The sequence below is a fragment of the Nomascus leucogenys genome, chromosome 22a (genome assembly GCF_006542625.1).
Source record: "Nomascus leucogenys isolate Asia chromosome 22a, Asia_NLE_v1, whole genome shotgun sequence".
In the NCBI taxonomy this organism is placed as follows: Eukaryota; Metazoa; Chordata; class Mammalia; order Primates; family Hylobatidae; genus Nomascus; species Nomascus leucogenys.
In genome coordinates, this window is record NC_044402.1 from 71965634 (window position 1) to 72109812 (window position 144179).

The 144179-nt window shown below is 38.3% G+C and overlaps 1 protein-coding gene across 17 annotated transcripts; it reads left to right on the top strand.

Annotated features, from left to right (window-relative positions):
• The first annotated feature begins 54240 nt into the window (after nucleotides 1–54240).
• DYNC1I2 (dynein cytoplasmic 1 intermediate chain 2) lies at nucleotides 54241–116685 on the top strand. Of its 17 annotated transcripts, none has more exons than XM_003253703.4 (18): nucleotides 54265–54459; nucleotides 56946–57062; nucleotides 59558–59675; nucleotides 73325–73342; nucleotides 74064–74154; nucleotides 79546–79605; nucleotides 82072–82187; nucleotides 92553–92648; nucleotides 92862–93024; nucleotides 93134–93233; nucleotides 93728–93853; nucleotides 94755–94901; nucleotides 95243–95356; nucleotides 95660–95793; nucleotides 96651–96795; nucleotides 111015–111155; nucleotides 112766–112891; nucleotides 114756–116682. In XM_003253703.4, the coding sequence occupies exons 2-18, from the start codon at nucleotides 56955–56957 to the stop codon at nucleotides 114867–114869; spliced, it is 1917 nt and encodes a 638-aa protein (XP_003253751.1). In that variant the 5' UTR covers nucleotides 54265–54459; nucleotides 56946–56954; the 3' UTR covers nucleotides 114870–116682. The 17 variants fall into 17 exon arrangements, with proteins under 17 accessions (XP_012355652.1, XP_004092017.1, XP_003253751.1 ...); XM_030802874.1 differs by lacking the exon at nucleotides 54265–54459 and adding an exon at nucleotides 54546–54705 and having other exon boundaries at nucleotides 114759–116685; XM_003253701.4 differs by lacking the exon at nucleotides 54265–54459 and adding an exon at nucleotides 54546–54705.
• The last annotated feature ends 27494 nt before the right edge of the window (nucleotides 116686–144179 follow it).

Below are 144179 nucleotides of genomic sequence, written 5' to 3' on the forward strand. Positions count from 1 at the left end.
TTTTTTTTTTTTTTTTTGAGACAGAGTCTCACTCAGTCACTGGGGCCGGAGTGCAGTGGTGTGATCTCGACCTACTGCAACCTCCGCCTCCTGGGTTCAAGTGATTCTCCTGCCTCAGCCTCCCAAGCAGCTGGTCTGCCATCATGCCCGGCTAATTTTTGTATTTTTGTAGAGACAAGGTTTCACCATGTGGGCCAGGCTGGTCTGGAACTCCTGACCTCCAGCGACCCACCCATCTCGGCCTCCCAAATTCCTTGGATTACAGACATGAGCCACTGCACCTGGCCACAAGTCAGTTTTTAAAGGAAAAAAAGAAGAGGCAGTTTCTAAGTTGTTTACCAAGAATTTACATTAAGATAACATAAGCTGTTGATTGGCTTGTTCCTTGCATTACATTGTTCCTTGTATCCCCAATTCTAGAAACATAAAGATAATGAGTGAGGCAGCTAGTGAGGAAACTACAGAGAAGAAAAGAAAGAATAAAATTCAATTGCCCCTGGGCATGTTGGGCAGCAGGACTATTAGTGAAGTTCTATCCTCGTGTCTCTCCGGTCCTGTTAAATGTTGCATACCACAGATAGCTCAAAGTGTTCTGACCTATTTTTCTTTTCTCAGTTTAAACATAGAAGTAGCCAAATTGAAAAATTCTATATTTCCAGACTACATCCATTCCTCTTCTCCTCCATTTAGTATCAGTCTCTCAGAATAAGAAATGAAGAAGGACTGGTGTGGTGGCTCATGCCTATAATCCCAGCACTTTGGGGAACCAAGGCAGGAGGATCACTTGAGGCCATGAGTTCAAGGGCAGTCCAGGCAACACAGTGAGACCCCACCTCTACAGAAAAATTTAAAAATTAGCTGGTTGTGGTGGCGCATGAGGCTGAAGTGGGAAAATTGCTTGAGCCCAGGAGTTCCAGGCTGCAGTGAGCTATGATTGCATCACTGCATGGCAGCCTCAGTGACCGAGCAAGACCATGTCTTTAAAAAAAAAATGGCGGTTGGGGGGGGAATACAGGGATGTAGACATCCATAGTAACTTTAGAAATTAAAAAGATATTTTAGCATGAATATATTTCTAAATAATATATTTCTAAAACTAAAATCCCCTTTTTTATAATTTACTGTTTCATTCTCAGGACAAAACCCTCAACTTTACAGATGTGTTATTTTAGCATATTTACTTATTTACACCCAGATGTGAGAATTTAGCCCCTATACATCAAAAGCCATTTGAATAGCTGGATTGGTGTTTTCCTCTTTCTCTTTCTCTTAATTCTCTGAGACAGTCACATTTCCGAATGCAGATTCTGCAGGCCTCATTCTGGTAGCAGCCCTTCTGGAGCTGAGCTTCTTGGACATTTGAAAGTCAATCTCCAAGACAGTTTATATTCAGTTTCATATGAATATTGAGGAGTACCAGAATATGCCAACCTAAAATATGCCTATTTGGCATTTGGCTGATTTTGCGCTAAAGCCCGCTGAGAACCAGAAGACCAGGAAATCACATTTAGAAAGTCAATTTACATATAGAAATGGTGCCTCCCTCTGTACCAGGAGGAAGAGGATCCTTAACAACTCTTATCAATGGAGAAGGCACTTCCATCTGCATAACAAACCAATGACCCTTGTTTATCATACTTTTCCTGGTCACCTACCCCTAACTTGCCTCCCCCATGCAGAAGCCTAAAACTCTTCTTTCCTTGTTTAAGCCTAAGATGATAGAAAGCCAACTTCTAACCACTTAATGGAGTCGATCAATTCTGAGTATGCCCATATGTAAGCACTAGGCATATGCTAATAAACGTCTGTTTATTTTTTTTCTTGTTAATCTGTCTTTAGCCAGCCTAATTTATATGGCACCAGCTGGAGAACTTAAGATGAGTGGAAGAGGAGTTTTTTTCCTCCTCTACAGTATCTATTTCTGCATTGGAAATGGACCCACATATACACTTAAACACAGTCTTCTAAACCACTCGGCATTCAAAGGTGACATTGTCACCTACCAACCCCCACATACAGTAAACTCATTGCTTTAGATTGAATTTCAGATTATTTCATTGTGAAAGAAAAATAAAAAGTCGGAACTCCCAATTCATTATGCCAAAAGAGAAAAGTTAAGCTTGAAAACTGAGTCACAAAAAACAGCAACAAAAAAACTGCCTTTCCTTTTGCTCCTAAACTGAAAGGTACAGATAAAAGGCCACATGCCTCCACAGGGGACCTCCCACTCTGATCCTGAAAATGAAAATTGACAGCTTATCTCTATGGGTGCAGGACAAGAGTGAAGCAGGCAATACAGAAGAAAAAACAAATTTTCTTCCTTTCCTTTGGTATGAGCAGCTTCCCCTTTGAATCCCTCCCGCCTCCTGTGATTGTACCCTGCTCTGCAAGTTTTTATGAGTTTATAGGTTTCTGTTTTCTGTAACTAGTGTCTGTAAGTCTGTTTTTCATCTGAGTAGCACCATGGAGGTCATGAGACATGCTTGAGCGATCTTAGATTGCAGCCATCTGGGCGCCATAGTGGAGGACATGAGATAAGATTGTGCAGGCATCTTGAGCTAGCCTAGATAACAGCCACCTGGCCCACATAGCAAGAGTCACATGAAAGCCTGAGTTATGAGCCCGTCCCTGTTTGATAAACTGCCTTTGTTCTGCTTCTGTAAACCTGCTTTCGCGCCACTGCGTTTTGAGCCACAGATGCATGTATAAAAGTCAAGCCCTGTCTTTGTTTGGGTCTCAGCCTTTTGGATGCAAATCTGCTGAGCTGGTGCACCTAAATAAAATCCTCCTGTCCCACCTATTGGTCTCTCCAGTTCCTTCATTCCTACAACAAGAGGAGATTAGAAATCGTCTCCTCTACTTTAGACAAATGCATATTTGACTGCTTCATCTACTCTATGTTTACTTTTTTTTTTTTTTTGAGACAAAGTCTCACTCTGTTGCCAAGGCCAGAGTGCAGCGGCACAATCTCAGCTCACTGCAACCTCCACCTCCTGGGTTCAAGTGATTCTCCTGCCTCAGTCTCCTGAGTAGCTGGAATTACAGGTACGTGCCACCACACCTGGCTAATTTTTGTATTTTTAGTAGAGACAAGGTTTTGCCATGTTGGCCAGGCTGGGCTCAAACTCATGACCTCAGGTGATCCACCTGCCTCGGCCTCCCAAAGTGCTAGGATTACAGGCGTGAGTCACCACGCCCGGCCTATTTTTTCTTATGTAAAGTACAGATTTACTGATTGTGAAATGAATGCATAATTGACTGATTCCTCTACCCTCTCCTTTTCATGTGCAATATGTGGATTCACAAGAATGTCACCATACCCTCCCTCTTTTGTTCTTTCCCCTTTCCCTTCGTGTCCAGTTTTCCCCTTTAAATGCTGAAGCCTTCAAAATCCTCTTTGGGGCTGGCCGCAGTGCCTCGCATCTGTAATCCCAGCATTTTGGGAGGCCGAGGCAGGCAGCTCACCTGAGGTCAGGAGTTGGATACCACCCTGGCCAACATGGTAAAACACCATCTCTACTAAAAAATACAAAAATTAGCTGGACATGGTGGTGCACGCCTGTAATCCCAGCTACTTGGGAGGCTGAGGCAAGAGAATTGCTTGAACTGGTGAGGCAGATGTTGAACCCAAGAGGCGGAGGTTGAAGTGAGCTGAGATTGTGCCATTACACTCCAGCCTGGGTGACAGAATGAGAATCGGATGGAAGGAAGGAAGGAAGGAAGGAAGGAAGGAAGGAAGGAAGGAAGGAAGGACGGAAGGAAGGTTGGTCTTCAGAAAAATTATGGACTGCAGATCCTACCGTGGCTTGTGTCTCTTTTTCCTGGGTGTGTCCTCAACTTCAGCAAAATAAACCTCTAAGCTGATTGAGACCTGTCTCAGATACTTTTTGGTTTATACCACCAATAGATAGTTATAAATATTTTCCCCATTAACATCTAGTTTTGGGTGTTGAGGCAAGTTTTCCAGTAAAATTAACACTGGAAGAAGTGTTAGAGTAAAATGTTATAATTCTTTAGATGATTCTATCTTGTTTTGTATCCAAACCTTGAATCTCAATATTATTAAAAGTGAATTTTCTGGCTGGGCATGGTGGCTCATGCCTATAATCCCAGCACTTTGGGAGGCCAAGGTGGGAAGATACACTTAAAGCCAGGGATTCAAGACCAGCCTGGGCAACACAGCAAGACCACATCTCCACTAAAAATAAAAAATATTATCTGGGTGTGATGGTGCACACCTGTAGTCCTAGCTACTCAGGAGGCTGATGTGGGAGGATCTCTTGAGCCTAGGAGCCTGAGGCTACAATGAGCTGTGATTGCACCACTGCACTACCCAGCCCAGGTGACAGAGTGAGATTGTCTCAAAAAAAAAAAAGTGAATTTTCTTAACATCATGATAACAAAATAGCAAATATGCTTTTCACTCCAGCAAACACCCAACACCTTGACCAATTTAATATAATTGGTAACCATAATGTCTGAAGAACTTCAGTGATTTTCCCTCTTCCTTACATCTCATTGTACATTTACCAAGCTTTCTTTGGGCCCTCAAAAATAAAATTCTTGAGATTCACTTCATCTGTGAGATCCTGTCACAGTTACATTAAATGACAAGAGATTCATTTGTTTGTTTTTGGAATCTGGATGGTCTCCAAATTTCTTTAGGGCTCATTCAAACACGAAAAGTAGTCCTAGGCCACAAACATAGAACCCAGAAGAAATCTGGGACTGAAAAGGGCAAATTGCATCATGACCTCAGATTTTTCCAAATTGAAATTATTTGCATGAATATTATCTGATACACAAAGGTCACATCCATTCGATTCTTATTCCCTGACTACCCAGCCTCACCCCAGCTATTCACCATAGTCTGCACCTGCAGGCCCAACCCCCTTTAAGGACCCCTCAGATTTCAGAATAAGGAATTGCATATGGTGTGACCCAAGGAAATCTCCACTAGCAAGTAAAGTTTATAAGTGATTCCTTCCTTCCTTCCGTCCTTCCTTCCTTCCTTCCTTCCTTCCTCCCTCCCTCCCTCCCTCCCTTCCTTCCTTCCTCCCTCCCTCCCTTCCTTCCTTTTCCTCTCTTCCACCCTTCTCCCTCCTCTTCCTTCCTCTCTCTCTCTCTTTCTCTTTCTTTCCCCCTTCCTCCTTCCCTCTCCCTCTCTGTCCGCTTTGTCCTTTCCCTCCTCTATCTCCTTTTGGAATGATTTTAGCATTCTAGGTCTCCACGAGAACTTCAGGCATTGGCTTCCTTAATCTGAAATCTTGCCAACATGTACTAATTTCTGGATTTCCAATAACCTAGTCTCCCCAAATTAGGAACCTGACTCCAGTCAAAATCAATAAATACCATTGACTTGATCTGGTTTTGATTTGGTTCTTGTCGCTTATAATCCTGCATTTCTTAACTAATACAGGAACACTCTCACATGTTTCTTGCTAATCACCATTTTTCCAAGGCCTGGTTCAGTTTGTAATATCCCTCAAATCATTTTAGCAGCTCCTGATTTACAACCTGGATTCCTAAATACTTTTGAATTTTTTAACTCACCTGTAAAAGAAGCCACCACTCAGCTGAGTACAGTGGTGTGCACCTGTAGTCCCTCCCAGCTACTTGGAAGGCTAACGCAGGAGGACCCCTTGAGGCCAAAAGTTTGAGGCTACAGTTCCTATGATCATATCTTTGAATAGCCATTGCATTTCTGTATTCCAGCCTAGGCAAGATAGCAAAATCTTCTCTAAAAAAAAAACAAAAGAATCCCCTCACTTCTAATGAATGGGCAGTGAGTAGGTCATGCATGGGATCGTGCTCTTCTTTCTTACCACTGCTTATTGGGCCAGAAACCTGATCTGACAGAGGCCAGTCAACTAGTCAATCCACAGATATTAATTATGATATTGCACTGAGACCATGGTGCAGTTGGAACCAAGAGCAAGAAGAAAAAGCAGAGGATAAGTAGTTGGCAGAAAAAGAATGCAGCAGAGATGGTGGAAAAATAGTTTGTTCCAAGAACTTTATACTTGTTATCTCTCTCTTGGAGATGTCAATGCTATGGAAATACCTGAACAGAAACAACAGACTTTCAAAGGCACTGTAGATTTCCATAAACAGTGTGTAGCAATTTATCCTATGATTTACATAAGAAAATGTTCAAAGGTTTAGCTACAAGTTTTTTTGCCATGTGTTATCTATAATAGAAAAATATTAAATATGTTAAATCTAAGAAAAATTCCCTAAGTAAGTTATGCTGCATCTATCAAATGGATTTTTTTTTTTTTTTTGAGATGGAGTCTTCCTCTGTCACTCAGGCTGGCATGCAGTGGTTCAATCTCAGCTCACTGCAACCTCCACCTCCCAGGTTTAAGCAATTCTCATGTCTCAGCCTCCAGAGTAGCTGGAATTACAGGCACACACCACCCCGCCCAGCTAATTTTTTTGTATTTTTAGTAGAGATGGCATTTCACTATGTTGGCCAGGCTGGTCTCAAACTCCTGGCTTCTAGGATTACATGCATGAGCCACCATGTCTAGCCCCATCTAATGGAATATTAAACTCGCATTTTAAAAATATTCTCTATAGTCCAGGCATGGTGGCCCATACCTGCAATTCCCGCACTTTGGGAAGCTGAGACAGGTGGATCGCCTGAAGTCAGGAGTTTGAGGCTAGCCTGACCACCATGGTAAAACCTCATCTCTACTAAAAATACAAAATTAGCTAGGTGTGGTGGTGCATGCCCGTAATCCCAGCTACTTGTGAGGCTGAGGCAGGACAATCGCTTGAACCTAGGGAGTAGAGGTTGCAGTGAGCCAAGATCATGCCATTGCACTCCAGCCTGGGCAACAAGAGCAAAACTCTGTCTCAAAAAAAAAAATTCCATATATATATATATAATTGTTATCTTAGAGTGATCTCTAAGCTACACTATTAACTAAACAGAGCTTGCTATAAGCAATATGCATATATAATACCATTTAAATAAAATAATGTGTTCGTGTTTGTAGAGAAAGACTTCAAAGCATTGTTACTAAAACACACTTATTGCTTCTGGGCCAAAAGAAATGTGAATAAATAACTTCTACTTTTTTATTCACGTTTTTCTTAGTTGCTTGAATTATCTACATCATTATGTGTGACCTTTATAAGGATTTTAGAAACCACAATAATATGTTATGTTATTGAGTTTTTTTATAACTCTGGATTTTAGATCACTATTATTCTGTGGTCCTATTTTTTTTTTTTCTTTCTTTCTTCTTTTTTTTTTTTTGAGACAGAGTCTCACTTTGTCGCCAGGCTAGAGTGCAGTGGCACAATCTCCGTTCACTGCAACCTCTGCCTCCCTGGTTCAAGCGATTCTCCTGCCTCAGCCTCCCGAGTAGCTAGGATTACAGGCACACGCCACCACACCCAGCTAATTTTTGTATTTTTAGTAGAGACAGGGTTTCACCATGTTGTCCAGGATAGTCTTGATCTCCTGACCTTGTGATCCGCCCGCCTCAGCCTCCCAAAGTGATGTTTGTTTTTTATTATATAAATTTAAGTGTATAATATGATATTTTAATATACACATACATAGTAAAATAATTACTACAAGTAAGCAATTTAACATATCTATCATCTCATTTGGTTACTTTTGTGGTGGGGGGAGGATCACCTAAATCTATGTCTTCGAAAAATTTTAGTATACCATATCAATATGGTTTGGCTCTGTGTCCCCACCAAAATCTCATCTCCAATTGTAATTGCCATAATCCCCACATGTCAAGGGAGGGACCTAGTGGGAGGCGACTGGGTCATGGGGGCGCTTTCCCCCATGCTGTTCTTGTGATATTGAGTTCTCACCTGATCTGATGGTTTTATAAGGGGCTCTTCCCCCTTTACCCTCTTCCTCTCCTCCATCGCCAAGTAAGACATGCCTGCTTCCCCTTCCGCCATGATTGTAAGTTTCCTGAGGCCTCCCCAGCCATGCAGAACTGAGTCAATTAAACCTCTTTCCTTTATAAATGACACAGTCTCTAACAGTTCTTTATAGCAGTGTGAGAATGACTATTAAAAATACGAATAACTGGTCTCATGCTGTACTTTAAGTCTCTTTATTCATCCTATATAACTGCAACTTTGTACACTTGACCTGCATCTCTCCATTCCCCTCCCACCCCACCTCTAGTAACCATCTATGGTCCATTTTTTTAAAAATATATATTCAAAGGGGAAAAAGGCTGAAAGCAATGTATTAATAACAGTTAACACTAGTATTATGGGTGGTGGCTTCTCCTCCTCCTCCTCCTCCTCCTCCTCCTCCTCCTCCTTCCTCTTCTGCTAGCATTTGTGTTTTCTTATTTTTCTATGAGGAAAATATGTTACCTGTATAAAAATTTTTTAAAGTTAGTATTAAAAGTACTCGAAGGGTAAAGATCTCCTATATGCAAGGAAATCAGTGAAAAAAATCCCCGACTAGTGTCAAAGATAAGCAAAACCAACATTAGTTAAAGCAGTAAAAACATTTTATTCAGGACTGCAGTAGAGGAAAGGGCCAAGCTCCATCTTGCTCAAATGACCTGGGGCTTAACTCTCTTCCAAAAATTATGGGATGAAGAATCAGAATGGTGTCCACAGAGAATTTCAATTTAAATGTTATTTCTAATATTTACTGGCTCCCTTGGCAAGAAGAAAAAATGTTATGTTCTTTTAATACCTGGTTTGTGTTGCTCTTATCGACTAGGATGACCTGTTTGCCAGTTCCAGCAAATGGCAGCAGTTTCCTTGTCTCAGACTACTCTGTAAGCTTATGGGGGAAAAAATTAAAAGCAATTAGATTGAGATAGGCTTGTAAAACAATGAATTAAAACTCCAAAAGGAACAGGGGAAGTAATAATTTCTGTGTGATGGCAAATTCTCTTTGTATAAAACTCATTTTTAACATGAGTTTTCAGGGTGCTAAAACCGAAATTAAATTGAGGATATGCTTAAATACTCTCTCTCAAGACCTATTTTAAAACATAAAGTGAAGTTGACTAAATTAACCTTTTTGAAAAGTTAGCTATTGTCAAACAAATTCATTTTCTCACAAAATGTACAATTATAATTCCTTAAAATCTGAACAAAGAAGATAAAGGCAATTTAGTTTCAAAACCATAAAAATATAATGTTTAAGGTGGCTTCAGATTGATTTTTAAGGCAAATGTAATATTTTCATCTGCTCCTTGGATGTATTTATTTCTTTGGTGCCAAATATTTGTTAATTTTGTGTCATTAAATTTAAAATCCAACTTCATGAGCCCAGGGGTGACCAATCTGTGCTGCTTATGGCTCTTCAAAGCTTGTCTAACCTTGTATGTACACTTTTTAAATTTTGGATTTGCTTTTACTGTTTAAAAATGCCTTTACTAATTATATAATACCATGAATAAAAAAATATATATCCTCTGAAAGACTTAAAATGACATTGCAAGGCAGAGATACACAAGAACACTACAACCAACACCAGCAATCTGAGAGGTATTTTTGTAACAATCTTTTTTCTTGTGGGGAGGTGGGATGAGCAGAAGGGAGAATGGGTGAGTAAGGTGGGTCTTTCAATGAATGGCATTGATAAATTCTGATATCTAACCTGAACCATGCCTTGCATTAGTTTCTTTAATGCCAACTTAATGTGGTGGTGTTTTTTTTTTAATTAATACTTTAATGGTATTTGCTCCCTTAAGCATAGCCACATCCTTTAGTAAAGTAAAAGGAAAAACTGATTATAATATAAAGCAAATAACAGTAAATGGTTACTAACTCAGAAGAAATCACAGATTGGATATATAGGTCAAGTTTTAAAATGTTGATATGTAACCAAAAGGGAGTACTACTTAGGCATACCAAGAAGGAACTGGGGAACCCAATGAGAAGCCTCCCATCTCACCCAAAATGGCAGCTCAGTGAGGTGTCTGAATTGGTGATGGAAAAGCTGCTGAGAGTGGACACATAAAGCAGTGCCCTGGCCCAATGGTCCCTAACTCTTTATGGTTCTGTTTGTGGGATTGTGTCTGCTGGTAGTGGCCTTTTGAACCAGGATCTGTAGGGCCTTCATGTTATTCTCTAGAATAGAATCTAGATTCTACAATCTAGAGTCTAGATTATAGATTTTAGTGTTTGAGAGCCTTCAAGTTGCCCAGCTACCAAGTTTGAATTGTGCCCTTTCTCAAGGCTGTTGTAGGGGTCCCTCGTGTTCAACCCAACTATTATCCAGTCAGATCAGACCACACTGTAGCATGGCACAGTGTGCCATGAGAAGTGAATGTTGGCTGCCATGTCATCAATCCTTACTGTATAACTCCAGAGATTATACACCAACTATTCAAAAGCAGTCCAGGCTTTTCTTTTTTTCTTTTTTTAAATTTATTTTTAATTTTTGTGGGTACATAGTATGTGTATATATTTATGGGGCGCATGAGACATTTCGATATAAACATACAATGTGTAATAATTACATCAGGGTAAATGGGGTATCTATCACCTCAAGTGTTCATCCTTTGTGTTACAATCAAATAACTTTTACTTATTTTAAAGTGCACAATAAATTATTGTTGGCTATAGTCACTCTGTTGTGATATCAAATACTAGATCTTTTTTTTTTTTTTTTGAGGTGGAGTCTCACTCTGTTGCCCAGGCTGGAGTTCAGTGGTGCGATCTCAGCTCACTGCAACCTCCGCCTCCCAGGTTCAAGCCGTTCTCCTGCCTCAGCCTCCCGAGTAGCTGGGATTACAGGCACAAGATACCACACCCAGCTCAAATACTAGATCTTATTGATTCTGCTTAACTATATTTTTGTCCCCATTAACCATCCCCATTCCCCCTAACCCACCCCACTTATGCTACTCTCCCAAGCCTCTGGTAACCATCTGTCTACTCTCTATCTCCTTGAGTTCAATTGTTTTAATTTTAAGCTCCCACAAGTAAGTGAGAACATGTGAAGTTTGTCTTTTTGTGCCTGGCTTATTTTCTTTAACATAATGACTTCCAGTTCAAGCTATGTTGTTGCAAATGATAGAATCTTATTCATTTTATGGCTGAAGAGTACTCCATTGTGTATATGTAGCACATTTTCTTTATCCATTCCTCTGTTGATGGACACCTAGCATGCTTCCAAGTCTTGGCTATTGAGAATAGTGCTGCAATAAAAATGGCCGTACAGATATCTCTTTGATATATTGATTTCCTTTCTTTGGGGTATATACCTAGAAGTGGGATTGCTGGATGATATGGTAGTTCTATTTTTAGTTTTTTAAGGAACCTCCAAACTGTTCTCCATAGTGATAGTACCAATCAGCATCACCACCAATAGTGTAGGAGGGTTCCCTTTACTCCGCATCCTCACCAGTATTCATTATTGCCTGTCTTTTGGATAAAAGCCACTTTTTAAACTGAGGTGAGATTATATCTCATTATAGTTTTGGTTTGCTTTTCTCTGATGACCAATGACGTTGAGCACCTTTTCATATGCCTGTTTGCCATTTGTATGTCTTCTTTTGAGAAATGTTATTCACATATTTTAGATATTTTAAAATCAGATTCTTAGATTTCTTTCCTATAAAGTTGTTTGAGCTCCTTATGTATTCTGGTTATTAACCCCTTGTCAGATGGATAATTTGCAAATATTCTCTCCCATTGTACGGGTTATCTTCTCACATTGTTGATTGTTTCCTTTGCTGTGCAGAAGCTTTTTAACTTGATGTGATTCCATTTATCCATTTTCACTTTGGTTGCTTGTGCTTGTGGGGCATTACTTAAGAAATCTTTGCCCAGACCAATGTTCTGGAGAGTTTCCCCGAAGTTTTCTTTTGGTAGTTTCATAGTTTGCAGTCTTAGACTTAAGTTTTTAATCCATTCTGATTTTTTTTTTAATTTAGATGAAGTCTGGCTTTGTCACCCAGGCTGGAGTGCAGTGGCACCATCTCGGCTCATTGCAACCTCTGCCTCCCCAGTTCAAGCGATTCTCCTGCCTCAGCCTCCCAAGTAGCTGGGATTACAGGTACCTGCCACCATGTCAGGCTAATTTTTTGTATTTTTAGTAGAGGTGGGGCTTCGCCATGTTGGCCAGGCTGGTCTTGAACTCCTGACTTCAAGTGATCCACCTGCCTCGGCCTCCCAAAGTGCTGGGATTACAGACATGAGCCACTGCGCCTAGCCAATCCATTCTGATGTGATTTTTGTATATGTTGAGATAGGGATCTAGTTTCATTCTACTGCGCATAAATATCCAGTTTCCTGAGCACCATTTATTGATGAGACTGTCCTTTCCCCAGTGTATGTTCTTGGCACCTTTGTTGAAAATGAATTACTGTAGATGCATTAATTCCCTTCTAGGTTCTCTATTCTGTTCCATTGGTCTATGTGTCTGTTTTCATGTTAGTGTATATGTAGCACATTTTCTTTATCCATTCCTCTTTTGATGGACACTTAGGTTGCCTCCAAATCTTGGCTATTGTAGATAGTGCTGCTGTATTGGTTACTATAGCTCTGTAGTATAATTAGAAGTCAGGTAATGTGATTCCTCCAGTTTTATTCCCTTTGCTCAGAATAGCTTTGGCTATTTGGTTTTTTTGTGGTTCCATATACATTTTAGGATTTTTTTTATTTTTCTATTCCTTTTTTTTTGAGACAGAATCTCACTCTGTCACCCAGGCTGGAGTGCAGTGGTGCCATCTCGGCTCACTGCAAGTTCTGCCTACTGGGTTCATGCCATTCTCCTGCCTCAGCCTCCGAGTAGCTGGGACTACAGGCGCCCGCCACCATGCCCGGCTAATTTTTTGTATTTTTTAGTAGAGACAGGGTTTCACCCTGATAGCCACCATGGTCTTGATCTCCTGACCTCATGATCTGCCCACCTCGGCCTCCCAAAGTGCTGGGATTACAGGCATGAGCCACCGGGCCCGGCCTATTTTTCTATTTCTGTGAAGAATGTCATGATATTTTGATAGGGATTGCATTGAATCTGTAGATTGCTTTGAGTAGTATGAACATTTTAGCAATATTGATCCTTCCAATCCATTTTCATTTTTTTGTGTTCTCTTCAATTTATTGCATTACTGTTTTATGGTTTTCATGGTACAAATCTTTCACTTCTTTGGTTAAGTTAATTTATAGGTATTTTATTTTATTTGTATATATTGTAAATGAGATTATTTTCTCGATTTCTTTTTCATATTGTTTGCTAATGGCATATGGAAAATGCTACTGATTTTTGTAAGTTGATTTTGTGTACTGCAACTTTACTGAATTTGTTTATCAGTTCTAATAGTTTTTTTGGTGGAACCTTTACGTTTTTCCAAATATAAGCTTATATCATCTGCAAACAAGATAATTTGACTTCTTCCTTTTCAGTTTGGATGTTCTTTATTTCTTTCTCTTGTCTGATTGCTGTAGCGAGGACTTCCATTACTATGTTGAATAACAGTGGTGACAGTGGGCATCTTTGTTGTGTCCCAGATCTTACAGGAAAGACTTTTGGCTTTTGCCCATTCGGTATGATACCAGCTGTGGATCTATCATATATGGCTTTTTTGTGTTGTGGTGTGTTCCTTCTGTACTCAAGTTTTTGAGGGTTTTTTTTATCATGAAGGGATGTTGAATTTGATCAAATGCTTTTTCAGCATCAATTGAAGTGATTATATGGTTTTTGTCATTCATTCTGGAGATATGATTTATCACATTGATTGATTATATATGTTAACCATCCTTGCATCCCTGGGATAAATCCCACTTGGTCATGATGAATGATGTTTTTAATATGCTGTTGAATTTGGTTTGCTAGTATTTTGTTGAGGATTTTTGAATCAATATTCACGAGGGATATTGGCCTGTAGTTTTTTTTTTTTTAATATGTCTCTGATTTTGGTATCAGAGTAATGCTGGCCTCATAGAATGAGTCTGGAAATGTTTTCTCCTCCTCCTCTATTTTTTGGAATAGTTTGAATAGGACGGGTATTGGTTCTTCTCTAAATTTCTCACAATAATCAGCAGTGAAAACTTGGGATCCTGGACTTTGCTTAACGATCTTTTATTATGGCTTCAATATCATTACTCATTACTGGTCTGTTCAGGTGTTGAATTTCTTCATGGTTTAATCTTGGTAGGTTGTATGTGTCTATGAGTTTATCCAGTTCTTCTAGGTTTTCCAATTTATTGGCATACAGTTACTCAAAGCAGCCTCCACTGATCCTTTGAATTTCTGCAGTATCAGTTGTAATGTCTTCTTTTTCATTTCTGATTTTATTTATTTGTGTCTTCTCTCCTTTTTTTCTTAGTTAATCTGGCTAAAGTTTTGTCAATTTTGTTTATCTTTTCAAAGAAAACAACTTTTCATTTCACTGATCTTCTGTATTATTTATTGTTTCAATTTCATTTATTTCTGCTCTGATCTTTATTATTTCTTTCCTTCTACTTATTTTGGGTTTTGTTTGCTCTTGCATTTTGAGTTCTTTAAGATGCATCAATAGGCTGTTTATCTGAAGTTTTCATACTATTTTGATGTAGTCACTTGCTGCTATAAGCTTTGCTCTTAATACTGCTTTTGGTGTATCCCATATGTTTTGGTATGTTGTGTTTCCATTACCATTTGCTTCAATAGAATTTTAAATTTTCTTAATTTCTTCATTGACTCACTGGTTGTTCAGGAGTATAGTGTTTATTTTTCATGTGTTTGAATGCTTTCCAAAATTTCTGTTGTTATTGATTTCCAGTTTTATTCCATTGTGGTCAGAGAAGATGCTTGATATTATTTCAATTCTTTGAATGTTTTAAGACTTGTTTTGTAGTCTAAGATATGATCTGTTCTTGAGAATGATCCATGTGCTGAGGAAAAGAGTGTATATTCTGCAACCATTGGATGAAATGTTCTGTAATATCTGTTAGGTCCATTTGCTCTATAGTGCAGATTAAGTCCAAAGTTTCTTTATTGATTTTCTGTCTGGCAAATTTGTCCAATGCTGATAGTGGGATGTTGAGGTCTCCAGTTCTTACTGTTTGGGGTCTATCTCTCTCTCTTTTGCTCTGATAATATTTGTTTTCTATATCTGGGTGCTCCAGTGTTGGGTGCATATATACTCACAGTTGTTGTATCCTCTTGCAGAATCAATCCCTTTATGATTATATAAAGGCTTTCTTTGCTTCTTTTTATAGTTTCTGTCTTGAAGTCTATTCTGTCTGATATAAATACAGCTACTCCTGTTCTTTTTTGGTTTCCAATGGCATGGAAAATCTTTTCCATTCCTTTATTTTCAGTCTATGCCTGGCTTTTTGTTTGTTTGTTTATTTTTGAGACAGGGTCTCGCTCTGCCCAAGCTGGAGTACAGTATCATGATCTCAGCTCACTGTAGCCTCCACCTCCTGGGTTCAAGCAATCCTCCCACCTCAGCCTCCTGAATAACTGGAACTACAGGCACGCACCACCATGCCCAGCTAATTTTTGTATTTTTAGTGGAGATGGGGTTTCACTATGTTGCCCTGGCTGGTCACAAACTTACATCCAATGTTATTGGTAGGTAAGAACTTAGTCCTGCCATTTTGTTATTTGTTTTCTGGTTGTTTTGTGGATTTCTCTTCCTTCTTTCCTATCTTCCTTTAAGTGAAGGTAATTTTCTCTGGTTATATGTTTTAATTTCTTGGTTTTTATTTTTTGTGTGTCTGTTGTATTTTTTTTTATTTGAGGGTACCATGAAGCTTGCAAATAATGTCTCATAATCTGTTATTTAAACTGATGACAACTTAACACTGATTGCATAAACAAATTAACAAACAAGTAAAGAGAAAACTAATTAAAACTCTACACTTTAACTTCATCCCTCTGCTTTTTAAGTTTTGGTTGTTTCTATTTATGTCTTATTATTCAATGTCTAGAAAAGTTATTGCAGTTACTATATCTGATAGTTCCATTTTTTAGTCTTTCTATTCAAAATACGAGTAGTTTACCCCTACAATTACAGTGTTATAATAGTCGGTGTTTTTCTGTGTGCTTACTATTATCAGTGAGTTTTGCGTCTTCAGATCATTTCTTATTGCTCATTAACATTCTTTTCTTTCAGATTAAAGAACTCCCTTTAGCATTTTTTGTAGGACAGGTCTGGTGTTGATGAAATCCCTCAGCTTTTGTTTGTCTGAGAATGTCTTTATTGTTGATTATATAAAGAATAGTATATCTTTCAAACATTATTTTGAAGGATATTTTTGCTGGATATACTATTCTAGGACAAAAACTTTTTTATTCAACACTTTAAATATGTCATGCCACTGTCTCCTGGCCTGTAAAGTTTCCACTGTGAAGTCTGCTGCCAGATGTATTACAGCTTCTTTGTATGGGTTTTGTTTTGTTTTGTTGTTTTTGAGACAGGTTCTCACTCTGTCGCCTAGGCTCGGGTGCAGTAGTGCAATCTCAACTCATTGCAACCTCCACCTCCTGGGTTCAAATGATTTTCCTGCCTCTGCCTCTCAAGTAGCTGGAATTACAGGCATGTGCCACCACGGCTAGCTAATTTTTGTATTTTTAGTAGAGAAGGGGTTTCATCATGTTGGCCAGGCTGATCTCAAACTCCTGACCTCGAATGATCTGCCTGCTACAGCCTCCCAAAGTGCTGGGATTACAGGCGTGAGCCACCATGCCCAGCCACCTTTGTATGTTATTTGTTTGTTTCTTTTCTATTGCTACTTTTAGGATCCTTTCTTTATCCTTGACCTTTGGGAGTTTCATTATTAAATGTCTTGAGATAGCCTTATTTGGGTTAAATCTGCTTGATGTTCTATAAGTTTCTTGTACTTGAATATTGATATCTTTCTCTAAGTTTGGGAAGGTCTCTGTTATTTTCCCTTTGAATAAACTTTCTACCCTGATCTCTCTCTCTCTCTCTCTCTCCCCCTCCTCTTTAAGGCCAAATAACTCTTAGGTTTGCCCTTTTGAGGCTATTTTCTCTCTCTTGTAGGTGTGCTTCATTCTTTTTTTTTTCCTTTTTCTTTTTTCTCCTCTGACTCTGTATTTTCAAACAGCCTGTCTTCAAGTTCACTAATTCTTTCTTCTGCATGATCAGTTCTGCTGTTAAGAAATGCTGATGCATTATTTAAAATGTCAGTCATATTTTTCAGCTCCAGAATTTCTGCCCAATTCTTTTAAATTATTTAGGTCTCTTTGTAAAATTTATCTGATAGGATTCTGAATTTCTACTCTGTGTTATCTTGAATTTTGTTGAGCTTCCTCAAAATAGCTATCTTGAATTCTCTGTCTGAAAGGTCACAAATTTCTGTTTCTCTGGGATTGGTCACTGGTGCCTTATTTAGTTTGCTTGGTGAGGTCATGTTTTCCTGTACGGTCATGACGCTTGTGTATGTTTGTCAGTGTCTGGGCATTAAAAAGTTAGGTATTTATTGTAGTCTTTGCAGTCTGGGCTTGTTTGTACCTGTCCTTCTTGGGAAGACTTTCCACGCATTCAAAGAGTCCTATGTATTGTGATCTCTTTGGTCACCGTAGCCATATCTCCATTAGGGAGCACCCCAAGCCTAGTAATACTGTGGCTCTTGCAGACCCGTAGAGGTACTACCTTGGTGGTCATGGATAAGATCCAGAAGAATTATTTAAAATCCCAGGTAGAGACTCTTGTTCTCTTCTCTTACTTTCCCCCAAACAGAGTCTCTCTCTCTGTGTGCTGAGCTGTCTGGAGCCAGGGCAGGGATGACATAAGCAACCCTGGGGCCACCACCACTGGGACTGTGCTGAGTCAGACCTGAAGCCAGCACAGCCCTGAGTCTCACCCAAGGTCCTCAGAGACTACTGCCTGACTACCACTGCTGATTATTCAGGCTCTTTAGTCAGCATGTGATGAATCTTGCCAGGATGGGGTCCTTTAAGGGAATTAAAGGCAGGAGGTTCCCTTCTGGCCCATGGTGTGTAGAAATGTTGTCTGGAAACTAGGGCCTGGAATAGGGACCTCAGGACTCTTCCTGATGCCCTGCCCTACTGTGGCTGAGCTGGTATCCATGTTGCAAGACAAAGTCCTCTTTACTCTCCCTCTCCTCTCCTCCAGCAGAACAAATGAGTGTCTCCTGGAGCTGAGAGCTTTCTTATCTGGGGTTGGTGGAGGGGTGGCACAAGCACTCTCTTGGCTGCCCCAGCTGGTGTCTCACCAGGTCATGTGCATCCCAAGTCCACTGGCTCTGAACCCAGGATTTGCCCAGGAATTGCAGTCCTCATGCCTAGATTGCCTTTCAAGTTTATTTAGAACCCCAGAGCTCTTTAGCCCATAGTGGTGAGGCTTGCTGTAATCCCAGCACATTGGGATGCCAAGGCAGGCAGATTACCTGTCAGGAGTTCGAGACTAGCTTGGCCAACATGGTAAAACCCAGACTCTACTAAAAATACAAAATTAGCCAGGCGTGGTGGTGCACTCCTGTATCACAGCTACTCAGGAGTCTGAGGCAGGAAAATTGCTTGAACTCAGGAGGCAGAGGTTGCAGTGAGCCTAGATCACACCATTTTGCAGCAACGAGGATTGCTAGCCAAGATCAAAGCTAACATGATCGAGTCCACACTGAAAGTGGGAAGGAAGCTGTGTTTTTTTATTTCATTGTAAAATATCCCTGCTTCCTTGGTGTCATTATGTAACTACTCTGTCCCTGAGTATCTTGTTATATGAGATAGTAACTGCCCTTAGTGTTTAAAACAGCGGACTTGTGGTTTTCTGTTACTTGTGGCCCAGAGAATCCTAACTGATACTCAAGGAGAGAGAATTTGATTGACCCAGCTTGATTTAATTTTCAATCTTGGGTTCATCATCGGTGGAAGGGAGACAGGGTCATATGTTGCAGACAAAGTCCCTTGGGGCCTACTTTTACACATTGGGAATATTCTTAGAAAAGAAGGAATTTGGAGGAGTCAAGCAACTTCCTAAGAAATGACTACTTAGGAAGTGTAGAAATTCATTGTAGAAATTCAACCATGAGAACCTGAAAAATAAATAATAAAGGAAGAGGGAGACAGCCTTAAAATTCCTCAGACACAACCAATGTATAGCACTGTTAATACTTTGTGCACATCCCACCATAATTCTTTACTATATACAATATAGACATACGTAAAGTTATTTAGCAAGGTTGAAGAAATCTTCCAGATCATTGAGCCAGACCCATATGTCTGTGGAACTCAGGTAGTAATGCACTATGGCACATGGCTTTGTCTTTGGGTCCTCTCAAAAAGTCCTTTGGGTGGTCTCCTCCCAGGCTTTCTTTGCCATTATCTACCTCCCTGATGCTAAGACCTTGCTTGCATTCTGGCATCACATTGACTACTCCTCCTGGACCTTACTCTGCACTTCAAAATTGATTCCTTTCTTTTCCATGACCCCAACTACATTTCTATTCCCTCTGTGCCCTGCTCATCTCTGGGTTCCAAGAAGGAAAGAATATAACCAACTCATTCTCAGCAAGATGTCAATAGTATATTTTCTCTTAACATGTTAATCCTTCAACAGATGTCACTTAGAAAGAGGTTTGCTGGGCTGGATGCGGTGGCTCATGCCTGTAATCCCAGCACTTTGGGAGGCTGAGGAGGGCGGATCACCTGAGGTCGGGAGTTTGAGACCAGCCTGACCAGCATGGAGAAACCCCATCTCTACTAAAAATACAAAATTAGCTGGGCATGGTGGTGCATGCCTGTAATCCCAGCTACTCAGGAGGCTGAGGCAGGAGAATCGCTTGAAACCAGGAGGCAGCGGTTGTGGTGAGCCGAGACCGCGCCATTGCACTCCAGCCTGGGCAACAAGTGTGAAACTCCATCTCAAAAAATAAAAAGGTTTGCTGGATGAGGCAAAGCCTTAAACTGACAAACTAAATAGCTACTGGGTTTTGTCTGCCAAAAGCCCTGAGGCAGAGCAGATCAGAGAGAGCAGTAAGGTGTGGTGGCAAGGAGCCAGCTGGTATCCACCTGAGGGTTTCCATTTGTGCTGGCTTTTCCTTGGATGAGAGGGTCTGCAGATTGAAAAGTTGCCCTGCATCCTTTTCACTTAAGCTTGATGGCACTTTAAGTTATCTCCTAAAATTCTATGTCAAGCTCAGCTTCTAGGCTACATTCAGCAGGTCAGCCCATAAAACTTTCTGCCTTCAAAGAAAAAGCACTTCTACAAAGAAGCATTTGCCATTTTCCTTGGCAGAGGGAAGACAAGTCATGAAGACCTTCCCTAACAGAATTTCAGATACCTAATGGGGACTGTGGACATACTTTTAGTTAAGATTTGGGACCATCTCCAACATCCCCAAATCATACCACATATCAGCCTCCTATAAGGGAATCATGTAATCCCACCTTAGGTAATATTAGATTTTTAAAGTTTCCTATCACTAGTTTATAACAAAACTTCATAAATGGAAACACACACAAAGTTAATGGAGTTGACTTGATGATGGTCTGGTCTCCCTTTTCTTTACTTCTCCCTTTTCTGTACTTCTTTTTTCAGGCTAGGACTGATCTTGGACAAAACTACTCCTTCCCTTTTCTAGGGCCAGATTTCTAGGCACCCAAATTTCTGTTTTCTCATCCTCCCTGTGTCTTCTCCAGCCTGGATTACTGTGCCCAACCTCCTGGGCTCCCTTCTTTCCCTGCCACACCACTCCTCCAGTTTAGCTGGCTCTAACTTTCATCTTCTCCAGGTCTAAGGCTTCAACTAACTAATATGGTTAACTAATCAGTGTTATGGTGTGACGGTGGAAGAAGACTATGGGTTCTCCCAGGTAACCAGTGTTCTGAATCTAGAGACATTTAGAGGCAAAATACCAGGCAAGTGTTTACTCTCTGCATTAGAGAATATACACTGGCGATGTTACTAAGTGCATTATTTTTTAGCAGAGAAGTTAAGCAGGTGGTAATCGGATTTTAAAAACACCAAAATGTATTCCTAAATTAGCTCTGTCCAGACATCTCTTCTTTCTCTTCTCTGTCTCTCTGTCCATCATTCTACTTCCTCTTTTCTAACTTCCTCTTTCTCCTGGCATTTCGTTCCTTTTTTCTCAGGTTATTAAGATTTAACGTCAATACTTGCCAGATTTAGATTAATCTGATAAATACAACCAAAAGCCTCAGTTGCCCCATTTATAAAATCAGAATTATTTTATCTTTTTTTTTTTTTTTTTGAGACGGAGTCTCGCTCTGTCACCCAGGCTGGAGTGCAGTGGCGCGATCTCGGCTCACTGCAAGCTCCGCCTCCCGGGTTCACGCCGTTCTCCTGCCTCAGCCTCTCCGAGTAGCTGGGACTACAGGAGCCCGCCACCACGTCCGGCTAATTTTTTGTGTTTTTAGTAGAGACGGGGTTTCACCGTGGTCTCGATTTCCTGACCTCGTGATCCGCCCGCCTCGGCCTCCCAAAGTGCTGGGATTACAAGCGTGAGCCACGCGCCCGGCGGAAAATCAGAATTATTTTAGTTCTAAGAGTATAGCTAAGATATTGTTAGTTTCCTCCATCTGAAATATTTTATAAACTACATATACTATAACATGTATGTGTTAGTGAATTAAATTTAAAAAATAAAATGAACTCCATGTACCCATGTTTGCCCCTGGTTTGCCTCTCCCTAGTCCCAACCTTACTCTCAGATAACCATTATCCTGAAATTGCTTATGATCCTCTTGTTTTTATGTTGTTTTTACCATATATCATTATAACCCTAAACAATAAATGGTTCATTTGTGCATGTTTTTAGACTTTATATGATATACTTTGTTTTTAGACTTTATATAATATACTTTGTAAATACTTTGGCAACTGGCTTTTCCTCTCAATATTATGTTTATAAGATTCAGCTCTTGGCCAGGCACATAATCCTAGCATTTTGGGAGGCCTAGGCATGAGGATCACTTGAGGCCAAGAGTTCGAGACCATCATGGGCAATATAGTGAGACCTTATCTTTACAAAAAAATAATTTTTAAATATTAGCCAGGCATAGTGGTGCATGCCTGTAGTTCTAGCTACTCTGCAGGCTGAGGTGGGAAGATTGCTTGAGCCTGGGAGGTCAAAGAAGCAGTAAGCCGTGATTGCACCACTGCACTGCAGCCTGGGCAACAGAGCAAGCCTCTATCTCAAACCCCAGTCAAAATGGCTTATATCAAAAAGACAGGCAATAACCAATGCTGTCAAGGATGTGGAGAAAAGAAAACTCTCATACACTGTTGCTGGGAATGTAAATTAGTACAACTATTATGGAGAACACTTTGGGGGTTCCTCAAAAAACTAAAAATTGAACTACCATATGATCCAGCAGTCCCACTGCTGGGTGTATACCCAAAAGAAAGGAAATCAGTATATCAAAGAGACATCTGCACTCCAATGTTTGTTGTGGCACTGTTTACAATAGCTAAGATTTGGAATCCACCTAAGCGTCCATCAACAGATGAATGGATAAAGAAAATGTGGTACATATACACAAGGGAGTAGTAGTCAGTCATTAAAAAAAAATGAGATCCTGTCATTGGCAACAATATGGATGGAATTGGAGATCATTATGTTGAGTGGAATAAGCCAGGCACAGAAAGACAAACTTCACATGTTCTTACTTATTTGTGGGATCTAAAAATCAAAACAATTGAACTCATGGACATAGATAGTAGAAGAATGGCTACAAAAATAATCAGAAAGAATGAATAAGGCTGGGCACAGTGGCTCATGCCTGTAATCCCAGCATTTTGGGAGGCCGAGGCAGGCAGATCACTTGAGGTCAGGAGTTTGAGACCAGCCTGGCCAGCGTGGTGGAATTGCATCTCTACTAAAAATATAAAAATTAGCCAGGCATGGTGGTGGATGCCTGTAATCCTAGCTACTCGGGTGGCTGAGGCAGGAGAATCGCTTGAACCTGGGAAGTAGAGATTGCAGCGGGCTGAGATTGTGTTCCTGCACTCCAACCTGGGTGACAGAGCAAGACAGGAAAGAAAGAGAGAAAGAGAGAGAGACAGGGAGAGAGAGAGAGAAAGGGAGAGAGAGAGAGAAAGGGAGAGAGAGAGAGAAAGGGAGAGAGAGAAGGAAGGAAGGAGGGAGGGAAGGAAGGAAAGAGGAAGGAAGGAAGGAAGGAAGAAGGAAGGAAGGAAGGAAAGAAGGGAGGGAGGGAGAAAGGAAAAAAAATAAAAAAGAATAACACCTGCTATTTGATAGCACATTAACTTAATAGCAGATTTTAAAATAACTGTAAAGGGTATAATTGGATTGTTTGTCCTTAACGCTTGAGGAGATAGACACCACATTCTCCATCATGTGCTTATTTCACATTGCATGCCTGTATCAAAACATCTCATGTACTCCATAAATATATACACCTACTGTGTGCCCACAGTAATTAAAAATTAAAAAAAGAAAGACTCCATTTCAAAAACAAATCATCTCTATCTTAGTAGCTGTAGTTCATTTATACTGTTCCATGGGAATCTACAGCATAAACACCATTTCGTATCCATCCTTTTGTTGGGGGACATTTGAGTTGGAAACTCAATACATTCATTATATATGTTATGAATATATATGTTTTTGTGAACATACAAATGGATTTCTATTGGTTATACATACAGGGAGTAGAATCACAGAGTATGCCCATATTTACCTTTATTACATAATGGCAAACTGTTTTCCAAAATAGGTATATCCATTTATATTCCCATCAGTGGTGTATGAAAATTCCAGTTGCTTCACTGTCTTGCTAGTATTTGATATTTTCCAACTTTTAAGTATGTGCCAATATGGTGGGTGTAAATGGTATCCCCTCATTATCTTAATTTGTATTTCCCTGATTACTAATAAGGTTAAGCATCGTTTCATGTTTATTGCTCATTCCTGTTTCTTGTCTGTGAAATGTTTGTTCATGCTTTCTGCTCATTTTTCTATTAGGTTGTTTTTTCTTTCTATATTGATTTGTAAAATTCTCATAAATTCTAGATGCCAGTGATTTGTTGGTTATGTGTGTTGCAAATATCTTCTTCCAGATTATGACTTGTCTTTTCATTTTCTTAATGGTGGTGTTTTGATGATCAGTTCTTAATTTTAATGTAGTAAAATTCATCACACTTCCTCAGTTAGAACTTTGTGTATCTTATTTAAGGAACCTAAGGTCATAAAAATATTTTCTTATAACTTATTCTAAAAATTTAGCTTTTCACGTTTGTATCTTTAATTTAAACTGGAATTGAAATTTGGTGTATAGTAAAAAAGAATGAGGCCGGGCACGGTGGCTCACGCCTGTAATCCCAGCATTTTGGGAGGCCGAGGTGGGTGGATCACAAGGTCAGGAGTTCAAGACCAGCCTGGCCGAAATGGTGAAACCCTGTCTCTACTAAAAATACAAAAAAATTAGCTGGGCGTGGTGGCAGGCACCTGTAATCCCAGCTACTCGGAGGCTGAGGCAGAGAATTGTTTGAACCCAGGAGGCGGATGTTGCAGTGAGCTGAGATCATGCAACTGCACTCCAGCTGGGACACAGAGCAAGACTCTGTCTCAAAAAAAAAAAGAATGAGATCATGTCTTTTGCAGGAACATTGATGGAGCTGGAGGCCATTATCCTTAGCAAACTAATGCAGGAACAGAAAACCAAATACCGCATGTTTCCATTTATAAGTGGGAGCTAAATGATGAGAACTCATGAACACCAAGAAGGGAACAATAGATGCGGGGGCCTACTTGAGGGTGGAGGGTGGGAGAAGGGAGAGGAGCAGAAAAAAATAACTATTGTGTACTGGGCTTAATACCTGGGTGATGAAATAATCTGTACAACTAACCCCCATGACACGAGTTTCCCTATAAAACAAACCTTCACATGTGCCCCCAAACCTAAAATAAAAGTTAAAAAAAAAAAGAAATTTGGGGTATGGTGTAAGATAGGAGTCCAATTTCACTTTCTTTTTTTCCTATATGGATATCCAATTTTCCAGGACTATTGCTTGTTTAGAGCCTTCTTTCCTAAATGATCTGCAATACCAGATGTGTGACAGAGCAAGTTTTCACATATGTGTGAGTCTATTTCTGGGCTTTCTATTCTGTCTACCTCTATGCCAGTATCATAATGGCTTAATTACTGTGGCTTTCTATTAAGTTTTGATATCTGGGTAGAGCAGGTCTCCTATTCTTCAAGAGTGTCTTGACTATTCTTGACCTTTGCTGTTGTATATGTAATTTTAGAATCAGCTTGCCAGTTCTGTGACAAGCTCTGTTGAGATTTTAATTGAAGTTACATGGACTCCTTAGATCAATTTGGAGAATATTCACGCTCTTATCATACTGATTCTCTCTTCCTACGATTATCATACTTCTTTTATTTTGGTCTTCTTTAATATCTTTCTATTGAGTTTTATAATTTTGTCTATAATGATCTTACATTCATATTGTTAGGTTAATTCTTAGGTACGTTATGGTTTTTTTTGTTCTTAAGTTACTTTTTTTTTTTTTTTTTTTGCCTTGTTGCCCAGGCTGGAGTGCAATGGTGCGACCTTGGCTCACTGCAACCTCCACCTCCCAGGTTAGAGCGATTCTCTTGCCTCAGCCTCCCGAGTAGCTGGGATTACAGGTGCATGCCACCACACCTGGCTAGTTTTTGTATTTTTAGCAGAGACGGGTTTTCACCATGTTGACCAGGCTGATCTCTATCTCCTGACCTTGTGATCTGCCCAGCTTGGCCTCCCAAAGTCCTGGGATTACAGGCATGAGCCACCACACCCAGCCCTAAATTATATTTTTAAACTCTTTGCTACTGGTATTTAGAAATAAAATTTAGTATTTATATGCATCTTGTATAAAACAACCTTGGTAAACTCTTATTAATTCTGATAATTTGACTGTAACTTACTACTTTTCCTAATCTTATTGCACAACCTAGATCCTCCAGTACAATGTTGAACAGAAATAACACCATTTACTTGTCCTTAGTTTGCAGAAAATGCTATTATTCCAATATTGAATATATTGCTTGCTATGTATTAAGGAAATTTCCTTCTATTCCTAGTTTGCTAAGAGGGTTATTTGTTTAAATTATAAACATATATGCTGAATTTTATAGAATATTTTTCCCATCTTTCAATATTATATGATTTTTCCTTTACTGTTAATCTAATTTTTGTAAGCATTTTATAAATTTGAATATTCTGACCTATGAACATAATGTATTTCTCCATCTATTTAAGTCATTTTTTTAATTTGTGCCAATTTATGGGGTACATAAGAAATGTTTTATATGTATATAATGTGTAGTGATCAAGTCGGAATATTAGGATGGCCATCACCTGAGTACAATACTTTTTTGTAAGTATAGTCATCCTACTTTGCTATCAAACATTGCATGCATTTATGCCTCTTCTATTTTACTGTATGTTTGTACCCTTTAACCCACTTCTCTTCATCCTCCTCATCTACCCCACTCACTCTTCCTAATCTCTGTTATCTATTTATCCACTCTCTGCCTCCATGTGTTCAAATATTTTACTTTCTACATAAAAGTCAGAACATGTGACATTGTCTTAGAGAGAATTATTTTAGCATTTTACATTTAATGTTTATATAATTGGTAGGTATCTTTTATAAGGTTAAAAAGTTCCTATCTCTTCCTGGTTTGCTAAGGATTGTTTAAAATCATGAAACCTTGATGGATACCAAACCCTTTTTCTACATTGATCAAAATAGTCATATGCATTTTCTCCTTTATTTTGTTAATACGATAACCATAGAAAGATTTTCTGATGTTAAACTAACTGCCTTCCTGAAATAAAACTAACTTCATCATGGCTTATTATCTTTTTCATACATTGCTGGGTTCAGGCTGCCAAATTTTTGTTTGTTTGTTTGTTTGGATGGGGTCTCACTCTGTTGCCCAGGCTGTAGGGCAGTGGCATCATTATAGCTCACTGCAGCCTCAAACTCCTGGGTTCAAGAGATCCTCCCGCCTCAGTCTCCCACTACAGGCTGCACCACTACACCTGGGTTGGGTTGCCTATACTTTTTCTGTGATTTGTACACCTATATTCATGAGAAAAACTGCCCTGTAGATTTTCCTTCTTATACTGCTCTTGCTTGCTTTTGGTATTAAGGCTATACTAGCTTCAAAAATGAGTTAAGTCATGTTCTTAATCATTTATTCTCTAGAAGAGTTTAAGACTGAAAATCTCTGCTACTTGAATGTTTGTCTGTCTGTGGTTTTCATTCAATTCCCCTCCTCCCCTCTCCCCAGTTTTCCTTTCTCCCATCTCTTCCTCTCCCTGTCATTCTCTCTTTGTTCCTTCCTGCTATATTCACTTTCTTTTTCCTTTCCTATAGCATCAATAAGACCACCTTTGATTTAAAATTGGCCTGAAGCCCAGTTATCAGGATTTTTATTTTAACCAATGTTTTTAACATTCCCAAATATAACATTTTTGTGTGTGTTTGATGTAACCAATTAGTACTGCCTAGATGTGAAAAAAGGAATTTTGCAGTCGTTTGAAATAATACTGATTGCTAAATGAGAATTTCAATTATCTGTTCGTAATTACCTATTTTGAAATATTTTTGAAACGAATTCAGTCCCATTCCTGACGTGGTACTTCCAGATTTCTCTGCCTTGTGACACTCAACAATGAAGGGAAACAATTTGAGGATGTAAAGAATACATCAAAATTTCATGGGAACAAGAGCCTTTATCACAAATAAGCTGTGCTGATTTTCCAGGTTTTTCTATAAACCTTCAATTCTGTCCTTTATGTTTCATAGATATCCTCCCTCTCCTTTCAAATAGCACAAATGCAATTTTCTTGATGGGGCATTATTTCTGGATGGTAAAGCTTACTTTAATTCTCTGTAAGAAAAACCTCGGATGTTCCCCCCTTTACTTAGTTGAAATGTAAATATTTTAAAACCTTCCATATCAATATGATTTCTTTTCTCGCAGTGACTTAGTGGCTAAATACCAAATGCTCTTCACAAAATGCAAATCACTTATTCAAAATACAATTAAATTATAGCATACATAGTTTATAAGCAATTATAGTCACATAATGTGTGTAATTTGGATTTCTTTGGGTAAAAATCTATAAATGCATGGCTGCTACCTTCAAACCAAGAAATAGTTCTTTTTGGAAATGTGATATACTACAGCAAAAATACCATTTTTAGATAAGATGTAAAGTAAGTAGGGTAGGTCTTTCTGAAAGAATACCAATTAAGCCTTCCTCTTCAGGAATTCTGTGGGGGTCCTGTCAGTTAATTAGGTCATTTTACAATGAGAACAGATACCAACCTCGGAGTCTGGATTAATTCTATGGGTACGAATAATGATTGTTAAGATTGCTAGTGTCCATTTTTTTTATCACTTCTTTTGAGCAGTACCCCCTCACAAAAAAAAAAAAAAAATTGAATTGAAATATTCCAAAAGAAAGATTTCTGAGTTTTCATAGGTTTAACCAGAAATCCCATTAAACTCAATCTTTCTTGGACACTGTGATAAGTTACCCAGTTGCCCGTCAGGAAGAAGGACTTTGTGTTAGTTTCCTAGGGCCGCCACAAAAATTACCGCAAACTGAATGGCCTGAAACAACGTTGGCTTATTTTTTTATGGCCATGAAGGCCAAAAGTGTGAAATCAATGTGTAGGCAGGGCCATGCTTTCTCTGAAGGCTTTAGAGGAGAATCCTCTATGTTTCTTCTAGCTTCTCATGGCTCCAGGCATTTCTTGGCTTGTGGCTGCATAACTCCAGTCTCTGCCTCTGTCTTCACATGGACTTTTCCTCTGTGTCTCTGGGTTGTCTCCTCTTCTATCTCTTATAGGGACACTTGTCATTGGATTTAGGGACCCCCCAGGTAATCCAGGATGATCTCTTCTCGGGGTCCTTATTTACATCTACAAAGATCCTTTTTCCAAATGAGGTCACATTCACAGGTTTTGGGGGTTACGATAGGGACATATCTTTTGGGGGGTCACCATTCAATCCATTGCAGACTTATTCCCTGGACCCCTGGGAGAGCTGCCAGAGGGAAGTCTCAGCTGTTAGCCTTCTTTGGGGATTGCCTCAGCTGAAAGAAGCTGCCTTGTCCATGGTCATGGTTCCTTCTACGGGGAGCTCATAGCTAACGATGATCAAAATGGGTACAAAGGCCAGCTTAGCACTATACCAGCTTGGAGCTATACTTCAGAACTACTCCAGTTCGAGAGCTCCCACTATGGTGAGCTGAGGCCTTCATTAGGACTGCACCAGGCTCAACTTCTCCTTGGCCTTCATCCTCCCCTTCCTCCTCTCCCTGGTCCTCCTGGTCAGTGTCTCCTGACTCAGCTTTGCAGGGAATCCAGCCCAAAACACTTAGATGAAAATAATTCCTTCATTCATTCACTCCCTTATTCATTCACTCATTCATTTTATTTCATTCAATAAACACTTATTGAGCACCTACTGTGTGCCATGTACTTTCTTTCACAAGTATGGCACAGTGATCGTATTTGAATCTTTTGTAAATCAGGATCTTCTAGTGCCTCAAACTAACCATCCTGAGCCTCATTTGTTAGTTGTAGATCTTAAAGGTTTAAGAGAGGAACTCACAATTTATCCTAGAAGTTATCTTTTGTTTTGAATAAATCCCAACCTAACATAAGCTTTTTTCTGCAGTGATGTGCAGTTTTCCCCCAATAAAGGTACATCACTTGAGTGGTCTGATCTATCAGGATTTGCCTAGGTTCTGGATTTTCTGTGTTATTTAAGGTCTATATTTTAACCTTATTAAAATAGATAAGTGGAGAAGAAATAATGACAGACTTTCAGTGTTAGAAGCACCACAGGATTTCAGAAGGTTAAAGCACTGCCAGAACCAAGGAATTATCCAGCCAGCCCAAATTCCCTGTACTACAAATGGGAAAACTGGGAGTTCATCCCACAGCTGCCTTTATCAGGTAGTGTATGGGACTTTTATCTGATTGTTGTATATATGGGCCTGGGGGTATCTCTCCATTTCGTTTGTAAACTCCTTTTGGGCAAGATCTAAATCTCATATTTTTCTGCCCTGCTCAGTGTATAGAAAAATAAGAAGATTTTGAATAAATGATTGATTGAGCCCTCTTCATCTAGCAAAACTGCTTCAATCATGTAGGTAGTTAAGGGTCTTAATTTTTTATATGCAGACCTCCAGAGGAAATCTAATAATGTCCCTCATCACTTGAATCCTAGGCTTAACAATAATCACTGTCAAGGAGTTCCTCCTAAAAAATAACCCAGCTTTACAGAATAGCCCCAAAATGTCATAAATATGCACATAATTTGTACTAGCCCTTTTCTTTTTAAGTAGTTTGCAGATAATAAGGCATGTTGGAAATAAAATCAGTACTTTTTAAAATTTGAAATGTTTAAATAGCTACTTAACCATTATTTTTACTCCACCTCATTCCATAAAGGATCCAAGGTCACTTACAATAAGACACATATTTCAATATTTTAAAAAATAAACATGATGTGAGAAAACTGAAGTAGAAAATAAGATAAAGTACAGGGTGATGTTAATATCCAAAGTTCATAAATTGCTAGTGGGAGGCCTGAAATTTGGCTCTGAGCATTCCAATTAATTAATAATAACTGCTTTTCTAGAAGACAATAGAGTGGTCCAAGTTCCTAGTCATCAGAGTCTACTTCATCCGAGATAATAAATCTAAGTCAATCACAATAATCCTACCTCTTGTTAGTAAGTGTTTTAAGAATCTGTACATGACTGAATTCTGATAAAGCAGACACAGGAGAAAGTCTGTGGGGGAGGAGAGATTTCCAGGATGTCTCCTCATTCTTAAATGAAAGACAAGAAAGGTTTGGTTCCTTTCTTTCTCCGGATCGTGTTGTGTTTGGATATCATGCTTGGAACTGACGAGTGTCTTGCTGTCAGCCTGAGAATGAAGCCAAAACACAGAGGAAGGAAGAGCCAATAGAATCCCTGCCAAGAGAAACTGATGCCCTGACAAGGTGCCCTGGAGCCACATGACCTCCGCATCTCTGGTTTTGAGAGTTATGACATTTTCTTTAAGACAATTTGAGTTCAGATTTTGTTACTTGCAGCCAAATGCATCCAAAATGATATAAAAGTAGCATTTAAGAACAAGGGTTTGATATAGACCTGGTTCTGCCATCTAACTTGTACTTATAAACTTGAGAAAGAATTGAAATCTTTAAACATGAGTCTTTTTGTCCATAAATCAGGGTAGATAATGGCTACTATATGGGGTGGATATAAACATGTAATGGAGAAAAAAGCATGTAAAGTGTTTAGATAATCTGATGCATAGTAAGTGCTTGATAAAGAGGCAATTTTAACACTGAGGAGAAAGACAGATAATCAATACACAATTGTCTGGCTCTTTGAAACGGCAATGGAGCTTTCTGAGGCTGTAATTCAGGCTCTTAACCTGTCTTTAGTGACCATGGAAGACAACTGATCACTTGTTGCTGTAAAATAAGTCATTACACTGGGTGTGGTGGCTCACGCCTGTAATTCCAGAACTTTGGGAGGCCGAGGAAGGTGGATCACCTGAGGTCAGGAGTTCAAGACCAGCCTGGCCAATATGGTGAAACCCTGTCTTTACTAAAAATACAAAAATTAGCTGAGCATGGTGGTGAGTGCCTGTAGTCCCAGCTACTCGGGAGACTGAGGCAGGAGAATTGCTTGGCGGGAGGCAGAGGTTGCAGTGAGCCAAGATTGCGCCACTGCATTCCAGCCTGGGCGACAAAGCGAGACTCCATCTCAAAAAAAAAAAAAGAATAATATACTGTATTTAATTCTACTTAGAATAATATACTGTATAACATTTCTGGCACTATGGAACAATTTATTCCTGTCGTATTTGTAATTTTAAAAAAATTATGCAAATCAAAAATACAGAAGCAAAATGAAAATAAAAATCACATATAAACCACCCCTCAGAGATAACCACTCAGTATTTTGGTGACTACTTTTCCTGAACACACACACACACACACACACACACACACGTATATTCATATATGTAGGATCATTTTCTATAAACACTTATGTAGACTGGGGTGTTTTTTTTTTTACATAGCATAACATTGCAAGTACATTTCCATATCAACAAATACATTTCTGCAATTATATTTTTGCAACATCATTTATAATCTCTACATAGTACTCTATTATATAGAATCTGTATGTTCTATATTATAAGTAATATGCACAACCAAATCATTGGTATGAGATCCTGAGGCTTTTCTAAGTTTTTCTTGTTATAATTAAAAGCACTATGATAATTGTTGCTAAATTCCTTTTAAACCTTCTTATTAAACTCTTAAATTCCTTAGTGTAATTTCTGAAACATGGACTTGCTGGTTAAAAGCATTTGTACAAAAGGCATACAGAGTGAGTGGTGTAATGGACACCGGAGACTCAGAAGGGAGGTGCATGGGAGGTGGGTGAGGGATAAAAAAACTACATATTAGATACAATGTACACTACTCAGGTGACGGTACACTAAAATCTCAGCCTTCACCATTATACAATTCATTCATGTAACCAAAAATCACTTGTACCCCCAAAGCTACTGAAATAAAATATATATGTAATTTAAAAAATAAATACTTAAAAAACAAAGTAGTTGTACAATGTTGTTTTAAATATATATTGCAAATTTCAATAGGTACATTTAAATATTTTTATAAATAATGTTTCTACTTATAGAAAATTATATTAGCCTTTTAAATAATTATACCAAAATGTTCAGTTTATTTCTCTATACCTAACAGTATCATAACAAAGTTATTACATTATGATGGTAATGAACTTACTATTCTGAAATTGTAATAGGTTTTATTTTTTCTCAAAGTTAAAATTCTTCCATTATTTACTAGCTTCACACTTTCTTGAATTTCTTCCACACTTGGAATACCAATAATTCGGTTTTATAGCCCAATCTTTTGGTCTCTTACTATAGGTAAATCTCTTTTGTAGTTCTATTCATCTTTTGATTAACTTGATCATATTGCATAGAACAGTAAGCTGCCACTATTTAAGTGAATTCAATGAAGGCAATGGTAGGCCTTTTTGATTTGCAAATTTACTTGAAAAGCCATGTTAAGCCATATAGCAGTTAAATGCTCAGTCTTTTGATATTAGCACAGCATGAAAAGCAACAGTTTTTATATTTTGGTGGCATACATTTACTTTAAAAACATGCATACATATATATATGCATTTCCTACCATGATATGCTTTATTGCTTATAGACATGAAATAAATAATTTAACTACTAAGCCAAATATTTGAAAACGTGTTTTGTTATTGCTTCTTATCTGTATAAAAGACCATAGTTGCTTCCTTTTCTGCTATCTCAACCTTAGCAAACCAGAGTACAATTTAGCACTTTTCCTTGATGATTAACTGTCCAACGGCCAAGAAAATGTTGATGGTTAGGCAAGGGAGAGAGTATTTCTACTTTATATTTTAGCTTATGTTCACAGCATAAACTACTTCATTCACACGAAACTGAGAAAAAGCTAGAAAAATCTTACCATTTTAGGGACAACTGTTATGACATGCACGAGTCTCCCTAAGTAAATCTAACTTAAATAAATAAGATGCATTAAAAGATAATACACTAATTCAATCTACTTGATGCACTGTGAACATAAGATTTGGCTGGTCATTTTTATAGGAAAATCTGATATTTAGAAATAGATTGCACACTGGTATTATGACTCTAATCATCTAAATGAAACAATGAGCTAATTATCTATAATGACTCACTGCTATGCTTTCAACACCTTTAGGGATCAATTTCACCCAAAAGTGAACCAAGCCAGTACCCATGGTCTGCTCTCAAGCAGTGACCTCTCTGATTCAAATGCAAAATGCTATTGCAGATGAAATTCACTGGTACAAAATGTTCAATAGAAAGATTACATTTCCAGTGGGGCAGAAAGATATTTGCCAGCATCTCATTAAGGCTTCGATACAAAGTCTTGGATTTCAATCAGCATCGAGATAGAATGACAATAATCCAGTAGCAAGAATGTAGCTAGGGCTTTGTTTCTGTAAGCATTATGCATTTTTCCCATCTACAATAAAATCTTGAAAAAAATTCCAAGAGAATAGATATGGAAAGAAATAACCTTGTAGTCATTTTAATGTCAGCCACAGAATGTGTTCTGTGAAGCCTCTGTGGCCTGATAACTTTGCCTCTCACTCAGGGAGGAGAAGGTGACATCATTTACATTTAGCCCAACACGTGAAAAAGGCTGAAATTCTCTGCACCATAAATGTGGCATCAATTCTTCCGCCTCTGCAGCCCCACCTCCTATCATTAATATAGTCCAGCCATTTTATCATCAGCATTTTATCTTTTTCCCCTAGAAGTAATTTACTGACTTAATGGAAATGTGAGAGATTTGCTTTAACAGATTTTATGAATTTAAGCAAAAGGTCCTGCTGAACATTTCTCTGTGGAGAGAGGTTATTCTTTGGCCAGGAGACATTTGTAATAGTTCAGTAATCAAAAAAGATTTGCCTTGGACTTGCTAATTTGCTCAATCTCTTAAGTAACAAAAGGGTCTAAACTCTGCCTCTCAATTTAAAGTGAGCCCCATAAAAGCTTCCAGCTTAGCAAGAAATCTAAGATTCCACAATGTGAGCTTTTAACCCCATTTCAATTTGTGCAAGTGTAATATCATTAGGGACTGATTTCTACTACAAGGTAGTTGTGGCTTTTCATGGAATTTAGTTCTTTATCTGAGAGGTGGCATGGTAGTGGAACACACAGAAGAGGACAAAGTACTGCAGAAATAAAGTTTGTTTTTCCTGAAGGATCAGAATCTGGGAACACCGCAAATTCATAAGAAAGCCTCATTCCTATGAAACTTTTGGTTAAATACTGCCAAGTAATAATTGGCAAAATCTGGATTGGACTTTGATTAGAGGGGGTGAAAAATTCAACTGTACTCTCCTTAATTTTCATGGTTGAATCTGAAAAGGATACAATTAGGCAGAATTGTGTCACTGTATTCACAGCTGTGTCCCCAGTATCTAGAACAGTGCCAGGCACTAGGATACTCAATAAATATTGTCTGAATGAATAAACTGCAATAGAACAGAGTCGTCCTCATTGTTTAGTCATGGAAAGAAACAGTTGCTTTGCCTCGGGTTGTATCAATAGCCAGCCATTCTTTGACTGGCTTTTTGGGGCTGGTTGCTGCAGCTCCTTCTGCATCCAGACACCTTTTTCTGGAATCAGCTGATCCAACTGTGCAACTTCATGGGAAAACAAACAGAAGAAAACAAATAGAAGAAAAATTAACCGGGAAAACAAATAGAAGAAAAATAACCTTGAATGTATCATCTTGCCCCAAATCTTGGTACATTAAAAGAAATCTACACAATTGAAAGCCATATTTGCTGGAATTCCTGAAACAGTTTTGATTTTAAGTATCTTGTCTCCCTGTCCCTTAAGTCATTGGCTGACCATGTGCTCATCACAGTTAGACTGGAAGGTAGGGAGAGGGAAAAACTAAGATAGCGGGAAGGAGGTAAGAGGCTCTACCCAAGCTTAATTTGAACTAAATTATCTCCTCTAGATATGTCATTCTGTTAATTATTAAAAACTCCATTGTGGCCGGGCGCGATGGCTCACGCTTTTAATCCCAGCACTTTGGGAGGCCGGGGCGGGTGGATCACGAGGTCAGGAGATCGAGACCATGGTGAAACTCCGTCTCTACTAAAAATACAAAAAAATTAGCCGGGCGTGGTGGCGGGCGCCTGTAGTCCCAGCTACTCGGAGAGGCTGAGGCAGGAGAATGGCGTGAACCCGGGAGGCAGAGTTTGCAGTGAGCCGAGATCGCGCCACTGCACTCCAGCCTGGGCGACAGAGCAAGACCCCGTCTCAAAAAAAAAAAAAAAAAAAAAAAAAAACTCCATCAAGTATGGAAAGCCTCCTGCAGATAAGGTAAAAAGGTAATACCAGGAGCGGCAGGACTAATTATGGTTGCCTCATAAACTATACATGAAGAATCCGTAGCTAAGAAAATACAACACATTTTGGAAACTTGGAATAGTTCAGTTTGACAGAAATATAAGCAAGAATGTTTCCTTTTCAATATTATCTTTATCTCTGGTAATATTCTTCCTAAACACCTTGCCACTTCTAGTACAGTTTTTCCTGATCATTTTGTACAGGCACTGTCCGAGGACCTTACCTGGGCTTTCTCATTGCAGCTAGTTGTATTTATTAATTGGCTAAGTCATACTGAAGTCTTTCAACTTCTGGAACCAAAGAACAACAACAATAAAATCACTTTGGTTAGAATAAAAGTTTGTGGAAACTACTACTTGCCAGAGGCAGAAAAAGGAAAGAAAAGAAAAGAAACAATGCTTGCAGGGATTTTGCCTTTGTAAATATCCCTGCTTTTTTATTTTCAAAATATAATACGGGTAAATTTTTGTCTTAATTGTAAATTTTTGCCAAAATAACACACATATATCATTTGCACAGTCAAATAGTAATAGAAGGGTCCTGTCCTGAACCTCCCCACTAATAATATCTGTACTTTTAGCTGTTTCTTCTAGTATTTTGATTTTTTTTTTCTGACTTCCTACTATGGTAGATGAGAATTTGATTCTTACCCACATATAGCCCCCACCTCCCTCACTCCCGGTACATCTTCTTTCTCTTTTCATCCTCTTATGTAGTTTTGACATAATTTTCATTCAACCAATATTCAATGTTTACATTATTATCATTTTGTTAGTATTATTCAGAGCTAAGCTACATAGTATACTATAAATACATTTTCTTTATGATATAATAATTTCCTTGTATTTTTATTTGATTAATTCACTATGAGTCATCATTAAACTCTCTGAAAGACATATAAATATCCTTCCAGTACATTTGGACATACCAAGTAATCTAGCAGTTTCATTATAATCATTTTAGCCATGTCTCCACTGCATTCTCAGGCTCATATCTGGCTTGTGTCCAGGCCTGCTGTATGCTAAGAACTCCCTTCTGCCCTGGCCTAGACAATTCTTTCCAGGTCCCATGTCTTCTTCCTTGGCGTACTTCCTTATTTTGTTGAGCGATGTCGTTAAAATTTCCTTTTTTCATATTTCACAAATTTGTTGTAATATTAAAAAATGTTCTTTTGGGTTTTTTAAGCTACATATTTTTCTGTGTTGAATTTTAATGCAACTTGTATACTACCTGAAAGTCAAAGATCACCAGAGCTTTTCAGACTGCCCTTAAGAACTCTTATTCCATTAGCTCAAGAAACAACCAAAAACACATAGTTGGAACTGTTCTTGTTGCTATGAGAAATACAGAGAAAAATATGAGACATATATGAAGCTTACAGCATGTAAGATGCTGCTGCTGATGATGATGATGATGACTAGTGTAGTCAATGAAATCACAAGGGTCCCTAAATATGGGAGTGGGAGGCAGAATTCAGAGTGTCAGAGCAATGCAATGTGAAAAAGACGCTGGCCATTGGAAGGAACACGGACAGTCTCTAAAGTCTGGGAAAGGTAAGAAAACAGACTTTCTCTGGCAGCCTCAGGAAGAAACACAGCCCTGTCAACACCTTGATTTTGGCCTACTGAGACTCGTTTTAGACATCTGAACTACAAAACTGTAAGATAATGTTTGTATTGTTTAAAGCAACCAAGTGTGTGGCAATGTGTTACGGCAACAATAAGAAACTAATACAAGGAGATAAGATTAATACATACACAATATTAGCAGTTTCGTCAAATAAGATTATGTAATTATTATATGCTTAAACTGTGTTGTTTGGATCAAAAATTTAAAAGACAATAGGAAGAAATCCAGAGAAAGGAAAAGGTAGTAGCTAACATTCATTGAACATGTACAACATACCAGGCACTACAAGATGCCTTAGATTTGACGTTTCATTGGGTCAATTTCAGTGCTCCAGTAATTGAATAGGAAAAATGGAAAATAGAGAAAGATATTTGCCTTTGCATAAGAGGCTTACATACTCATCAGGTATAATTTTAAATGGAATTTGGGTTGTGATGCTCTATGTTTCTATTGTTTGTCAAATATCCCACTTAAAATAGCAATCATTTTAAAGAGTACAACTTAAGTATTTCCTTCCTTCCTTCCTTCCTTCCTTCCTTAGACAGACTGCAGCCTTAATCTCCCAGGTTGATCCTCCCACCTCAACCTCCAGAGTGGCTGGGACTACATGCGTGCGCCTCTGTACCCAGCTAATTTTTGTAGTTTTTTGTAGAGCCATGTTGCCCAGGCCGATCTTGAACTTCTGGGCTGAAGCAATCCACCTGCCTCGGCCTCCCAAAGTGCTGGGAGTGAACCACCATGTCCGACCAGCCTATGAATTTTTTCTTAAGCAATGGACTTCCAAATTTTGAGTTGAACACAAATGATTTAACTCTACCCATTTCTATTAACCATCAAACACACAGAGATGCATAGACACACACACCTGCACTGAATTAGCCAAACTACTGAAGCGCTAGGGAGAAGTTTATGTTCTGAGAGAATCTGGCACAAGGCATATTAACCTGGTCGAGTTTTAAGTGTGTGAAAAAATATATGTTCAAGTCTCTTGATACTGGCTTGTCCTTTAAAGCCACTGATACATGCTACCTAAAACCTATAGTTAAACAAGAACAGAATAATTGTTCAAGCATCCTAAATTAATCTGTTTGTTAACAAACAGCTTTATTTCCTCTCATCAACTGGAGTTTGGTCTTGGAAATCTGGAAGTCAGTGATCTATTTGGGCACAAAACCTACAACAAAAGAGCAGGATTGTTCTTTGATTCCTCCCGACTTGACAAAATGAATCCTTCCTACGAGGACCAGATGCTTTCAAAGTCAAATTGGTTAAATCCTCCTAAAACAATAAACCTCAGGGCCAATACCAAAAGAACACCAATGCTCACCTGCATATCCTTTTCACACGCAACAAATATATCTTGCTATATGTGTGCTTTTCTTGGCAATAAGTGTTTCCATTTGTCTTGCCTGCAGTCTTTGCAAGTTTTTTTCTCTGAGAATCTGAACTGTTATTTTTAGTGATTTAGAATTCCAAGGCAAACATGCCAAGAACTGATGACAAGGGCCTGATTATTTATTTTTCTGTGGTTAATTATTTGTCGCATTTGTGTTTAGAAACAACAAAAGGTTCTTCCCTTTCTCCTGTGGGAAGTTGCAATAATGTTTTCACCTGAGGCTCCAATCGCCCGGGCTATGTGGATATTCTCAGTGCTGGGAACGTCAGTAGTGTTGAGAATATTTATTTATTTATTTATTCACTTGTTTATTTATTTTTGAGACAGCGTCTTACTCTGTCATCCAGGATGGAGTGCAGTGGTATGATCAAAACTCATGGTAACCTCAACTTCCTGGGCTCAAGCCATCCTCCCACCTCAGCCTCCTGAGTAGCTGGGACTACAGGCACACACCACCATGCCCAGCTAATTTTTTAATATATTTTGGTAGAGATGGAATTTCACCAGCTCAGGCTGGTCTGGAACTCCTGAGCTCAAGCAATCCACCCACCTCTGCCTCCCAAAGTGCTAGGATCGTAAGTATGAGCCACTATGCCCAGCCTGAGAATATGGGAATTTTTAAAGAGAGGGCTATATGTTTTTTAAAATGTCATTAAACAACAACTTTATGTAATCAAGCTTTTCTTTGACTGGTCCCTCAATGGTTATAAGTTCTTGTGGTTTATAGAAAGTAACTAGAGATGAAAAGATAGATGAATCTTCTGTCCAATCTGCCTTGTCTCATTTGCGATTTGAAGTGAAACATCATGCATTTATAATGCAAACTTTTATTCTTTACCTATCCCCAGATGTGAAAAAAGAAACTGCACCAAAATCCTAGGAAACAGAAGAAAGAAATTAGAAGATGGAGATCAGGAAATGTATGTTAAAGGATCAGGGCAAGGAGGAAAGTAAAGGGTTCTGAAAGACCTCTATTCATTCCATTAGAAAAGTTGCTTAAGCAAGTCAGGAAGCAAGGGGCTTGAGAGACTCTAAGATTTTTGTCTTAAAATGTTTTAAAATTTTTAACTTAACAGCTGAGTTACATATTCGATCAGTTAATGACAATCATATAGAGCATATGTGATTTCAAGTTCTAAAAATGGAAAAGAGGGAATATTGCATAAGGGAATGTTTTGGTTAAGATAATAAGGACTTGAGTAATATCCTCCTGCATTCTCAAGATAATAAAATCTGCCTTCTGGTTTTAGACCCAATGTTTTGTTTATACCCTAGATCGTGTCTCCAGAGATGTTTGAAGAAAATAAATTGTTGATTTTTAAAAATCAGTACACTTTCTGAAGTGAACTGAGTGAATGGCAATAACTTTTTTTTTTTTTTTGGGGGACAGGGTCTCACTCTATTGTCCAGGCTGGAGTGCAGTGATGTGATCCCAGCTCACTGCAACCTCTGCCTCCTGGGTTCAAGAGATTCTCCTGCCTCAGCCTCTTGAGTAGCTGGGACCACCACCACGCCCAGGTAATTTTTGTATTTTTAGTAGAGACGGGGTTTCACCATGTTGGCCAGGCTGGTCTCAAACTCCTGAACTCTGGTGATCTGCCTGCCTCAGCCTCCCAAAGCACTGGGATTACAGGCGTGAGCCACCACACCCAGCTAATGATGCTTTAAAATAGTTTTTAAGAAAAAGGAAATTTTTAAGAAAAAGAAAATTTTCTTGACCAAATTCTGAACTGAGAAAGCAGTGTAATCTACATTATTTTAAATTAGCACTTTACAATGAGGTAAGCACAAAAAGCAAGGATTTTATTTTGTTTTCCTAAATCCAGCAGATTTTATTGTGTTCAATGAAATACTACAAAAGACACAAAGGAACTAACATTTGCAGAGCGCCTTTTGTGTGATTTAGAGTGCCTCCTATGTTGTGGGCATTGTGTGGTGATTTGCAGTAAAAATAACCCTCGATATATTCCTGACAAGTAGATACTGGTATGCTTATTTTTCAGATAAGAAAACTGAAGTTCAGAGAGGTGAAACAATTTGTCTGTGATCATATAACGTGTAATTGAAAGGACCAAAAAAATTTTTAATTCCAGATGTATTTTTGCCAAAGCATGTAATCATTCCACCTCCCCACTCTATTCTCAGGGAGTTAACTGTCTAGTAAGGGATATGACAAATTCTCAAAAACATATAACAAAAGCTGAATGTTATAAATGTCTTTAGGGATACATAAACAGTATCTTGGTCTTCAAAGGAGAGAGATCTCATTGGGTTGGAAATGGAAAGCCCAAGGCTTAGCCTTCTGTGTAGGACATGGTTTGGAATTTCTTGGCACAGCAGAGTGGATACCACCACACCAGAATGGCCCTGGATTCCTGCTGACCAATGGAGACCCATCTGATCAGGACACATGAGACAGTTGAGTCTGGCTGAGAAAAGAATAGGCCCAGCACATTTCCTACTTCTATTATGGGTACCTGCTAGCTTGGACTCTTGCCTAGCTCGTCCACTTGCACCCATCTCATCCACTTGCCACCTTTTCACTAACCCCAACCACTTTAGTTTTTTTCTCAGTTCCTCAAACAATCCAAGCTCTCTCTCCACCTCCACTCCCACTTCAGGGCTTCTGCATGTTCCTGTAATCCCAATGTCCTCCAATACTGCAATGTACTCCAATTCCTCCTCCCAGCCCCCATATTCATCAGGATTCTTAGATGGAATCACCAGAAACTGACTCGGGCTGATTTAAGCCTAAAAGAAATGTATTGGAGTGCACTGAGTGGCTTACAGAATTTCCAGGAGGGCCGGAATACCAGGTTTGGAGAACAGGAAGAAGCAAAGCAAGCCTGGACAAACAGAGCTTCAGGCAAGATCACACCTGGACCCAGTCTAAGAGTGCCCCATTGCCTTTGCCTCTGTAGGTAAAGCTGTCATAGACAAAGGAACCCTGGAGTCGCTGCTCCAGAAACTGGATGTTGCTACCACAGTCACTGCCACCAAAACAATTTCTCTGCTCTGCTTCTGAGTAGCACTAGTTCTTGATTCACTGACTTGGGCAGGTGACTCTGATCTAAGCCTGGCTCACGTGCTCATACCCTAACTGCTAGGAAGGCTAGGAAAGTGAGTAAATGGGCTTTGGAGAAGCCCGCCTCCTACCAAGACTCACATAGTGGAAAGTCCTCACACATAAGAAAAGAATTCAGATGCTAGGCAGCCAAAAAATTTCACTCCTCTGTTCTTTCCTTGCTTGCCTTTTCAAGACTGACCTCTTTACAATCGGGGTCTTTGTTGAACTAACACCTCAAAGAGTCCTTCCCTTGACCACCTTATCTTAAAAGATCTTCAGTCTGTTATTATCTGCACCTGGTTTGTTCCTCCACCGCACTTATCACAGTCGATAATTATAGTCCCCAGGGCAAATGAACCCTCCTTGGATTATCCTAATTCGCGTGTATTATCTATTTTAGTCTACTGGCTCTGCTTTAGTCAGTGAAAGTAAACTAGTATATGAATTTCTATGTTCAGTTGTTTGTATCTTCAAATTGTATTCATAGAAAATTTCTTTGTTTCTAAACCCATTTAACAAATGGTGAACCAAATTATTATGCTGCTCAGAACTCTTATGTTTCCCATACCCTAAATTAGGCATGGAATCCTACTGCTTCTCCTTGTAAATATTCCTCAAATCTATTCCCAACTCTCTCATTGTCTTCTTTCATCTCATCGTTTCTCACTTAAATTATTAATTGGTCTCCCTACCCTTGCTCTAGATACCCCACTCATCCATCTTCTGTACAACTACCAAAAATACATTTTTTTAATTTTTTACTTTTACTTTTTAATTTTGTAGGCACATAGTAGGTATATATATTTATGGGGTACACAAGATATTTTGATACAGTCATGCAATGTGTAATTATTACATCGGGGTAAATGGTAACCTCAACCATTTATCTTTTGTATTATAAACAATCCAATTTATACTCTTTTAGTCATTTTTAAATGTACAATTAAATTTTTTTTTACTACAGTCACCCTGTTGTGCTATCAAATGCTAGTTCTTTTCATTCTTTTTAACTATTTTTTTAATACCCATTAACCATTCCCACCTCTCCCCTACCCTCCCACCACCCTTCCTAGCCTCCGGTAACAATCCTATTCTCTATCTCCATGAGTTCAATTGTTTTGATTTTTAGATCCCACAAATAAGCGAGAACATGCGATGTTTGTCTTTCTGTGCCTGGGTTATTTCACTTAACATAATGACCCCCAGTTCCATCCATGTTGTTGCAAATGACAGGATCTCATTCTTTTTTATGGCTGAATTGTACTTCATCGAGTATAAGTACCACATTTTTATCCATTCATCTGTTGATGGACACTTAGGTTGATTCCAAATCTTAGCTTCTGTGAATAGCGCTACAGTAAACATGAGAGAACAGATATCACAGACATTCCTATACACGAACAACAGACAAGCAGAGAGCCAAATCATGAATGAAATCCCATTCACAATTGCCACAAAGAGAATAAAATACCTAGGAATACAGCTAACAAGGGAAATGAAGGACCTCTTCAAGGAGAACTACAAACCACTGCTCAAGGAAATCAGAGAGAACACAAACAGATGGAAAAACAATCCATGTAGATTCTAATATCCAGATTCTAATATCCAGAATCTACAAGGAACAAACCTGCACATCCTGCACATATACCCCAGAACTTTAAAATAAAATAAAATAATTAAATTTTGATCTTTATGCCCAAATTGTGTCATTGATCATTAGTGCTCAACACTATAGTTGAATACAATAGTTCAACTGTTAATATTTGTTATTTTATAGTATCATACGTATTATATGTGGGATGCCCTATAACCTGTCAACAGTCAAAGAAATAAATCCAAATGAATCAAAATTTTAAAAATACCACTGTCTCTTGGCTTTTTTGTTTTGTTTTGTTTCGGAGACAGGGTTTTGCTCTGTGGCCCAGGCTAGAGTGCAGTGGCACAATCTCGGCTCACTGCAACCTCCGCCTCCCGGGTTCAAACGATTCTCCTGCCTCAGCCTCCCAAGTAGCTGGGACTACAGGCACATGCCACCACATCCAGCTAATTTATTGTACTTTTTAGTAGAGATAGGGTTTTGCCATGTTGGCCAGGTTGGCCTCAAACTCTTGATCTCAAGTGATTTGCCCAACTCAGCCTCCCAAAATGCTGGGATTACAGGCATGAACCACTGCGCCCAGACACTCTTGGCTTTTCTTCTACCTACTTTTCTCCATTACTTTTTTAATATTCACTTCTTCTCACCTATTCCTTGAATGCTGGTGTTCTCCAGGATTCCAAAGAGTTATCTTCTCCTCTTTTTATGTACATAAACCCAAATCATTGTTATTCATATCCATCTCCAACTATTATTTATCCATATGTATATGACTCTCAAATCTACATTTCCAGCCCAACATCTCTCTTGAACTCCAGATCCATATATGCACCTTCCTACTGTATATCCCCAACTTAATGTCCACTACCAACTAAAGTCAAACATTTCTCAAACCAAGTCACTATTTTTCCTTTCCTTGTATATTCTCTAATGGCATCCAGTAAGCCAAGATATTGTCTTCTATTGGAGAAGCACTTCCTCTCTCCTCATCTTAGGTTTTTTTTTGTAGTGGGATCTCTCCAGAGTACCACCCTTGGCCTCTCTCCATCCCCTCCCTTACTCCTCCCTGCAGGAGGAGGAGAAAATTATCTGATTGGTGAATTTGGGAGAAAACACCTTGGTACATGCAGCTTCCTACTTTCTCTCTACTTTATTATTTCCTTTGGTATCTGTGCACCTAAAGAAAGTGCCCATGCATTGCTGTCTGTTCTCTGCTATGAGTTTCATACAAGCAGGCCCTCCAAGGGGACCTGCCTGAGTTACTTGTCCCTGCCTCTGTCTCTCTGTCTCTGTCTCTTTCTTTCTCTCAAATAGTTCTAAATTTGGCTAGAGAAAATGCAGTGTTACATATCTACCTCATCAAATACAATGCCTTTAAAGAATTCTAAAGTCCTATATCTCCCTCTACTTCCTTATGTCTAATCAGTTCACAATAAAGGGCAGTGTTGGGTCACTGCTGAGGGGGCCCAATTAAATGATTCTAACTGTTATTAGAATTAATTAGAAACATGGTGCCAATTAACTCAGGGTTTCTTATGCAACTTCTTATATGAGTGGCAAAATGTACATTGGTCTCATTCCTGGAAAATATTTTCCTTGAATAGTAACAAAACACACACACACACACACACACACACACACACACACACACACACACTCTTTACAGGCATTGTTCCAATCCCCATTGAGTGTTTTGTGACATGTAGCTACCTTGAGATGAGCTATTATTTACCTGAATCCAGTAGCTCCAGTCAGCTGAAATTGAAAACTTAACAATGTATGGTTGTCTACCAGGAACAAGTGCTTACTTCTCAGAATTAAACCACCTGTAACATGTCATCTGATACTTCCCTTTGCCCCTCCAGATGCACTTTCACCCTTCTCCACCCTGATTTCGGCCTCAGGAGTCTGACCTGGGTGAATGGTCTCCTGTGCCTACTGGCTTCCAGTAGGGTTTGGCCAATGGGAAGCCCCAGGAGGAGATCAGAGTGATATCAGAGTCACTTATTCCCTTGGTTTCCTCCCTATGAGGTCACCTTGAGCTGCCTGGGTTCAAGACACCTTGCCCTGTAAAATGTTCTTGGGTCAGGTTTCTGTTACTCTCTCTCCCTTTCTTCAGGCCTTGGGGGTGTTGATGCCCCTGCAGCTATGGGCTCTGAGCTGGTTCCTGCAGTATCACTTGTAGTTCTCTCACACCCTCTCATACCTGAGAGTACTAGTATTTTTCTATGATTTCTATGAGTTTTGGGAATGTCAACATTTATTTATTTATTTATTTGAGATGAGATCTCACTATGTTGCCCAGGCTGGTATTGAACTTGTGAGCTCAAGTGATCCTCTCGTCTTGGCCTCCCAAAGTGCTAGGATTACAGGCATGAGCCACCACACCCGGCCCCTCAAAAATAATTTATAAGTAGCATCTTTATTAATTCAAATGTTTTGCTGTAGAGCTGCTTGAAAACAATATAGTGAACACCACTCCTAGTTTTCCTTGTTTACTTTGTTACAATGAGAAAAGCAAGATTACAGTTTGTGATGTCTTAACTATTAGAATCTAAATCTGTAAGGCCCAAAGTAACAAATACCATTATAATTACATAGTTATTCAACCAAAATTAATGACTGTTCCTTGTATACCCCCCATGGGCTATACCATTGAGATACTATTCTCAAGGCTGAGGAAACAGCGGTGGCCAAGCAAAATGAGGCATTTGCCCTCCTGCAATTTACTGTCCTAATCCAGGTACCTTGGTAATCTAGTATATACCCGAGAACAGCCAAATATTAATACATGGCACAAACACTGTTCTTTTGAAACTGTGAAATTATTCAGAGAAAAACATCTTAAGCAATAAATTAAAATGATAAGGGAGCTGTTAATGACACCCTTACAGATAGCATCCAGAGATAGCTATGTGATGACCTCTCTGGCCGCAAAGTCCCAGAAGCTAGAAGCTGGGACCACCCAACTCCCATCTGCTCCTGTATTCCTACTCCAGCCTCTGAGCTTAATTTGGCTCCCAGGCCAGGGAAATGTAAGGACTACAGGATCCAGAGCTTTGTGGCTCTGCATTAATAAAAGCGTTTACTGCTGGCCCAGTTGTGACCTTTTATCTTGTAGCAAGTGACCATTTAGGCCATATGTCACCAAGTCCTGCTTGCCATCCCAGTTCCAGGAATATATCCCCCATGTTACGTCTCCACCCCTGGCATTCGCTCGTTACTGCTTCGTTTTCCCTCTAATCTGTTAGTTATCTGAGCTTGGGACTATCTTGCCTGAATTTCCGCACTGCCAGTCCTGTGGCTGGATTCTCACTTCCTGCGCTCACACTTCTCTCAGGAAGACCATCTGCCCAGATCTGATGCTAGATTCATGCTTGCTACAGCCTGCCTGCCCACTCACACCACAAATGTCTTCCTGTTGCCTCCAGAAAATATGTAGGAGATGGAATCAACAAATGTGGGGGATATGAAATCTGAAATAGGATGATTTTGAAGATTGTGGCTTGGTTGACTGAAGGAATGATGGTTTCATCAGTGAGGTTGGAAACAGGGGAGGAGGAGCAGGCTTGCTAGGAAAGGTGACAGTTCAGTTTTAGACGTGTAGAATTTGAGGTGCCTGCAGGATCTCCAGGAGATATCCAGTGGAGAGTTGGATGCATGTCTTGGGAACTCAGGAAATGGTGTTACATTTGCACAAATATTTCTGTGCACACACACACACACACACACACATATTCAGGCATATCCACAAACAACATTTTTAAAACTAAAATTCTGGCCGGGTGCGGTGGCTTATGCCTGTAACCCCAGCACTTTGGGAGGCCGAGGTGGGCGGATCACGAGGTCAGGAGATTGAGACCATCCTGGCTAACACGGTGAAACCCCATCTCTACCAAAAATGCAAAAAAAAATTAGCCAGGCATGATGGCAGGTACCTGTAGTCCCAGCTACTTGGGAGGCTGAGGCAGGAGAATGGCGTAAACCTGGGAGGCGGAGCTTGCATTGAGCTGAGATGGCACCACTGCCCTCCAGCCTGGGTGACAGAGCGAGACTCCATCTCAAAAACAAAACAAAACAAAAACCTAAAATCCTGCCAGTGATCAAGATTTCTATATTTCTATACTTACATATAGCTGGAAAGACCACTGAGCAAACCACAGTTCTTTTCTCATTATGCAAATCTGTGCGTGTTGTTAATCAACAGTTCTTCATTTCAGCATTAATGCGGAAAGTCTTAACCATTCTTAAATTTGTCTAAAGTCAGTAAGGTCAAATGTTGAATAAATATTCAATGAGGAGTATTACAGGTCAGTGCTTCTAGCCTGAAAATTAATCAATCAAAGTCTGGTTTGGGCTTTACATAGGGTTTGTGGTTGTTTAAATATATTCTACCTGCCAATTAGCAATTTTTATTTTACACTCCCACATTCAAAAGATGATATATTGAATAGTCAAGAGGAATTAAAAATATAATACAATATTTTATTCTACCATAAGAAACTAAATCAATACAAGAAACTCTGGTGAAGAAAGCTTATGCCCCTACCACATTTTGGGGGTATATGCTCCTTTAACGGGGCACTCATAATTCCCGTTATAGTTAATGGGAGCTGCGTGTGTGTGTTATCAAGAGCACAGGCTCACTGTCTCTATCAGAAAATGATTCCTTTTGTGTTGATCTCCTAGCTGTGTTTTCATTCTACCTTTTAAAACCATTACACCTAACGGAGTTTTTTTGAGTGCATTATCAGTAACTTTAAGAAGCCATCATTATCTCCTCTCTCTTAACCACATAATAGGGGGTAGGAAAGTGAGAGTGCAGTATATACACCATGCTGAGTAGAAGGAACTTGCCTTGAATTTTTGAGCCCCTCAGCCTATTTTCTGTAATGCTCAGTGGCGAATCACTCTTAAGTGCTCCATCATTCACTAGGATATGTGCTTCATGCCAAAGGTTACCAGATTACAAAAGTATTCTAGGCTCAGAAGGGACTCATAATTCACCATCACCTTATTTTGACACTAAGAGAGAAAATATGTGCATCAAGACAAGTAGAGGAAATAATGAAAAAAAAACCTATATTAAGTTAACAATGCAGCAAACACTCCAAAGGGAAAAATACAGACTAGAACAATAATAAGGATAATAGAAAAGTAATGCTGTTAAATTATCAGAGACTTGCTGGTCAGCTCATGAACACTCCCCTGAGTGAAGATAGTTTCTTAAAGAGCTTCTCTTAGACATGAGAGGAAATGGGAAAGTTAAGATAGTTTCCAAAGTTGGAAGAAAATATTTTCTCATGCCAATGTTTCTAAAAGAGTCAAATACCTTTCCTGAAGGTGAAGTGGAAATATTTAGAAAAAAATTAAAAACGCAAGTGACTCGGCCGGGCGCGGTGGCTCACGCTTGTAATCCCAGCACTTTGGGAGGCCGAGGCGGGTGGATCACGAGGTCAGGAGATCGAGACCACAGTGAAACCCCGTCTCTACTAAAAATACAAAAAAAAATTAGCCGGGCGTGGTGGCGGGCGCCTGTAGTCCCAGCTACTCGGAGAGGCTGAGGCAGGAGAATGGCGTGAACCCGGGAGGCGGAGCTTGCAGTGAGCCGAGATCGCGCCACTGCACTCCAGCCTGGGTGAAAGAGCAAGACTCCGTCTCAAAAAACAAAACAAAACAAAAAAAAAACACAAGTGACTCAGTAAGAGCTGTTAACATGCAAAGAATGAACAATCAGGTGCTGGAGAGGATGTGGAGAAATAGAAACACTTTTACACTGTTGGTGGGACTGTAAACTAGTTCAACCATTGTGGAAGTCAGTGTGGCGATTCCTCAGGGATCTAGAACTAGAAATACCATTTGACCCAGCCATCCCATTACTGGGTATATACCCAAAGGTCTATAAATCATCCTGCTATAAAGACACATGCACACGTATGTTTATTGCGGCACTATTCACAATAGCAAAGAGTTGGAACCAACCCAAATGTCCAACAACGATAGACTGGATTAAGAAAATGTGGCACATATACACCATGGAATACTATGCAGCCATAAAAAATGATGAGTTCGTGTCCTTTGTAGGGACATGGATGAAACTGGAAAACATCATTCTCAGTAAACTATCGCAAGGACAAAAAACCAAACACTGCATGTTCTCACTCATAGGTGGGAATTGAACAATGAGAACTCATGGACACAGGAAGGGGAACATCACATTCCGGGGACTGTTGTGGGGTGGAGGGAGGCGGGAGGGACAGCATTAGGAGATATACCTAATGCTAAATGACGAGTTAATGGGTGCAGGAAATCAACATGGCACATGGATACATATGTAACAAACCTGCACATTGTGCACATGTACCCTAAAACCTAAAGTATAATAAAAAAAAAGAAAAAAAAAACAATAAAAAAAAAAAAAATGAACAATCTCAAGATTCCACAGGCAATCTGATAGAAACCTCATGAACTTAACCAAAGGGAAATCTTAGAGGACCTCTGATTAAAATGTGGGAAAAATAATAACGATCTAATATTTATGAAAAGATCCTGGAAAATATGTTTTTTGCATGGTAAGAAGTTCACAAGATTGTATGTATTAAATTTTATACATGTCCTTTTAGCAAAGTTATAAACCAATCAAGTGACATTTACACAAGAACACTAAAAGTATAATTACTAGAAAGCTTCATGCATTGCTATGGGGCCACAACTTTCTTTTCACAACATATTAAAAACTTGTATGATGAGGATGTATACAACAAGGTTGTCAACAAATGGCTGTAAATGTTCTAGCTGATTACTTGGGACTTACTAGAGTTCCTGGAATATTTTGAGATGCCTGAACTGCTGGGTAGCAGAATACATTTTTAACCCCTTCAAACTCCTTCCTCTTCCAATTTGGTGTCTGCTACATCTTTTTGATGTTTTATACATTTGTTTAAGTCCCATGGTTTAATAGCTACTTTTTTCTTAACTATTTTTTGAATATAACATACATACAATAAAAAGGACCCATGTTAAGGGTAGAGGTCAATGAATGTTTTACAGATATGTAAATGTGTGTAACCCCCACCAGACGAAGAAATGAAACATTCCCAGCACCGCAGAAACCTCCCCATATCCGTTGCCATCAATACCCCTATACCTCAATAGCCACTATTCTGACATTTCATTAGATTAGTTTTACCTGCTTTTGCATTCTATATAAATGAAATCCTGCATTATGTCAATATATTAATTGTATTAAAATTTTGCAAACATTGGCATATTGAATTCAAGTGTAAATCCGGATATGAATTTGTTCAACAAATTCATCTGTATATATTATATTTCTACCCTCTCCTACAAACCATTATAAGAAGTTTTAAAATGCAAATTCTCCCCTTCGAAAACACCCTGAAGCACTAATGCTTATTAGGACTCCTCCCTAGCCCTTCCAACTTAAAAAGCAGGAAGACATAGTAGTTTGAACTATGTAATGTCCAGGGTACAGTCTTTCTAATCAGTGCTGATAATGGGTTTCTTCAAAAAAGTGTTAAAAATAAAACAACAAAAAAGTGGGGGGGTTTTTAGTTACATATTTCATATCTTAAAACATTTTTTAAAATTTATTTAAGCAACAGGATGTCATTTTGTCACCCAGGCTGGAGTGCAATGGTGTGATTATAGTTCACTGCAGCCTTAAATTCCTGGATTCAAGCAAACCTCCTGCCCTCAGCCTCCCAAGTTGCTGGGCCTACAGGCGAGTGCCATCATATTTAGCTAATTTTAAAATTTTTTATAGAAATGGGGTTTGGCCACCTTGCCTAGGCTGGTCTCGAACTCCTGGGCTCAAGTGATCCTTTCACCTTGGCCTCCCCAAGTGATCCGCCCACCTTGGCCTCCCAAAGTGCTGGGATTACAGGCATGAGCCACTGTACCCGCTCAAAAGCTACGTTATCCAGCCAGTATATTTAGTGATTTTCAGTGGGAAGAGGTATCTAGTATGCTTTATTGCTGTAGAAGTCTCACATAATGTTAACATTTCTCCAATCCATCTACTTTTCTTAATTCTCACTGATGATGCATTAGTTCATGCATTTATAATTGCTGGCTCTACCCAAATTCTTCCAGTTGCATTCCCTGCTTCCAGTCTCTACCTTACCTCTTTTCTCCACCTCTCATCCCTCTAGGCAAGCTGTATCAATAAGGGTCTCAACAAGAAACAGAATTCACAAGACAGTTCATATGAAAATACTTTAATGAAAGGACGAGTTACAGAGGGGTGAGCGGGTAGTAGGGGAACAAACATGAGATGATGAGGCACTCAGAGACTAGCTACAGAGGAGGTGTTCGAGAGATAAAAGGAGAACATAAAATCACCAGAGAGCCCGGGGAAAACTAGAGCCATGGAGAAAGAGCCATCTGGCAGGTACTATAGTCATGAAGGAATGAAGGTATTGCTGGACATCTGACACTCAAAGAAGGAAGGAGCAAGGAAGAGATGCCCCAATTTCCCTTTCTACCCACCTTCTGATATCCTTGCCTTGGCCTTCTTTATGTCCAACCACAAGGCAGTCCTTAAAGAAACTGAGGTCAACCCTCAGAGGCATAGAGCTTAGCAAAGAAGGGCAGGAAATGAATCTGGGGGGCAAAGAAAATAACCAGCACATTAGTCTTTCTCCAGACTACTTCGAAAGGTCAGTTATCTAAAATGCAAACCTTATCATACCATGCACCTGCTTAAAATCTATCAGTGGATTCACATCATCTGTAGGATTAAATCTAAACTGGGATATGCGACTTTGCCCCTGCTTATGGCTTCATTCCCCAGTTCCTGTCTTAGCCTGTGGCCATTGTGAATTATTTCCAAATTCACCAGCATTCTATGCTCTCACACCTCTGTCCTTTGTCCATATTCTTTTCTCTTCCCAAGGCACCTTTCTGCATCTTCTCTGCTTGGCTAACTTCTTCTACTCAACCTTTGAGAATCAAAGACTTAGCTCTAGAATCACCTCCTTCCAAAAGTTTCCTGAAAAGTTTTTCCAGGTGTTTCTATGACTTCCTTATATAATCCCATCATTATACAGATGCTCCTTGAGTTATGTCCTGATAAACCCATTTTAAGTCAAAAATATATGTTGAAAATGCATTTTACTCTAATAAGCCCATTGTAATGAGAAAAAAATCATAAGTTAAACCATCAGTCAGGAACCATCCATACTTAGTTGAGCGAGTGTCCTGTCTTTCTCCCTTGAGAAGAAGGATGTGCATTTTTTTGTTTGTTTGTTTTTTGAGGCAGGGTCTTGCTCTGTCTCCCAGGCTGGAATGCAATTGTGCAATCTCAGCTCACTATAACCTCTGCCTCCTGGGCGCAAGCCATCCTCCTGCCTCAGCCTCATGAGTAGCTGGGACTACAGGCGCACACCACGCACCCTGCTAATTTTTCTATTTTTTGTAGAGACGGGGTTTCACCGTGTTGCCCAGGCTGGTCTCTAACTCCTCAGCTCAGGTGATCTGCCCGCCTCGGCCTCCCAAAGTGCTGGGATTACAGGCGTGAGCCACTGCGCCCGGTCCATTTTAGCTCTTAATACAATACCCATCACCATTGCTGGCACATGGTAGGCAATCAATAATAATTTTTTTTCAAATTAATAAATGAAAACTATTAGGAAAGAAGTAAAAAAAAAAAACATAGCTATAAAGTTCTTTGAATGTTAGGTTATCGGGAAAAGCTGTGGAAAGCCAAGGATTTTCTTTCTCAAATTCATTTTTAGAAAATTTTTTTCTACACAAAAGACCACAGACAAGGCAGAGAAAGATAAGAAAAAGACCACAAACCCAAGGACTTGGAATCTGAATCATAAAGGTTCATTCTAGACTTGGGCAATATCTAGAACTTCTAGAACAATCAGTTTTCTAGAACATAGGAAAGATACTGCCTTGGTGTTAATTTTAACTCCTGCCAAATAATGCTTTAAATTATTTAAACTTTAAAAAGGTGTGTCAACGCATACATTGCAGGTAAATTCATGTTCCAGTAAGTTTTGTTTTCTTTGTATGTTAAAAATCTAACTATGGAAAACATTCTAGCTTGGTTTGAGAGTCTAATCGTACAAAATGCTTTATTTCCTAAAATCGTTTTGAGAGAAAACCAAAATGCTACCACGCTGCAACAAAATACTAAAAAATTATTTGCTATGTCAGTTGACATATTTTTATTTAGATTTTGCCTAAGATGCCACATGAAGCCTATATAAGGCATTTTTTCCCTAAAACTTATGTATGTATGTACATATATATATATATATATATATATATATATATATATATATATATATACGTTTTACTTCCTAAAATGTCTACTTCACGCCTTCACCAAATGTGCAGCAGCGTGATTCACAGGTTCACCACTGGAAAATAGCCCTTCTTAAAATTCCGCCAATGTCAGGTCAAAGATCTTACACTATAACACATACTACACTGTGAGCACGGATCAACAGACGAGAATACTTTATACAGAAGCTTCTCGACGGAAGAAGGCCTTGGAGTGGGAAACCTAAAGGAGGGGACACACTACATGTCCCAGCACACCTTGCGACGCCCAGCGACCACAATTCCCATAATGCACTGCTCGCCGCACGCAGGTTTTCCTTGTTGCCGGGGCTTGTAGTTCTTCTCGGTCGTGTCAGTTTGTAAGGCGAGGGCGGAAGTTGGATTCATTGCCTGAGAATATTAGGCGTAGTTTTCCAGTTTTTGGCAAAGCGGCAATATTTAAGGCCCCTGGGTTGGCTGGGTTCTTTGTTTTATCTAGCGGCTTCTGCTTTACAACAGGTAAGTCACGGAGGGGCTACAGTTCCTCGCAGCAAGGCCCCACCTTTTATTTCTGGGAGCGACCTCGTTCTGGTGAGGGTATTTGTCCCTAAGCTCTCGCCGTAGCAGCCGCCGCCCATCCCTCTTTGTGTGCTTTGGAAAGCCGCGGAGCTGGTGGTGGCTACAGTTGGTGTTGGGGGCTTAAGCGAGGGACGTTATCGGGAAGTTGCAGGCGGGAGGACTCTTCCCCATCCAGTCACCTGACAGGTGGGTTGACTGTTCTTTCCTCAAGGCCTCCCTGCCTGTGTTCCACGTCGCAACTCGAAGGGCGGCTTGGCAGTTCCTGCTGACATCCCCGCCCGGCCCGACTTTGGGGAGGAAAAGCGGGGAGACCTGGGTGCGGTGACTCATTGCGGCCCGGCGAGAGGAGTCCACTCCTTTCCCTTCTCGACCCTCCAGAGGCGGCCTGGGGAGCCTTGAGGCTTGTTCGGCGCTCACTGGCTTCTTCTCCTGGACGCCCTGCCCTGGACCGCGCCCTCCTGGCCGTGACCCCAGGGGAGAAAGTGATTCGTTTTCGCCTTGCCCCATTTTACAAATTAAGGCCATCTCTACTTGCCTTGATAGTGTCTCCCCTCATCTTATGTGTGATGGAAAGTCCCCGAACATGGAGGTTCTAGCACAAAACTCTAGAGACTTTCTCTTCTCTTGAGTTTTAAGAACGTGAACATGTCAGTCGTGGAGGTAGGCTCTGGCTTCTGTGGGGGTGAGAGGATTGGTCAGCTATAGTTCAGGTGTTCTAGACTTTGTTGTTGGGCTTTAACTAAAAATAAGCTTATTTTAATATCAGTTAGTGTTGGTGTATCTATTTTACAGTTGACGTTGAACAAAAAATAATGTGCCTAGCGTAGCATACAGTTACGCATGGAAGTTCTCCTCACCAGCCGTTTGTATGGAGCTGTTTAGAGGTGTAGAAAGGGTGGATTAGTTTGTTCAAACAAATCTTGGAAGATATTGTGTATATATTTCAGGTCTGCCATGTCAACTTTTCATCCTTTTCGTATGCTTGAAAATTATCAATTCGCTTGCCAGTCTTAATGGAGTTTAGTAGCTGAAATTTCCTTTATCCACTTGTTAGTAGGTGAACTTCTCCTCTTGACTGACCTTTATTCAGATTTAACAATTGTGCTTTTTAAGAGATTTCTCTTAAACTCTGGAAATACAGTTTTCCAGAGGTTATTCTCCTAGTTTTCTTATCTAAAACATTTAATATTTCACTTGTATAGAGACATTGAAAGAGATTGATCATTAGGCAATAAGTCAATCATGTGGAGAAGGTAACGAGTTCCTGGCTCCTGCCTTATGCTCAGCTGCTAGGCTACTTAAAAAAAAAAAATCCTAATTCATTTCTTCTTCCTAAAACTCAAGCTGAAGTAGTGTTTATGCAATTGGTTTTTGAAGCTCAGTTTGTAATTCTGTCTACCGTATCCATTATTCATTAGCCAGTGTCAATTGTAATGTTAAGGTCATTCTGCTGGATGTTGTGAAGGCAACAAAAATAACTAAAAAACAGTCCCTGATTTCAAGTACATTACAATCTAATAGGGAACATTTCAGGTATGTCCACAAATAATTGTACTAAAAGTGCCATCAGAGGTATAGGTAAGGTGTTATTGTGGAGAAATACAGTCATTTGATTTGATAGCTAATGATGGTAACTCCTGCGTTTTGGTTGTCTTTAGTATTACTACAGCACTTTTAGAACTTACGGGAATTTTCAGTTTGACCTATTGTTTTTTATCAAGTTTCTATGAATGCAATAGAATTGGTAATAGTTTTGATCTGTGTCATATAGCGTAAGAGCTTCTAAATGCCAAACCTTGTCCTCTGTTTTAAGAGCCAGTTTCGACCTTTATCATGGGTACCTAATATATTGTCATCAAAAACTTTGAGACATTGTGTTCAGTTTGTGTATGCAAACATTAAAGTGCTTACTATGGGCTGGCTTCTATGCTCAGCTCTAGGTAATATTATATATATGTGTTTATACATTTTTTAAGTCTTAGTAATAATATATATGCTTCCTTTATTTTATCTTTAAAAGTTTATTTTTTAGAGACGCTCTGTTGCCCAAGCTGGAGTGCAGTGGCATGATCATGGCTCACTGCAGCCTTGACTTCCTGGGCTCCAGCAATCCTTCCAAGTAGTTGGGACTACAGGCACATGCCACCATGCCGCCTAAGTTTTTATTTATCTTTCCTTTTTTTTTTTTCAGAGATGGGATCTTGCTATGTTGTCCAGGCTGGTCTCAAACTCATGGCCTGAAGCAGCCCTCCCACTTTAGCCTCCCAAAGTAAGCTACTGCCCAGCCCCATTATTTTAAAAGTAAGGTTTTTGTGCTTTTTTGAGATAGCATTGAACTATATGGCCTTTTGGGACAGTTCTCTTCTTGGAACACTAGTTTTTTCAACTGTGCTGCTTTGCTAACATAATGATTACATGTTTCTAAGGTCACAAACATGTCAGACAAAAGTGAATTAAAGGCTGAGTTGGAACGTAAGAAGCAGCGACTGGCCCAAATCAGAGAGGAAAAGAAGAGAAAAGAAGAAGAAAGGAAAAAAAAAGAAGTATGTTTGATTTTTTTCTTAAATAAACAACATAAAGTAATTGGGTTTTATTTCACATATTTATATATTTACATATAGGTTGGTGCAAAAGTAATCGTGGTTAAAAGTAATGGAAAAATTGTGATTACTTTTGCACAAACGTAATAATTTCAGGATAGTTAAAAATCTAGCCGTTCTGACTGCAGACTTAGCACTATAAGTGAATCTTACTTTAAAGAAGCAAGACATGTGAAAATGACAAAACTGATAAAATATGATTTTTAAAAACAATTTCATATAGATTGATGCATTTCTAAAATTTGATTTATAAAAGTTCAATTTAATATTCTAGGAATATATTTATTATAAAGTAAGATACATCTGTATTTTTTTTTTGTTTTGGAGTTTTTGTTTTTTTTTGAGACAGGGTCTCACTGTGTCACTCAGACTGGAGTGCAGTGGTGTGAGCACAACTCACTACAGCCTCAACCTCCCCTGACTCAGGTGATCCTTCCACTTCAGCCTCTGGGGTTGCTGGGACTACAGGCGCATGTCACTATGCTAGGCTAATTTTTGTATTTTTTTTTTAGACGAGGTTTTGCCATGTTACCCAGGCTGGTCTTGAACTCCTGAACTCAAGCAGTCCTCCTGCCTAGGCTTCCCAAAGTGTTGGGATTACAGGCGCGAGCCACTGCACTCAGCCAAGACGTCTATATTATAATAGCTAATAAATATGGTGTATTTATATATATCATAACTTAGTTTGGACTTTGAATTTATCTGAGTATTTTGCTAGTCTGAACTGCTAATTTGTCAGAATGGATAATATTAATGGCAAATAAAATATACATAGTAGATGATTTAATTGACTAAGGGATTTGTTCTTATCTCTTATGAGTTAGTTATTGAAATATTTTTACCGAGTATTAGGTTTGATGGTACCATAAAGGTGGACCAGGTACTTCTTTTGATTTTTTGTGTCAAAAATATGCATCACATTATATACAGCAAATGTACATTGACCCTGAGCTGGAGACATTTTACTTGTTCCTGCATTGAAATATATTTTTATCCCTATGGAAACTCTGTGTACTTTTACTACAGATATGTTTTAAACAGCTACTGTAAGGAAGTTTTTCCTGTGTGTCTTTAGGACCAAGTTTTTATATGCGGCAGCCTAAATAATAGCCAAGACTGTCAGAACTCTCTTGGGGACTAAGAGAAAAATAAGTAGTAGAAAAGTTGAAGTTACAATTTATGTGCAGCATTACTATGATGCTGTTAAGGCCTGTAATTGAAGAATTGGCTAGTTTATTCTGAACCTTTCTGTGATACATTATAAGAGGGTTGGAGCTTTACATTAGCTATTAGATTAAAAGGTGACTGGTAGAAGCATGATTCAGGTTGGCAGAGCTATTCCACAATAATATTTATAGCCCTAAACATTTCCGTGCTGAGAGCAAATTTCATTTTTGTTTTCTAATGATGGCCATAACTGGCAAAAATGGCTTCTAAAGGATATCTATTGCATGATTTATACCTAATTTAAAGCTTGTAAAACTATTGAGTCACACAGACCAATGGGAAAAAAACAAAGTTTATAAAAATGTTACAAGAGATAATATAGTGGTATTAAACTGTGAGTCTATTAATATATTTTTATCAACAGTGAAGCATCAGCTTGATATTACAACCTGTTTTGTTATTTTGATTAATTTTTCTGATGACTTTCAAGTCAAAATGGTATAGAATATTGTGGCTAACAAAATTCACTCCAGACAATGTCTGAGTAATAGTTGTCTAGGTGGCATAGGGATTTGAGATTTACATTAAAAAAACTTTTTCTTGGAAAGCTTACATTTTACTTGAGATGTCTTGGATGATCTGAGAGTATTGAGGTTTATCTAGTTTATCCAGAAGATTGTGCTAAAACTATAAATAGCTGAGATAAAAGCTGGCAAAAATTTTCATAACAAAATGTTTTGTGCTATGCAGAAGTGAGTTTAATTTTACAAAACCCAATCCTAAATAAAATGAAGACTTTATATAGAAGTTTGTGATACTCTTTTTCAACAAATCATATTGTCATTTACTTAAAATTTGTTACCTCTTAAATAATTACACTTTAATTTTTTCATTGTATGTGATATTGTATCTAACCTTTTGTGCCACTTGGGGGAAGTTGTCTATTATTCCTGACCATAGACAGCAATTTCATACTGTCGTTAATTTGAAGTTGACTGTACTTCTTGAATTTGTCTGTTAGGAAAATTTTTGTGGAAACTCCTTGATTACATATAAAGATAGCGCAGTTTAGTACATATCATTTGGAGGTTATTTACTAGAACTCTATTGAGAATGGTTTTCATTTAATGACTATAAAAAGAACTTAACCTGTACTCAAAACTAAGTTCATGCCTTAAAAGTATATAGTGTTAGCATATTATTTAAAACATTTTTGCAAACAAATTTTTCATACTATATGTAAACATAAGTTTTTAACCTAAACATTTTAGACTGATCAGAAGAAGGAAGCTGTTGCTCCTGTGCAAGAGGAATCAGATCTTGAAAAAAAAAGAAGAGAAGCTGAAGCATTGCTTCAAAGCATGGGGCTAACTCCAGAATCCCCCATTGGTAAGGTTAAGAATATATCCATTTATAAGAGCTAGGCATAGATTCTGTTCAGCTCAGACATAACTGAGTGGGTTGACTTGATATATTTTACATATTTTTCTTGTGTCTCTAAAATTATTAATCTTATAATTTATTTGGAATTGTCTTTTTTTCAGATATGCTAGTACATGGTTATTTTGTTTGTTCAAAAGAGCTGCAAGAGTAATTATTAACATATACTGAACTACCAATTGACTTCTCTTATTAAATCAGTAATTTATTTCAACAAACATTTGTTAAGCAAGTTTTATGTGCCATACTGTGTTAAGCTCAAAGATAACTAGGATTCCTGATCTGAACTCTATATTCCTTTCTGGAGATTAGAGAGAGATACAATCAGACTTATATTGTTAGTATGCAAAATATATTAGTATTCAAAGGTACAGGAGTGGAAGGATAAGCTTATAGCCTTCTGCTGTTAATGCTAATAAGGGAGATAATTTTGTAGCTTATTTTTGCAGTGATTTGACTTAATCTTATTATTTTTCTGGGTTATTCATTTTGATAACTGTACTAGACCAAAAAAGCTGAAAAAGTAGAGGTACACGGGACAATCTAGTTACATATCAGGGACAAATGCCTACTTAAAATAGTTCTGTGCTGGGTGCTGTTACATAGTATTTTAGTTTAACATGGCCTTTATCCTTTAGAGACCTAACATTTTAGGGCTAGTCAGTGGGCTAATTTTATCTAGTGCAGGAGACAAATACTGGAGATTGTAAATGCTCTATGCTTGTTGTGAAACTGCAACATAACTGTCCTTAGACCTGATATTTCTAAAAGGTTTCAAGATGAAAAGGCTGGCTACTCTCATGGTCAGCTTCATTGTTATTTCTTTCAGCTCATTTTCCTTTTCTTGTAGAATTTGAAGACTGAAGTATATTAATTTTATGTATTTATTCAATAAGCTTATGTTGAATATGCAATTTTAAAAGTAAATGAATCAGAGCACTTACTTTCTTATAACTAAACCAAGTTGTTTGTTAGCCTTTGTTTGAGTTACCTTTTTTTTCCGTGCATTGGCTTTTGTTTTTCTCCTATAGGATTTTTTTTCTTTTATGTTCTTCTTAAGACTTTAGTTTCACTGAACTCACTTGTTCATATTTCTTTCTTTTCTTTTTTTTTTTTTTTTTTTTGAGACTGAGTCTCACTCTCTCTCTCCCAGGCTGGAGTGCAGTAGCACAATCTCGGCTCACTGCAACCTCCACCTCCCGGGTTCAAGTGATTCTTCTGCCTCAGCCTCCTGAGTAGCTGGGACTACAGGCTTGCGCCACCACGCCAGCTAATTTTTGTACTTTTAGTAGAGACAGGGTTTCACCATATTGACCAGGCTGGTCTCGAACTCCTGACCTCATGATCCGCCCACCCCTAAAGTGTTCATATTTCTTAATTTATGGCCCGGTTAGTTCTTTGTGTTGCTATAAAGAAATACTGAGGCTGGGTAACTTGAAAAGAGGTGGCTGGGCGGGGTGGCTCACGCCTGTAATCCCAGCACTTTGGGAGGCTGAGGCGGGCGGATCACCTGAGGTCGAGAGTTTGAGACTAGCCTGACCAACATGGAGAAACCCCGTCTCTACTAAAAATACAAAATTAGGTGTGCGTGGTGGCACATGCCTGTAATCCCAGCTCCTCAGGAGGCTGAGGCAGGAGAATTGCTTGAACCTGGGAGGCAGAGGTTGTGGTGAGCTGAGATCTGGCCATTGCACTCCAGCCTGGGCAACAGGAGTGAAACTCCGTCTCAAAAAAAAAAGAAAAGAGGTTTAATTGGCTCATGGTTCTGCAAGCTTTACAGGAAGCATGATGCTGGCTTCTTTTGGCAAGGCCTTAGGAAGCTTCCAATCATGGCAGAAGGCAAAGGGGCATCAGCATGTCTCATGCAGTGAGCAAGAGCAAGAGGTGGGGGGAGGTGCCACACAGTTTTAAACAAAACCATGAGGGATCCGCCTCCATGACCCAAACATCTCCCACTAGGCCCCACTTCCAACACTGGGGATTACATCTCAACAAGAGAGTTGGAGGGGATGTCCAAACTGTATCAATGGCCCATCTCCATCATTAATTCTTGAAAGACCATTCTTTAGGGTTTGTGTATGTGTCCCTCATTTCTCATCTCTAATTCCATTCTCATTCCCACTAATGCATTCAGTGCCCACTTTTGCAGTTTTTGTTTGTTTGTTTTTTGTTTTTTTTTTTTGAGACGGAGTCTTGCCCTGTCACCCAGGCTGGAGTGCAATGGCGTGATCTCAGCCCACTGCAACCTCTACCTCCCGGGTTCAAGCGATTCTCCTGCCTCAGCCTCCCAAGTAGCTGGGATTACAGGCACGTGCCACCACACCTGACTAATTTTTTGTATCTTTAGGAGAGACGGGCTTTTACCATGTTGGCCAGGCTGGTCTCGAACTCCTGACCTCATGATCCGCCCTCTTCAGCCTCCCAAAGTTCTTGGATTACAGGTGTTAGCCACCATGCCGGCCCACTTTTGAATTTTTAACATACATCCTTCAGATTATGCTCTGTTTTTCAAGGTTTCACATATCTCTGTGTATATATACTTTATATATATATAAATGGCATAGTGCTGTAGGTCTTTTGTTTATTCCATGTTGCTATATACGTATTTAGTTATTTATTTCTAATATACAGTATCCTATTATGTACCACATTTTACTTATCCATTCCCCCAGTGCTATGCACTCAGTTTCCTTTTGTCTCTTTGCTTTACTATCATAAGCAATGCTGCAAAAAATATGTGTTTTTTCCCTTGAGGACTGTGGAATACTTTCTCTGGGGTGTATGCCCAAGAATTGACTTGCTATGTTATTGTATATAAGACTTAGCTTAATTAGGTTCTGCATGTCAGTCTCCAGAATGGCTACAAAGTTTACCCTCCCACTACCAGTGCATGAAAAAGTAACTGCTTTACCATATTCGCATCATGACTGGATACTATCCAGCTTTCTAATTTTTGCTAACTTGATGAGTATAAAGTGGTACACTAAAATGTTTTAATATACATTTATCTGATTACAGTGAGGTTGACCACCTCTTTATATATCTTTTAACCGTTCAAGTTTTCCTTTCTGCGAATTGCATATTCATATCCTTCTCCCCATTTACAACGATTGAGGTTCTTTATCTTCTGATTTGTAGGCATTCTTTGTGTATTTTGTATATTTTAGGGAGGACTTTTGTCTGTTTTAGTCTTTTAAAAAACCCTTCTCCTAATCTGTTAACTGTTTATAATATTCTTCATTGAACAGAATCCTCTATTTTGATATGGTCAAATCTAGCAATTACAGGCTAAGTATTCCTAATCCAAAAATTCAGCATTCAAAATGCCCCAAAATCTGAAACATTTTAAGCACCAAGATGACACTCAAAAGAAATACTGATTAGAGAATTTCAGATTTCAGATTTTTAAGTTAGGATACTGAACTGCTAGGTATAATGCAAATAGTCAAAAATCCAAAATAATCTATCACCTTTGGTCCCAAGCATTTTGGGTAAGGGATACTCAACCTGTATAACCCTTTTTTGTGTGTTTTTGGTCTTTTTTAAAAAGAAATCCTTTCCTACGTTGTGGATGCAAATATATTCTTCTGTGTTTTTCCTATTAATTCTTGTGTTTTTCCTATTAATTTTATAGTTTTACCCTTCACAAGGAGATATTTGGGTTATATTTTTTAAAATAGTATGAGGTAGGGATCCAACCTAATTTTTCTCTATATAGGTAGCTAATTTTCTCAGTGCCGTTTATTAGTCTATCTTTTCCCCCACTGAAGTCTGATGCAAACTTTGTCCTACAGTAAATTCCCATATATTTATGGGCATTTCTGGGCTCTCTATTTTCACTATGAATCTATTTGTTTGATTCTACACAACCCAGTTTTAATTACTGCACCTTTGTATTATATTCTAATTTCTGATATACAAAATCACCCCCTTTGTTCCTTTTACAAAATAGTCCTAGGTTCACAAACATTTTTCTTCCCCTCAAGAAATTTAGTTTGTTTCCCTCCAAAGTGTTGCTGTACCATACATACATTGCATTGCTATATGTTTTTTATTTTTTTAATTATTATTATTATTTTTTTTTTTTTTTTGAGACAAGGTCTTGCTCTGTCACTTAGGCTGGAATGCAGTGGTGCAACCATGGCTTGTTATAGCCTCAACCTCCCAGGCTCAAGCGATCCTCTCACCTCAGCCTCCCAAGTAGCTGGGACCATAGGTGCACACCACCATGCCCAACTAATTTTTTTTTTTGTTTTTTTGTTTTTTTGTAGAGATGGGGTCTCACTATGTTGCCAGGGCTGGCCTTGAACTCCTGGGCTCAAGTGATCCTCCTGCCTTGGCCTCCCAACGTGCTGAGATTACAGGCATGAGCCACTACACCCTTCCTAATTTTTAAAAATCTAGAATATTCTCCACACACATACTACTTTTTCCCTCATGATATCTACTTGAAGAGGGTGGGCCAATTGGTTTGTAGACTGTCTCGCCTCCTGGGTTTGTCTGATGGCATTCTGACATTTAGCTTTTATCCCTTATATTTCCTTTAAACTGGAAGTTAGGTTAAAAAGCTCAATTTTGATCTAATTTGAACTGTGCGTGTCACACCTGTCATCCCATTACTTTGGGATATAAGAGAGAAAGGGAGAAGGAAGAAAGATATTTGGGAGGCTGAGGTGGGTGGATCACTTGAGCCCAAGAGTTCAAGACCAGCGTGGGCAACATGGCAAGACCCTGTCTCTACAAAAAAAAAAAAAAAAAAAATTAGCCAGGCATGATAGCAGGCACCTATAGTCCCAGCTACTGTGGAGGTTGAGGTGGGAGGATCAATTGAGTTTGCAAGGTCGAGGTACTGGCCATGATCGCACTACTGAACTCTAGCCTGAGCGATGCAGCAAGACCCTATCTCAAGAAAAGAAAAGAAAAGAAAAGAAGCTTGATTCACTTTAGGCTGAACTTTTTTGGCAAGAAAATCTCATAAGTGATGTTGTGTCCTTCATATTGTATCGTATCAGTAGCACATCTCTGGCTATTGAGCGATGCTAAGCTTGATTATTGGATTACAACTGTGATAACCTGATCTCTCCATCATAATTACCCCCTGTGACTAATAGGTAATATCTGAGGGTGATACTTGGGCACTATGTGACTATTCATTTCTTTATCAGCCTTTTATCTGATGGTGTTAATACTCATCGATGATCCTCATCTAAGTTATTTGATTAGGAGTTGCAGCATTGTTTTTGTAATTCTGCCATTCTTTCTGCATTTATTGGCTAAAGCTGTTCTGTAAAGGGGAGCTTTCTCTCAATAACTAGGGGTTTTGGTTACGCTAAATGTTAGAAAAGCAGGAGACATGTTTACTTTTTTGCTTTAATTACTAATAGTCACCTCTAGGCATGGCAGATGATTTTTGCATGTATTTTATCTCTTTTTTTTATTTTTTTGAGACAGGGTTTCACTTTGTCACCCATGCTGGAATGCAGTGGTGCAATTTTGGCTCCCTGCAACCTCTGCCTCCCAGGCTTCAGCAGTTCTCCCACTTCAGCCACCCGAGTAGCTAGGACTACAGGCACATGCTGCCACCACACCCCACTAATTTTTGAATTTTTAGTAGAAACAGGGTCTCACAGGCCAGGCACGGTGGCTCACGCCTGTAATCCCAGCACTTTGGGAGGCCGAGGCAGGCGGATCACGAGGTCAGGAGATCGAGACCATCCTGGCTAACATGGTGAAACCCCATCTCTACTAAAAATACAAAAAATTAGCTGGGCGTGGTGGTGGGCGCCTGTGGTCCTAGCTACTTGGGAGGCTGAGACAGGAGAATGGCGTCAACCCGGGAGGCGGAGCTTGCAGTGAGCCGAGATGGCGCCACTGCACTCCAGCCTGAGTGACAGAGCGAGACTCTGTCTCAAAAGAAAAGAAAAGAAACGGTCTCACCGTGCTTCCTAGTCTGGTCTTGAACTCCTGAGCTCAAGCAATCCACCCACCTCAGCCTCCTGTAGTGTTAGGATTACTGGTGTGAGCCACCACTCCTGGCCTGCATGTATTTTAAAAATAGATTAGCTAGGTTAGGCATGGTGGCTCACGCCTGTAATCCCAGCACTTTGGGAGGCTGAGGCAGGCGTATCCTAAGGTCAGGAGTTCGAGACCAGCCTGGCCAAAATGGCGAAACCCCGTCTCTACTAAAAATACAAAAAAAATCAGCTGGGCGGGGTGGCAGGCGCCTGTAATCCCAGCTACTCTGGAGGGTGAGGCAGGAGAATCACTTGAAGCCAGAAGGCAGAGGTTGCAGTGAGCCGAGATCGCGCCATTGCACTCCAGCCTGGGCAACAGAGTGAGACTCCGTCTCAAAAAAAAAAAAAAAGAAAAAGAAAAGATTAGCTAATATGTTATTGAGGGTTTTTTGTATATGTACTAATGAATGAAATTTGCCTTTGATTTTCTTGTACTGTCCATGTTCATTGGTCATCATGGTTGTGGTTTTAAAATAAATTGGTCAGTTTTTGCTTTTGCTATTTTGTAGAATAATTTATAAAAGATGCCTGTTTCTTAAAAGCTCGATAGATTTCCATTTTAAAACTGCCTTGATTATGACTTTTTTCTATAGAGAGTAGAGAGCAGGGGTTATTCATCATTTGGAGAGTGTGTGTGTGTGTGTGTGTGTGTGTGTGTGTGGCAGCAGGCGGGGGTGCAGTTTAGAGACAGGGTCTCAGTCTGTGACCGAGACTGGAGTGCAGTGGTGTGATCTCAGCTCACTGTAGCTTCAGACTCCTGGGCTCAAGTCCTCCTGCCTCAGCCTCCTAAGTAGCTGGGACTACAGGCAGGTATCACCATGCCTGGCTAGTTTAAAAAAATTTTTTTGTATAGATGGGGTCTTGCAATGTTACCCAGGCTGGTTTCAATCTCCTGGCCTCAAGTGATCCTCCCGCCTTGGCCTCCCTAACTGCTCAAGTTTTTTAAATGGTTATAGTCTCTTTAGATTTTCTATTTCGTCTTTTATCTGTTTTTTCCCCCCAAAACAACAATAAACATTTATTATCTCATAGTTTCTGCTGGTCAAGAATTGGGTAGCAGCTTAGCTAGGTAGTTCTGGCTTAGGTTCTCTTGCTGGGTCAAAGTCAAGATTTCAGTTAGAGCTTTAGTGATCTGAAGTCTTGACTGAGGCTCGAGGACTTGCTTTCATGGTGGTTCATTCACATGGCTGGCAAGTTGGTGTTGGTTGCTAGTGGGACAGCTGAGTTCCCATCCTTGTGGGCTACTCCACAGATCTACTTGAGTATCCTTGTAGCAGCATGTTAGCTGGGTTCTCCTAGAGTGAGCAATCCAAGAGAAAAAGAGAGTCAGAATAAAACTGTCCTTTTTATGGCTTAGATTTGGAAGTCACAAAGCATCACCTCTGCCACATTCTGTCCATTGGAAGAGAAACACTAAGTCCAGCCCACATTCACAGAGAATTTACTCATAAATCAAAGTCACAAACTTTTGAGGGATTTTCTGAGAGATTTCAACATTTAAAAAGATTGTAGCCTTATAAGTGATAAAAGGCATTTTAATAGAGTTTTAAGCAGGATAGTGTCTTAGATGGGTCACTAAACCAAACTACTGTAGAGATTAAAGACTGGCTTGTTTAATTGTAACTATAACCAGCTTTCAATTATCCTAGGTTTTTTTTTGTTTGTTTTTTTTTTTTGTTTTTTTTTTGAGACGGAGTCTTGCTGTGTCGCCCAGGCTGGAGTACAGTGGCATGATCTTGGCTCACTGCAAGCTTCACCCGCTGGGTTCCCGCCATTCTCCTGCCTCAGCATCCAAAGTAGCTGGGACTACAGGCGCCCGCCCCCACGCCCAGCTAATTTTTTGTATTTTTGATAGAGATGGGATTTCACTGTGTTAGCCAGGATGGTCTCGATCTCCTGACCTCATGATCCACCTGCCTCGGCCTCCCAAAGTGCTGGGATTACAGGTGTGAGCCACTGTGCCCGGCCAATTATCCTAGTTTTATAGCCTGTCTTAGGTGACTCTGATTTTTGAGAGTTGACTCTGAGAAAAGTTGGTTAAAATAAAAAATATGTCTTGATAAACCATTTGTAGCCAATAACAAACTGATTTTATTTTAATGGATTAGAACTCAAAAGCTTTTTGCTGGGGGTAAATATTGTAGTATTAGTATTGTATTTTTATATTCATCTTGAATGGGCATGTTTAGACTATAAACTTTAAAAGAGATCATTCCCTTGCTATTTTTCTTTTTTTTGGAGACAGAGTCTTGCTCTCTCTCCCTGGGTGCAGTGCAGTGGCATGATCTCCGCCTCCCAGGTTCAAGTGATTCCCCTGCCTCAGCCACCTGAGTAGCTGGGATTACAGACATCTGCCACCAACCCCAGCTAATTTTTGTATTTTTGGTAGAGACGGGGTTTCACCATGTTGGCTGGGCTAGTCTCGAACTCCTGACCTCAAGTGATCCGCCCGCCTGGTCCTCCCAAAGTGCTGGGATTACAGGCGTGAGCCACTGTGCCCAGCCCCTTGCTGTTTTTCTTTATGCCAACTTTTTTTTGTTTGTTTATGAGTGTAGATATGAGAGAGAAAGGGAGAAGGAAGAAAGATACCACTAAACCTCATACTATTAGTTTAATGTTATTACTAAATTTAGCCATGGAGAGATAATTTAGTAAGTAGCTACTTTTTAAAATAAAAATGTCCCTAGTGAACATGATTGGCTATAGAAAGGTTTTGAAGAACATTTTTTATGTGATTTAAACTTTGTTGAATATTTGGATTAGTTATAAGACTGGGGAAGGTAGCGTATTTTATCTCCAGTCATTTTATAAATAGATTATTAATAAAAAATTTTTTACAGAATATATTATCTGGCATAATTTTCAACAAAGGTTTTTCTCAGTGGGGTGGAATAGTATCTTCTTCTTGATTAAATATTAGCTTATCTATTGTGAACTATTTGACTTCAGAGTTTTTAGCTGTCAGTAATTAAGAGTGGAGACTCAATTCTGGTCAAGATAGAACATTGTAGGGAGCAGTAAATAAATATGCTTTGAAAAACAAGCCAAATGTCATTGCTTTAATTTATTTAGCTTATGATATCTATTTGAAATTTTCAGTAATGTGAAGGCATGTGAGATTGTGTTTATCAAAGCAGCATGAGCTGATTAACAATTGAATTACCAGTTTCTCCAAATAGCTATGAACAAAGGGTTGGCTGTTCCTTCCCAGAAAAGGTTAACACTGTATTTAGATTTAAGAATTTGTTTCCAAATTAGATCTACATCTTTTCCTTTCTTTGAGGTTCTTATTTCAAAATGATGTTTCCCTTTCTTGTTGGCAGATTTACCATTATAGTGGAACCTGTGAAGGGTTAAAGGCTTTCTGAAGATCTCATTACCGTTAGAAAATTAGGCTAAGTGCATTTCATAATCCTTAAAACATATGCCTACAAGTCCAGTATTTATTTGTAATTTGGCCTGAAAAATACAGGATACGGATGAAGGCCATGGCTTTCAAACCTTTTTTGACGGTAAACCACAGTAAAAAATCTATTTTGTATCATGACTCAGGATGGATACTTGTTTTTCTTTTCAATATAGAATGTACTCCTTGAGTATTTATTAAATATTTTTAAATCTTAGAGGTGTAAAAACACTGGGTTTATTTTAAAAAATCAATCTATTGTTTTCCTAAAGTGGATTTTTTTTTTCTTACTAAAATCAATTGGTTTAAAGAAAAAAGAGATACAGCTAATCAAACCTCTCATAACTTTGCTGGTAGTTTTTTTTTTTTTTTTAAACAGAGTCTCACTCTGTTGTTCAGGCTGGAGTACAGTGACACAAACTGTAGCTTCTACCTCCAGCCTCAAGCAATACTTTCACCTCAGCCTCCCAAGTAGCTTGGACTACAGGTTCACACTACCATAGTCATCTAATTTTTTTGTTTTTGTAGCAATGGGGACTCACCCATCTCTACAGGCTGGGTGTGCAGGCTGGTATCAAACTCCTGGCTTTAAGCGATCCTCCTGCCTTGACCTTCTAAGATGCTGGGATTACAGGCATGAGTCACCGTCCCTGCCTACTGGCAGATTCTTAATTATTTGGTAACTTGATGACTTTTTGTTAGAGATTCTTGAGAGCAAGGAGAATATATTACTTACATTTTTACCTCTGGTGCCAGCACAGGCTAGACACCTAAATTTTTGTTCCATCATTACTAGGTCATATGTCTTAGCACCTGGTAAGGGCGAATTAAAGCCTTTCTGCTTTAGGACAACAACTAAATCATATTGTTTAATTATTTTTTGAGACAGGGCCTCACTCTGTTACCCAGGCTGGAATACAGTGGTGCAACCATGGCTCACTGCAGCCTTGACCTCCTGGGCTCAAACAATCCTCCCACCTCAGCCTCCTGAGTAGCTGGGACTACAGCCATGTGCCACCATGCCCAGCTAATTTTTTGTAGAGACAGAGTCTTGTTATGCTGGCCAGACTTGTCTCAAATTTCTAGGATCAAGGAATGCTTTTGCCTCAGTCCCCCAAAGTGCTGAGATTATAGGCATGACACATCACACGCGGGCTAAAATGTTATTTTCACTTATTAATTTCTTTTTTTTTTTAATGTAATGCTCTGAATCACATTGACAAGGAGAATAAAGGAAATGAAACTCTTACGAGAGATTAATAGAGGATATTTAAACCTCATTATGAATAGAAGGAGCAAGGGGAAGGGAGAAATTAATATTTCAGAGAGTTAAGGTTTAAGGTAACATCTTTCAGAAGGTCAAAAAAAAAAGTAAGGTATGAAAAATAAGTAGTTATTTAAATTTTAATATTCCAGGCCAGGAACATTTGTGTCCAGAAGGGGGCATTATTGTAACGTGGGCTGTGTTTGAGTACTGAGTATCATTGATGACCTTAGAAGATACTTCACAACTTTGGGTTCCACGCATCCCAAAAGCTCGCTCCTTCCATTTCACAGTCTTCTACCAACACTCCCATTCCCTATATTCACCTTCCTTAGCTGTCTACCTTTTCCAGGTCTTTCTTCCTGATAAAAACCCCTTCTTGCCAGAGGCTTTCTTCTACTTGAAAAATAATTCAGCTATGTGCCATCCTTTGCCCTTGAGACTTCTGTGTAGTTCTGAGTGGTTGACCCAGACTTAATGCTAATTCTAAATCTAGGTGCATTCCCAGGTCCTTTGTGGTCTAAAAATATTCTAGTTGTTTCTTCACAGGCCAGAAGCCAGCAGTGTTAATTTTATATCCTTGGAAGGCCAAGGTCTAAGCTGGCAGGAAAGGCTTTCTTGATTGCCTTTTTGTCCTGGATAGTTAAAGAGGTACAGTCTTTTTCACATTACTTACATGATCAGTGACTGCCATGGTTTAGTTTTTTTTTTTTTCTTTTCTTTTTTTCTTCTGCGACAGTTGTCAAAGAAGAGAATAGGTATCTGTGCTCTAAACTTCTAAGAAGCTGAAATTCATTAACATATTCACCTATGTTTATATTAATTCCTTTATTTTATACCATTTAAAGCCTGTTTTAGGCTGTTTTAATATGCAGAACTGCGGAGTAAAGGTAATCTGATTGAATCACTGTTCTTACTAAGCAGATCATTTCTCAGATACTTGGCAAACATTAATTAGTAATGGTTTATGTTATTTTCAAGGCTGATTAGGCTTACAAACCGTCCTTAAAAATGAATTCCAGAAGTGAGTCTTTTCTTACATTTGAGAACCTATGAGTTGATTAGTGTTTCTGTTTTGTTTTTGCCTCTGAATGCATGCATTCATTTGCTCTCAGGGGTTTATTGAAGTCTGGGAATATAGTGGTATTTGCCTTCTTGCATAATTCTAGTATTCTTTGATTTTTCTAGATTAATTGGGTTAAAATGTAGCAGTCACCAAATAACACTATCATTCCCCTTTTTAAAAATTAATATTCCTCCTTTTGTAATAATTTTTTTCTAGGATTGTCCCTTCTGTGGTATACATTATTTATTATTGCAAAATGTAGCTGTGGCTCAGATAATAACTAAGAGTCCTTTATAGAGTCTTTTCCATCATTTGGCTTGAAACTATATTTGGGAGAAAGAAGATAGTTCTGGGATGGAGATATTTATATAATTACAAATTCGAAGTCACTGTGATTTATTTTGCATTTGGCTAAGAAACTGATAATATGGTAGCATCACCCTTTTGATTTATTTTTTATTTCTGAAACTTTTATTTCAGAACTGGCTGTTAATGTATCTATTTATGTCTGTATAATTAGTATTTAGCCTGTTTCTGTAAAGAATTTTGATTAACATTTTTTAAAAATGTAGTCTTTAACCAAGTAAAACACTGTTGAACTTGTTCAGTGGAGTCATTGATACTTGAAATCATCAGAAAGGGGGAAGAGCATGTTAAACTGAAAAAGAATTCTCTAGTTCATCACAAATAGATTGATGGGAATTTTACTAATTTTCTTCCAACCTCTGATACATACACTTGGAAAAATTGTTTTTCTGAGTATGAAATTAGGTATGTAATTTAAAGCATACAAAATTTCTTCTTTAAAAATCTTGAAAACATTGTGGTGCCTCACTATAATATAATAAACATTTATTTGTGTTTACAGCACAGTAGGCAAACAACTGTTATGTATTACTCTATTCCTATATCAGTTGGGACTTAGACTAGGGGAAGCCTCACAGTGAAAGATGGACAAAAAGATGAAGAAATGTAACCTAAGATAAATTAAGGGACATTAATATTCTTCTACTTTAGATAAAAATCATTTTTAGATACTTTGAATTACACATACAGCACCTAGCACAGTGCCACCTACATGTAAACTATAGGAAGCTATCTGGTCTTATAGTTGTTTCTGACAGATTTAATCACAATATTAGAAACATTGATTATGTTTTTATAGTCCTTTGAAATTTAAGCAGTTAGCCACTGTATCTTAGGAAAGAAATATTCTAGTTGTGATTTTTTTTTCTTCTAATCTTATTGGTGTCAATTAGAATTTACCATTGAAAAAATAAGGATGATCAGTTTTATACTTATGTTTAAGATGTGAGCCATCATAATATATTATACATTTTGATAGATTACCAAACCCACTATTTTTACTGCAGCGTGTAAAAACATTTAGACATAATTTTAAGGTTCAATGAATGTGACTGTCTTAAAAAACACAGACTTTTAATTAAATACTTATTTCTTTAGTTCCTATATGACCAGGAACTTGCCTTCTTTTCAGTAGACTATTAAAAGAAGGGCTTTCAGCTCAACATAAACTGTATTAGTCACTTAATATCATACACTGAAAAATTATTTTGAAAAGATACTTGGGATTGGGGACAGTTATGATAAAATTTAACCAGAAGATGGCAGTGATGATCCTCCTATACTCCCTGCAACGGTAATCAAAAAGTTTTACAAATGTCATAGCATGAAATGTGCACGTTCAGCTGTTGTTATATAATGTTAAAAGTTGAGAATCTAGGGGAAAGCACTTGTTTATTTTATATACTATGAAAAATGTGTATTTTTCTATAAGAAGGGATTAAGAATATTTTGGGTGTCTGTATCTTTGTCTGTACACTTCAGTTTTTTCTGAATACTGGGGTAAGGAAGTTCCCATAAGTCTTGCCTTGTTTATTTGCATGCATCACTTTATGTTATGCATAATGTCTAGAAGGCATGCTGTTTTATGGCCTGTTTGCGTTTTTCACCCAAATTGCTGGAAACTAATGAACATTTTAAAGGAGCCATTCCTTTAGCTGCAGTCATTTCTCTAAATTGACATCTTTTTTGGGGGGGAGGCAGTGAAATCATCTTAAACATTACTTTTTGAAAGAAAAAATTATTAGACAAAAGTTAATATTTCAAAATAAATCTTGAGAAACCAGAGATTAAATAACTTAATGAAACATATTTCAGAGTTGAATTTTGGCAGCAATTGTAAATAATATTTATAATCTGGTGACATTAAAAGTGAAAAGTTACAAGGGGGAGAAGGAATGCTCTCCTTTGAAAATTGGTGGCCACATTTGGTGATGGATGAGATGAAGATGCATCCTTCCATAATCTTGCCTTTTTAAAAAAATTATAAAGCTCAAATGCATTTTGCCAGAAAAATTGCATGAATCTTCAGCATGCATTGTTAACTTTTTGTCTTTTCCCCTTTCTTTCTGCTGTTCATTTTCATTCATATATTTTTGATTTTTGGTTTGCCATTGTTCCTTTCTTTTTTGTTAATTACTTCATTAAATTATTTTTGAAACGTCATAAGCTGAGCAACCTCTCCGTGTAGTAACAGCGGATACCTGTCTATTTCACTATTTAGTCCCTCCTCCTATGTCTCCATCCTCCAAATCTGTGAGCACTCCAAGTGAAGCTGGAAGCCAAGACTCTGGAGATGGCGCCGTGGGATCTAGGTACAGTAATTTTCCTTTTAACGTTTTAATGATAGAATGCATTCAGTGCCCAAATACTGTTGATACTTTAAAGGGACTCTAAATAGTTGTGTCGAATTAGTCCTAACATTTTAAAATCAAAAATGGCATAGAAATTCTCTGTTGGACATTGGGAGAAAAAAAAGATTTTGTTTTTGTTTTTGTTTTTTTTTTACAATATTTTAACTGTCACATTTAATTAACTTAGTACTAGATAGTCAACTGGTTTTATGCTAATTATTTTCTATTAAAAATAGAGATATTAATGCATTTAGATTTTTCTGTTTAAACAAACTTTTTGTTGATTATTACATGAATGTTTTGGGTGTAAATAGTGTAAAACCTCTCTCTTGTGCTTGATTCCCCATTCAGTAATTGAAAATGTAAACAATTCTGTTAAACAGCTCAATTCCGTTCTATTAAGTCATTAGTTCTGCTAATTAGGATAGAGAATAATAATGCATAAAATGTCAAGAGTAAGGAATAACTGCTAAGGACAACATTGAGAATGTTTACTGTCAAGCATTCCTGAACTTGCATCTTCCTTGTAAAATTACATTTCGTGTTTGTTTTAGGATCCTGCATACATGTTGGGACTTGCTTTTCAAAAGTTCAGTAAGATTTCAGCTTTCTTTCAAAGATCATGTTGGGAAAAGTATTACTACTTATTCCTCTTTATCACACACACACACACACACACACAAAATAGTGAGTATTAAATGGTATCATACTTTTTGACTTCTGAAATGAAATTAAACATAGGTAGTCAAAATCCACAGAAAACATAGGTAGTCAAAATTAAGAATGCTTATTTTGGGCCAGGAAGTTGCGTGTCCTCACCAAGAAAATCTCTTAACACACCTTTTAATAAGACATAAACTGTTAGAAGTTTTATGCTTTTTGTGCCTGAGTCCCTCTAGTTGAAGTTACAAACCAGTAATAAATATCTAAAAGACAGGGCAAGAAAAAAAAAAGCAAGGTGGCTGGATGATCTGTAAACTCAATACTTCAAGCAGCTCTTGAATAATCAGGTTATCATTAACAATTAAAAGGCACATAAAGCTTGCCAGCTTGAATTTGAGTAGTGCTTTCCAAATAGAGCCAAAATTGCAAATCTAAGCTATACTATCTTTGGAGGTCAATGACATAACTCTTTCGTTTCAGAAAAATCAAAATTTTCTTTTTAGAAATAATGTTATTACCTTATAAAATAGTATGTATTACAGAATAAAGACAATTTATCTAGTGTAAATTCATTTTTATAGGGTAAAAATTTTTTTCATATTTTGTACTTCTATATTTTTATACAAATATGTTATTATTCCTTTATTTTTTATTTTTTTTTGCAGACAGGGTCTCTGTCACCCAGACTGGAGTGCAGTGGCGCAATCTTGGCTCACTGCAACCTCTGCCTCCTGGGCTCAAACGATCCTCCCACATCAGCCTCCTGAGTAGCTGGGACTGCAGGCACGCGCCACCATGCCTGGCTAATTTTTGTATTTTTTGTAGAGACAGGGTTTTGCCATATTGCCCAGGCTGGACTCGAATTCCCAGACTCAAGTGATCCACCCACCTTGGCCTCCCAAAGTGCTGGGATTATAGGCATGTGCCACTGCACCCAGCCACTATTCCTTTAGATAATTAATAATCAACTGGCATTTTTAAGTGAAAGCGTTTTTTTTTCCCTTCTACAGCATCACCATGGTAAAAATATTTCCCAAGATAAAAAATTACTATATGTATTAAATGTCTTTATTTGATATTATACATTATTTTTATGTAGATACTATACTGTGTACATTATGACTCATCGTTCCTGATTTTGAATAGTAGATTATTTTAATTCAGTGTCAGCACGTTTGCTTTCAAAAGTACTTTGACACTTAAGTTTTTTAAATTAATGTGAATTAAAGCATGTCCCCATGAGTTTTATGGACAACCCAGAGATTATTAGAGACCTTTTAGAATATTGTAAATTAATACAGGGAGTAATAATGGTAAGAAAAATATTTATTCATGTATAGGACAAATATTAAGTTACAAACTTTATTAAATACTATGGTTTACCACAGAAGATAAAACATTCATGGTCCTTGCTTTCATAGAATTTACATTGTAGTGATTACATCATTAATTTAAAGATACTGTTGACTTTATTGAAAAGCCCTAAGGGTAGTGTGCTAACCTGTGTTTAGTGTGAAATGTAGTTTTAATGATAAATTGTAAAACACAAAAACAAATAGTTAATATTTTTAAAAGTATTTGTTCTTGTTAGATAATGAATACAAAATTGGTTTCTTGTGAGTTTAACAGAGAGAAAAATCCTCTTTTTGAGTGAGGTGATGTTACATCTTTTTTTTTCCTTTGAAATGGCATTTCCTTCTCGTTGCCCAGGCTGGAGTGCAGTGGCATGATCTTGGCTCACTGCAACCTCCACCTCCCAGGTTCAAGCGATTCTCCTGCCTCAGCCTCCCAAGTAACTGGGATTACAAGCATGCACCACCGCGCCCAGCTAATTTTGTATTTTTAGTAAAGACAGGGTTTCACCATGTTGGCCAGGCTGGTCTCGAACTCCTGACCTCAGGTGATCCACCCACCTCAGCCTCCCAAAGTGCTGGGGTTGCAGGCTTGAGCCACTGCACCCAGCCACATCTTTTTAACCTTAATATGTACATTGTCTCCTTCAAGAGCACAGACTCACTTGGAAACATTGATTTTCAAGAGGGCTGAATATATTCATTTTTATGTATACACACACACACAATAATAGAAAATGATGGATTCTACTAAATCATATCCAGCTTTCATAGAGGTAATTAATATTGTGATGGTGATATTGGCAGTGAAATAATGCATTTCTAAATATGTGACATTTAAAAAGAGTGCCGAGGTCTGAGAATGAAACCTAATGAACTCATATTGAGCAAACACGATGTTAATGTAAGAATCAAGACAATTAGAAGAAATATAATAGGCAAATGCATGAAGACGTGAGATGTGTGCATGCACCTGTACGTGCAACTTCAGTTGGCCAAGACGGTCTAAGATTAGTACACTCAGGGAGTAGGAATAGATAAGACATTATAAAATATGCTATCTAAACGTGTTTGAATCACTCTAAGTGCCAAGAATTTCTGTTGGGACTGGTGGTAATTTATGAATAAATATAAAAGGCCATGAGAAATGATCTCTCTCTAACTTTGCAGATTAGGAAGCTGCATTACATTTGTTATCTCAAAAATTTAGGAACAATTATTTGGTGGGGTAATCCAGGCCTCTTCTTCCTTTTTTCCTTTTTTTTTTTTTTTTTTTTTTCTTTTTTGAGTCAGAGTCTTGCTCTGTTGTCCGGGCTGGGGTGCAATGGCATGATCTCAGCTCACTTCAATCTTTGCCTCCTGGATTCAAGCAATTCTCCTGCCTCAGTCTCCCCAGTAGCTGGGATTACAGGTGTGTGTCACCATACCCAGCTACCTTTTTTTTTTTTTTAATCCTTTTAAGTTCTAGGGTACATGTGCACAACGTGCAGGTTTGTTACATATGTATACTTGTGCCATGTTGGTGTGCTGCACCCATTAACTCGTCATTTACATTAGGTATGTCTCCTAATGCTATCCCTCCCCCCTCCCCCCACCCCACGACAGGCCCCAGTGTGTGATGTTCCCCTTCCTATGTCCAAGTGTTCTCATTGTTCAGTTCCCACCCGTGAGTGAGAACATGCGGTGTTTGGTTTTTTGTCCATGCAATAGTTTGCTGAGAATGATGGTTTCCAGCTACTTTTTGATTTTTTGTAGAGACGGGGTTTCATCATGTTGGCCAGGCTGGTCTCGAACTCCTGACCTCAAGTGATCTGCCCACCTCGGCCTCCCAAAGTGCCAGGATGACCGGTGTGAGCCACCACGCCTGGCCCATTTTTCCATTTTTGATCAGTTTACTTCTCAAGCTTTGTACTTGGAATTGTACTCTATATGCCTGAAGATGCCCCTAATAAATGTAATCATATACATGTGTGTCCAGTGCATTTTCAGTACTGGCTGTATTTTGAGGTACAGTCTTACTTGATTTTAGACTAAAATGACATCCTCAACAAGGAATTATATGTCGTTGATAACAGAGCTCTTACATAATGTAAATGACAGAACATTCCTTGGAGACCATCTCATAGAATTTTTGATTTAACAAAGCCTAAGCTTGTTGCTATTTATTGCTTAGTACAAAGTAGATCTTCACTGTGGCTGCTTCCTACATTGCATACACATAACCTTGTTTAAATTCCAAGATCTTTCTTTATATTTTTTAAATGAAGGATTTCTCTAGATTAATTTATTATTATTTTTCTTGATAAATTATATAGGCTGGTAGAGAAACCATTAAAACCATTGTTGTATTAAAACATTGTAGCAACTAAAACTAGTTATACATTATAACGTCTTACATAAGTGAAAAATATATTTGACAAAAATGGTAATACTAAATGTATTATGCTTAACTTTTTTTAGTGGGGACTATGAGCATTATACAGTACCATACATAATTATCTTATATATTGCTAACCTATATAAATGCCAGTATGGTAAAGTACCTTTTGTTCTATTAGTAACTAAGTTTGGCTTAAGTGGAAAAGATCCTCTGTAAGTTACTTAGCCAGCAGGGGATGCTAAAACTTATCACTCAATATTTAGGATTGACATTTGAACATAAAATATTTTTCCAGGGAAAAATCTATTTTTTCCTAGTGACAGAAATCTTTAGTTGTTTTCTTCAAGCAGATGATATGTAAGCCCAAGGCAGTGCTTAACCCATAAATTACAGAAGGGTCACATTTTGGAAACTTTAGCTATTTTGTATCCCAGTGGGATAGTCTTTGGTTTTATTACCAAAAGGCTTATGTGTTGACTCATTTCCTTTACCAGTATGACAATTTCCTACACACATGTAATGCTTTGGGGAAGATTAGAATATGTTAACTAAGATGTTTAAATGTGTTTGTTTTCATTAGGAATCTTAAAATTTCAACCATTTTGTAGCCTAGCTTGTTATCCATAAATAATTACTTGGGTTGTCTGACTTTAGTTGTTCTAAAGCAAATCTATTATTATACAATATTAGTTTCCCATAATCTGCAAATAATGTCTTTTAACTATTCTGGGTCGTATGCTTGCATCTTTAACCATAGGAAGCCTATTGCATGCACTAGATGATTGAGTGACCTGGTGGATTTCTTGTTTTGTTTTTTGATTTTTTTTAATACTAACCAGAACATGTGCTTTTTAATTGTGAATAGTACTTTAGCTTTAGCTATTCATAGAATGTATTTGCTTGACTAACTTATGGCCTTTTTTGCTAATGCTTCATGGTTGTCCTACAACCATTTAGGACGCTGCATTGGGATACAGATCCATCAGTTCTTCAGCTTCACTCAGATTCCGATTTGGGGTATTGAATAGATTTTTTACCTTCCCTGTTTTATAATGAATTTGATTCTTTGTGAAACTGTCCTAATTTTATTTTGCTTAAGTTTATAATATTGTATCATGTAGTAAGGACGAGAGTTATAGTTTACTGTGACACCTCATTTATCCAGTATCTTTAGTGAAAGAATATTCTATGTGATGTTCTAGGTACCCTAAGTCCATTTAAGTGTCCAAACGTTTAAAATTATTTCTACATTTTTAATACAAGTTTTCTAAGATGTATTAAAAAACTTCTCGGACTTTTTCTAATATTCTACTTGTAATTGAACCTTTTCAGGGTTACTCGATATGAATATTAATTTATTTTTCTGTATTAAAATTCACTGATGATTTCTAAGATTTTAAGAATAACGGAGATGCTGGTCCTTACACTGTTCATTCATTCATTACTATTTATTCATGAATCTAGAATAAAACTATTCATGAATCTAGAATAAATAAATGAGTGAATGAGTGGATTAATAGATTATTCAAAGAATGTATGAATGAATATTCTTAATACAATTGTCATTGAGCCCCTAGGTTAAATAAATAAATTCTTCCTGTTTGTTTTGTTTTTTGGCATATTTTCTTAGCGAAACGTTAGAAAACTAATGCTTTATAGTTTCTGTATGTCTTTTTTTTTTAGAGTTTTAAAACTTGTTCTTTTAGAAGTTAGTGTTGTAAGCTTTATGTATGGTTTTTTAATTTTGTTGACATAGAGATAAGATTATTCATCCATTCATTCATTCAATTATTTATTCTAGATTCTAATGCAAATTATAAATGTTTGCTGCTGCCATTTTACCTGATTCAGATAGCCCTTTTCCCCTGATAATTTACAGCTTCGAAAACATATGAATATACCTTTTGGATTGTGTCTAAAGTAAGGTAAATAAGCCTTGATTTGAGGCATGTAAGAAAAATACATGAGTTTCTTGTACATGAACTGGAAGCCCTCTGTATTGGCCACACTGAGGCTTCCCCCTCTTGCCTCCCATTGCTTCCTTATTTTCAGTAAAAGTGGCTTTTGGATAAGTGAGGTATTACTTCCCTACCCACCTCCTCCTATAAAATCTTGGAATATTTTGTTTGTTTAGTATTATGTTTTTTTCTGTTAGACTCTGTATGCATTCACGTTGGTAATTGGTTCCTAATATTGTTGGCTTGATGATTTTTTTCCAGCTATGTGAGTGATTTACTTTTTATATAATTTGCATCTTAAAAATCAGAATATAAAGTTTCTTATTTCAAATTTTATTCTTAGACTTCTAGATTACTTCAGATTACTTAAATTGCCCACTTAATTCTTTGACTATACTTTTTTTTTCCCTTTTTTATTTCTAAACTAGAAAAGTCATTAAAAAATTGTTATGGCCCACATTTTGGAACATTAATTTTTAAAATGTACTAATTTTATTATACTTCATACTTTATTATGCTTTATTAGATTGTATAGGACTTGGATTTAGTTACTAAGTAGAACTGAAAAGAATATTTATATAAGAAAAAAGTTATATTACCAGTGATAGCCTGCTTTATATTCTGAAAGTTGCAGCAGTGCCTTTATTGTATATCCTTTTAAGGCAGCTTCATCACTGAGAACTTTTTTGGGAGTCTGGAAGCATACTTTATTTGGTTTAGAATTTAAACATCTAATAAAACCAATAAAAGATCTCCCAGATAGCTAATAAAATATATTTTTCTTTTGGTTCATTTTCCTCAGCCACAGCTCTCTTCCATTGTCAAAAAAGAATGTATACCCTGTATTTAACTTAAACAGAAGTGACTTTAGTAGATTTATGGTATTAAAAAGATCTGTCGCTTTAGTCTAAGTGTAGAATATCTGGACCTTAGTTTGTCCATATATGAATGAAGGACAGTATTGATCATGCAGAGATTAGAGACTTAAAAGTTTTAAATATTTCATTTTAAAGTCCAAATTGATGGAATAATTCTCAATTTCTGCCAAATATAAGTAGAAAAAAAGCTTTCAACAGAAACCTGTTTTTCAGTCATAAAGCTGAATTCTTCTAGTGGCGCAATCAGCTAAATGTGGTCTGAGTGATATCCAGTCTGATTCTTAAAAAAAGTCCAGAAAGAACCATATCCCAGCTGAAACCAGTTCTTACAACCACCTTATTCAGTGGTCCACTCTGAAGTTCCTATTCTCTTACTTCATTATTGCCCTCACATTTGTTCTAAAAAATGAAATTACTTGCCTTTTTAAAATGAAAAATAAAAACACTGAATGATTCAGAAATACCTTTTGCTTTTGCTACCTTCTCATTCTTTTGCTAAAATAAAGCCAATTTATTGTTCATCTAAAATTTCTTGAATAAAATGGATTGAAATTACAATGTTGGGTGCAAATGACTGTGTAATTCTTAATTTTTGAAAATAACATGGTTTGATGTAGTTGAAATGTATTTGTATTTACTTAATTTAGACGAGGACCTATTAAACTTGGAATGGCTAAAATCACGCAAGTCGACTTTCCTCCTCGAGAAATTGTCACATATACAAAGGAAACTCAGACTCCAGTTATGGCTCAACCCAAAGAAGGTGAATATCTATCCTTAGTATGTATAATTGTCATTGAGCACCTGTGTTAAATACATAGATTCTTCTTTTCTTCCTTTGATTTTTGTTTTATTTCTTCTTTGCTTTTGTGTTTTGGCATATTTTCTTGGGGAAACATGAGAAAACTAATGCTTTACAGTTTCTGTATTTATGTCTTCATTTTTTGGAGTTTTAAAACTTATTAGACGTTAGCGTTGTAAGCTGTATGTGTGGTTTCTTAATTTTATTGACATAAATTTAAGTATTTCAGCCCTTATTTTGTCATTAATGTATACTGCTTTTGGAAGCCGAAAAGCTTAAGAATGTTCTATTTCTGTCATTGAGCATAATTCTTCCCCAAAAGAGAGTAGGTCCCATAGTAAACAAAGTCATGGAAATTATTTCTGAATAGCATACTGTACCCTGATGTTATTCATACTAATGAACAAATCTAGACTTAATTCTTAAATTTTCTCTTTTATGATATAGGGGCTCTATTTTGTTGATTAGTTAGTATCCTGTAACTTGTGTATGATATGGGGACGTATGCACAGACCTATTGAATGTGGAGACCCTTTGGTTCTTAAACCAGAAAGCATTACAAATAGCTAACGATTCAAGCATAAAGTACTATGATCTCATTTTCCCAGTGAGGCTAATGAATTTATATCATACAAAAAAAAAAAGATTTATGTGAGATCCCTAATACACTTCACAGTGTCTTATCTGAAGCTTTTGGGGCCACATATATATATTAGAATTCCAAATTTTTCAGATTATATAAAAGTAATAAAATATATGTATCATATGTTAACACTCTAGTAGTATTTTGGGCGTTAATATTTTGGCAGTAAAGCATATGAACATGCTAAGTGAGATAAGTAATGATTATAAATAGCTTTACCTCTGACTTTACCATGTCAGAGTTTACCACCACATGAGTTACGGATTTTAGAGCTGTTAACAATTTTGGAATAGAAATTTTATCAAATGTTTAAATTAATGTATTTTTAAATTTTTAATTAAATTACCATGTTTCTCCATTAAGGAAAAACAAAAGTTGTATTCATTGCAGAAAGCCAGGAAATACAGGTAAGCAAAAGTGAGAAGAAATCCTTGAAATCCCTGTCTACTACCAAAGAAAATCTTTAAATTTTCATATTTGCCTAAACCTAAAAAAAGTTAGGATTGTGGCCGGACGCAGTGGCTCACACCCGTACTAGCACTTTGGGAGGCCAAGGCAGGTAGATTGCTTAAGATCAGGAGTTCAAGACCAGCCTGACCAACATGGTGAAACCTTGTCTCTACTAAAACTACAAAAATTAGCCGGGTGTGGTGGTGGGTGCCTGTAATCCCAACTACTCTGGAGGCTGAGGCAGAAGAATTGCTTGAACCCAGGAGGCAGAGGTTACAGTGAGCCAAGATTGCGCCATTGCACTCCAGCCTGGGTGACAGAGCGAGACTCTGTTTAAAAAAAAAAAAAAAAAGAAAATTAGGATTGTAACTATTTACAACCTTCTGACTTAATAGTAGATCATCACAGACACTACTCTCCTTTTGCTGCCCTCTGAGGATGGAAATGAAATAAATACATTAAACTTTTCCTTTCACTCTTCTCAAAAGGAGGCAACATTATGATACATATAATTACACCTTCAAAATTTTGAGGAAATCGGTATAACATTTTTGTTCAAGTATTTTTTTTTTTTTTTTTTTTTTTTGTGATGGAGTCTTGCTCTGACACCCAGGCTGGAGTGCAGTGGCGCCATCTTGGCTCAGTTCTCCCACCTCAGCTTCCTGAGTAGCTGGGATTACAGGTGCCTGCCACCACGCCCAGCTAATTTTTTGTATTTTTAGTAAAGATGGGGTTTCACCATGTTGGCCAGGCTGGTCTCGAACTCTTGACCTCAGGTGATCCACCTACCTTGGCCTCCCAAAGTGCTGGGATTACAGGTGTGAGCCACTGTGCCTGGCCACGTCCAAGTACTTTTTACTTGACCATGTAAATGTTCTGTGTGTTCATTGTTTTCATTCCTGCTGTTCCATTGGTTGGTAAGATAGCTTTTGTAGATGCAAGATCCTCATCCTAACAGAAGAAAAACACTGATGGTAAACTTGATTGAGACACAAGCAACTTTTTTTAAAAAGAAAGGAAAGAAAGTGTGGAGCTTTCAGTATGAGAATACTAATACTGCAGGATTCTGTAATTTCTAGAAAATGTTATTTTATTAACTAGTATATTAATTTGGTGAGTATTATTATGTCTGCCTTTTAGGAGCTACATTAGTAGATACGTTAACTCAGAAAGTGAGCAGAATAGCCAAAATGAACGTACAGTGACTTATTTAAAAAAATAAATTAGGCCTTTTTCTTCATCTGATAATTTGGAGATTGTATTTTTAGTTACACTATCATACTTATGGTACAATGCGTTTTGGATTTTTTTCAAATATAAAGTATTCTGAAACTATTTTGAGTAATGCCTATTATATCTATATTTATATCCAGTTTAAGTGAAGACTTTTTTTTTCTTTTTTTTTTTTTTTTTTTTTGACAGAGTCTCGCTTTGTCTCCCAGGCTGGAATGCAGTGGTGCCATCTCAGCTCACTGCAACTTCCACCTCCCAGGTTCAAGTGATTCTCCTGCCTCAGCCTCCTGAGTAGCAGTGACTACAGGCGTGTGCCACCATTGCCAGCTAATCTTTGTATTTTTGGTAGAGATGGGGGTCTCACCATGTTGGCCAGGCTGATCTCAAACTCCTAGCCTTAAGTGATCCGCCCGCCTTGGCCTCCCAAAGTGTTGGGATTACAGGCATAAGCCACCACATCCAGCCAAGATTTTCATTTTTTTCAACTATTTTCATTTTTTAAAAATAGTTTTTTCTAATTACTGTAGTGGTATATCATAGAGAATTTAGAAGTACAGAAAGGATATAGAGAGGAAATGTCTTTGATACTGCTGTGTACAACCCATTGTTAATATTTTGGTTCCAATGAATATGTCTCCAAACTTCTTTTTTTTTTTCTTTGAGACAGAGTCTCGCTCTGTGGCCCAGGCTGGAGTGCAGTGGCGTGATCTCAGCTCACTGCAAGCTCCGTCTCCCGGGTTCACGCCATTCTCCTGCCTCAGCCTCCCAAGTAGCTGGGACTACAGGCACCTGCCACCATGCCTGGCTAATTGTTTTGTATTTTTAGTAGAGACGGGGTTTCACCATGTTAGCCAGGATGGTCTCGATCTCCTGACCTCATGATCCACCCGCCTCGGCCTCGCAAAATGCTGGGATTACAGGCTTGAGCCACCGTGCCTGGCCGTCTCCAAACTTCTTATTTAAATTGGTGACTAAAGATTATAACACCAAGAAGTGCCTACCACTTATCAGGCATAGTGTGAGACACTTTGCATAATCTGTAATGCTGTCACCAAAACCCTGAAAGTTAGGTATTGGTTTTGTTTACACACAAGCTGAAACTGAAAGAGGTAGTTTATCAAGCATCACATAGCTAGTAGCTGTGATTGTAAACCAAATGTGACTGATTCTAAGGTGTGCTTTCTCTCGCCACTGAAGTAGCAGCTCATGTTTTTATAATAGTAACCTATAGTAAGTAGTTTAGTTATATTATCTAGCACTGATTCTAAGTTGTGCTTTCTCTCACCACTGAAGTAGCAACTCATGTTTTTATAATAGTAACCTATAGTAAGTAGTTTAGTTATATTATCTAGCACTGATTCTACAAGCTTATTGAGTATTTGCTCTATGTAAAGGCACTAGATTATCCTTTCTTTGGATTTATTGTCCTTTTAGTTACAGGTTGAGGTACATAAGTGAAGGAGAAGGGAAAAAAAAGCATCCTGATACCATGGAGCTATCCTTACCCTTTGGAAATAGTTATAAAAATGAGATATTTGGGCAGTATCCTTTGGGGAAAAAAAAGATAATTTCTTTTCTGTATCATTACAGTTATTTTCATGTCTGGAGCTCTTACATTAAGTTTCTTTTCCTAAAGTGTGTAAGTTTTAAAAAGAAAGAAAGAGAAAAACCTTAAAATTAAGATTTTATAATGGAAACACTGTGTGCTTAACTGTTCTTGTGCTTACCCTTCACTTTAATACAGTGGTTCTCAAACTTTGCCTGGTTGGTTCCCATTTAAGAATTATGTAATGAATTCCAAAACTCACCATAAAACAAAACTGGTGAAATCACAATTGGAATGTAACAGACAGCAAATTAAACTTCGGTAGGCAGTAAAATCCATGCAGAAGTAATGTGACTTACCAAATTGAAGGTAAAAATTGGTTGTAGACTTAACTCTTATCTTTCTTTTGTATTCTTTTTTTTTAAATAAAAATGGCCAAGCCTATTCCTTTAAAAAAGCAGTTTTTATTCTGCCTTGTTTTTCTTTTTCCCTCTTCTGGCCACCTTCTTGCTTTCCAGTTTACTCTGTAAGGTGGTAGCACTGTTTCTGAACTGCGGTGCTTTGCTGTCTTAAAGCGCCTACTGTGAATGAAATTGACTAGCACCACGTGACTTCAGTCGATTTTCTTCTCAGCAGGTGAAAAGCTTCTCTTGGCAGGAACGTGGTGCCCACAGATACACTCCTGGAAAAGTTTTAACTCTTTTGAAAAAATGGCATTATTTTTTCTTATTCACTTCTTCTGTATGGATTTTTTTTTTTTTTTTTTTTTTGCTATTTTTTGAAAGATTATTAAAGGAAAAAGAAATCCTGAAGGTTACCTAATCGAATCAGCTTGTTTACCTCTGAGGAAACTGAGGTTCAGGGAGATTAATTGGTGAGTCTAAGTCCACCGTCAGAGAATATCAGGCATACATCCAGAAACTGGCACTTGATTTCTAGTGATGTGCCATTTCTCTTATTCCATTCCACTTTCTTATCTGTGAAGGAGTTTATAATTACTGTTGGTATTGGCTTAGTAGCCAGATATGTTTTCTTCAATACCTGTTGATTAGCTTTATTGTATGTAGAATATTAATATATGTGAATATCTTGTAATCACTTATTGCATGATCTTAACATTTGGAATTCACTCCCAGAAGACCAATTTTGTACGCCTTCTGGTTAATACATCGCCCTTATCTAAAATGGATTTTTCTGTAATCCCAGCACATTGGGAGGCCGAGGTGGGGCAGATCACCACAGGTCAGAAGTTTGAGACCAGCTTGGCCAACATGGTGAAACCCCATCTCTACTGAAAATACAAAAATTAGCCAGGTGTGGTGGCACACACTTGTAATCCCAGCTACTTGGGAGGCTGAGGCAGAATTGCTTGAACCCAGGAGGCAGAGGTTGCATTGAGCCAAGATTGTGCCATGGCATTCAAGCCTGGGCGACAGAGTGAGACTATGTCTCAAATAAATTAATTAAATGGATTTTTAAAAGATCCTAGAATGAATAACACATTTAATAAATTAGTTTTAACCCTCAGAGGACCTATAAGAATATAAACAAAATTGAAAATTGAAGCATTTGTTCTTAATCTTGATTGAAAGACTTTAATCAGCATATTTGAAACCCTGGCCTCAGAAAAATATAATATTTGATGAGATCACAGATAACAAGACCTATGTAAGGGTGCTAATACTGCCAAAATAAAACCCAAATTGTATATAAAAAGGACTGTGACTGGTCAAGGTGGTGTGCACCTGTAGTCCCAGGTACTCAGGAGGCTGAGATAGGAGGATCACTAGAGCCCAGGAGTTTGAGGCCAGCCTAGGCACATAGCAAGACCCCATCTCTTAAAAAAAAAAAAACAAAACTACAGAGAGACAAATTTTGTGTTAAAGGAAGTGGTATAATTAAACTGTTAGTCTTTTCTTATTTTCCTGCCAAGTTAGCATTACATCTATATTGAAATCGTTAATGATTAAAAAGTCAGCTGTGTATTTTTCCCTTGTGGAAGAGCCAAAGAAACCCAAGTGACCTTGCATCTTATTCTAGATGGTGTAAAAAAAGAAAAGGAATGGATTCCATTGATACATTCATAAAACTTTGTCCCAATGAAGATTCTCTTTAATATGCATTTGATTTTAAAGAGTAAGGTATAAGAAGATGAAATGATGGACAAATGGATTGAAATAGAGTGATTCAAAATGAAGCTGACCCAGAAAAGAAGGGATTTTTTGAAAATATTAAAGGAAAATCATTCCTGTGTAATCTGTATTTTTAAACTAATGATTAAAGCATTTTCCTCTAATATTTTCATAGATGTTTGTGAAGTTATTCATAAGTTGAATTTTTATAAGTCAAATCATATTTTTATATGCAGCAAATGTCCTGACTTTTCGAACTCAGTGTCAGCTTCCTTTATACCAGGAATAATCAGACTACCTTGTAAGTTAGGAATTTTTCATAGGATATTAAATTATCTTAAAATGGGATGCACCGGTACAATAAAACTACATAGTAAATTGATAGACAACAAACATATTTCCTAAACAACAGTGCACTAATGATGGGATTTGTTTTTCACTTCATATTGAGATTTAATCATTAAAACTGATAGATTCATAAGTAGCAATGTTTGTTCAGTAAGGATTTTCTAAGATACTGTATATTACCTTTTAAATGTCTTGTAATATTTTAAAATAATTCAAAGTATGCTTTGTGGCATACTCTTAGCTTAGCTTAAAGGTATCTTAAATGTAAAATGTATCTTAAATGTACTATGAGGTACAGATGAGAAAACTTGCTCTGAAGGCTCCTTCCTTCAGTTTAACAAAAGCCACCCATTTCACAGATGATTTAACTTTGATTAACTTACTCCATTGTAACAGATTATTCCAACAACTGGAATTTCATTCTTTGGTGTTATTTCTAGGTGCAGCTTAATTTACAAAACAGCTTTTCTTTCTGTCTCACCAAAATACATCACAATTTTGATGTTAACTCAAGGTAGAAATTCAGTGGTTCATTAAACCTAGTTTTAGCATTCATTGACAAGAGATTTGTCATTTTAAAAGTAACTGCTACTTTTATGCACTCTTTACTGCTCAGTTTATAACCTTAGATTCCTTGTCAGAGAAAGCATGGAGTTAACCACTTAGCATATTGTAATGAATATTCATCAATAAATTGATGTGACATGGCAGCCCCATTTTTCAGTCTTCCTGCTCTGTTACAGTCTTTTCCAGTTTTAAATATAGCTCATCATGTAATAAGAACTAGCTTAGAAAATCTTCAGAACTGTAATTTTATATTTTTGGCCATGTTAATAGTCCTTTGGTAGCTATCATATTAGCTTATAACAAGAAAAGCATATTTGTTTCAGAAGAACATTCTTTAATCTGATGTTACTGATGTTAGGCATTTTTGCCAAATATTTGGTAAATTTGATAATTATTTAAGATCAACCTTATAGCAAAAAGATTGCATTTTACAGTTTTTAAGAACAGCATTATCCTTTGTTTTTATGTTCCTTGAAATTTATTTAATCATTTTTATGAAGCTTAAGTACCAATGATAGTTTTAAGATCTGGTTTTAATCCATGTAGAAAGGGAGGGTATGTACTCTAATTCTAAAATAAAACCCTGAGAGCATGTATTTAAATAGTTGATACTCATGATTCAGCTACAACTGAAATAACTTATATGGACAAATAGGCATGGCAAATGCTGTACAGTACACAGATATAGATCACTGTCTGACATATTTCGTCTACATTTTAAATTTTAAGAGGAAAAGAGTGTCTATAAACAAGATCTTTTCTGTTAAATATGTAAATTATGAGGTCACTTAGCACTAAAGTACTGACCATATGCATTATGACAGGAATTTGACACCTGTCACTGGAAATGGTACTTAGAGGCCATATAATACAACAAAGTTGAAGGAGGGAGAATAAGATGTGGGTAGGAGGCTGTAATTTATAATTCATAGTGCTCAAGAATGACCTGTCCTGGGTGATTCAAAATTCCTATCTTTGATTTTAGGATTTACATACAGTGAACCCTACTAGTAAACAAACTTGATTAGGATAACTGGTAGCATTAGCAGAAAGTAGAAAATATATGTATATTCTTACAGTGAATTTTTAGTTGAAGTAGATGTCCTATTATTCTAAAAGACAACTTGTAAGTTAAATGTAATTAAACTATTTTATTACATTATACCTGCAGGTGACTTTATGGAAGAATTTTATTCTAATGCTTGAGTAATATAGTATAGAATTGCTACCAATTATACTATTTTCAGATTAGTAATTCGTTGTATATGAGAATTCATCTAAAAAGGAGTAGTGTCTTTCTGTTTCTCTATGTGATTATTTTGCCCCAAAAAGCTTTCATTTTTTTAAGTAGCACAAAAGCTATAATTGGCATGCTTTGTAAGGAAGTGTCAATGTGCAAGAGAGTGGCGATCACTAAGAATTCTTTTACGTGTTCTTTCCCCTTTGCACCACCGCCTCCTCAGCAGGGTCACTGAGATCACTAGCTTTTCTTGAAATGGCCATTTTCCCTGGCAGGTGCATTATACCCTGTATTTTCAGATTGTTTTTCCTTTCTGAATGTTTGGCAGGTTGATTGCTCTGGCTGCATTGACGGAGAAAGGGCTGACAAATGTGGTTGGGCTGGCTGAAAAGACAGTGATTACTGTTTTCCTTTGTGGCTGATTGAGGCCCTTGAAAGGAAAAATTTTAACCTTCACCATTTGGTTCAAAAGTATGAGCATATATTGAAATCACTCGTGCCATTTATCCTAGTTCTGTAAACTTGTCAGAACGTAAAAATCGCTCAATTTCAAGTAATGTAGGATTGGCATACGTCATTATCATTTTGATTAAGTTGGAGGTTGTATCATTGTGTGCATTATACAGTGTCATTTAAAGCTTTCTTTCCACAGGTACAGTTATATTTTTATCACCTATACTGTAGAGTTAGAAAGATTTTTATAGCTCTCTAAACCTAACACTATGTGTGTGGTTTGGCAGCTGGTGTGGCCTACAAGCTGCATTTTGTTTGCAGGGTAAAGGCTTGTCTGTAGGCCTCCTGGAGTGCTGGTAATTGCACAGGCCTGCCATTGGGGAGAGACACAGGATTGGAAGCAGTGAAGCGGAAGAATGTTATGCCATCCCATTGCCACCTTGTAGCAGAAAGACACAATCCCAGCAGTGCCATCTGGTTGTTGCTATCTAGTCAGCTGGCCTGGCTGCTGGGACCATGACTTGGCAGCTGGTTCCCATTCTTGACCATTCTTTTGTGTACATCGTATGTATGTGTGTTTTAGATAATTTTGAACATGAGTCAGGGAAATGACTATAGCAAGTAAAGTTCCCTTATTGAATAGGCTGTCATTACTTGAGCTGCACTCTGGTGCAGATGCCTGCTGCCTTTCCCTTATAGACAAGTAACGCATGTGTTTAGGCAATAAAAATAAACATTTTCTTCATAAAAACCCATCTCAGTGTGTAGCAAAAGAAAAGGTAGGTAGGGTTATGTGTTCTATAACATTTTAAAATAAATGATTTTAAATTACTTCCTGGTTTGGCATGTAAGAGATTTAGTAATTTTTTAGAAGTCTTATAAACATTGTATATTATCCCAATGTATACTTTTATTCAAATTAAGAAAACATTATTTTAAGTGCTTATTGCCACATCATGTAACAATAGATAATGAGACTAGCATTTAAAATGACAGAATAGAAAATGTGGTCTTATAGCTATTATCTTCAAAATCTGCCTCTCAAATAGCAACCTGAGAGTTAATGTAAGCCATCTTTATGCCTTATGAAGGCCCATTAGACACTGATGGTTTCAGATCACAAGTAAGCAGCCAGCTCTGTAGGCTATTTTAGACGTTTGATTTTCCTCATTCTACAGCATTAATGTGTCAGCATGCTATATAAAACTATGCAGGAGTTGCATGTTGTTCTGTCTAGAATGATAAATGCTTGCAAGCTTTTAGAGACTTCATGAGGAATTCATCCTAGTTGCTTATATATCTTATTTCAGTTTAGCTACAGAATTTAGGATGGCTGTTGCTGAGGTACCACATAGGTATGTATAAAAACCAAGTGGTTCCACTTATTTGATTATGTTGATAAAAATCCCTATTATTTGTACTTGTTCTGTCCGGTCAGTGGTTTACTTTTGCTTGTATCTTGGGAGTTGTGATACCTTCTGAAATACTGTCTCAAAAGTTACCAGCTATTTTCATTAAAATAATTTATTCAGCATTAGGAGATATACCTAATGCTAAATGACGAGTTAATGGGTGCAGCAAAACAACATGGCACATGGATACATATGTAACAAACCTGCACATTGTGCACATGTACCCTAAAACCTAAAGTATAATAATAATAAAAATAATAATAATAGTTTATTATGTCATTCTGTTTTTTTTTTTTTTTCAGATGAAGAGGAAGATGATGATGTAGTGGCTCCTAAACCACCTATTGAACCTGAAGAAGAGAAAACTTTAAAGAAAGATGAGGAAAATGATAGTAAAGGTATCTTAAAGAATTAAACTTCAAAACATTTTGTTGATTTCTGTTAAGATTCCTTTTATTACTTATGTATTAAAGTAGGATGAAATGCTGTAAATCAAATAAGTGAATCTGATAGAAAAATAATGTGTAACATTCATTGATCCATACTGTGATAGTGAGTTGATGTGATTTGCCTGACATAAATCATACTTCAAAAAATTATTTATTTTCCAGCTCCCCCTCATGAGCTGACTGAAGAAGAAAAGCAACAAATCTTGCACTCTGAGGAATTTTTAAGTTTCTTTGACCATTCTACAAGAATTGTAGAAAGAGCTCTTTCTGAGCAGATTAACATCTTCTTTGACTATAGTGGGAGAGATTTGGAAGACAAAGAAGGGTAATGTTTAATTGCTAAGATTTTTAGCTTCAGTAGTGTTAAATTACTTTAAGATTAAGAGTGATAAAAGTTATAACCATCTTTTTGGGGGTTTGGTCTTTTTTTGTAGAGAGATTCAAGCAGGTGCTAAACTGTCACTAAATCGACAATTTTTTGACGAACGTTGGTCAAAGCATCGGGTTGTTAGTTGTTTGGATTGGTCATCTCAGGTAAAATATAACAAAATAGGCTGCTCTTAACTCATTTTTAAAATTATAATTAGTAGGTCATTTTATTTTAATTATCGGAATTTTGTATAATAAATCAATATGTGTTATTTAAAATTAATGGATGATAGTTCTAATGTTAACATACTCATCTTACGTACTTTGGAAGAAAGATTAGAAACATTATTTATATTTGAAATTCAGGACTTTATGATACAGGCCAGTTTTACTAATTTCAGTTGCTCACCAAATCCTTTGTGTAAAATTTGGACACATATTTTAATTAAATGTTTTAACATTAAAACATTTAAAATAATTAACTGTTCTAATTTAAAATTGTACTAATGTCCCAGTAGGCATAACGCTAGAGATGTCTCTCTTGATGAAACGTTAGGTATTTGTATTTTCAGAATAATAATCTGATAAAGACAAATAACTAGGATTATAAAACAGTTATTATGCATAGCATTTCTTTTCCTCTTGATTCTTCTGAGCAGTATCCGGAGTTACTCGTGGCTTCCTATAACAACAATGAAGATGCCCCTCATGAGCCTGATGGTGTGGCCCTTGTATGGAATATGAAATACAAAAAAACTACCCCAGAGTATGTGTTTCACTGCCAGGTATGGTGGTCTTTTAGCAGTCTTCCTCAAGTTTAAGAATTCATTGATGAATTAAGACAAGTGCCTTTTTTCTTTTCTTGTCAACATAATGATTTCATTGGATTGGCATTTTACTAAACCACTCCATATTTGCAAACAGATGTTAACAGAAAACTGAAGACTTCTCAGTTCAACATGATCTGCCTTTTGTAGCTTTTCTGACATTTCTTATAATGTTTAATCACACCTAAAGTCCTTTGCAGTTGTGATTTTCTGTTATGGTGATTGACTGTATAAAAGGAATCTTTTATAAAATGTCTTTCCTACGGGGAGTTTCCCAGGAACTTACTTGTGAATATACAATTAGATGGTTGGCCCACTGAATTACTTATACATGGCGTGAGGAATTGGAACTAGATAGTTTTAAGTAGAAACATATGGTTGAAGTAGAAAACAGATGCAGATTTTTAAAATAGATTTAGTAGAAGGTTAGAATTTGCAAGCCTTTTCTGGTTGCATTAAGTTAAAGTCTTTTAATAATGTCTTAATCTTGAATAAGCACTTAACTTGAATTAAACTACCATGTACTCTACTGTTAGATTACTGTCAGAGTCTAATGCGGGGCTAGTTATCTTTTTAATACTGTAGTTAACTGAAATAACTTTTTGCTTTCTTTGATAAATTGGTTAAACCTGCTTATGTAAACAGCCATTACATTGGACTTTTAAGCCAAAAATATCTTAAAGATATATTTTTATATTTCTGAAACAGTGAAAACTTTTAATTAATTTACTTAGTTGTTTTTATAACCTCTAATACCATACAATGAAGAAAGAAATGTTTCGGATAATAGATTGATTTTTAGAACTTGTCAGGCTTTTTCCATTTGAATCTCAAGTATAAAAATCTTACTTATTTGCAGTCAGCTGTGATGTCTGCCACGTTTGCAAAATTTCATCCAAATCTTGTTGTTGGTGGTACATATTCAGGCCAAATTGTGCTTTGGGATAACCGTAGCAATAAAAGAACTCCAGTGCAAAGAACTCCACTGTCAGCAGCTGCACACACAGTAAGTAAATAAGGTTATTTCCATTAGGCTTCTGTGCTCCTTCACCCTTAGCTATAATACTTAGTAGTGGCCATCAGAGTCATCTCAGAATGTGCTTCCTTTGGTGTATGAATTCCTCACCATTTAACAACCAAGAATGAAGGCTGTTTTTTTTTTTTTTTGGAGATTTATTATAAACTCATCTCTCTTCTGCGACAACATTTTGTTAATAGCAAACTTCACATTAAGAATACCCACAAGTTATGAGACTTGATAGTAAACAGAATGCTTATAATTAGACTAAAAATTTTGTTTTGCTTTTTGGTAAAATAATCCCTGAAAACTTTTTTTAATATCTCTAGCACCCTGTATATTGTGTAAATGTTGTTGGAACACAAAATGCTCACAATCTGATTAGCATCTCTACTGATGGAAAAATTTGTTCATGGAGTCTGGACATGCTTTCCCATCCACAGGTGGGTTAAACTTGGGAAACTGAAATTTTGAGGCAAATGTTATGTTTTAAGTGTATGTGTACCTCAACTTATGTTTCTCATAAACTTTTATAAAACTGTAGTGTTACAACAGTTTATAAGCTGAAACATGTCTAATATAGTTTGTTGTATATATATATTTTACTTTGAAACCTGCTTCATTTAATTTAGATTTATGTAAATAATACAGTAAAAGAATTGTTTACAATCAAAGACTAGAGGTTCTTCTACAGAAATTTAAAATTGCAAGTTTACAAACTAATTTTCTCAGGTTTTTCTATGTAGGATAGCATGGAGTTGGTTCATAAACAGTCAAAAGCAGTAGCTGTGACATCTATGTCCTTCCCTGTTGGAGATGTCAACAACTTTGTTGTTGGGAGTGAAGAAGGTTCTGTGTACACAGCATGCCGCCATGGCAGGTAAACCTAAACTGGAATTTGCAATAATTTAAAATTCTTCCTTTAATCCCATTGAAACAAATTGTCTTATATTTAAGTAGAAATCTGTCATAGATCTACTTGTTATTTGTGGCAGATTTTTTGTGTTCAGGCACATAAAATTAAAACTTAATACCTTTTTGTATAAAAGATAATTTTGGATTCATGATGTGTTCTAGATTTTGTGGGTTGTGGTTTTGTGTGTGCATATACTCATGTAAGTTAGAGATAGGCAGGAACATTCAGTAGTTACAAATACAATATGCACATGCCAATATTGACCTATAGACTTATAAGAGATTTTCAGCTGTTTCCCCTTTTGATTTATTTGGACTTTCAGCATTAGTTCAGTCTCCTGATAATTGTACAGTAATGTCACATAACATATTTTAAACTGAGTAATTTTCTCCTTCCATTCTGTCTGTTTTGAAATTGTCTAGCTGTACCTTATTGCGTCCTTAAAAAAAAAATTGAGTGTCCAGATTTCATCTCAAATATAGATCACCTTCACTTCAAAGCTTTTGTTTTAAAAGTAGCCCAGATTGTCTCTCTTACATGTAGGGATCTTTGTTTCTGTTATACCATTTCAGATATTGGACTTTTGAGGTCCATTGTCAACAGCATGATGTTTACAGTTCCAAAGGTACTTACTGCTTTAGTAGAGTTACCAAATGTGGATGGAATAACACTCAACAAAGTTAATTCTGATAAGTTATGAGCACAGTGTTAAGTCTGTCAAAATTAAGTCAAGGCCTGATACATAAACCTATAATAAAATGTGTGTGTAATTGGTCTACTTACAGGAGACTTCTCTAACATTTTCACTTTTATGAAATTAGCAAAGCTGGAATCAGTGAGATGTTTGAGGGGCATCAAGGACCAATCACTGGCATCCATTGTCATGCAGCTGTTGGAGCAGTAGACTTCTCCCATCTTTTTGTCACTTCATCGTTTGACTGGACAGTAAAGCTTTGGACAACTAAGGTATCTAAAATATAGATGTCTGCTATTTGCTCAGGTTTCTGACACAAGGTGGTGATCTAATACTACATAGGAATGATGAAAACCTTTTAAATCATAATTGTTTGCTAATAGATGAAGCCTGCTAAGAAGTTACACAGAGCATGAGTGAACTACTAGATGTTGTAGTTTTTATAAAAGTATGCTAACAAGTATGGTAACCTTACACAGAATCAAAGACCAGTCTTCCCACCACTTCAGTCTTTTCGAGCATATAACTGTTTACCCTGAACTGCACTGGGGAAAAAGCCCTGAGTATCTCGCATAGCACCTCATATAGTTGTCATTCAGCTCAGCACAAAAGCTATGCATTTGCTCTTTGGAGAGTTTTTAACAGGTTACTCATAACTACAGTGGCTCACAGAGTTGATGGGAAATAGGGAAAAGAGAGAGAAACTGATTTACAATAAGTCCTGTATAATATGGCTGTATGTAGTAAACGGGAATCCTTAGGAAAGCATTGTGTAAAAGCATGGATGCATATATTTTTTGTTATTCTATGGTAAGCAGTTTAAATCATTTATTTTGGTTTTAATAAACTTTAGTATTTTAAAAACCCATTCATGTGATAAAATGATTCCTGATCCTCCAGCAATTCCAGATAAATGTGACATTGTCTTGACCTGTTGAAAGTCTCAAGACAAATCCAAGTAGGCAACATTACCTCCTGTGATAGACTTGTAATTTCATTTAATCTCATTTTATAATTAAAGTGCCTTAACTTTGCCGTCTAGTTTTTCTGCGTTATTACATTATTGCTGGGAAAATGCATACCCAGCATCCGATTCTATTTAATTTAAATTCTAAGGGTTTTTTTTCTGTTTCTATCTGCCTTATCCTAAATATTGACTTTTTAAATAACTCATCATGAGACAAAGTTTAGAGATCTTTGGTTCTCCAGTTTCTGTGAGAAAACCTAATGTAAGAGATGTTCTTCACTGTTTTAGTGAACTCCTAATTATTTATCAAGTGTTGGCCTTAGAAGTCTGGGATGAACTCATTATTCATTCTTGTCCTTTCTTGATGCCTCCTTTCTGTCTGATAATGAAACAGGTTAGAAAACTTTGCCTCTAAAAGCTTGCCTTTTAAAATTGAGCATTTTCAGGTTTGTCATTAGCAGATATAAAAATAGTGTTTACCTTAACTCTAATAAAGGAAACAGATGCTTAACACAGTGTCCAGCAAATAATAGGCACTTACCAACGTTTAGTTTCTCTTTTACCTCTTAATGGGGATCAGACAGAGCCTGAATACATTTAATAAGTCATCTCTTTCCTTTCTTGGATTGTTCTTGAATTTTTATTCTTCTAATGAAATTTATACAGTGGGAAAAGGTAGAAGAAGATTCTCAAAGCTCACAAGCAAAGAAACGCATAATCTAGCTAGCACAGGCTGAGCATCTGTAGTGCTCCAGAATTCAAAACTCTTTGAGCACAGATATGACACTCAAAGGAAACATTCATTGGAGCATTTTGGATTTTGGATTTTTGGATTAGAGATGTATAACCATAAGTATAACACAAATACAGCAGGTCATCAAATAGTATGTTTTGTCATAAAATTGACAAGAAAAAACATTGGCCGGGCTCAGTGGCTCACTCCTGTAATCCCAGCACTTTGGGAGGCCGAGGCAGAAGGATTGCTTGAGCCCAGGAGTTCAAGACCAGTCTGGGTAACAGAAGGAGACCACATGTTTACAAAAAATTTAAAAATTAGCCATGCATGGTGGTGTGCACCTGTGGTCCTAGCTACTTGGGAGGCTGAGGTGGGAGGATTGCTCAACTGGCATGTCTAAATTGTCCCAGTCTGAATGAGTGTGGGTGTGTCTGAGTGTGCCCTGCGATAGAATAGCATCCTGTCCATGGTGGGTTCCTGTCTTGTGCTCTGACCAGCTGTGACCTTGAACTGGGAAAAGCAAGTTGGAAAATGAATGAATGAATGAATGAATACAAATTGTCGTAAAATAAAAATTTGTAAGATACATAGTAATCATACAAAGGCATGACAGTTGAAGGATGCAGTATGAAACTGCTCAGCGAGCCTTCCGTTTTTGTCATTGTTTTAGAACTGCCTGGTGATAGGGTGTGCTCCTTACAATTTTCACTTTGCAAAACATTTATTCCTTGATTTAACCCACCACCTCTTCACCAAAAATTGGGTTAATAATTATCTTGTTTTTATGATTCTTTCTCAAATGTGACCAGGCAGGGGGGCTTACACCTGTAATCCCAGCACTTTGGGAGGCCGAGGCGAGTGGATCACCTGAGGTCAGGAGTTTGAGACCAGCCCAGCCAACATGGTGAAACCCCGTCTCACTGAAAATACAAAAATGAGCTGGGCATGGTAGCGGGCACCTGTATTCCTAGCTACTCGGGAGGCTGAGGCAGGAGAATCACTTGAACCCAGCAGGAGGAGGTTGCAGTGAGCCGAGACTGCGCCATTGCACTCCAGCCTGGGTGACGAGAGCAAAACTCCACCTGAAAAAGTAATGATAATCTTTCTGAATTGTATGTATAGCTCACATTTTATTTCAGTGCTTAATATTTGAAGTGTTTAAGGTCATTATTTAGAAATTTGATGATGTTTTTATGACCAGATAAATGTCATAGGGACTTAACTCTTGTTTATATCAATTAGCCTATGGTAAAACTGGTTTTGTTTTATGTTGTTTTGCTTAACATCACAATTTCCAAGAACCTATAAATGATGTTAAGTGAGGACTTACTGTATTCTAAAATCTGAAAAAGTTCAAAATCTCAAATGCTTCTGGTTCCAAGTATTTCAGATAAACCTATAAAACCAAAGCAAGATACAGAATTGGTGAGATGAAGCCAACTATTTCTCCAAAGGCTTCATATAGCCATGTAAGTTGCTAGATTTTTAGATGTGCTTTCATCTTAGTAATCCCATGTATAGCCACAGGAGGCACATTTTTGTTAGATTGTTGGCCAACTTCCTTTTCAGTAATTGAAAGTAATCTTTTTTTAAAAACTTTTATTTTACATTCGAAGGTACAAGTAAAGGATGTGTGGGTTTGTTATACAGATTATTGTATCACCCAGGTATTAAGCCTAGTATCCATTAGTTGTTTTTCCTGAGCCTCTCCCTCCTCCCACTCTCACCCTTCGGTAGGCCCCAGTGTGAGTTGTTCTCCTCTATGTGTCTACGTGTATGTTCATTGTTTAGCTCCCATTTATAAGTGAGAACATGTGGTATTTGGTTTTCTGTTCCTGCATTGGTTTGCTAAGGATAATGGCCTCCAGCTTAATCAGTGTCCCCACATAGGAAATGATCTCATTCCTTCTTATGGCTGTGTAGTATTCTGTGGTGTATATGTACCACATTTTCTTTATCCCATCTACCATTAATTGGCATTTAGGCTGATTCCATGTCTTTGCTAGTGTCTTTATAATAAAGTGATTGATACTTCTTTGGGTATATACCCAGTAATGGGATTGCCGGGTCAAAAGGTATGTCTGTCTCTAGGTCTTTAAGGAATCACCACATTGTCTTCCATAATGGTTGATATTCCCACCAACAGTGTAAAAACGTTCCTTTTTCTCCACAACCTTGCCAGCATCTTTTTTTTTTTTTTTTTTTGCTTTTTGATAATAGTCATTCTGACTGGCACGAGATGGTATCTCATTGTGGTTTTAATTTGCATTTCTCTAATGATCAGTGATGCATTTCTCTAATGATCAGGATGTTCATGTCCTTTGCCCTCTTTCTAATGGGGTTGTTTTCTTGTAAATTTAACTTCCTTATAGATGCTGGATATTAGACCTTTGTCAGATTCATAGGTTGTAGAATTTTTCTCCCTTTCTGTAAGTTGTCTGTTTACTCAATAGTTTTTTTTGTTTTTTAGGGGTTTTTTTGTTTTTGTTTTTTGCTGTGTAGAAGCTCTTTAATTAGATCCCATTTGTCAAATTTTGCTTTTGTTGCAATTGCTTTGGGCCTTTTCATCATGAAATTTTTGCCCATGGCTATGTACTGAATGGTATTGTCTAGGATTTCTTCTAGGTTTTTTTGTAGTTTGGGGTTTTACATTTAAGTCTTTAATCCATCTTGAGTTAATTTTTGTATAAAATGTAAGGAAGGGGTCTAGTTTCAGTTTTCTACATATGGCTAGCCAGTTCTCCCAGCACCGTTGTTAAACAGGGAATCCATTCTCCATTGCTTGTTTTTTTGTCAGGTTTGTCAAAGATGATGATTTTAGGTGTGCGGTCTTATTTCTGGGTTCCCTATTCTGTTCCCAGTCTGTGTGTGAAATAATCTTTTATCTATTTCTAGTTTGTTTTTTACTCTCCCAGAGTGTCAGTTTGCCAGCATCCTTTGGCTTTAAACTTGAGACTTCCATCCTTATATACATTAATAATAGGATTTGAAAACAAAGAGTTCATCTTGACTAATCAAGGACAGAACTTATCTTGTGATAGCAGACTGATTGATACTTGCTTTTGTGGTACTGCACAGCTAGTTGAGGGGCGGTTGATATTTTTATTCTTGTATTTTAATGTGTTTCAACATAGAAGTGCCTTCTGAATAAGAATGACAAGTGGGCATATCTCTTTCTCTGCTAATTAGGCTAGGCATTGCTTCCTTCCTTGAGCCTTATATAGAAGACTCATTTATTCATTCAATTGGGATACATGCCTCTCACCCTGCCCCCAACATCCCTCCAGTGTTAGTGTACAAAGGATGGGCCACCATAGAACATAGTGTTTTTATAAATGCCCAAGGACTCTCTGAAACTTTATCAGAAGAATTACCCTTTATTCTAACTTTTCTTCACACAAGTAGTTCCACTCTGTGAAGGGTAGAGAAGGAACACTCTGTTGAGTGAATACTTTTATATTTGGCCATACCGTGGCTCCAATGTCAATTTACACTTCCTGGTTAATTGTGTTGCTGGTATTTATTTCTGCCCTGCTGAAAAACTGATAGAGCCTCTATGCTGTAATAATGACTGATGGGCAATGTTAATTAATAATGAATGGTAAAGAGTAATAGGCAGTGTTTTTAAATAATCTCTCTTTAAGCACATTGTTCCAATTTCATTTTAAACTTTTAAACCAGAGTCTTCACACTTGTGAATTTAACAGATTTTAAATATTTTGCTTCTCTGCCTCTACTTTTTAAGTGCTCTTTGACTCTAGGAATTGAGTCCTCATAAATTGGAAGACTGAATCGTGAGATATTGCTGTACCTTTGTGTCCTTAAGATCTGGCTCTGCCCTGATAGCAAAACAAGATTTCTTCCTTTTCTCTCTTTCTATGAGTCCTCTTAAAAATCCCTGGGAATCTCAGTTTGGCACAGCCTCAAATTTAGTTTAAAGTAATCTACTTCTACAGCTAGCCACTAATCTTTGCCTAGTCAGAGATTTATAATTCAGTCACAGAGTTCTGGTTCATTGACTTGTTTTCATTATTTTATTGAACTCAACTATTTTTAATACAGGCTGAGCACCCTAATCTGAAAATTCAAAGTCTGAAATGCTCCAGAATTCAAAACTTTTTGACCACTAATGTGACGTTCAGAGGAAATGTTCATTGAAGCATTTCACATTTCAGATTAGGAATGCTCAACCATAAGTATAATGCAGGTATTCGAAAATCCAAAAATATTTGAAATCTGAAACACTTCTGGTTCCAAGCATTTCTGATAAGGGATATTCAACCTGTATAGAAGACAAACAGAAATAGATGATTTTCCATGTATGGAAGTTTAAACCAATAAAGATAGTGCTTCTAATATATTTAAAAGACTCTGTTACCATCTCAAAATACCAAATTTTAAATTCACAACAGAAGCACTTTGGCAGGTCTGAAAAATGGCTGGGAGAATAAGGAGTGAAAGCTTCCACAGGGTAACAAGAATTCTAGAAGAGTTTGATTATGGGTAGACCTGGTAGATTCGCTTAAATGTTCTACCACATTTAACCATACTTGTTACAGATTACTGTTAAAACATAAGAATTATTTACTTGGGGACAAGATGGATTTTGAGATGTGTGCACAAATACTTATCAGAACCATATTTACCATGAAATGACGAAGTTAAGATTGTTAATGTGGTAATTTCTTGGAAGGGGGAGTTTTCACACTTTTGTAGTCCATACACATCTTGAAATTATTCACACTTTCTGATAAGTCTTAGAACCCCTCCTTATATTAATAGCTTACTTAGTTAACTCTCAAAGGGCACCAGCATTAAAACAGGGTTAAAAGTTCCTTCTAGTCCTTAGAATAACAACTATGCATATTTAGACAAGTTAAGATTAAAAAAATGCTTTGAAGTTGGGTGTTCTTAGGGAAGGCTGCCTATTCATCTGGACCCAGGCCTGCACAGCAGCATTTGCCTCAGTAACTTGCTACTGGCCAATGTCCAGCCTCTCCTTTGCATATTCAGAAACTCAATTTAATCAGTATACTAGAGTTGATTAGACAGGGAGTGCTAACTGGAGCTAACAGGCTCCTAAGACACTGGTACATTGGAGAATGTCAGTTTATTAATTTACAATGAAAAACATAATTGCCAGAAGGCCCAGATACTCCTGCGAGCCTGACCAGCTCATTGTTTCCCTGTAGACAATCCACATGGGAAGCCAAATTATAATCAGAAGATTGCTTGGTGAGTAGGGAGTTGGAACAAAAGAAGTTTTATAATTTGAATGTTTAATGGCACCAAGCTAAGATAGCCTGATTCATTCTAGCCTTGCCATGGGGTAGTAATTCTCAAAATCCATTGGTTGAGACTCCCTTTCTCCTGGACGATGCTTGAATGGGTACTGTCTTCATTTTCCTTGTAAGACTGTTTCTTTGTATTTCTATTTTAATAGACACATTTGGTCTCAAAAAGTTAATATATTCAGTCAAGTTATATAGAAAGGTATTTTTGACCTTGGAATCCATTTCTTTGGAAGAGAATCCATTTATTTCTCTTCTGATCCAAACTGATGACATATTTATTTCCCAATTCTCTAGGAAGCATCTCACTATTATCTTCACGTGTTTAATGTAGGGACTCTCTTTGTTATTAATCTAGAACTCCCCACTTACCCCAGCTTTGAAAAATAATCTATATTCTTTTCCCAAAGCTGCCATAACAAATTGCCACAAACTGCGTGGCTTAAAACAAGTAGAAATTTATTCTTTCACATTTCTGGAGGCTAGAAGTCCAAAATCAAGGTGTTGACAGGCTAGTTACTTTTGGAGGTTCTGAACGGAGAATCCATTTCTTGTCTCTCTCCCGGCTTCTGATGGTTGCCAGCAATCCTTGCTGTTCATTGGCTTGCAGCTACCATCATTCCAGCCTCTGCCACTGTCATCAGATGGCATTCTACCTGTTTGTGTCCGAATTTTTCTCTTTTTTTAAGGATACCAATCATGCTAGATTTAGGACCCACCCTAATTCAATATGACCTCATCTTAACTTGATTACATCTGCAAAGGCCCTATTTCCAAATAAGGTCACATTTACAGATATCAGGTAGACACGAATTTTGGAAGACACTATTCAATTCAGCGTACAACCTTAAAGAGCTTAGGAAAAATATGGCTTGACTCCTGACCATACTCTGTTGCCCAGGGTGGAGTGCAGTGGGGTGATCTCGGCTCATTGCAACCTCTACCTCCCAGGTTCGAGCGATTATCATGCCTCAGCCTCCCAAACAGCTCGGATTATAGGCATGTGCCACTATGCCTAATTAATTTTTGCATTTTTAGTAGAGACAGGGTTTCACCATGCTTGGCCAGGCTGGTCTCGAACTCCTGGCCTCAAGTGATCTGCCTGCCTCGGGCTCCCAAAGTGGTTGGGTTATAGTGTGAGCCACCACACCCAGCCTTGTTTTTCTTTTTATTGTAATCTTTTACCCAGTTACAATGCATCCTGTTTTTGTCTCTGGCTGCATATTCGTCCACTGAGTAGATGAATTTTTTTTTTAACTTTCAGGTTCAGGGGTACGTTTGCAGGTTTGTTATATAAGGTAAAATCATGTCACGGGGGTTTGTTGTACAGATTATTCCATCACCCAGGTACTCAGCCTAGTAACCGTTTCCTGATACATTTAGCAGTCTTCTTTTATATTATAAATACAAGTAAGTTTTAATCTAATTTGCATGTAGCTTTTTTTTTGTATCATATAAAAATGGAATCATAGAGTAGAAAATACTCAGCCAGGCGCAGTAGCTAACCGCTGTAATTCCAGCACTTTGGGAGGCCGAGGCAGGCAGATCATCTGAGGTCAGGAGTTCAAGACCAGCCTGGCCAACGTGGTGAAACCCCATCTCTACTAAAAATACAAAAATTAGCTGGGCATGGTGGCATGCGCCTGTAATCCCAGCTACCCAGGAGACTGAGGCAGGAGAATCGCTAGAACCCAGGAGGTGGAGGTTGCAGTGAGCTGAGATCGCGCCATTGCGCTCCAGCCTGGGAGACAGGAACGAAACTCCAGCTCAAAAAAAAAAAGAAGAAGAAAAGATACTCATTTGTGTCTGGCTTCTTTTGCTCAACATTATGTTTGTGAGATTCATTCATATTTGTTAGGTTAGTTGTAGATTATTCATTCTCTCTGCTGTATACTATTCCATTATGTAAATATACCACAATTTATCCATTCTACTGCTGATGGTATTTGCATTAATTCCAGTTGGGGGCCATTACAAATAGTATTGTTGTGAGCATAATTGTAGATGTCTTTTGATGGCCATAAGCACTCATTTCTGTTGGGTATATACCTAGAGTGGAATTACTTGGTCTTTGATGGAAGACATAACATTGCCTAAAAATAAGCTGTTTTTGAAGAAGTACACTATCACCTCAGGAGTCAGAGGCCTTAGCACAGTGGTTCTTAATCATTGGTGTGCATCAGAATCACTAGTGGAGCAACAGCAGAGATACCGATGAAGTGCATCTGGAGTTGAGCCCTGCATCTGTATTTTTCAAAAGCTCTGCAGATGATTGTGCACATCCTAGGTTGAAAACCACCTTCTCAGCCAGGCACGGTGGCTCATGCCTGTAATCCCAGCACTTTGGGAGGCCAAGGCAGGTGGATCACCAGAGGTCAGGAGTTCAAGGCCAGCCTGGCCAACATGGTGAAACCCCATCTCTACTAAAAATACAAAATTAGCCATGTGTGGTGGTGCATGCCTGTAATCCCAGCTCCTGGGGAGGCGGAGGTTGCACTGAGCCAAGATCACACCATTGCACTCCAGCCTGGGCAACAAGAGTGGAAAAAAAAAAAAAAGAAAACCACCTTCTCAGAGTGAGACTTCGTTTGGTAGTGTTATCAGGGAGAGTGACAGATAGTGATTGTAAAAGAAAAAGGCTTTTAATTTTTGTGTTTAGCTTAGGTTTAAGTTTTATTAAAATTTTGGTTTTTAAATTAAAAACAAACATTTTGGCTATTAAAATGATCATGCTGTTGACATTTACTGTCATATCTGAAAAATTTTAATTCACAATTTTAAAACATTTTATTATGGAAAATCTCAGATACAAAAGCAGAGGGAATAATATAATGAAGCCATTATTGTTCCCACCTTCCACAGTTAACACATGACCAATCTTGTCTATACTTAACCTCTGCAATATTTAAAATCAAGCCTATACATACCATTTCAACTATAAATATTCATTATGTATTTCTAAAAAATAAAAACCTCTTTAAAAAATATTACCATATCATTATTAAACCCCCCAAAACGAACATTGGCTCCTTATTTTCATCAAATGGCCTATCAGTGTTCAATTTTTTTTTTTCTTTTTACTATTTATTTGAAGCAGGATCCAAAGGAGGGCCGTCCATTTGCGATTGACATATCTCTCTCTCTCTCTCTCTCTTTTTTTTTTTTTTTTTTTTTTTGAGACAGAATCTCACTCTTGCCCAGGCTGGAGTGCAGTGGCGCAATCTTGGCTCACTGCAACCTCTGTCTCCTGGGTTCAAGTGATTCTTTTGCCTCAGCCTCCCGAGTAGCTGGGATCACAGGTGCCTGCCACCATGCCTGGCTAATTTTTATATTTTTTGTAGAGACAGGGTTTCACCATGTTGGCCAGGCTGGTCTCAAACTCTTGGCCTCAAGTGATCCGCCTGCCTCGGCCCTCCTCGGCCTCCCAAAGTCCTGCGATTTTGAGCCACCAAGCCCAGCCACAATTGACATATCTTTTAAGTTCCTTTTTAAAGTAGGGCTTGCATCCCTCTTTTTTTTCTTGCTGTTTTATTCTCGAGGAAGAAACCAGGTTGGTCTCTGTCAGGTTGATCCTGTGGGGTTTCTCAGTCTTGATTTTGCATTCCTGTGGTGTCATTCATATTAATGTGTGTGGTTTCAGATTGTTTATGTTTCCGTAATGAGACGTTTACCCTCATAAATGACTTGGTTATCCACCAGACCTTACGTTAACGTCTCTTCAGTCTTTTTGGTCATCTGAAGCTCATTCTGTAGTACATGATGCAGAAGGTGCCCACAGGTGCATTATTCCCATATTCCACAAAAGTACCTGATTATGAAGATTAGTTTGTTTATAAAATCCATGACTTACACTTTCTTTCTTTGCATACCTTAGTTACTCTGTGGACTTCCGGAAAAAAGCATTGCTGTCACAAAATCTGATGACAATCTGATTTTCTTTTTCCTACTTGCGATTTGGTCTTTTTTTAAAATGTGGGTGATCAAATGATTTTTTCCCTTTTCTTTAGAGGGTCAGTGTTCCTAGAAACACAGGATACCCTTTCAATATGTAGTTTCAAGCTGTCTTTTATTTTAGGAGAGTTCTTTTGAGTTGTTTTTGGTATTTGTTCTGTATTACTGCTTTGGTTTTCTTCTTCAGGACCTGCCATTGTAGATGTACCTTTGCTGATCTTCATCACTTTTTTAAATCACCTTATCTCTTCTTTTAAAATAAGTTTCTTTTTAAATAACAGTTTTATTGAGCAAAATCCTTATACCATGAAATTCACTCTTTTAAAGTATACAATTCAGTGGTTCTTAGTATATTCACAGAGGCATGCATTATTGCCAGTATCTAATTTTAGAACATTTTCAAATTTTAGAAAGAGACGTTATACCCATTAGCAGTCACTCCACATTCTCCCCTACCCCCACAGCTCCTGAAAACCACTAATCAACCACTAATCAATCTACTTTCTATCTCTTTGGGTCTGCCTGTTATGGACAGTTCATGGACATTTCATGGAATCATACAACTGTGTACTGGCTTCTCTCACTTTGCATAATGTTTTCAAGGGTCATCCCTTCATATTGATACTTCTTGTATCAATGTATTGTTCCTTTTCTAGCTGAATGATACCCCATTGTATAGATATACCACTTTTTGTTTATCCATTCATCAGATGAACACTTCAGTTGCTTCTGCTTTTTGGCTATTATGAATAATGCTGCTGTGAATGTGCAAGTTTTTATTTCTCTCGGGTATATACCTAGGAGTGGGATTGTTGGGTCACATGGTGACTAATTAGCCTGTTGAGGAGCTACCAAACTGTTTTTCAAGTGGCAGCACCATTTTACATTCCCCAGCAAGGTATGAAGGTTCTGATTTCCTGTATCTTCACCAACATTTGTTACTTTTTTATTCTAGCTATCCTAGTGGTATGAAGTGATACCTCATTGTGGTTTTGATTTGCATTCCTCTCACGACTAATGATGTTGAGCATCTTTTCATGTATTAATACTTATAGGCTATTGTAAGCACTGTAGACACAGTGATGTATCGGATACATGGTTTGCAAATATTTTCTCCCATTGTGTAGGTTCTCTTTTCACTTTCTTGATATCATTTGAAGCCCAAAAGTATTTAATTTTGATGTAGCTCAGTTTACCTACTTTTTCTTTTGTCATTGTGCTTTTGGCTTCTCAACTGAGAAATCATTGCTGAGTTCAAGGTCACAAAGATTTACTTGTATGCTTCCTTTAAGAGTTTCATAGTTTTGGCCAGGCATGGTGGCTCACGCCTGTAATCCTAGCACTTTTCGGAGGCCGAGGTGGGTGGATCACCTGAGGTCAGGAGTTTAAGACCAGCCTGGCCAATGTGGTGAAACCCCTTCTCTACTAAAAATAGAAAAATTAGCTGAGCGTGGTGGTGCATGCCTGTAATCCCAGCTACTTGGGAGGCTGAGGCAGGAGAATCGCTTGAACCCAGTGAGCTGAGATCACACCACTGCACTCCAGCCTGGGCGACAGAGCGAGATGCGGTCTCAGAAAAAAAAAAGTTTCACAGTTTTACTTTCCATTTAGATCTGTGATACATTTGAGTTAATTTTTCTATATGACGTCAGGAAGGAGGGATCCAGCTTTACTTTTTTTATTTTTTTATCTTTTTGAGATAAGATCTCACTCCCATTGCCTAGGCTGGAGTGCAGTGGCGTGATCTCAGCTCACTGCAGCCTCGACATCCTGGGCTCAAACCATCCACCCATCTCAGCCCCCCAGGTAGCTGAGACTATAGGTGCATGCCACCATGCTCAGCTAATTTTTGTATTTTTTGTGGAGACAGGGTTTTGCCACGTTGCCAAGCTGGTCTCAAGCTCCTGAGCTCATGTGATCCACCCACCTCAGCTTCTGAAAGTGCTGGGATTACAGGCATGAGCCATGGCACCTGGGCCAGCTTTATTCTTTTGCATATGTATATCTAGTTTTCCCAGCACCATTTCTTGAAAAGACTATTCCTTTCCTGTCTAATTTTCTTGACACCACAATAACTTTTATGGAATCTGACTGAGATCCTTTTCTTTGCTATTGTCTACTAGTGAAATGAATTTTTGTGTACTTTTAGGAGGAGGAAATGGGCAAGGATAGCTTTCCTAGTTCATTTTCTAGGTTAAAGCTCTCTCTTCTCTGGCTTTTGCAAAGTGAGAATACATGTACCTTGTGCTTTCTGAGATGTGCCTTTTCTGCTTCTCTCCACCACTTCTATCTGAACTTACTGCTTTGTCTCTTTTGTCTGGCATTCTATAACTTGGATTCTACTCCCAGCAGTTTCTCTTCTGTGAGACTTTGTCTTGGAAAGGAACTTTTGATTTGCTAATTTTGAGAGTTTATAGCACCCAGACTGTACCATGAGAACTTACTTATACTGCACTGTAGTCTGCTTGCATTTACAGTTGACCCTTGAATGATGCAGGGGTTAGGGGTGCCAGTGCCCATCCCAGCAGTTCAAAATCCACATATAACTTCTGACTTCCAAAAAACTTAACTACTAATAGCCTACTGCTGACCAGAAACCTTTCTGACAACAGAAACTGTTGATTAACACATTTTTTTATGTTATATGTATTATATACTGTCATCTTAAGGGCAAGCTAAAGAAATGAAGACGTTAAGAAAATCATAAAGAAGAGAAAATATATTTACTATGTATTAAGTGGATGTGGATCATCATAAAGGTCTTCATCCTTATCATCTTCACAGTTGAATAGGCTGAGGAGGAAAAGAAAGGAAGGGTTGGTTGTGCTGTCCCAGGGGTGGCAGAGGCAGAAGAAAATATAAGTGGATCTGTGCAGTTCAAACCTGTATTGTTCAAGGGTCAAATGTGTTTATAAGTGGAATTGTGCCAAACTGCCTCCTAGTTTTTGCTGCTGTTCTCAGATTAGCCCTCCACACTGTCCAGTGAGCATCTGCTATGACTGTGAGGTTCTGTTCTCCACCTGTCGGAAGTTCTCGTGCCTTCCTTCATCTTCTTCCCACACAGATACTGATACCATGCAAGTCTTGTAGTTGTCAGAGGTTTGTTTACACCTGATTTTATTTGGAAGTTTGTCTCCTGATTCTGCTGTAGATGCTGTCTGTGAACCTTTGCTCTTCCTGCCTTCATTGCTTTATCTGAGTATATGGGGAGATCTAGAGGAGATTTGAAAAGTACACTGCTATTGCTGTTATCTTCCCAGAATCTTCTCATTGACAAATGTTTTTGAAGCATGTTCTATTTCTTTTTTTAAACAGTATAGCATCTACAAGTTAAAAAGAAAATGCAATCAATAGTTGATTCTTAGTTTACAATACCAGGTGATTCTGTAGTGAAACAAATTATAGGAACTTTTTCTAGGCTGAGTTAAATATCATAAAATGTTATCATACCTGTTGAATGTATGTCATTTTTTTTCCAGTGATAAGTAGTTTAATGATTTGTATGTCATATATGGACTATGCTAAGAATCAACTTTTCTCTTTCAGAATAACAAGCCTTTGTATTCATTTGAAGATAATGCAGACTATGTTTATGATGTTATGTGGTCACCTACCCACCCAGCCCTGTTTGCCTGTGTGGATGGCATGGGGAGATTGGATTTGTGGAATCTCAATAATGACACAGAGGTGAGCAGGAAAATAACAAAAATTGCATTGAAAAATAGAAAATTGGGTATTTATTGAATAATCTGTGAAATTCCTTTTATTACAAAGAATGTAAAAGGGCTCTGTGATTGTAGCTTCATCACAAAGAACTCAAATAAGCTTTGTACCCTAAATAATAAACAGCATGCTGCGAAGAACTAAAGGGAGAAATAATGCTGCCAGGAGCACTGGGGCATTTCCTTTTACTTCTGAAAAGCACTATCATGTCTCTAATGTCCTGGCAAAGTCTCATTCATAAGATAACTGGGATGTTTTTCATTCATAGGCTAGAAAGCAGACAGTTTCAGACTGTTGAAGTATGTTAACCTTAATTCTGAATTTCTAAATTATCTCTTAGCCTTGATAGCATTGTATATCATCCATAAACATTAATCTTAGCCTGATTTGTTTGAAGGAAGGAAAAATGTATTTTGATTTTTGATGAGTTCTTTTCCATGAAGGATTGAAAACAGAGTGTTACTATAAAATGAATATAGAAACTATCAAATTTCCTAATTGCTGTACTAAAATCACTTATTAGCAATTAAATTTAATTGCAACTCTTATTTATTTTTAGTCACATGTATTTTTACCAGCTTAGAGAAGCTTAAAAATGTTCTTAGAATTCTATTCTATATTGCTGTTGGTAATAGAATTAATTAGCATTTCTTTCAATAACAATTGTTGAGAGAGAGTCAACTCAGATCTCCCACATCTCTTCCTAGTTACCTAGAATGGTACCAATTCTGTTGTCTTAATTTGGATTTTGGTCTTAGAGATTTGAGGTTACAATTAAATGTGGATTGAAATTTAATATTTCTTTATAACAATTTTGGTATTCTGTGTATGGGGTTAAATTATTTGGGGATAACTAATACAAATTATAAGGATTTTTTTGTCAAATTTCAAAATTTTTTAAAAATTTTATCATACTTTTAGTCTGAATCCAAACACTGAATGTTTGCTTCATGTGTAGCAAATAAAACTCTTCCTTAGCAAAGAAGAGGCATAGTCAGATTCCAGGGAGCTGGTGCCATTGTGTTGGTGCCATTATCCTGGCTCTCTCCAGCTAGCTCATGGAACAAGAGGCTTTAGACAGACTCATACTGCACCTTCAGTATGAACTGTTTCTAGGAACAGAGAGTCAAATACAGGTTTCAGCTGATAGAGATACACGCTGCACAAGTGATTCCTGTCCTCTACAACTGAACCATAATCTGCTTATGAGGGCTTTTGAAGTGTTTTCTTTTTAAATGGGTTTTGGCCATGTGTTTTCAAACAGCTTGACTTCTTAAAGACATTAAAACAACAAAAAAGGATTCTTCATTCAAGAGAAGACCTTTCAAAATAATGTGTCTAGTCTTCTGAGAATTTTTTATACAAAGACTTATTTTCCCAAACCATTTTCAAGGATTGACTATAATGTCATTCATAATATATCACTGAAGAAGAAGAAAGTTGGGGAAATTCTTACCTGTTTTCATCTTTGTTTTTAAAAATGTACCCAGATTGAGAGAAGAATTACTGTTTTACATGTTTATAGAAATCTTGATGAAACTTTCAACACTGTCCTTTATTTTAAATGACTTTAGGTACCAACTGCCAGCATTTTTGTGGAGGGTAATCCTGCTCTTAATCGTGTGAGATGGACCCATTCTGGCAGAGAGATTGCTGTGGGTGATTCTGAAGGACAGATTGTTATATACGATGTGGGAGAGGTATGGGACTCCCTGCCTATAATTTTGACACATCTGTTTAGTTGCATTGTAGTAAAGGCATCTTTGTAGCTAACCCTAGGCTTTGAGGTTTATGAGTTGTATAAACTATATGGTTGTAAAGATAAAACTTACTTTCTACCACAGAAGCAACTCTTGAAACATTTTCTTTCTAAACCCAATGGTCTGTGTCCCATGCAACAGATTTGGAGGGTAATACAATAAATACATTGAAAGTACCGTGTTTCTTGAAGCATGCATTGCTGGAAATTAGAAATTCTTCGGGGAGAAGTTTGGAGTTATAGGTGGACTTTGGGGTTTTATTGATATTGAAATAAGATTTATTTTTCTGTATTCATTAATTTGGGCCAGGTAGTAGAAACCAAAAGTAGTATCTTTTGAGAACCATCTGTGACTTTATGAAATGTGCATCTTGACTCTGAAGCCTTGATGCAAAGCCACAGTAATGGAATCCAATAGGATAAGCTGCAGCTCTCTCATCTTTGCTGCTCTGATTGGCTGAACACAAAGCCCAGGATGGATTTCCTCTTTTTTAACCCTGGCTAGGGGTTAAAAAAGTGACCTTAGCCACTTTCCTTTGCTATGCCTCATGATTTCTCTCCTCTCTGGATATCCCATGGCCTCTAGCAATTGGATCTGGTGGGAGGTAGATTTAATCATTTAGAGCAGCCAGTTAAACTATCTGCACAAATGGAAATGTTCTGTACCTGCACTAATATGGTAGCTTCTAGCCACATATGGCTATTGAACACTTTAAGTGTTGCTACTACAACTGCATAACTGAATTTTTAATTTTAATTAATTTTACTGTAAATAGTCACATGTGGCCAGTAGCTACCCTACTGGATAGTGTAGATTTATAAAACAGGCACAGTCATTTGCCACAGTGAGTGGTTTGTGCCCTAACATGACAGTGTCAGACTCCTATGATATTATAATGGCAGTTATCAAAAATATTTGTTATTGGGGCCAGGCACAGTGGCTCACACCTGTAATCCCAGCACTTTGGGAGGATGAGGCGGGTAGATCATCTGAGGTCAGGAGTTCGAGACCAGCCTGGCCAACATGGCAAAACCCCATCTCTACTAAAAATACAAAAATTAGCCAGGTGTGGTGGCACATGCCTGTAATCCCAGCTACTCGGGAGGCTGAGGCAGGAGAATCACTTGAACCTGGAGGCAGAGGTTACAGTGAGCCAAGACTGTGCCACTGCACTCCAGCCTGGGCAACAGAGTGGGACTGTCTCAAAAAAAAAAAATTATATATATATATATATATATATATATATATATATATATATATATGTTATTGGACTGCCTCCGAAGTAAAGCATCACAAGGCTCTTTTGCCACCAGTGCAACACTAAAGCGGTAAATAGTAGCACAGCTTTTGATGAAGGAGTTAAGGTATCAAGAAAGATTACCTTATGTTCCAAACAAAAATACTTAGAAGAAACCAGCCCCCTCATGAACCATGCTTCAAACACTGTTTCTTACTAGGAATTGTGCAAGAATACAGTAAAAAAAAAATTTAAGGAATTCCTCTCCAGCAAAATCCATGAGATGGTGCATAGGAGTTATATTTACAAAGCATCATTGTTATTCTCTCTTGCATTGGTGGTGATAATAGCCAAGTCATTTCTGAGGCTGTCACAACACACTTCACAAACACCGTCTTTTGTTTTGAAATGTTGTAAATCATTGTTATAGTCCCCATAATTATGGAAAGGCCATTCAGGTCAATTATTACTTTTTAACAGAAAAATTATTTGAAAACAAACTGAATAATAGTGGGTAAAATGATCTTTTATTTCATTGTATATAAAACATTGTCTTTCTTTTAATAGCAGATTGCTGTTCCCCGCAATGATGAATGGGCACGGTTTGGCCGAACACTTGCAGAAATTAATGCAAACCGAGCTGATGCAGAGGAGGAAGCAGCTACCCGAATACCTGCTTAGTTCCTGAAAAGGGGAGTGTAACTAGTGGATTTGGGAAAGGTTCTTAAGTAGATCCCGAGACTATTTGCATGCTTCTATCTAAATGATAATTAAAAGGAAATTTCATGGATTAAACCATGGGTTTAATGCAGCAAGGAAACTTAAAATGTCCCTTTATATGTAACATGCATGTTGTTTTGGATTTGTGTCATTTTTTAATATAGCTTATTGACTTCACAGAAAGCAGCTTTTTTGAATTCTAACACACTGGTGTGTATTTGGTATTAGTTATTTTGAGTTCTTTTCAACTTATAACACTGTATACAGTTATTTCTAAAGCACAGATGAAATAAGTTCTGCATATTTTTAAATAATCACAGTTCCCTGTTATACAGATAATGTTCTCACTACCCATAATATGTAGGAACATTGTTTCTCCTTAGCCGTAGTATGCGTACACCTATCCATGTTCATTCTGACATCCTTTGTTGTCTTTATAATTCATGTGGTAGTTACCTATAAATAAAAACAAATATGTGCTAACTTTTCAGATTTTCATTTTTACTCCTTACAACTTGAATTTTTCCATCTTTTATAAAATATATTTTTCCATATCTTTCTTTAAGCTCCTGCTGTGAGCAGCCATCTCAAATCCTATAGAGCTGTGTGCCCTAAATATGCCATGTGGTATATACTATAGATCTCCCAGGGCATTATGAATTGATGTCTAGATAATCTGTTGGTGAAAAAATTTCCCCTAGGTTAACTTTTGCTTTACTACTTTATATTCTTTCCATCTAAGACATATTTCCTTTAAAAGATAAATAGAAAGCTGCCTATAATTTTCACTGATTAAGAACTATGTATGTGACCTCACTGAGAGTAAAACCTTTGAGAGAAATTGATTTCATGATTTCAGTAGCCATAAAGGCAAAGTGCTCAAATGGACCCATACTTTGGCATTAAAATCTACATCTTGAGATCTGTTGCCACAGCATTGTCTACAAGTCCAAAAGGTAGGTGACAAATATCTAAGAATTAGTATTGAAATCAGTGAATTTCAGGAATAGAGGAAAGGACTATGATCAGATCTTGATTTTATCTACTTTAAATTGTCTATTTATTTGATCCCAACCTTTTGTATCTCTGAAATGTAACTGTCTTTTATTCAACAGAACATGAACTAGGAAGAGAGATTAGCAAACAGAATGTGAACATTTTTCTTTTAATAATTGTAACAAAGATTTGTTGGGAGAGAAATGTCCAAATAATGAGTAGTGTATAGTGTAAGGAATAATTGACCTGGAATTATTGGCCCCAAACTCTCATTCTTGCTGAAGCACCTATGAGAAGTATGATTTTAGCCAAGTCTGTGCCTCATTCTTTATATGTAGGAATTAAGTTTTGATTTAATGATTTCTGAATTTTCTTTCGGCTCTACTCAATTATGGGGTATCAGTATATGAAATGGAATATAGAAAAGTAGGCAATTCTTTACTTTTCTATATTCGGTTTCATAAATTAATATCCCATAATTGCCCATTATGTACCAAAGACAACATCTCAAGTTATCTCATTGTAGCAGTGTCTGTGAGTCAAAACTTCAATTTTAGCAGAGTCACACTGTCTTTATATAGAAAAATTCATGTACTCACTACTCATGTAGTTACTGTATCTTTACTTTCAGTTTGTAAAAATGACTAAAAGTAAGGAAAACAAGTGTTAAAACATAATGGATAAGAAAAGGTTGGAAATCAGATGGCAAATCTGATGTTCCTCGGCCTCAAGGTGTTGTGTTTAGTTGTGAAAGAAAGAATAAAATTGTTTAAATGTTGCACTTTTTGGGAATGACTTCTCCCCTTCTCCCCCAGAAAATGCGATGTATACCTTTGCCCATTCAACTTTAGTCTGTAGTTTTAGGAACACACAAATTTACTTTAAGGAATCACCTTTAAAGTTGACTATATAATAGCAAAAGAGAAAGTATTGAGACTGTCAGTGTTGATAAAGCTTCTAGCAAGATTAGGTTGACTAGAAGTACATCACAGTTCTTTATACTTTTAGAACTAAAAGCCTTATAATTTTGAAAAATATCCAGTTACAGAAATTGTACCATATCAGTTATACTTTTTTTCTGAGTAAGAAAACAAGCTATAGCTTTCTGGTTAATTTCTTATTTTTTGTTGTTTGGTTTTTGTCTTTTTGACTGGAACATTAAAGTTTATTACCTTCATGTTAAGGAATATCCAGCTTCACAGACAATTAACTTGCAATACATCTCTGAAATAATCATTTTTTGGTATTACTTAAACCAAATATGCATTGGTAGAAGCTTTCTTCCTGTTTACAGATCCAGTTCCCTATAAAGTTTAGAAAATCTCTTTGTATAAAATGTTGTTACAATAATGCTGAAATACTGTATCTCAAAGGAATGGATGACTTAAAATTTAGTGGGAGGAACTATAGGAAAGTCATCTTAGGAATGATTGGTCCTAGTCTTTCAGTGTTGTTAAAATGTTTTAGTCTGTTCTGCACTAGTATGGATAGACTGTAATGTCCACCCCTTGAACCATATGGAAAGACTTGAATGGATGAGTGAAAATCTGCTGTGAAGCATATCATACTATCTTTCCTTTATATTGAGTAGTGCATTATTTTTAAGTCAGAAAGCCAGTAGGTTTGTTTGTTTGTTTGTTTTTCCCTAAAGCACTGCCATAAATTTCAGTGGTCACCTGCCACTCACTGGGCGGTGCATTTTTAAATGTCTTTTCCACAACCCCAGTATTTCAACATTGACATTGTAATAGTTTTCTAAATGAGAAAGCTGTATAATTAAATATATGCTAAAGAGACTGGAGCTCCAAGTGCAGCTCCAGATGCTGCTTATCATCTAGGGTGCTGGTGTCATGTCTCAGTCTTCAGGATAAGCCAAGGTTAAAAAGCCAACAGCTTTGCTTCTTCTTGATGACTTAGTGATGGGGTTCCCATTGAGTTTTGTTTTTAATCCAAGCTACACAGCCACAAGAAAGGAGATCTTGCTTTCCTGTTACCATCTTGCTGATTGCTAGGCCAGCAGTCCCCAACCGTTTTGGCACCAGGCATCAGTTTCATGGCAGACAATTTTTCCACGGACCAGGGAGGTTGGGGAGATGGTTTCGGGATCAAACTGTTCCACCTCAGATCATCATCAGGCATTATTAGATTCTCATAAGGAAGGAGCTCACACAGCCTAGATCCCTCACATGTGCAGTTCACATTAGGGTTTGCGCTCCTATGAGAATCTAATGCCGTCACTGGCTGATCTGACAGGATGGGGAGCTCAGGTGGTATTGCTCACTCGCCCGCCCGCCTGCTGCTCACCTTCTGTTATACGGCCTGCCATGGACCACTACTGGTTCTGGTTTGCGGCCCAGGGGTTGGGGCCCCCTGTGCTAGGCAACTTAGAGACCTTACAGGTTTGAGGAAAAGTCACTCCCAACTAGGACTTTATCATTTACTAATTTAAAATTATTGATGCTGTGAAATTATTTACTTAGAGATCTGGCTTACAAATCTAGGGGCTCCTAATGCTGTCAGAGAATTAGAAATTGCCCCAAAGGCAATATTCAGAGAACAGCCATTTTCAGTATTTCTTTTGAAGGGGAAGATTACAATTAGGAACATTCTTTTAACCAGTTTTTTCAAAAGTTTTACAGCCCCCAAATGGTAGTAATTTGCTTGTATTGTATTACATTTTGTAAATCCTTTTTCATAAACAGGAAGCATGTTATGGAGTCCATCTTAGAGAAGAATCCTACACTGCTAACCAGAATACCAACTATAAAACTTGGAATCCATCACACTGGAATGCTTTTCACAATAGGCCAGTTCTCTCATTCCTTTTGTTGGACTTTATGTTATTTAGATTGTCTTTCTGCCTGCCATGTTCACAATTCCCAAACTTCTAAAAGTTCAAATGGATGGCAGGAATTTAAGTTTTCAGTATGTAGCTTTTAGCCACTGATAGTTTCTATATAGCCAATCAGCAGTCTTTTACAAACTTTTATAAAATTATGGTATTTTGTGTTGTTAGTTTCATAGCAGGAATCCCAGTTTTGGCTTCTTAATATTCCATTACCAGTTCCCAGTCAGAGGATGGAACAGCTTGCACTCAGGTAAGCTTTCTGAAAGGTCTGTTTCACTTTGTGAGGTCGCTTATTCAGGTCTCTGGTAATGTATTATCTTGCCTCTCTTATAATGTACTTGATTTGGTCAGAAAGCTGTGGGGCGGTGATTGTATGGATGTAGAACACACCTGCATTGGGCCGAGCATGCAGAGACCTGACACTGTGACTCCTGAAATCAGGTATACCAGTGGTAAGACTTTGATAGCAAGTAATTTTATCTTTTGTGAATTTTTGTACTAGATTTTTTTTTTTTCCTGAACAAGGTAATGGAAATGCATTGAAACAAAATTTCTTATATTTAAGAGTGGCTTGGTATATGAGAGAAAGAACACTGGGTACAAAAGACCCAAGTTCTATTCCTGATTTCCCCCATTTCTAGTAGTGTAACCTAGGATAAGGGTAAGTATTATCATCTTTTAAATGAGGAAAATATTTGCTTTCTCTGACAATTATGTGAGAAAATGTCTGTGTGAAGACCTTTGTAAATTATATTACAAAGTACTATACAAATAAGGGATTTTATTTTTCATGTTCTTTTTAAGAATACTAGAAGGTAGAGAGACCATCTGTGTACCCCTCTGTGCAATGTAACAAGCTCAGGATAAAGTGGGTTGGTGTTCAAGAAATTATTATTATTTTTTAATTCTAGGAAATCACATAACTTAAACCCTCGCAGAATCCTCAAGTGTTCAGGAGTAGCAGTGAACTGAGAAAAATACCAATTGCTTTTAATCATTGATACTTTTCCTAGGAACGTTTTATTACATTCTATGATAAAGTTACAGATTATGTTTAGTAGAAAAAAAAAATGACCCACTCTGAATTTCCATCCTAGACTCAGCTGTTCCTCTTCTGTTATATACAGAACATCGACTGTGGTATCTGGAGGCTTTGAAAAGGGCAAGTGGAACTCCTTTTTTGAATCAATGAGAGAACAAACTTGGTTCAAGACTATACAGTTACATAGTGGCAGAACCGGAATCAGTCACTTCTATACAAATCTAGTAACAACACCTATTCAGCTGTTATGCTCTTTACATAGTACTTCTCCCTTCGCTAGGATTAGTCCTCTTGGAAATAATGTGTGCTCATGTGAGAAGATGATCACTAAAAGGAAGACCTTTGTTCCTTAAGGAACTGTATTGGCTGTCGGGCTTACAGGACACCTTGAGATCAGTCCTGCAGAAATAGCTCTTATCTGCTTCATATCTGGATTGGCAGAGCCCTGCTCTCTTACTACATCCAAAATATGATTTCCAGAAACAAGTCAAAACCTGATATAATAAATACCCATTGAGGAAGAAACTTGGTAAAATGACTAGACCCTTATTAATGGGCCTCATTTCTAATAATGTTTGATATAGTCATGATTTGTCAGTACATTAAGGGTTCTTAGATGGATTTGAAGGAGACTTCATTTTCTAGAGGTAAAAGAAATGATGAGCCTTAGTCTTCCTCAAACTCAGGAGTAACTTAAGTAGTATTTGTATCAAGAAAAAATTATTTTGTGCCAAAAGTCCAATAAGGAATAATACAGTGTAATACAAAAAAGACTGCCCCTGAGTTGCCTGCTCCTCATCTTAGACAAATTCTTCATCTCTCTAGACCTTCCCCCTCTGCTGTAAAATGAGTGCTGCAGTATCAGCGTTACCAGGGAATAACTGGAATAATACATTCATGTAGATCAGATGCCCCAAAATGCTAAATGAATGTCAAGATGTGTTTTAATTGGAATTACATCAACTGAGAGGAAGTAATCGGCTCCAAATATTAACATTTAGTTGGTAGATTAGCCCTTTCAAACATGGTAGTCCTGAAATTTATATTTCCAGTTCTAAGAGCCTTGAATTTTAAGAGTCAACTTGTGTTGAAACTCAGTTAACCATGTCTTTGGGCAAATGTTTTCACCTCTCTAAGCCTATTCCTTCATCTACCACTTCTTAGAGAAGTTATGAGAATTAAACCCGAATATATGTGAAAATGCATGCGAATCTATGAAGCACCATACAGGTATGAAGCATTGGTATTATGGAAGGTGATAAGTAAATAGCCTTCAACAGGTTCAGCATCTGATCTTCAGTAGCTCCTGTAAGCTTCTCAGGCTCTATCTCCTGGCTGTTAGAGGTTAAAAACAGGCTCCTAGAAATTCAGATATCTCTGCTGACACAGCTGCTTTGCCACACAAAGCCTTCCTGACCAGTTAGGATTCACTTATAATGTTTATCTTAGCTTTTTTATTCTGCTTCTGAAAGAGAGTGCTAAATCAGTGTAAGTTTCAAAAAAAAAAAAAAGAGATGGGAGTGATATGAGAACCTACTCAAAGGTCTTTCACCATTACTTTATACTTAGTGGAAATGTACAGCTGCTTCTAAAGTTACCATTTCCTCCGCCTTAAAAAGAACTGGCCTGTGTACATTCTGACCATGTAGTAATAATAACTGCTACTATTTACTGAGCATTTACTAAATAATACATATATACACACACAGATGTGGGAAATATGATTGCTAATTTACAAAAGAGGAAACTGGTTTGTAGCCAATTTGCACGATGTAAATGTTCCCACCATTGCCAATTGCAAACAACAAATGTAGTATCAATGAAAATGGAATTGGGAAGATACACACATAGTGGGCTCTCATTGGGCTGGTACAAGCCAGGTCCAGCATATCCCTGGGACTAGGGACATTAAGTGAGTCATAGGTTAGGAACTAAACACAGAAAGTCTTGATTTTAGACTTGTGTACTTAACCAAGTTGCTGCACTACTTTTATGATAGTTTTCAGCTCAAATAAGCCTACACATAATACTACATATTTAAAAGACCACAAAGCAACTCTTTGTGAGAGAGAGGAACTAGGATTACTCTTCTGGCTTCTAGAAAGTGATTCTAGAACTTTTTAAAAAAAAATACTTTTAAGTTCTGGGGTACATGTGCAGAACATGCAGGTTTGTTACATAGGTATACACGTGCCATGGTGGTTTGTGGTATCCATCAACCCATCATCTAGGTATTTCTCCTAATGCTATCCCTCCCCTAACCCCCCAATCCTGACAAGCCCCAGTGTGTGATGTTCCCCTCCCTGTGTCCACATGTTCTCATTGTTCAGTTCCCACTTAGGAGTCAGAACATGCAGGGTTTGGTTTTCTGTTCTTGTGTTAGTTTGCTGAGAATGATGGTTTCCAGCTTCATCCATGTCCCTGCAAAGGACATGAACTCATCCTTTTACTTATTTATTTATTTAGACATGGAGTCTCGCTCTGTTGCCCAGGCTGGAGTGCAGTGGCACAATCTCGGCTCACTGCAAGCTCTGCCTCCCGGGTTCACACCATTCTCCTGCCTCAGCCTCCTGAGTAGCTGGGACTACAGGTGCCTGCCACCACGCCCAGCTAATTTTTTTGTATTTTTTTTAGTAGAGACGGGATTTCACCATGGTAGCCAAGATGGTCTCAATCTCCTGACCTTGTGATCTGCCCGCCTCAGCCTCCCAAAGTGCTGGGATTACAGGCGTGAGCCACCACGCCCGGCCGAACTCATCCTTTTTTATGGCTGCATAGTATTCCATGGTGTATATGTGCCACATTTGCTTTATCCAGTCTATCACTGATGGGCATTTGGGTTGGTTCCAAGTCTTGGCTATTGTGAATAGTGCCGCAATAAACATACATGTGCATGTGTCTTTATAGTAGAATGATTTATAATCCTTTGGGTATATACTCAGTAATGGGATTGCTGGGTCAAATGGTATTTCTAGTTCTAGATTCTTGAGGAATCGCCACACTGTCTTCCACAATGGTTGAACTAATTTACACTCCCACCAGCAGTGTAAAAGCATTCCTATTTCTTCACATCCTCTCCAGCATCTGTTGTTTACTGACTTTTTAATGATCGCCATTCTAACTGGCGTGAGATGGTATCTCATTGTGGTTTTGATTTGCATTTCTCTAATGACCAGTGATGAGCTTTTTTTCATATGTTTGCTGGCTGCATCAATGTCTTCTTTTGAGAAGTGTCTGTTCATAACATTTGCCCACTTTTTGATGGTTTGTTTTTTCTTGTAAATTTGTTTAAGTTCTTTGTAGATTCTGGATATTAGCCCCTTGTCAGATGGATAGATTGCAGAAATTTTCTCCCATTCTGTAGGTTGCCTGTTCACCTTCATGATAGTTTCTTTTGCTGTGCAGAAGCTGTGTAGTTTAATTAGATCCCATTTGTCAATTTTGGCTTTTGGTGTTTCGGTCATGAAGTCTTTGCTCATGCCTCTGTCTAGAATAGTATTACCAAGGTTTTCTTCTACGGTTTTTATGGTTTTAGGTCTTACATTTAAGTCTTTATTTTTTATTTATTTATTTATTATTATACTTTAGGTTTTAGGGTACATGTGCACAATGTGCAGGTTTGTTACCTATGTATCCATGTGCCATGTTGTTTTGCTGCACCCATTAACTCGTCATTTAGCATTAGGTATATCTCCTAATGCTGTCCCTCCCCCTCTCCCCACCCCACAACAGTCCCCGGAGTGTGATGTTCCCCTTCCTGTGTCCATGAGTTCTCATTGTTCAATTCCCACCTATGAGTGAGAACATGCGGTGTTTGGTTTTTTGTCCTTGCGATAGTTTACTAAGAATGATGTTTTCCAGTTTCATCCATGTCCCTACAAACGATATGAACTCATCATTTTTTATGGCTGCATAGCATTCCATGGTGTATATGTGCCACATTTTCTTAATCCAGTCTATCATTGTTGGACATTTGGGTTGGTTCCAATTCTTTGCTATTGTGAATAGTGCCGCAATAAACATACGTGTGCATGTGTCTTTATAGCAGCATGATTTATAAGTCCTTTGGGTATATACCCAGTAATGGGATGGCTGGGTCAAATGGTATTTCTAGTTCGAGATCCCTGAGGAATCGCCACACTGACTTCCACAATGGTTGAACTAGTTTACAGTCCCACCAACAGTGTCAAAGTGTTCCTATTTCTCCACATCCTCTCCAGCACCTGTTGTTTCCTGACTTTTTAAATGATGGCCATTCTAACTGGTGTGAGATGGTATCTCACTGTGGTTTTGATTTGCATTTCTCTGATGGCCAGTGATGATGAGCATTTTTTCATGTTTTTTGGCTGCATAAATGTCTTCTTTTGAGAAGTGTCTGTTCATGTCCTTCGCCCACTTTTTGATGGGGTTGTTTTTTTCTTGTAAATTTGTTTGAGTTCATTGTAGATTCTGGATATTAGCCCTTTGTCAGATGAGTAGGTTGCAAAAATTTTCTCCAATTCTGTAGGTTGCCTGTTCACTCTGATGGTAGTTTCTTTTGCTGTGCAGAAGCTCTTTAGTTTAATTAGATCCCATTTGTCAATTTTGGCTTTTGTTGCCATTGCTTTTGGTGTTTTAGACATGAAGTCCTTGCCCACACCTATGTCCTGAATGGTATTGCCTAGGTTTTCTTGTAGGATTTTAATGGTTTTAGGTCTAACATTTAAGTCTTTAATCCATCTTGAATTAATTTTTGTATAAGGTGTAAGGAAGGGATCCAGTTTCAGCTTTCTACATATGGCTAGCCAGTTTTCCCAGCACCATTTATTAAATAGAGAATCCTTTCCCCATTTCTTGTTTTTGTCAGGTTTGTCAAAGATCAGATAGTTGTAGATATGCGGCATCATTTCTGAGGACTCTGTTCTGTTCCGTTGATCTATGTCTCTGTTGTGGTACCAGTACCATGCTGTTTTGGTTACTGTAGCCTTGTAGTATAGTTTGAAGTCAGGTAGCGTGATGCCTCCAGCTTTGTTCTTTTGGCTTAGGATTGACTTGGCGATGCGGGCTCTTTTTTGGTTCCATATGAACTTTAAAGTAGTTTTTTCCAATTCTGTGAAGAAAGTCGTTGGTAGCTTGATGGGGATGGCATTGAATCTATAAATTACCTTGGGCAGTATGGCCATTTTCACGATATTGATTCTTCCAACCCATGAGCATGGAATGTTCTTCCATTTGTTTGTATCCTCTTTTATTTCATTGAGCAGTGGTTTGTAGTTCTCCTTGAAGAGGTCCTTCACATCCCTTGTAAGTTGGATTCCTAGGTATTTTATTCTCTTTGAAGCAATTGTGAATGGGAGTTCACTCATGATTTGGCTCTCTGTTTGTCTGTGAATGGTGTACAAGAATGCTTGTGATTTTTGTACATTGATTTTGTATCCTGAGACTTTGCTGAAGTTGCTAATCAGCTTAAGGAGATTTTGGGCTGAGACAATGGGGTTTTCTAGATATACAGTCGTGTCATCTGCAAACAGGGACAATTTGACTTCCTCTTTTCCGAATTGGATACCCTTTATTTCCTTCTCCTGCCTGATTGCTCTGGCCAGAACTTCCAGCACTATGTTGAATAAGAGTGGTGAGAGAGGGCATCCCTGTCTTGTGCCAGTTTTCAAAGGGAATGCTTCCCGTTTTTGCCCATTCAGTATGATATTGGCTGTGGGTTTGTCATAGATAGCTCTTATTATTTTGAGATACGTCCCATCAATACCTGATTTATTGAGAATTTTTAGCATGAAGGGTTGTTGAATTTTGTCAAAGGCCTTTTCTGCATCTATTGAGATAATCATGTGGTTTTTGTCTTTGGTTCTGTTTATATGCTGGATTACATTTATTGATTTGCGTATGTTGAACCAGCCTTGCATCCCAGGGATGAAGCCCACTTGATCATGGTGGATAAGCTTTTTGATGTGCTGCTGGATTCGGTTTGCCAGTATTTTATTGAGGATTTTTGCATCAATGTTCATCAAGGATATTGGTCTGAAATTCTCTTTTTTGGTTATGTCTCTGCCAGGCTTTGGTATCAGGACGATGCTGGCTTCATAAAATGTGTTAGGGAGGATTCCCTCTTTTTCTATCGATTGGAATAGTTTCAGAAGGAATGGTACCAGTTCCTCCTTGTAGCTCTGGTAAAATTCAGCTGTGAATCCATCAGGTCCTGGACTCTTTTTGGTTGGTAAGCTATTGATTATTGCCACAATTTCAGAACCTGTTATTGGTCTATTCAGAGATTCAACTTCTTCCTGGTTTAGTCTTGGGAGGGTGTATTTGTTGAGGAATTTATCCATTTCTTCTAGATTTTCTAGTTTATTTGCATAGAGGTGTTTGTAGTATTCTCTGATGGTAGATTGTATTTCTGTGGGATCAGTGGTGATATCCCCTTTTTCATTTTTTATTGCATCTATTTGATTCTTCTCTCTTTTCTTCTTTATTAGTCTTGCTAGTGGTCTATCAATTTTGTTGATCTTTTCAAAAAACCAGCTCCTGGATTCATTAATTTTTTGAAGGGTTTTTTGTGTCTCTATTTCCTTCAGTTCTGCTCTGATTTTAGTTATTTCTAGCCTTCTGCTAGCTTTTGAATGTGTTTGCTCTTGCTTTTCTAGTTCTTTTAATTGTGATGTTAGGGTGTCAATTTTGGATCTTCCTGCTTTCTCTTGTGGGCATTTAGTGCTATAAATTTCCCTCTACACACTGCTTTGAATGTGTCCCAGAGATTCTGGTATGTTGTGTCTTTGTTCTCGTTGGTTTCAAAGAACATCTTTATTTCTGCCTTCATTTCATTATGTACCCAATAGTCATTCAGGAGCAGGTTGTTCAGTTTCCATGTAGTTGAGCGGTTTTGAGGGAGTTTCTTAATCCTGAGTTCTAGTTTGATTGCACTGTGGTCTGAGAGACAGTTTGTTATAATTTCTGTTCTTTTACATTTGCTGAGGAGAGCTTTACTTCCAACTATGTGTTCAATTTTGGAATAGGTGTGGTGTGGTGCTGAAAAAAATGTATATTCTGTTGATTTGGGGTGGAGAGTTCTGTAGATGTCTATTAGGTCCACTTTGTGCAGAGCTGAGTTCAGTTCCTGGATATCCTTGTTAACTTTCTGTCTCGTTGATCTGTCTAATGCTGACAGTGGGGTGTTAAAATCTCCCATTATTATTGTGTGGGAGTTTAAGTCCCTTTGTAGGTCACTCAGGACTTGCTTTATGAATCTGGGTGCTCCTGTGTTGGGTGCATAGATATTTAGGATAGTTAGCTCTTCTTGTTGAATTGATCCCTTTACCATTATGTAATGGCCTTGTCTCTTTTGATCTTTGTTGGTTTAAAGTCTGTTTTATCAGAGACTAGGATTGCAACCCCTGCCTTTTTTTGTTTTCCATTTGCTTGATAGATCTTTCTCCATCCCTTTATTTTGAGTCTATGTGTGTCTCTGCACGTGAGATGGGTTTCCTGAATACAGCACACTGATGGGTCCTGACTCCTTATCCAGTTTGCCAGTCTGTGTCTTTTAATTGGAACATTTAGCCCATTTACATTTAAAGTTAATATTGTTATGTGTGAATCTGATCCTGTCATTATGATGTTAGTTGGTTATTTTGCTCGTTAGTTGATGCAGTTTCTTCCTAGCTTTGATGGTCTTTACAATTTGGCATGTTTTTGCAGGGGCTGGTACCGGTTGTTCCTTTCCATGTTTGGTGCTTCCTTCAGGAGCTCTTTTAGGGCAGGCCTGGTGGTGACAAAATCACTCAGCATTTGCTTGTCTGTAAAGTATTTTATTTCTCCTTCACTTGTGAAGCTTAGTTTGGCTGGATATGAAATTCTGCGTTGAAAATTCTTTTCTTTAAGAATGTTGAATATCGGCCCCCACTCTCTTCTGGCTTGTAGAGTTTCTGCCGAGAGATCAGCTGTTAGTCTGATGGGCTTCCCTTTGTAGGTAACCCGACCTTTCTCTCTGGCTGCCCTTAACATTTTTTCCTTCATTTCAACTTTGGTGAATCTGACAATTATGTCTTGGAGTTGCTCTTCTCGAGGAGTATCTTTGTGGCATTCTCTGTATTTCCTGAATCTGAATGCTGGCCTGCCTTGCTAGATTGGGGAAGTTCTCTTGGATAATATCTTGCAGTGTTTTCCAACTTGGTTCCATTCTCCCCATCATTTTCAGGTACACCAATCAGATGTAGGTTTGGTCTTTTCACATAGTCCCAAATTTCTTGGAGGCTTTGTTCATTTCTTTTTATTCTTTTTTCTCTAAACTTCCCTTCTCGCGTCATTTCATTCATTTCATCTTCCATCAGCGATACCCTTTCTTCCAGTTGATCGCATCTGCTACCGAGGTTTCTGCAATTTTCGTGTAGTTCTCGATACTTGGCTTTCAGCTCCATCAGCTCCTTTACGCCCTTCTCTCCATTGGTTATTCTAGTTATCCGTTCGTCTAATTTTTTTTCAAAGTTTTTAACTTCTTTGCTATTGTTTTGAATTTCCTCCCGTAGCTCGGAGTAGTTTGATCGTCTGAAGCCGCCTTCTCTCAACTCGTCAAAGTCATCCTCCATCCAGCTTTGTTCCGTTGCTGGTGAGGAACTGCGTTCCTTTGGAGGAGGAGAGGTGCTCTGCTTTTTAGAGTTTCCAGTTTTTCTGCTCTGTTTTTTCCCCATCTTTGTGGTTTTATCTACTTTTGGTCTTTGATGATGGTGATGTACAGTTGGGTTTTTGGTGTGGATGTCCTTTCTGTTTGTTAGTTTTCCTTCTACCAGACAGGACCCTCAGCTGCAGGTCTGTTGGAGTTTACTAGAGGTTCACTCCAGACCCTGTTTGGCTGGTTGTCAGCAGCGGTGGCTGCAGAACAGCGGATTTTCGTGAGACCACAAATTCAGCTGTCTGATAGTTCCTCTGGAAGTTTTGTCTCAGAGGAGTATCCGGCCGAGTGAGGTGTCAGTCTGTCCCTACTGGGGGGTGCCTCCCAGTTAGGCTGCTCGGGGGTGAGGGACCCACTTTAGGAGGCAGTCTGTCTGTTCTCACATCTCCAGCTGCGTGCTGGGAGAACCACTACTCTCTTCAAAGCTGTCAGTCAGACAGGGACATTTAAGTCTGCAGAGATTCCTGCTGAATTTTTGTTTGTCTGTGCCCTGCCCCCAGAGGTGGAGCCTACAGAGGCAGGCAGGCCTCCTTGAGCTGTGGTGGGCTCCACCCAGTTCGAGCTTCCTGGCTGCTTTGTTTACCTAAGCAAGCCTGGGCAATGGTGGGCGCCCCTCCCCCAGCCTCGCTGTGGCCTTGCAGTTTGATCTCAGACTGCTGTGCTAGCAATCAGCGAGACTTCGTGGGCATAGGACCCTCTGAGCCAGGTGCAGGACACAATCTCCTAGTGTGCCGTTTTCCAGGCCCATTGGAAAAGCGCAGTATTAGGGTGTGACTGACCCGATTTTCCAGGTGCTGTCTGTTACCCCTTTCTTTGACTAGGAAAGGGAACTCCCTGACCCCTTGCGCTTCCCGAGTGAGGCAATGCCTCGCCCTGCTTTGGCTCGTGCACAGTGCGCTTCACCGACTGTCCTGCACCCACTGTTTGGCACTCCCTAGTGAGATGAAACCGGTACCTCAAACAGAAATGCAGAAATCACCCGTCTTCTGTGTCGCTCAGGCTGGGAGCTGGAGACCAGAGCTGTTCCTATTCGGCCATCTTGGCTCCACCCTCACGTTTAAGTCTTTAATCCATCTTGAGTTAATTTTTGTATAAGGTGTAAGGAAGGGGTCCAGTTTCAGTTTTCTGCATATGGTTAGCCAGTTTTCCCAGCACCATTTATGAAATAGGGAATCCTTTCCCCATTGCTTGTTTCTGTCAGGTTTGTCAAAGATCAGATGATTGTAGATGTGTGGTATTATTTCTGAAGCCTCTGATCTGTTCATTGATATAGATATATACATATATATATCTGTTTTGGTACCAGTACCATGCCGTGTGGTTACCATAGCCTTGTAGTATAGTTTGAAGTCAGGTAGTGTGATGCCTCCAATTTTGTTCTTTTTGCTTAGGATTGTCTTGGGTATGCAGGCTCTTTTTTGGTTCCATATAAAATTTAAAGTCGTTTTTTCTAATTCTGTGAAGAAAGTCAATGGTAGCGTGATGGAGATAGCATTGAATCTGTAAATTACTTTGGGCAGTATGGCCATTTTCATGATATTGATTCTTCCTATCCATGAGCATGGAATGTTTTTCCATTTGTTTGTGTCTTCTCTTATTTCCTTGAGCAGTGGTTTGTAGTTCTCCTTGAAGAGGTCATTCACATCTCTTGTAAGTTGTATTCCTAGGTATTTAATTATCTTTGTAACAATTGTGAATGGGAGTTCACTCATGATTTGGCTATTATTGGTGTATACAAATGGTTGTGATTTTTGCACATTGATTTTGTATCCTGAGACTTTCCTGGAGTTGCTTATCAGCTTACGGAGATTTTGGGCTGAGATGGGGTTTTATAAATACACAATCATGTCATCTGCAAACAGAGACAATTCTTCCTCTTTTCCTGTCTGAATACCCTTTATTTCTTTCTCTTGCCTGATTGCCCTGGCCAGAACTTCCAACACTATGTTGAATAGGAGTGGTGAGAGAGGGCATCCTTGTCTTGTGCCAGTTTTCAAAGGGAATGCTTCCAGTTTTTGCCCATTCGGTATGATATTGGCTGTGGGTTTGTCATAAATAGCTCTTATTATTTTTAGATACATTCCATCAATACCTAGTTTATTGAGAGTTTTTAGCATGAAGGGTGTTGAATTTTGTCGACAGCCTTTTCTGCATCTATTGAGATAATCGTGGTTTTTGTCATTGGTTCTGTTTATGTGGTGGATTATGTTTATTGATTTGCTTATGCTGAACCAGCCTTGCATCCCAGGGATGAAGCCAACTTGATTTGATGTGCTGTTGGATTCAGTTTGCCTTTATTTTATTGAGGATTTTCACATCGATGTTCATCAGAGATATTGGCCTGAAATTTTCTTTTTTTGTTGTTGTTGTGTGTCTGCCAGGTTTTGGTATCAGCATGATGCTGGCCTCATAAAATGAGTTAGGGAGGATTCCCTCTTTTTCTATTGTTTGGAATAGTTTCAGAAGGAATGGTATCAGCTCCTTTTTGTACCTCTGGTAGAATTCGGCTGTGAATCCGTCTGATCCTGGACGTTTTTTGGTCAGTAGACTATTACTGCCTTCATTTCAGAACTTGTTATTGGTCTATTCAGGGATTCAACTTCTTCCTGGTTTAGACTTGGGAGGGTGTATGTGTCCAGGAATTCAGCCATTTCTTCTAGATTTTCTAGTTTATTTGCATAGAGGTATTTATACTATTCTCTGATGGTAGTTTGTATTTCTGTGGGATCAGTGGTAATATCCCCTTTATCATTTCTTATTGTGTCTATTTGATTCTTCTCACTTTTCTTTATTAGTCTAGCTAGCAGTCTATGTATTTTGTTGATCTTTTCCAAAAAAACAGCTCCTGGATTCCTTGATTTTTTTTGAAGGGTTTTTTGTGTCTCTATCTCCTTCAGTTCTGCTCTGATCTTAGTTATTTCTTGTCTTCTGCTAGCTTTTGAATTTGTTTGCTCTTGTTTCTCTGGTTCTTTTAATTGTGATGTTAGGGTGTCGATTTTAGATCTTTCCTGCTTTCTCTTGTGGGCTTTTAGTGCTATCAATTTTCCTCTACACACTGCTTTAAATGTGTCCCAGAGATTTTGGTACATTGTGTCTTTGTTCTCATTGGTTTCAGAGAACTTATTTCTGCCTTCATTTCGTTACCCAGTAGTCATTCAGGAGCAGGTTGTTCAGTTTCCATGTAGTCATGCAGTTTTGAGTGAGTTTCTTAATCCTGAATTCTAATTTGATTGCACGGTGGTCTGAGAGACTGTTTGTTATGATTTCCATTCTTGTGCATTTGCTGAGGAGTGTTTTACTTCCAATTATGTGGTCAGTTTTAGAATAAGTGTGATGTGCTAAGAAGAATGTGTATTCTGTTAATTTGAGGTGGAGAGTTCAGTAGATGTTTATGAGGTCCGCTTGGTCCAGAGCTGAGTTCAAGTCCTGAATATCCTTGTTAATTTTCTGTCTCGTTGATCTAATATTGACAGTGGGGTGTTAAAGTCTCCCACTATTATTGTGTGGGAGTCTAAGTCACTTTATAAGTCTCTAAGAACTTCCTTTATGAATCTGGGTGCTCCTGTATTGGGTGCATATGTATTTAGGATAGTTAGCTCTTCTTGTTGCATTGATCCCTTTACCATTATGTAATACCCATCTTTGTCTCTTTTGATCTTTGTTGGTTTAAAGTCTGTTTTGTCAGAGACTAAGATTGCAAACCCTGCTTTTTTTTTGCCTTCCATTTGATTGGTAAATATTTCCCCATCCCTTTATTTTGAGCCTGTGTCTTTGCACTTGAGATGGGTCTCCTGAATACAGCACACTGATGGGTCCTGACTCTTTATCCAATTTGCCAGTCTGTGTCTTTTTTTTATTTTATTTTTTGAGACAGAGTCTTGCTCTGTCGCCCAGGATGGAGTCTAGTGGCACGATCTCCACTCACCACAACCTCCGCCTCCTGGGTTCAAGTGATTCTCCTGCCTCAGCCTCCTGAGTAGCTGGGATTACAAGCCTGCACTACCATGCCTGGCTAATTATTGTATTTTTAGTAGAGACAGGATTTCACCATGTTGGTCAGGCTGGTCTCAAACTCCTGACCTCGTGATCCACCCACCTCGGCCTCTCAAAGTGCTGGGATTACAGGCATGAGCCACCACGCCTGGCCAGTCTGTGTCTTTTAATTGGGGCATTTAGCCCATTTACACTTCGGGTTAATATTGTTATGTGTGAATTTGACCCTGTCAGTCATTATGATGCTAGCTGGTTATTTTGCCCATTAGTTGATGGAGTTTCTTCATAGTGTCGATGGTCTTTACAATTTGGCTTTTTTTTGCAGTGGCTGATACTGGTTATTCCTTTCCATGTTTAGTGCTTCCTTCAGAAGCTCTTGTAAGGGAGGCCTGGTGGTGACAAAATCTCTCAGCATTTGCTTGTCTGCAAAGGATTTTATTTCTCCTTCTCTTATGAAGCTTAGTTTGGCTGGATGTGAAATTCTGGGTTGGAAATTCTTTTAAGAATGTTGAATATTGGCCCCCTCTCTCTTCTGGCTTGCAGGGTTTCTGCAGAGATCCGCTGTTAGTCTGATGGGCTTCCCTTCGTGGGTAACCCAAACTTTCTCTCTGGCTACCCTTAACATTTTTTCCTTCATTTCACCCTTGGTGAATCTGATGATTTTGTGTCTTGGGGTTGCTCTTTTCGAGGAGTATCTTTGTGGTGTTTTCTGTATTTCCTGAATTAGAATGTTGGCCTGTCTTGCCAGGTTGGGAAGTTCTCCTGGATAATATCCTGAAGAGTGTTTTCCAACTTGGTTCCGTTCTCTTCGTCACTTTCAGGTACATCAATCAAACGTAGATTTGGTCTTTTTTCACATAGTCCCATATTTCTTGGAGGCTTTGTGCATTCCTTTTCATTCCTTTTTCACTAATCTTGTCTGCTCACTTTATTTCATTAAGTTGATCTTCAATCGCTGACATCCTTTGCTGACATCCTTTCTTCCACTTGATTGATTCGGCTGTTGATACTTGTGTATGCTTCACAAAATTCTCATGCTGTTTTTCAGCTCCATCAGGTCATTTGTGTTCTTCTTTATACTGGTTATTCCAGTTAGCAATTCGTCTAACCTTTTTTCAAGGTTCTTAGCTTCCTTGCATTAGGTTAGAACATGCTGCTTTAGCTCGGAGGAGTTTGTTATTACCCACCTTCTGAAGCCTACTTCTGTCAATTTGTCAAACTCATTCTGCATCCAGTTTTGTTCCCTTGCTGGCGAGGAGTTGTGATCCTTTGGAGGAGAAGAGACATTCTGGTTTTTGGAATTTTCACTCTTTTTGTGCTGGTTTCTCCCCATCTTCGTGGATTTATCTACCTTTGGTCTTTGATGCTGGTGACCTTTGGATGGGGTCTCTGAGTGAGTGGACGTCCTTTTTGTTGATGTTGATGCTAGTTTTCCTTCTAACAGGACCCTCTGCTGCAGGTCTGCTAGTTTCCTAGAGGTCCACTCCAGACCCTGTTTGCCTGGGTATCACCCAGGCTGCAGGACAGCAAAGATTCCTGCCTGTTCCTTCCTCTGGAAGCTTCGTCCCAGAGGGGCACTCACCAGCAGCCAGCCAGAGCTCTCCCATATGAGGTGTCTGTCAGCTCCTACTGGGAGGTGTCTCCCCATCAGGAGACACTGGGGTCAGGGACTCACTTGAGGAGGCAGTTTGACCCTTAGCAGAGCTCGAATGCTATGCTGTGAGATCCACTGCTCTTTTCAGAGCCATCAGGCAGGGACGTTTAAGTCTGCTGAAGCTGTGCTCACAGCTGCCCCTTCACCTGGGGGAAGGTGACATCTGTCCAAGGGAGATGGTGGTTTTATCTCTAAGCCCCTGACTGAGGATGCTGCCTTTTTTTTTTTTTTCCCAGAGATGCCCTGCCCAGAGAGGAAGAATATAGAGAGGCAGTCTGGCCAGAGTGGCCTTGCTGAGCTGCAGTATGCTCTGCCCAGTTCGATCTTCCAGGTGGCTTTGTTTACACTTTGAGGGTAAAACTGCCTACTCAAGCCTCAGCAATGGCGGACACCTCTTCCCCCACCAAGCTCGAGCATCCCAGGTTGAGCTTAGACTGCTGTGCTGGCAGCGAGAATTTCAAGCTGGTGAATCTTAGCTTGCTGGGCACTGTGGGGGTGGGACCCACTGAGCCAGACCACTTGGCTCCCTGGCTTCAGCCCCCTTTCCAGGGGAGTGAATGGTTCTGTCTCACTTGCGTTCCAGGAACCACTGGGGTATGAAAAAAAACTCCTGCGGCTAGCTTGGTGTCTGCCCAAACAGCCGCCCAGTTTTGTGCTTGAAAGCCAGGGCCCTGGTGGTGTATGCACCCAAAGGAATCTCCTGGTCTGCAGGTTGTGAAAACTGTGGGAAAAGTGCAGTATCTGGGCCGGAGTGCACTGTTCCTCACAGTACAGTCCCTAATGGCTTTCCTTGGCTAGGAGAGGGAGTTCCCCTGACCCCTTGTGCTTCCTGGGTAAGGCAACGCCCCATTCTAATTCGGCTCGCCCTCGTGGGCTGCACCCACTGTCCAACGAGTCCCAGTGAGATGAACCAGGTACCTCAGTTGGAAGTGCAGAAATCACCCGCCTTCTGCATCCATCTCTCTGGGAGGTGCAGACCAGAGCTGTTCCTATTCGGCCATCTTGCCAGCAATCAATTCTAGAACTTTTTACTCCTCTTCTCGTTAGCTCAAACTACTGGAAGAAACTGGTTAGATATGGAATATGTTTCCACTGGCTGAAAAAAATGGTAGTAGCTATAAGTGGCTTACCTACAACTCAGCAGGACTACTTTATGACATCACCGTTTGCAGGTATGCTGCCTGGACCCACTTAGGAATCACTCTTCTCCTTCCTAGGCCCTCCCCTAAAATTTGCAGGCCCTGAAGCAATAGATAGGTCAAGATATTTCAGTTTTATAAATCAAGCTTAAAAGCTACTAAATTTTATGCACAACATGCAAGTCCACCTTGGATTTTTACACTTCTCAGAATTCCATGCCCAAAGATGGCAGCCAGGGGAGAACCAGCCTGCAGCACATTGCCTTCCTTTTCTTCCACCCGCTCCTTCAGTATTCTGAAGGGCTTCACAGGAACACTTGTGTATTCGTCAGCCTACATGCCTAAGTTTTTCCACAGCCTTGCAAATAGCTGCCCCTTGGCCACCTTTTCGACCAGGGTAAGTAAGCTTGGGCAAAAGATAGGCCTTGTGAAAGCCCTGGAAGCTGAGCAGTTTAGGCAGGAAAATCAGGGTTTCAGGTACCTTGAACGTGGTCTAGAAGAGAATGAAAGTGAGTTCCAGGTAGGCATAACCCATTGGCCTTGCAGACTTTTTGCCCCCTGGGAAAGAACACAACTGCAGGAGGGCCTCTAAAATGAGGCACCCGAGGGCAGTGCTGGGCCTGTCTTTTCTCCTAAAGTCAACTGGGTCACTTTTTAAAAGATAATTCTGTTGTCCCTAATATGTTATTTTTTCAATGCAAATAAAATTATCACTGAATACTATTTCATGACTCAGAGTATTCACTGCTAGGAATTGGTGTTTAGTATTAACAGATTCATCACAAAATGTGTGTTAGGAAGAAGGGAAAAGAGCTGGTATTTTAATAAAACCTTGTAAATATGTTCTGCGAATTACTAGTTGCACAGCACATTTTGTAACTATAGGATCATCCCAGGAGTCTCAACAAGAGAAAGAAAAGAGTAGTGCCGTTAGTGAGATTGGATCAAGATGGCAAACAGAAGTATCTGCTCTCCCTCTCACCTCTAAATTCCATAAAGTGCTGTAATAAAACAAGAAAAATAAGAAATCTGCTATAGCACTGAAAGATGAGAGGGCTAGCAATGGAATAAAAATTTGGAAGAATGCCAGAAACATCAAACGCAGGTAGGATCAGTTCTAGGCAAACAAAATGATTGATTGATTGATAGGGAATCATAATTCAAAACAGGCAAGATTACTATAAAAGGAGGCATGGGTTGGAACCCAGAGTCAACAGATGCAAAGAGCAGGAGGGTTCCCTGGGGTACTGGACAAGGTGACTCATTAGGGAGCTGATTCAGAGTAGCTACGCAAGTAAGTCCCCTTCCCCAACCACAGGCCGAGTGGTGGACAAAAGGAGTGTCTTTGGCCAGCCTATAACCTAACTGAGAGTGATGCCACCAGAGCTGGGAAAGCAGGGCAGTGCCCCCAGACACTTGCTGACCCGCAAGAGGAGAACAGAAGCCCATACCCTAGTTCCCCCTTATCCATGGTTTTGCTTTCCACAGTTTGTTACCCATGGTCAACACAGTCCTAATACATTACATGGAAAGTTCCAGAAATAATTCATGAGTTTTAAGTTGCAGGTAGATTCTGAGTAGTGGGATGAAATCTTGTACCATCTGCTTTGTCCTTCCCAGGATGCGACTCATCCCTTTGTCCAGTGTATCCACACTGTCTACACTGCCTACCTGTTAGTCAATTAGTAGCTGTCCTCGTTAATCAGATCAACTGTTACAGTATCTCAGTGTTTACATTCAAGCAACCCCTATTTAACTTAATAATGACCTCAAAATGCCAGTAGTGATGCTGGCAATTCAGATATGCCAAAAAACTGTAAATTGCTTCCTTTAAGTGAAAATGTAAAAGTTCTTGACAATAATTTTTTTTTAATTGTATGCTGAGGTTGCTAAGATCTAAAGTATGGCTTAGATCTAAGGTACGAACAAATCTTCCATCCGTGAAATTGTGAAGAAGGAAAGATAAATTCATGCTAGTTTTGCTGTACACCTTAAACTGCAGAAGTTACCCCACAGTGCAGGTAGGCACTTAGTTAAGGTGTAAAGAGCATTAAACTTGTGGATGGCAGAAGTGAATGGAAACGTGTTCCAACTGACAGCCACTGGGTTTGGTACTATTCATGGTTTCAGGTATCCACTGGGGGTCTTGGAATATATTCCCTGCAGATAAGGGGAACTACTGTACCCAGAGCCAAAATACTGGCATATCTTCAACACAGCACAGCCCACCACTCTCATCACAGGCTATGATAAACAGATATGGCATCCATAAAAAGAGGCTCTCAAATACAAAAATGAGCAACTAAATAACAAAATTATAACTGTGAATCACTAAAATATTTGAAGAAAGTCAGTAACACGAAAGGCCCTGAACAAACCTTTTTAAAAAGTCCAAATAACAGCATATTAAAGAAGACATCAGATAAGTGTATTTAACATCCCAAGAGTATAGAGTATGATATCATAGCCATAAAATAAGTATAGGTTATTATAAAAGAATCAATCCAATCTTAGATATTACAATTATGGTTGTTAAAGTTGTTTTAAAAGCTAAATAGTAGAGGGATACAGCTGAAGAGTAAAGCTGTCAGTAGAATAATCACAAGGTGTCTCTCAGATTCAACCAAAAAGTAGTAACAGAGAAAGTATCAAGGAAAGCTCAATGATACAGGGATATGTCCCAAAATTCCAGTATCTAAATAGGAGATAAAAGATGGGACATAGGGAGAAAAATATAGACTAGAAAAGCTTTCTTTGGTTTGAAAAGGCACAAGTTTAGGACTATAAAAGGATTTATCCCTTTTAAATATGAATCATTGACCAAAAGTGTCAGAATATCTCAACAGGAGTGATTGTAGGTGTATTTTTACCATAGTGCACTAAAATGTACATTTTTAAGTGCAAGGCTTGCCAAAAAGAAAGTTTTCAAATCCCCTTCTAAATAACTCAGGGCAAAAGGAAAGTTAAAAATTATATAATTTAGTAATTAATACAGAATTAGGGCTCCGTGGAGAAATGACTAATGTCTGGTCTTGGCAAGAAATAAAAGCAAGAGTTTGGAGCATCTTGTCATACCAGAAAGCTAGGAAGCTATCAAAGATTCCTGAGGGCCAAACACAGTGGCTCATGTCTAATCCCTGTGCTTTGGGAGGCCAAGGCAGGAGGACTGCTTGAGCTCAGAAGTTTGAAACCAACCTGAGCAATATATTAGGTTGGTGCAAAAGTAATTGTGGAAACTGCAACCTAAAAGCAAGACCCCTGTCCATACAAAAAATCGAAAAAAAACCAGCAGGTGCAGTAGCATGCATCCGTAGTCCTAGCTACTCATGAGGCCGAGGTAGGAGGATCACTTGAGCCAAGGAGTTTGAAACCAGCCTAAGCAACATACCAAGACCCCATCTCTTTAAAAAAAAAAAAAAAAAAAAAAAAATCCTGAGGTAATATTGGTAGGACTCAGAAGTTAAGTGCAAGAGGCTCCCACTGGCCGAAGATGAGACAACTTGAGTATTTAAAAAAAAAAAAAAAAAAAAAAACCCAGGCGGCCATGGTGGCTCACACCTGTAATCTCAGCACTTTGGGAGGCTGAGGCGGGCGGACCATCTGAGGTCAGGAATTGGAGCCCAGCCCAGCCAACATGGTGAAACCCTGCCTCTACTAAAAATACAAAAATTAGCCTGGCATGGTGGTAGGTGCCTGTAATCCCAGCTACTTGGGAGGCTGAGGCACGAGAATCGCTTGAACCTGGGAGGTCGAGGCTGCAGCGAGCTGAGCTCATGCCACTGCACTCCAGCCTGGGTGACAGAGCGAGACTCTGTCTCAAAAAAAAAAAAAAAAAAAAAATCCAAAGGTTTAAAACATATCAAATATGTTTAATTCTTTGACACTTTTCAAAGAAATTCTCACTGGTCATCTCTGGAAAATGCTGGGGAAATATTTTGAAAACAGAAAAAAAGTCAAGCATTTATCCTGTGTTTCCCCTCTGTGTAACTAAATAATTGTTACGTTTCTCTTTATAAAAGTATCTCAGCTAATATATAAGATATAATAGAATACCACCATTTTTCAACTCCTGATGAAATAATGGTTGAAGGTAATTATCAAAAGCTGCTAGTATTACCAAAAGAGACATTATTATGTGCCTTCTTTTGGATGTACACATAACACACCCACAAAGTATTCTTTTTTTTTTGAGACGGAGTCTCGCTCTGTCACCCAGGCTGGAGTGCAGTGGCGCGATCTCAGCTCACTGCAAGCTCCGCCTCCCAGGTTCACGCCATTCTCCTGCCTCAGCCTCCCTAGTAGCTGGGACTACAGGCGCCCGCCACCACACCCAGCTAATTTTTTGTATTTTTTAATAGAGACGGTTTCACCTGTTAGCCAGGATGGTCTCCATCTCCTGACCTCGTGATCCACCCGCCTCAGCCTCCCAAACTGCTGGGATTACAGGTGTGAGCCACCGCACCTGGCCTCCACGAAGTATTCCTACAAAAAAAAAAAAAATTGATCATGAATGCTGTCAAGCCTCTAAAACATAACTACCAATTTATACAAAATTCAGGGAAATAGAAACAGCTAAACACCACCACAAGGATGCAATCACCAAAACTGAGAATGTAGGAAACTACAGGACAAACAGGCTGAAGTCTTATGTGCAAGTAAAAAAGAGGAGGAGAGGGAAACAAAAAACTAAAAAGAGATTTAAGAGTGATATCAATCATATTCCATGTATGGACTTCACTTGGATACTGATTCAAACTGTGTGTGTGAGAGAGAGAGAGAGAGAAGGAAAGAGAGACTGACAGACACGGTTGGGGAAATGGTGGTGTTAGATTTAAGAGAGGTATCAACTATATTCCATGTATGGACTTTACTTGGATACTGATTCAAACTGTGTATGTATGTGTGTGTGTCTGTGTGTGTGTGTGTGCATGCACGCGCAAGAGAGAGAGAAGGAAAGAGACTGACAGAGTTGGGGAAATGGTGGTGTTATGTATTTTTTTCAAAAGTCCTTAACACTTAGAGGTATATAAAGAGATATTTCTGGGTGATCTGATGTCTGGGGTTTGTTTTAGAATAATTCAGTAAGGGTGGAAGAGACGTGGATGAAGTATAATTGAAACAGGATTAGCTATGAGTTGACCATTTTTGAAGCTGCATGATGAGTAAAAATTGTAACTATTACAGTATTCTGTTTACTTTGTATATGTTTGAATTTTTCTAAAAGTTAAGTCAATACAACATATATCTTTGTTAATAAATTTGAAAACCTGGACAATATAGAAGAAAAACTAAGGAAAATATAAATTGGTGAAGTTGATCTAAGAAGTAAAAACTTAAATAGACCAGTAAACCAAAAAGAAGTTGAGAAGGTTACCAAGGATTACTCCCTTGAAATACATAAGCTTTTTTTTTTTGAGACAGGGTCTCATTCTGTCACCCAGGCTGGAATACAGTGTCACGATTTCAACTCACTGCAACCTCTATCTCTAGGGCTCAACTGATTCTCCCATCTCAGCCTCAGTAGCTGGGACCACAGGTACATGCCATCTCTCCTGGCTAATGTTTGTGCTTTTTTGTAGAGACAGGATTTCGCCATGTTGCCCAGGCTGGTCTCAAACTGGTGGGCTCAAGTGATCCGCCTGCCTTGGCCTCCCAAAGTGCTGAGAATACAGGCACGAGCGACCACGCCTGGCTGAAAGACATAAGCTTTAAAGGCACAATTTCTAGATCTTTAGTAACAGCTATTCCAGAAACTAGAAAACGATGGAAAATGCAGTGAACACCAAACCAGACATGGACAGTACAAAGTCAAAACAAAAGAATAAGCCAATCTCAGGCATGAACAAAAATGCTAAAATTGAGTATGTGTGGATTAAGATATCACAGCCAAGTAGGTTTAATCCTAGAAATTTTTAAATGTTTCACTATGAGAAAATGTATTAATATTGCTAATCACATGTAAAAATTAAAAGTGAAAAATCTCAGTGGAGGCAAAAAAGTATATTATAAAATTTAATATCTACTCTTGATTTTAAAAGAAAAAAGAAACACCAGAATAAATGAGGAATAGTGAAAACTCTTAAGTCAATAAAGGGTATCTATCAGCCCGGCGTGGTGGCTCATGCCTGTAATCCCAGCACTTTTGGAGGCTGAAGTAGGCGGATCACCTGAGCTCGGGAGTTCGAGACCAGCCTGACCAACATGGAGAAACTCCATCTCTACTAAAAGTACAAAATTACCCGGATGTGGTGGTGCATGCCTGTAATCCCAGCTACTCAGGAGGCTGAGGCAGGAGAATCGCTTGAACCTGGGAGGCAGAGGTTGCGGTGAGCCAAGATCGTGTCATTGCGCTCCAGCCTAGGCAACAAGAGCAAAACTCCGTCTCAAAAAAAAAAAAAAAAAAGCGTATCTATCAGAAACCTATAGCGAGCATCACACTTAAGGGTGAGATGTTAGAATCATTCTCACTAATGCTAGAGAAATGTAAGGATGCTTGCTATCACACTCCTCCTGTTTAACATGGTGGTAGAAGTCAAAGCATCTGCATTAAGATAAGAAAATAAAATGTAAATATTGAAAAGACACAAAACCACCTTTGCAGAAAAAATTTTTAACCATGAGAGGACAAGATAATCAGTCAACTGAAAAATATTGCAAGAGTTCATTAAGATGACTGAGTATAAGATTAGCATCTCCAAATTGCCTATTAGTTAGAAAATGTAATGAGCAATAACTCTGTTCATAATAGGAATGAAAATATTTAAACCTAAGCATACTACTAATAAAAGGAGTTTGTAAAACCTAATACTTAAGAATATGAAATTTTGCTGAAGGATATTTAAAAATCTGAAAAATGGACAGACCTGAGATGGAAAGATCCCATATTATCAAATATCAGTATACATCCTAAAGCAAATTATAAATTTCCAAGGAAAATTCCAACAGAATTTTTAACCAGAACTTGAAAAAATGTTGATTGTATAACTCATGGAAGAGAAATGATGGAAAAATAAGCAACATAATTTTGAAAATGAACACTGAAGGTGAACTTGCTCTCCCAAATGCTACTTCATATTGCAAATGGCCTTCCCTCCATATTTGCAGGTTCTATATCCATGGATTCAACTAACCAACTTGAAAATATTGGGAAACAAACTATTAAAAATAACAATACTCAATAAAAATAATGCAAATAAAAACCCAATACAGCTATTTATGTGCATTTACATTGTATTAGGTACAAGTAATCTAGAGATGATTTAAAGTACATGGGAGTATGAGAGTAGGTTATATGGAAATACTAAAACATTTTTTGGGGGGAATTGAGCATCCTTGAATTTTGGTATCTGTGAGGGATCCTGGAAATCAGGAGTAGATATACTAATTTCAAACAGAGAATACTCCAGAGCAAGCAAAGTTAGCAGGGATAAAAAGGGGCATTATATAATGATAAAGGGGAGGAAGACAGAACAACTTTTATGTATGCTCCCAACCAGACAGCGTCAAAATATGTGAGGCAAAAACTGATTGAACGACAAGGAGTTCACTAGTGTGGTTAGAGGCTTCAACACCCCTCTATCAGAAAAGGACAGATCCAGCAGGCAGAAGATCAATCAGTAAGGACATAGTTGAACTCAGCAACACCATCAATCAACTGGATGTGATGGATGTCTATTGACTACTACACTTAAAACAGCAGCAGAATGCACATTCTTATCAAGCTTACATGAAACATTCACAGAGACCACATTCTGGGCCATAAAAACACACTTTAAAACATTTAAAAGAATAAACATATAATGTCTATTCTCAGGCCTCAAAGGAATTAAACTAGAAATCAATAACAAAGATAGCTGGAAACCTTAAAATACTTGGAGATTGAACAACACACTTCTAAATAACACATGGGTCAAAGAAGAAATCTCAAGAGAAAATTTAAAATATTTTGAAATATATGAATGAGGGCAGGCGCGGTGGCTCACGCCTGTAATCCCAGCACTTTGGGAGGCTGAGGCAGGCGGATCACTTGAGGTCAGGAGTTTGAGAGCAGCCTGGCCAACATGGTGAAATCCCATCTCCACTAAAAATTAAAAAATGAGATGGGCTTGGTGGTGCAGGCCTATAATCCCAGCTACTCAGGGGGCTGAGGCAAGAGAATCGCTTGAGCCCAGGAGGCAGAGGTTGCAGTGAACTGAGATTACGCCACTGCACTCCAGCCTGGGTGATAGAGCAAGACTCTGTCTCAAATAAACAAAACATATATAAATGAAAATGAAAATACAACTCATCAAAATTTATGGGATGCAGTGAAAGCAGTGCTTGCAGAGAAATTTATTACATTGAATGTATATATAAGAAAAGAAGAAAAATCTAAAATCAGCAATCTAAGCTCTCACCTTATAAATAAATCCAACATAAGCAGCAGAAAAGAAATGGAACAGAAATCAGTGACATTGAAAACAGAAAATCAATAGAGAAAACCAACAAAGCCAAAAGCTAGTTCTTTGAAAAGATCAATAAAATTGATAAGCCTCTAGCCAGGGCCAAGAAAAAAAGAAGATACAAATTACTGATACCAGAAATGAAAAGGGGCCATCACTATAGATCCCATGGGCATGAAAATGATAACAAAGAAATACTATGAACAGCTCTATGCTCACAAAATGTAAAACACAAAACTGGCCTGGCACAGTGGCTCACGTCTATGATCCCAGCACTTTGGGAGGCCGAGGCGGGTGGATCACGAGGTCAGGAGATCGAGACCATCCTGGCCAACATGGTGAAACCCCATCTCTACGAAAAATACAAAAATTAGCTGGGCATGGTGGCATGCACCTGTAGTCCCAGCTACTCAGGAGGCTGAGGCAGGAGAATTGCTTGAACCCAGGAGGCGGCGGTTGCAGTGAGCCGAGATTGCGCCACTGCACTCCAGCCTGGGCGACA

Excerpts from the sequence above, each read along its gene's own strand:
- DYNC1I2 (XM_030802872.1), top strand. The coding sequence starts at position 56,955 with ATGTCAGACAAAAGTGAATTAAAGGCTGAGTTGGAACGTAAGAAGCAG. Across the intron at positions 92,649-92,861 it reads TGAGGAAAATGATAGTAAAG|CTCCCCCTCATGAGCTGACT; the intron begins GTATCTTAAAGA and ends TTTATTTTCCAG. Across the intron at positions 111,156-112,765 it reads ATCTCAATAATGACACAGAG|GTACCAACTGCCAGCATTTT; the intron begins GTGAGCAGGAAA and ends AAATGACTTTAG.